The following is a 144,179-nucleotide window of genomic DNA, read 5'->3' as shown; positions in this document are numbered from 1 at the left end:
CGTGGGGCCCATAGGTATGCTTGTGACAAAATCATGTCTATCTTTTTTGAAAGACTACATTTGGATGGAACTTTAAAAATCAAATAGATCCAAAACTCAAGTGGGCCGCACCAAATGAATAGCAGGAACAAAAACATCCACCGTCGAAACCTTCTTGGAGATAACATGATGTTTATATGCCATCCAAACCATTCATAAAGTTAACACCCAGATAAACTATATGTTAAACCTAAACATATATAATGCTCGTTACTAGGGTTGTGCATGAACCAAGTTAGCTTGGTTAGCTCGCTCGACTTGACTCAAAATTGAGTTCAAGCCATGTTCGAGCTTGCCCGAGCTCAACTCAACTTGGATAATACCCAACTTGAATCAAACTCGGATCAAACCAATTCGGTGACTCGGTTACTTTGATGTTAATGTTGCTCACCAAGTGTTTGATGAAACGACTCAACGAAGTGTAGCCGGTGGCAAGGAAGGTATGTATATGAAACAAATAACATTTTTTCTTAATTTTTATATTGCTTAGGAAGTGTTTGATGAAATACTTGTAAAACCACTGTTGCTGCTTTACATATGTCGAGATTTTAAAGGTGCAGTCTATATGTTTGTGAAAATGCTGCACAGGCAAACTTGGCTCGATTTTGGATCGATCCAGCCCGAGCTGCTAACTGAACCCAGACGAGCTGGCTAGTTAGGCTCGATCACCGAGCCAAGCTGAGTCGAGCTCGACTCAATTCGGCTCGTGTACACCTCTACTCACTACTACTTATTCATACTGAATATTTTCAGTTAAAGGTAGACCAACAACAATCTGTATAATTCTCTATAGACCGTTGTTCTATTTACACCCAATCAAGTGAGATTTGATTCCCTACTGCTAATGCATACGAAATATCCTAGATCTCATCCGTTGATATAAATGAATAAAATTCCGGCAGATCTACCGTGAGACCTCTGAGACTTTGATTCTATTGGTGGATATATATATATATATATATATATATTTGTTCTGATCCATCACATGTGTCATAAATCTACTCTATACATGCAAAAGATCAGATCCATCACTCAATAATCTAAAGTAAAAAAAAGGCCGATCTGTTCACAAGGTGGGACCAAATTTGTATGTCGGATTAGACTGTCACCTGTCATTTATTTTGATGCTATGGCCCATATAATGCATGGATCTGTCTTATTTTCATGCTTTGTGACATTCATGATGGGCCCAACCTCTTGCACGGCTCGGATTTCATACACATGTGAGACATGGGTGGAAAATTTGTGTCGTACGGTAAGCTTATGGTACTTGACGCAGTACCGGATCATTTCACGTGTTAGAATGGACACACGAGCACCAACAAAGCTGATTTACTTTTTAAGGCAACGTTGCGGCGAAAAGAAGCGTAGACACACCATACCATACTATGCTATTGCATGCCACACTAAAACACATGCACACGTCCACCATACACGTGGCATGTTCCAGCTCAATCTGAACTGTTCATATTGCGGGTCCCACTATGGATAGGGCATAGAAAAGTCAGAATGAGCGGATGATCTTGCCTGTAGGTTCGGTGAGTAGTCAACGGTTCAGATTCAGAAAGCTAGTGCGAATGGATTGGATGGTTAGGATTACCCAATCAATGGGATTTTGGATTAGGACCTTGCAAGCGGAGTTTATGACACGGATAATCTCAGATTGTCTATATGAATGCTGCTTGCAACTGCACCGATGGAAGCGCCCAACACGTGCCAAACTGACACGTGTGAGAGATTTTGGCCGCTCATCAGCGGCACCCTAGTGAAGATAAACCTAAAAATCAGGCCACCCACCTTCTAGGAGGGCCACACACGCACGGTAAATGTGGATGGTTGACTATTATTTTTATCCGTCCATTTTTTTGTAAACATATGATACACTGATAGAGCTGATTTTTGTTCCAGGAACAACTCACCATGGGGCCCACTCGATGAACGGCATGGATCTCGCATGCGCATCCCAATTCGTCCCAAGCATGCCTCGTGCGTACCATACTCTGCAGAGTACGTCTTTAAAGTTTTGTAGATCTGCACCGTGGGCCTCATCTTAGACAGATCACACGTGTCAGCCATTACGTGAGACATCTGGGCTGTTCATTAGATGAGGCCCACTGTGCAGATTAAGGCTGGTCCATTCGTTAGGTGACCTTTTGTACACGTTGAATATGAGCCGTCCGTAAATTCTTTTATCGGTCCATTATTTTCGAACAAGGGCCTGCCTGATGAGTGGGCCGGTCTAAGATCGAGCCATATCATCGGTGGGGACACCAAATGAATGGCTCAGATGTACCCAAAAAATCCAATTTTTTTTACATCTCATGCGTAGATGTGCGTGTGCAAGTGGAGCATATGGTGCCCGCGAACATCATCGTGTATATTCGCTTTTATTTTATTCTTTTTAATTTTCGTTGAAATTATCAGTCCCAATTATGGATAGAATATGAGTTGCCACAAACAATCCTAACCGTTGGATCTATCGGCAGAAAAAACTAGATAAAAATCAACGGTTTCTATTCAATTTCAATTTTCTAACGTCTAGCATTATCTTTACAGGGAAAAGGACCTTACGTGGCTTATCCAGGGTGGGCCCTATCACCTGATGCAGCAACTGTTTCACCAATCCACGTGGCACTGCTGGCGGCCCACGAATTCAGTTCAGCAGTGAGAGGACTACCCGACTTTTAATATCCACCGTCCAAAAGCAAAAGGTGGAATACGGGAGATTCTCTGCTCAGAACCGCTCACGTTTCCTGCCGTCCACGCGTCGTCGTCGTCTGATCCCCTGACGTGGCCACTCTGGAACCGGTTCGCCGCATATGAGAGGCGCTTGCTGACGTGTTTTGAGAATATGGTGGGCCCCACACCCTGAAGTCGTCATCGCCAGACAGAGGACTTGTCGACAATCGAAGGATACCCTCTTCTACCGAAAATACCCCTTGTTTTGATGTAAAATCACAAAAAATCTCGGAAAGTCCAATATCATAACATACGCTCCTACGTACGCTAATTACGTACGTTCGAGATGGATAGGGCCCACCTGTGTTGTGTATTTAGAATCCAAACCGTTCATATAACGTGCATCATCTGTTCCAAGTACCATCCGAGTCCAAATCTTCAATGAGACTCAACATGGGGAGCAATGTGTAATTATCTCTAAAACCTATACATTCACTTGCTTTGGCCAACCTTAGAATTTTAATGGGCTACATTTCATTGTGACCATTCATTTTGGTGGGGAACACCTGATTAATGGGTTGGATATGATATAAAAATCACTGTGGATCCCATATTTAAGTTTTTATGGTGGTCGTCTCCTACCCAATGTCTCATTTTGTCCCCTTCGATGTGGCCCACCTGAATTATAGATCAAGATCGTTTTTGGTAATTAGGCTTCAATTGAGGGTTGAATCTAATGGACAGGTTGGATGGAACTCACATGTCATAGTGGGCCCACACAGCAATGGTAATTACAATAATGTCCCCGGTAGTATGTTATAGGCGCTCTCCTTGTATGATAAATCAGCCTTATCCCGTACAATTGGCAGGAGATTAGTGGATCTGAGCCGTTAATATAGTTGTCACTATCGTGGACGCTCCATAAATGAAGATTAAATTAGTTTTTATTATGTTAGACATCCACATAATAGCCTTTGAATGGACGGTACAAACATAAAGGTTAACGGTTCTTTACATACAGCAGGAAAATTGCAAGAAAGCAACGGATAGGATAGTTCAAATTTTTTTTTTTGATTTTTTTACATCTCGGCTATTAATGTAGGGCCCACCAGGTGGAAGGTCTCGATCAGCCACCTCGTTATGATATCATATGATGATGTCAACAACTTTGCTAACATGCGCAGCAAGTAATCTTTTGACGGAGGATGAAAGAGGGGAGGAGGAGGAGGATATTCGCAGTTACTCGGGTTTAAGTTCGTACAAGCGGGTCCATGGTCCATCCATCAAGATTATTTTTCTGTTATTTCCCACCATGGATGGACCATGCCTGTGAAATCTGATTTTTAATAAGTATGGGAGCCAACAGATCAACGGTCTGGATCACCGAAAATGGGCTCCATTCGTACGAACTGAAAATTTTATCCTAGGTGATCATACACCACAGTGCATTTCCTTCTAGGGCCCACTCCGCACAAGTGCCTCGTGATCCAGTCCGTTGATCTAGTGGGTCCAAATGTGTAGGTGGGATTAGTGAAAAGATTTCATGATCGAATGATCCTAACCCTTCGATACAAGGATAAGACAAAACGCCAACCATCCACATTCAATGTGAAAATGATAAAGATTGGACGGGTGAGATCGACCACTATTGTAGAGTCTTGGAATATCTATAAGCGGGCCCCATCAAATCGACGTCTGGATCATCATAATGTGGGCCCCACTTGTACGAATTTCGCTGACGAAAATTTGTTAAGAGTCGTTCCGCCGAACAGAGACGCATCATTGCACTTTCCAGCGAGAACTGCTCACCTACAGGCAATTGTACCACAACTTTTGGTACCGTGCCATCTTTACCTCCAACACGCTACCTTTTTAGAAAATCAGAACCATTACAACCATGGGCCCCACCATAGACATACGAATTCTCGAAAATCAAGCTGATCCGTTCACTAGATGGGCCAATCCTGTACGTTGAGTCAAACTCCACTTTCTGTTGATTCCTACAATGTGGCCCACCTGATAACCGGACCTTCTGATTTCTTTGCCAGGTGATCTACATGGTGGGGCCTACATATTTAATGGTACTGATGTCCTACACAGCTGGAGTGTCAGTTGGAAATATGGCAAGGTACCACAAGTTTTGGTACTACCTTGCCTGTACGTGATCAGTTCTCCCCTACAACAAGGTCCACTGCATGATGTGAGTTGATTTGGTAGTACATGGATGAGATTCTCAGCATCTATTTGTGGATGAGGAGAGTTTCACTATATAATTCCTATTTTAGTAATCTTTTTTAGATCCTTTAATGTGGACCGTTAAACGACAATATAAAAAAATCCAGTCTTTTTTCTAATATTGGGAAAAAATGATAAGGGCCACCTATTTCAAGTATTATGGGGACCATTCTAACCTAAAAAGTAAGGAAGATGCCCCTCAGATTGGTCCTGTTATGTGGGCCCACCACCCACATGCAAGCATCCAAGATGACTGATATCAGGTGGGTGGGCCCTCACACCCCAAATAATAATATCCAACTTCGGTATTTTGATATTCGTGCATTCCGTCGCACGTAGGACTTTTTGAACACTTATAAGAAAAATTAGCACCGTAGACGCTTCCGTATTAAGCCTTTTCTTTTTCACCCTTTTTTTTTACCTCACCGGTGGAAACTTAGCTACGAGAGTTGATTTTTAGGGTACGAAAATAGGGTTTTGGATGAGAATACTGATGAGATTTTTGTCCCATGCTCGACCGGTCGTGAGTCTCACACGATTGGTCGAGGGCTGGTGCATGACCAGTCGTGGAGTCGAGCCCTGACTCGACTCAAAGTTCAGCGACTTTGGATTATTTTTCTTCGAGGTGCTCGATCGGTCAAAGGTGGTATTCGACCGGTCATGGGTGACGCTCGACCGGTCGTATCCTCGTCTCGACCGGTCGTGGTTACGCAGATTCGTTCCGCAATTTTGTGCGAATTGCGGATTTTGAATCCTTTCACAACTGGGATGCGGAAAAGAGTTTTTTAAAACTATAAATAAAGGTTCCTAAGGTTTTTTCTAAGATATATGAAAAACATAAGAGGGCTATCAAAGGTGTGAGGGAAAGAGATAAAAAGATAAAGGAATTTTATAGAAGGAAGATTATGCTCGTGGATGTTATTTATTATGCAACTTATATCTCAACGCTTCTACGTTCTTGTAATCAGTGAGATCTCTCCGTTTTTCTTTTATTCTCTTATTGTTTATCCACTCCTGCGTGAGTGAAGACGGTTGTAACGTTCTATTCCATAGTGGATTGTTGATTTGGACGAGGTCCCGTGATTTTTACCTCTTTGAAGGTTTTCCACGTAAAAATCTCTTGTGTGGTGTATGATTTATGCTTTGATTTATTTCATTACTTTATTATCCATAATTCTGGTTTATTTCGGGAGACTAGATCCTAAGATTCCGTGCAAGGCTCCCAACAAATACTTCTAAATTTTAGTGTAAGTAGCCGAAAAAAGTAAAGATATTTTTGTCTTTATAAATTCATGGATAGAGGCCTACTTTGATAAAAAAGTTTTGTTTTAGTTGAATAAAAAAAAGTTAGATGTAAAATATTACCAATGTTTATGACTTTGATGCGCCAAGGGAGAATTGAGAGTTGGTGCGCAAAATGTTCCCACGCTGAGGAGGTACTGAAATGCATCAAGTTTCCCACCACTGATTGCTAGATAAGGGGGTACCGGCGCTGCAAGTAACCAGGTCGCTACTGGTTGGTGCTCCGTGGGCTTTACCATGATTCATGTATTGCTTTACCATGATGCGTGTATTTTATCCACGCCGTCCATCCATTTTTACAGATAATTTTAGAGGATGAGCCTAAAAATTAGGTAGATCCAAACCTCAGATGGACCACACTACAGGAAAATAGTGTTGATTGAATGTCCGCTGTTAAAAACTTCCCAGGGCCCACTGTAATATTTATTTGCCATCCAACCTTGTTTATTAGGTCATACAGACCTGGATGAAGGGAAAACACAAATATCAGGAACCGAAAATTGTGGCCCCCACGAAGTTTTTAATGGTTAGCGTTCAATCACCACTGCTTCCTGTGGTGTGGTCCATCTTAGATTTAGACATGCCTCCCTTTCGGAGTCAACCCATAAAATGATCTGAAAAAAATGGATGGACGGTGTGGATAAAATACATACATCATGGTGGGGCCCACAGAGCACAGAACAGTAGCCTCTCGTTACTGGCAACGTCAGCAGACAATCCGTGTACGGTAGATGGTCGGATATGCGTACGCCAGGTATCGGTGCGTACTGAGCGCGTACACAATAATTTTGATATCAACGCCCGCAATTATTGATAGATTGACCCCTTTTTTACTACTTTTAGTATTCCAATAGTGCAATGGTGTAGTGTCAAGTATGTATATATCAAAAAGGGAAGGCGTGAATAAGCTTTCTACCATCGTAATATTCGAATGAGACGGGTGTTTGGTTAGTTATAGAAAAGCAAGATTAGAGAATCCAAAGGCCACTCTGGTGGGGCCCACCATAGCGAGTGATCCAGATAGTTCATGGATCAGGTCCCACCGGCTAGTCTCCTATGTTAGTTTTGCACCATTTAAGAAATAGAGATTTATAAAAAATGAAACCAACGGCCCAGATGTAAGATACGTGTTACCTAACCAAGGATTGGAACCGCATGGTTCAGGCTAAAATGTTTTAAGCCCAAGCCGGGCCCACGGGCATAGATCATGTGGCGCCGAGTGCCCCACGTCACGCAAACAAGCAGCTAGACCAACGGTCTAGATCACCGAAGCAAGGGGCCCACATGTCAGAACTGAAGCCCGTGTGTGGGTCCCACACGTGGGCTTCGTGCGGAAAATGGAGGAAGTTGTATGGTGCAACGCAATCCAGTGCGGTAACGAGGGATTTTAGCATTTTCATTTGGGGAAGGGATCATCTACAGGCAACTGTACCGCGAGTTACGGTACAGTGCCATCTTTCCTGCTAACATGCTGCCCCGTGTTCAGGAAATCAGCACCGTGAAAACGACAGGATCCAAAAATATAGATCATCTTTCTCGAAAATCAGGATGAACCGTTCAGTAGGTGGGCCAGGCTCGTATGCTGAGACTAACCGTTGGTTGTTCAATGATTACTAATGTGTGGCCCATCTGATCAGAAGACACGCCTGATTTTTGTGCTAGGCAATCGTCATTGTGAGGGCTACGGCTTTAATGGTCCTGATGTCCCACATAAGTGGCATTTTGGCAGGAATATGGCACGGCAACCCAATTAGTGGAACCTTGCCTGTATGATCATATATCTTCACCACTGGAAGATTCGATTCATTGAATGTCAGCCGTTGATTGGGCACTTGGACATGAAACTTTCCCATTGTAATCCTCAAAACTAGTTGTCTGATCATTTTGTAGTACGCTCCATCTGCAGCAAGGCCCAACAGATGAACGGTTGGGAATCAGTGAGTGGACCCACATGTTTCAAGTGTAGGCATTTCCCACTCTTTCCTATCGTGGGGCCCACTTAAATTCTGGATCCACCTCATTTTTGGACTGATGTCCCACCATGAGCTGGCAAAACGGATGGACGGGGTGGATTTCCAAAAGAACATGACAGCAAGCCCCACTTAGCCTTCGACTGCAGGAAAGGGTCTGCCTCATCCCAGGATCCACCTCATTTTTGGGCTCTTGTGATAAAACGAGTTGGAAAAATGGATGGACCGGATGAATTTCTCATAAACATCATGGTGGGCCCTACCTAGCTACCAACCACAGGAACTTCCTCATATTCTCATTGGATACAAACCACCATGCGGTATATATATATATATATATATATATATATATATATATATATATAAACAGATGGGACAGTCAATTCCATCCCAAATCTGGCAGTCTGTCTTTTATATTTTGCCCCGTTTTTCTAAGTCTTAGATGAGATTGTTAGGATGGCCTTATGAAACTGATTCTTTAGAAGCACAAGCAATCCATGGTGGGCCCCCACAAACATATATCAACCTATTATAGAAGTGATCTCAATCATCCATTTTCAAGCTGCTGATCCTTTGGTTAGAACCATCCACTCGGTTGGATTTTCTCATGGTAATGCTGCAACTAATGAACAGTCCGGATTGGTGGATGTACTCTCCCAGGGTCCCAATTGAACTCGATTTCACAATGGTGAATTCCACTTCATGTCAAGGATAAGGAAGATGGGTGCACCGTGGGACCCACATAATTGGAACCTTTGATCGTGGTCGCCAAATCGCATCCTTGAGCCTTCAGATTCAAAGGATTATTCAACGGTGGATAGGGTATGAATGATGAAAGCGGTGAAGTATTCGAGGAACAAATCAATGGAACGAGAAATACGAACAGAGGTTTGCTACAGCCCGCCTGCCAACATGCTACATCAGGACTATTTCTGCTGGATCTGGGGTTATTTTCAGTGATCTGAACCGTTGATCTGATAATATGCACAGCTCATGTCGTGGGTGCTTCAAAAAATCTTCAAGATCAGACTAAACATTTGACAGATGGCCCAACGATAAAAAAGCCTGTCAATCACCGAAGAGTTCGATGAAAGAAGGCTGTAATATTCCAATCTAAGATTCCATCACGGCCCATCAAATAAACGGTTTGGATCATTCAGATATAACTGCGATCAAACAGCCAGTGCTAGCAAAAGTATTTACAGGTAATATCTTATAGCAGCACTCAATGCCAGAGACTTAAAAGAGAAATTGCAGGTACTTCCAAATGATATTGCACTCAATGATCTGGACTGTTCAAATAGTGGGCCGCACAAGACCATCGATGCATCAAACAATACCTGTCGCTTGAATATCCTAGATATCTTATTGGGTGGCCTACATACAAATGGATGGAGAGAGAAAAACAAGATGTATCATACAATGGTAAGGACGAAATGTTGTATAATAATATCATTTCAATTTTCAGTTTATGCCGGTGGAGCAAGTGGGGATCAATGCTTTAAGCAGCCAGATATTATACTTTAGGCACCAATGAGGGTGGACCATACCCCAAACAAACTACGGGTGCTAATCGTCAGGGCTTGACAATACGGTTCACGGCCCCATCCTGGCATGGCCCAGCAAAGAAGGCTCAATCTCAAAAAACGGTCGGACAAAGGCACTCGGGCCAACCTGAAGTTGACATTTAAAAAATGAAAACCAAGGCTTATGTGTTGCCAAACCAATGATTGGAGAGGGCCGGGCCATACATGCGAAACCCAACCTAAGCTCGGCCCAAAGCGGGGCCACCCAGAGCATTGCTGCACCTATTCCTAAAACCTTTCAACTTGTGTTGTGCCTTTCAAACAGAGGTTTAGAGTTAAAACACAGCAACAGTCCATGTTCAATTGGAGCCAGTATTTGAAATATCTCTGATCTTTATCTCTAGCTCAACGATACAGATACCACTGGTAGCGATACTGATAACGCTGGTAGTATCAGAAATTCCAGGTATTAGCAATGTATTGCCAACGTATCAATATCACCAATGTAATCATCAATATTTTCAACTATGTAAATTCTTGGTGTCATTTGTATTGCCAATGCATCACCAATATTTTCGACTATGTAAATTCTAGGTAATGCTTGTATCATAAGTGTATTGATGATATTTCAATAATATTACCAATGTATTGATATCATCAAAATTTTATTTACTAGAAAAAAATTTATTTCAAACTTTTTTTTTTTTCATGGGCACATGGTTGTATGTAGTGTTCAATTTGGCATTGATAATATTGATAATATCTCAATATTATGATATTGCAACATGCGAGATATTGAGACTACAATCTTTTGTTTCTTTTCCAATTGTTGATGATTTCTTAGTGAAATATCATGTGTTATTGATATTTTGCAATATCAATGAATGTTTAGATGGAAGGTTGGATAGTTAAATAGGCCAGAGGGGATGGTTGGACTGATTTCTTACAACAACACATACTTTTAAGGCCCCAGTAAATGGAAACTTGTTATGAATGCATTCTTTTTGTTTTTTGTTTTTTTGTATTTTCATTTTTTTTTTTTTTTGGTTTTAAATTTCTAAATATGCAATGTGTACATTTTAACATCTCCTGAAGTTTCGCTGAAAATTCCACCGTTTTTCCTATGTTTTCCCACATTTCCAGTTATCAACGATATCGATATTGTCTCCATTTCCCTAACTAACGAAACTTGTAGCGATACTTTGAACACTGATTGGAGCAAGGGCCTCAAAATTGGTGGACATGATCTTTCCATCTGGAAGATATTTGGGGAAGTGCCTGTTACAGTGGGATGCATCAGGCCAACGGCACGGATAGCTGAAACACGCAACAGTTGCATGAAGCGAATACCCAAGCATGCCTTGTGCATATGGGGTGAGGAACATATAATTCCCTTGTTACACAGTCAATTTCAACATCCCATCGTGCCCGAGAGATATCCACTGTTGATCAAAGGTTCAAGCCCGTGACTCAACAAAAGACACGGAGCGTTTCAATGTTGAGGTCTCAGGCTTTAGTTCATCTTTCCTATTAAAACAAAAGGAAATGCTAAAGTGCCTGCCTCCATGGGGAAACTAGCAGTGTCCCAAAGCTTTTTGTTGACAGTGGAGAGCCAACAGCCGATCCAGATGTCTATTCATCTGTGCGGACAGGGGACAGTGGTGCAAAACATCACGCTGACAGAATGCTCCCAAGACTTCAAATGTGGGTCCAGGTGATAGATCAGATGGTTGGCATCATAAATCCAAAGTGCTTCTTCGGGATCAAGAAATACAGTGGGGACTACTTTTTCCACCGAATCTTGACTGTCAATGCTATTAATTGGATGATTAACATCATCAGGTTGCCATGGTTTTTAGACCATGGATTGCCCCTAACAGTACAGATGAATAGACAGACTGGGTTGGTGGTTGACCATCCTGGATGAAGGGGGGGCCCAGTAGCATTCTGGAAAAGATCAGGAGATCTTGATAGATAACTAGATAGAGATAGAGATGTACAGAGAGACTAGCTTGATGGCTATTTAGGTTGTGATATGGTCTTGAAATGTTGCCTAGGCATACCCAGGCTAGCTTAATAGTTATTTAGGTTATGAATTATGATATGGTCCTAAAATTCTACCCGGGCATGGACCTCTTTTTATTATTAACAAAAATTAACATAAAATAATAAATAATAAATAATCATAATAACAAAAGGGTAATGTACAAGTTGACGATGAATTTACAGGAAGGGGTCCTGTGGTGTGTGTTGTTTGCAGATGACATGGTTCTGATTGACAACACAAGCGAGGGGTAAAGCACAAAGCTATGAGTTATGAAAATGGAGGGATGTTTTAAAATCAAAAGGTTTTAAAATTAGTTGGACTAAAACAGAGTATATGGAATGAAATTTTAGTAACAATAGTGAAATGACGAATGCGTCAAGATTGCAGACCAAAAGTACCCTCGAAAAATCATTTTCAATATCTTGGGTCAATAACTCATGACAGTGGAGAGATTGAGAAAGATGTTGCTCATAGAATTAGAGCTTGGTGGTTGAAGTGGAGATGTGCCTCTTGAATTTTATGTGATCGCCGCATACCAGTGAAATTGAAGGAGAAATTTCATAGGATAAGCGCAGCTGAAAATGAGGTCAGGATAGATGAGTGGCAATACAAAGGGGGATATAAATAGAAATTAATGCAATCGAGGAAACTTCTAGGCAGCACCAATAGGTAATAAGATGAGGGAATGTAGACATGGATGATTTGGCCATGTGCAATAGAGATTAAGATCTGCACAGGTCAGAATGAGTCGGTTCAAGTTGAAGGCTCTAAAACGGCAAGGCAAGGCCTGAATGTATATGGATGGAGATAGAAAAATACTTGATGACGTATAGTTTTACTGATGAAACGGCCCTTGATAGATTGGAATGGTGGACCAGGATTCGTGTATCCAACCACAATTGGTCGGGAACTTGGGGTAAAGCTTAGATGATGACTGATGATGAGGATGGTCTATGAATAACAAATTATTAATTTGTAAATACATTTCTTATTTTTAATCATTTTTAATCAATTTATATAAATATTCTGGTGCTAGTCAGCTGCATTCGGCACTGGTTCCGTATTGAAACATAAATATGCATCTGCTCAAATCCTACATGGGTAACCAACGGTACTTGAAGGATCCAAGTGTCATGACAAAACAAGACCATCCTTTCCAAAGGCAAGATTAGAAAACAACAAAAGCAACAACAATCACCCAACTTTTTCATCAGGGTTGCTTCTAGGGACTGCATGTTCAGGTGATTTAATGGAGAAAAACCAAAACATGGATAGGGAAGTGTTACACTGACTTCTGAAGAAATCGAAAACCATGGATTCTGATTTACCATCACCTGTTTGTTTTGGAACGAGTTTTACATGGATTCTACATATGGTCAGCTCAAACATCAAACTGTCTGTCTTCTTTTACCTTGGAAATCAATTTAATGTTCTTTCTGGAATAAATGAATGTCCATGGTATTTGAAGAAGAGCTGGGAAATGGAAATGAATGTCCTCCTATTCAAGCTTTTCTCTATATTTTATCTGAAGATTGCCTAAAGTTCTAACAACATTTCTTCCATTATCTGAATTTTTGCAATCGCTTGGGCTATAAAGAAAATATCTATTGGAATGATGGGAGAAACAACAGATTTTTCAACTTCACCTTTTCTATTGCCTTTGCGATGGAACCTGTGCAGAAGGATAGATAAATAGGAAGAAGTAGAGCAATTGTCGGCATTTCAAATTACACTCATGCAAAAATTGCCCATTTCCTCGGGTTTAAGAAAAATACTGGTAAGGAGCAACTCACTGTTCAGCCTTGATGAAATGAGCAGTCAGTAGCTTTGAAACCGTGAAGCCATTGAAAGAATCGACCTCGAATAGCTCTTTCAGCTTCTCATCGCATTTAACTATCCTCTTATCAGCAGGATCCTTCAGTGATAAAAGGCAATCAGTCAGAAATGAAAGAGCTTTTTTCTATCCTCTTAACTATCCTCTTATGCAGCTCAATATGCATATAAAGAGAACTATAATAATAGAAAAAAAAACGGAGGCTCATGCTAAACAAAACTTTCAACTGGTAAGGCTTTTTTCTAGAATCATCGGATCAGCATTCGTCTGACCCAGTCTGCGCCCACTGGCTTCATCATCAAAGCCTTATCCCAATCAAGGCTTAGATGACGATGACGATGATGAGCCCTTGAATCATCAAGTCAGCCACCCATTGACATCATCATCATCATGTAAGTTTTATCCCAATAAAGCTTATAGATGACGATGATGATGATGTCAATGGGCGAGCCATCACAGGTTTGGGCGAATGGCTTCAGGTGTGGGTTTGCTCCCCACAGACAAAAGTTTGATTCCCCTCCTGGTGGATTACCCAATGCACATGGTTGGCGGGTGATTGTGTGCATCCGCAGGGAATAGTCTCGCCTTAAAGGGGCAGGGGCACCCAGTCGTCGTTAAAAAAAAAAAAAAAGATGTCAATGGGCTGGGGCTGGGCCCACTGACACCCCCATTCATGTAGCTAGAACTCCCACATGGTAACTTTCACCCAAAGACGTGACTGGAACTACCTGAAGGTTGTTTTGTTTTATGTACTCCCACATTCTCTTCACAACATCAGCCCGTGACAAGGCGCTTTCACCAGTGCCAATGAACTTCACTAGGGCAGCTGAGAGTGGGATGGGAGCAAGGAAACCCGAAGTCCCTCCTTTCTGTCTTTTTCCCTTTGGCATGGACTCATCTGGACCTGATAAGCATAGAATTATGTTTTACTTCATGAGAAAGAATGGGAATTATGGGGCTAACACTTGCTGAACACTTCAAATGGAACCACGTCTCCTTCCCCACCTTCTCTCTCTTGTTTCCGGTGTTTTTCTTTTGGCGCTGCCGTCTTGACCGGACCTGCTAAATCCAAGAAACAGTGAAATTAGTATTATGTCCTGCACATAAAAAAATAAAATGTGGAGTATGAGACCACGTGAATTGCCAAATACAGACAAATCTAGGAAAAAGTATAGCACAATTGCATGCCATATTAAGTGACTACATAGTGTATTACAAAAGAAAAATGCAACCGTTTCTTAAAGTGACGAAGGAATGAGATTGCAAGAACTACCACTGGGCATCTTCAAACTACATATGCTTGTAGGGTTCAAACATCTGATACAATACAATCAATATCCGTATCACCTGTGGCCTATATGCGATATGGGTTCCCAATATGGGTCATATCGGCCCTTGTCGTATCAGCTTTTGAGAGATCCGATACACCTTTTGAAACTGATTTGGGAGATTGGAGTGGATTATAGTTGCCTGTGGACCTTGTGTATTTTGACTCTTTTTTTTTTTTTTTTTTTGCTTGTCCTTCATGGGTGCTTAGCTTGCTGAATGACGAGAGGGTCGTTGCTGGCCGCGTCTGTATTTTCCTCTTTGTTTTAATACTATTTTAGTCATCTTTCAAAAAAAATAAAGTAATGATGAAATACCGTAGTTTGCTCTTCAGGTATTGTTGAGGGTCAAATATTGCATATTGAACCCCATTTATATCTTGGTTTTACGAACATGATACTGCTTAATGTCCTATTTTACTCATGCTTGTGTTGCAAGGTGGATTTAAGAGTTTGGATTGGAAAAAGTGCTAAAAGCATGGATTTGACGCTTAAAGATCACCAAGGCAAAGAATAGATCTTAGGAAACAAAGATTGAAGATTTCAAGGTCCCAAGATTCAAGAAAACCAAGCAGAGAAGGAACGAAGCCGAAAGAACAAGTGCAGAATATACATTTACTGTGTCATCGAACACCGTCGATGACATAGAGGACACGTTCGATGACATCGAATTTATGAAGGAAAATCGAGTTGGTTACTGGACAAATTGAAGACGTTTTTCGATGACTTGAAGGTTTACTCGATGACATCGAATTTTCTCTGGAATTTCGGCAAAACTCCCTGGACACATTGGGCACCATTTTCTATTACTCAAAGCACTCCTCGATAACATCGAAGATCTGCTCGATGACATCAAAAGTCTCTTTGCTGACATCGAATTTATTGAAGAAATTGAATTAACTCTCTAAACTATTTTGGACACATTATCGATTCCTCGAACAATGCTCGATGACATCGAAGGCTTCTTTGATGACATGGAAGGTTACAAGTTCGGATGAAGCTATAAAAGCGCAGAAAAAGCACGTAGAAAAGACACCTTCAATGACATCGAGGCCTATTAGATGTCATCGAACGGATCACACGAAGTTACGTAGAGTGCATAAATTTGAAGCAATTTCCAGATTTTTCCAAAGAGGTGTGAAAGGAAGTGTTGCACAACTATAAATAAGAGTCCCCAGGGCATTCCTGGGGATCTATCTAATCATTCTAGTGTTTGAAGGAGCGAAGCGCAAGGGCGGAGAGCCGTCGTGAAGCGTTTTTCTTATTCCTTAGTTTTGCATGCTTTCTTTTAGGGTTTTAGTTCCAATCATGTCTATGGTTGGCTAAACCTCTCAGCTGGGGCTAAGAGGTGAAGCATGTAGCATGATGAGATGTTTTCTATTGCTTTGATTCATGTTCAAGTTGAACTCTCTTTTATTCTAGTTTGATATTTAAGAAATACTTTCAGTTTTTAATGGTTTATTGTGACTTAAATTACAGTAGTTCTGCGATAGCTTTGAGTATATCCTATTGTGAGTCATTGTCTCCTGGGCATGGTTTTGTGATGGAATCACTTCCAGTTCTCTCAACTCTCATCCATTGAGAATTAGGTCAAAGAAAGTTTAGATTTGGTTTTATTGAGATATCTTCCAACTAGATAAGATGGGACTCTGACTCCAATTGTGTCCTTGAATCAAGCACATATCTCCTTGATCTCTACAAGTGGATCCTTGGAAACCCTAGTTCCCACCTTTGAATTTCTTAAGTTTTTCATTAAATCTCTCACAATTACTCTTCACACTTCCAAATTTAAGTTTTCATCTTCTTCTAGTTCTACTTCTAGTTGCTTTCAGAATACTTACGAGTTTAGTCCCTGTGGATTCGACCTCGGTCTCACCGAAATTATTATTGCATCGCAACCCTACAATTGGGGTTGTGAACAGGTATACATCTGGATCCAACCATTTCTTTTTTGAAAGATAATGCAATTTATTAAAAGGCCATCACAGGACGACAAAAAAACAAAACTAAAAAAGCACCCACTTAGGCCACCCAATCCCCAATTGTACAAATAAACTCGACTAAAAACCCCCCCAGGAGAATTCTTGAGCAAAGTGGGGCCACACACACACACACACACATATAAACACTCCGGCACTTAAATGTCTGAAGGGTGGAACCCAACCAAATGGATGTGAAGACTGTTTCTCGAAGGGCAACTACAAGAAGGAACATGCATGCAACAACCACCAACTTCTGAGAATTAACTGAATGTTCAAAGGTGGTGGTGTCCCAACGAAATGGATGTGAAGAATGCCTTCCAAAAGACAACAGAAAGAAGAATCATACATGCAACAACCTCCCAACATCCGAGAATCAAAAGCATCATACTATGCCTGCAAACTCAAAGAGGCCATTACATTATCTGATGCAAGCACAAAGAGCCCAATCTAAAAGCTTTCATGGAGTTCTAAAACATGAGAGAGTCGATTCTAGCTTGGTCATCTATACATTTAACGATCAAGAACAGCGTCTTAGAAGTTATTCTCCTACTCTCGTATGCAAATGAGGTCATTACATCACCCAAGAGTTCTAATAAAGTTATAGAGAAGGTCAAGATTAAACATTTTTTTAAAAGATTGATGAGAATTTTATTGAAAGCTGCACAAAGCAGAAAAAGAATGCAACGCAATCTGAAAGGGATCACTGCACAGTAACACAAAATGGAAAAGGAGGAATTCCATTCGGACACCAAAGACATGACTGCCGCGATGATCACCTCAACTGGGCACAAGGAATTCCAGAAACACCAACTGTTCCTTTCTCCCCAAATCACCCACCAAATGGCTAGAAGAATTAGCAGCCAACTTTGGTGACCTATCTTCCCTCCGGACCCCCCATGCCAAGCCCACAAGAGATCTCTAACTATTCCTGGCATAGCCCAGGATTCCCCAACACTTGCAATAAAGAAGTCCCAAACTGTACATGTAAAGGGGCAAAATATAAACAAATGATCTACAGACTCTGAGTCCTTCTGGCACAAACATAGTAACTATTTTAGATTAAACATAGTAACTATTTTAACAAGGAAAGCCCGAAGGCTTAAATTCTTCCTAGAAGTTGAAGTAAAATAAGGGGTTGAAGTCGACAAAATGCTTTAAAAAACAAATTAAAAAAATTAACACTAAACTGAAATGGAGAAATTAGAAATGCCAGATTGTAAACTTGTTTTAGCTTTTAACTCCAACTGAAATGGATATAACTGATCTCTGATGAGGGGAATCCTATCAAAGATGTAACTAAGGATTCAAGCCTTGTAGGTGGTGGTATCCAAACATCCAGGATGGGATATTTCTTCTGTAAATCAAGTGTGTATGCATAAACCTGAATTGTGCACATTAAAGTTGCAGAGGGAAACCCTGCACACAAAGCCATTATTACAAAAGGTCCAAAGTAGATGGAATTTTTTATTTATTTTTCTAATACTGGTGTTTCTTAGGCAAAACTCTGACACGCAAAATCTCAATAAATGAAAATTTCGTGTATAGACTGCATATCATTTGGAGCTAATGATGTTTCATGGAAGATCAAGAATAAAAAGGCAATAGCGATATCCACCCACCACTACAGTCAGGTACAAATCTATTGCAAAAACCGAGGCTCAAAATTCTTAGACAACAAGCATTCTTACTAGAAAAGCAACTTGGGTGGGTTGGGTCAGGTTGGATTTGAGGGTCAACCAGAGCCAACCCAACCTTGAGAGGACCAAACCCGCAACACGAATTCCAGACCAAGGTGCCTAAGCCAAACCCAACCCTAAGTCCTCTATATTCAACCTGACCCGACCCAAATACACGTGATTATTCCCAGCCTGACGTAACCCGACCCAAATTTTGTCAACCTGAACCCAACCTGAATTCAAATTGTTCGGTTTCCCAAGCCGACCCAACCTAATCCAAACTCAGGTTCAATCAATTGAGTTAGGGTTGACCCAAACCCAAGTTGCAGATCTAATTCTTATGGACCTTAGCATATCCAGAAGAGTTGTGGTACATTGTGCTAATTGAAGTGCTCTCTCCTCCCACTGGTTCTAAGAGCTCATATGGAATCTGTGCAATGATAGAAAGAGAGGATAGTATCTAAAAGAATTATAGAGCGTGCAAGAAAAAGAATGAGTTGCTAATAACAAGAAGATCCCTTTTGTGTTTAAAAGGCACATGAAGGTTAATAGTCATGGAAAAATATAATCTTCAAAAAGAAATCATAGAAAAATATCATCATAAATGTGTTCCAAGGTGCCACTAGATTGGCAAGTGCAATTAATGAACAGGAGAAAAAACCCAACTTACAAAATAACACAAGATAATTTGAGCTACAGCCTAATGATACTGAAACTGGATTGTTACAAGATAGAAATCAAATGCATTTCAAAAGGAATACCATCTTCCGAAGCCAATGGCCAAATATGCTTCGACAAAACCTTGTTCATTTGAAACATGTTAATAGAATCAACACGAAAAAGGGCTCGCAGTGTTTCGTCACATATTATATTCCGCTTATTGCTCGGGTCTTGCAAATTGTTTTCACGAATATAAGCCCAGAGTTGCTTGACAACCTATGACCACAGAAAAATAAAAGCTCGTTATGATCTTGAAAATTCATTTCTCTACAAAAATAAAATAAAATCAAGTGACAATGGGAAAAAGAATAAATGAATTCCAAACTGGCCAAGCATTACCTCAGTTCTAGCTAATTCAGATACACCAACAAATTCTTGAAGTTGTGGGGACAGACTACATAATTTGGTAAAACCACCTCCCCTTCTCTTGTTCTCTTTGTTGTGCTTGTTCGTTCTACACAATAGAAGAAGGAAAAAAAAAAAACAAAAACAAAAACAATTACCTAGTAACACCACACCGGCAATCTGTGAAAAAAATACAAAAGCAACATGAAAAATACTGCAAAATGGAAAAAACAGTCAATTGAAAACTTCCACCATATCACATTTAATTTGGTTCTTTAATTGTTAAGGTTGCACCTCCAAAGAAAATGAACAATTGAATACTCTCGCCAAGAAAACTTATTGTGGTAGGGCGACTCTTTTTTTTTTTTCTTTTTTCTATCAGTAAAACCAATTTTGTTGAAGAGCTAAAAGGCAAGAATACAACAACACCAGATCAAGTATGCAAGCACACTTATACTAAAAACCCAACCACTCTTTAAAAAAGGTATACCCTCTCAAAAACCCATAAATTCCTTCAATGATCTAGCCAAAGCTGCCAAACTGCTAATTCTGCTCCTCACACTTCAAGGTTCTTCTATCCTGCCTTGTTTGGTTTAAAGTAACACCCTCTAAGTGCCCCACAAGATAAATTCCTCAACCTTAAACCAACTACCTTCTTTCTTCAGTGAGGAAAGTTCATAGTTAGCATCCAACAACCTGCTTTATTGAAATAAATTGTAGAATCTCATCATCAACATCATCATCTTTTTTAACGTGATCATCATCAACATCATCATACCACGCTATCAAGGACCATATCCTCAGTTAAATAATGGGTCATCAAACCTTCTCTTTCCACCTCCACCCACATACTCTTGTATAGATTGGATCAATTTGAAATTAATCTACTACTCGGAAAAATCTTGGTTAAAGATTTCATAGGGATTCTACAGGTGTCCTTGAGGTATATAAAAAGGGTTGTTCTAGGAATTAGAGGACACTGCATTTTTTTTGCACTTTTTTCTCAGTTCTTTTGCAAATACTTGTAACTAATGTGGATTAATTTCAATAAGATGTGTAATCCTCTTTATTTGGTTGAATACTATTGTGCGTTGTGTTTGCTTCATCTATGCTAGCAATTCAGGTATCAAATCATCATTGATTCGAGAAACTTGCACATAAAGTAATCTGACTAATCAAGTGAGAAACTCCAAGGCAGAGAGAATAGGAAGACTGCGTGGATGAGTGATGACACCTAAGGGAATGTCCTCGCCATAGAAACTACAGGTACCCTGATTACTGACAACTCCGATGATTGAATTTTCCAGTCGTTGGAACATGGTAGAGAGCCGGAAATTAAGGTGACAGTTCCAGAATCCACAATCTTTGGCATGTAAACACTTCACCGAAAAAGTGTTAATACAAGGGAACCGCTGAGTCACTGACCATCGAAAAGTTAGATCGGGAGCTGGAGAATGAAAATTTTTGATAGCAAAGAGAAGAAAATTTGAAAATATCTTAATGGCCTTAATCCAGATGAAGGAGATTAACTGGATGCACACTTGCATTGATTGCAGAGGAGATAGATAAATGGGAACCTGGGGGACAATTTGGTGCCCTGTGAGGAACATCACTCATGGAGCAACAAATTGACTTCCCATGCAAGGCATCGAAGGGATCTCCCATAGGTCCAAGGACAATAAGTCAACATCCAACTATGAAGGCGAATGACAAAAGGAATGTGACTATGTAAAAGGACTATTGCACCCAAGATGGAACAAAATAGCTCTCCTTTCACATGCCTTTAGGTGTGATATCTACAGCATCATGCTTTTGAATGTCTATTAGATCAATCCAGAGTAAAAGTAAATTTTGTTAAGAATGAGATTATGTTGAAGACATGCCGGATCATGTGTAGATGAAACTAGGCATGAGACAGATTATGAAGATTAGTATTTGATGATGGGGCACAACTTGTAGAAGATGTAGCAGATGTATGTGAAGATGGTGGGGATACACTAGATATGGGCGCTCCTTTCAAATGCTTTTAGGTGTGGTAGAGAATCATGCTTTAAATGTCCATCAAATCAATCCAGAGTAAAATTTTGGCTAAGGAGATTATGCCAAAGATACACCAGATCATGTGCAGGCAAAAGTAGAGCATAAGGCATCAATAGATTATGAAGGACAAGCAAACGATGATGGGGCACAACCTGTAGAAGATGAAACAGATGTATAAGATGCATACGAAGATTGCGAGGAGATGCTGGCTATCTAGTCAATAATGCTATCAATGCCTCAGGTGATTGATGTGCGATGGTTGCAGTACAATATCTTCTGCACCAGCGGTTCTAATAGATGGAGCAATGAGAATATAGCAAAAGTATAGTTTCGTAAGAAATAGTAGATAAATTAAACTGAAAGAAAGAAAAGGCATCCCTGTCCATACTAGATTCGTCAAGTGCTTAGTATCCTTCTCTATCAAATTCATGTATAGATATGAGACGCTGTGTAATGTCACAATGGATGGATGTCAAATTTTGCTAGGGAAACCATTTGCGTTTGACTTGGACTAACACCTTTTCCTTTATCAAGATGATGTTAATGTTACAATGTACCCGATGAAGCATTTCTATACACTGTCGAATGGTCGGGTTGGGGTTGCCCTGGACACAAAATGGAACGGTTCGGCCCAGTCCATTCAAAAGTTTGATTTTGCTTGGCCCGAGCCTGACCTATTGGCCGCCCTAAGTTTTAAGTGCACAAATCTAACAACCAAGCCGTCCTATACCAAAGAAGTAAGAGGACAGGAATTGCTTGTGTTTATTGCCAAAGATGAGATAAAGTTGATGGATATTCCACCTCCCTTACAGATGCTCTTACATGAATACAAAGACTTGGTGCTCAAAACACACCCAGCCGGACTTCCTCCTATGGGAAATATTTAGCGCCATATCGACTTGGTGTCAGGTTTAAACCTATTGAATATTGTGCATTGTAAGTACCTAATGAATCCAGCCAAGCTCCAGCAGTTGGTCACAAAGTTGCTACAAAAGGGGTTGAATGCATGAAAGGTTGTCATCATGCATGATTCCAACGTAGTTAACCCTGAGAAAAATGGATCTTGAAGGATGTGTGGATACTCCATGATCAACCAAATTACTATCGAGTTGATTTCTTATTCCACATAGGATGATACACTAAATATGTTGCATGGATTGATAATCTTTTTGAAGACCGACCTAAGGAGTTGAATCAGTTGATATTGCACGATGATGAGTAGAAAAACACAAATGACGTGAGATGGGCTGTACAAGTTGTCGGTGATGCCATTCAGTCTTTAAAACGAATCAAGTACTTTCACGTGGCTGATGGCAGTTTGTCCTTTAACAGGGAAATGTTTATTTCCTTGATATTTTGTTTTTAGTAATAATTAATCTATCCACCGTGATCATGTATGGAGATTATTTAATGCACAACAGAGGAAGTCACTAGATGTCAAGTTGTCGACTTGAAAAGGTGCCCATTCCTCATGAATAATGTTGTTCTCAGGATATATGGTTACTAAAGAAGGGATCAAAGGTTGACCAACTTAGATCAAGACCATTTGAGTAGCTCATGCCAAGAACACTCTCAGAGGTTTATGCTTTTCTAGAGATTTATTTGGGACTTCATCACCAGTATTGCAATACTACCAGTTGCACATTTCATGTGCGGAGATAGATTAACCAAAAACAGCCACATCATTATCAAGAAAAGATTACAAAGGCTCTCATTGTTGCATTTCTGGCCTTTAAAAAGGTCTTCAAGAGTGAAAGTGGTGCCTCTGGTATTAGTGCAATGCTAAGTTAACAGTAGAAACCAATCACGTTCTTTTTGACTTCTAAAAAGGTCTTGATTCTCAGCTTCCAAAATTGTGCGAGGAAAAAAAAAAAAAAAAAAGGAACAAGAAGCTAAATCATGCAAGAAAGAACTACTCCACATATAATCTTCAGTTCTGCATTGTGGTGACAGTATTTAATTCATTGGGAAATTATTCTATAATTGAACCATGAGGCATTAAGATATCCTCTCTTAGGAAAAGGTTGAGTGCTCGCCGTGCTAAGTGGATAGCTTTTCCATTGGAGTATACCTTCTTTTTGCATCACAAAACAGGATGTCAGAACAAGGTGGCGGACACTTTGTGGGATTTGAGGCATTTAAAGAATAGTACAAGGAACCCTTTTTTGTCATTAAGAAAGAACTTTATTAGAGAAAGCCTCAAGGGAAATTATAAGTTTAAATCTACAAAAGGCGCCTAACAAAATTCTCTTAGGGAAATTATAAAGCTTAAATCTACAAAGAGCGCCTGACAATTCTAAAATTGGCCTCATTCCTAACATTGGCGGGTTACCCCATCACATCCTATCCACTCGGCCATTCTTCTCAAACCCCCCTAATTCATTGCAAAACCATGTAACTCTTGCTAGCATTTACCTTAAATCTAGATAAAAACTTCAAAACATTGAAGGATCCCCTTTTGGGTCCTCGATCCATTCTCACATCCCAAAGAATAAGAGTACCAACAACCAATGGAACGTGAATATAATAATTTCAGAACTCCCGCCTCAAATCCTTATGTGAATTTGAGCTACAAAGCATAACCCAAGAACAGACTCAAATGTTTCACAACAACGGTGAAAAGGTAATGAATCACCTTGACAAAGACCTCATAAACTTTAAAATAGCCTAGACAAGAGCCCATTGTTGAGAATAGAGAAGGGTACTGTAGAGATACATTGCATAATCCATTTCATCCGTTCGCTTCCCAAACCGTTCTACACGATAAATATAGAAAAAAGTTCCAATTAACATGAATGTAAGCCTTTTCCATGTCTACTTCGCATAAAATTCCCCCTCTCTCTTTACTCTAGATTCAATTCCTTGACTGGCCACAAGGATTCCACCCATAATTTGCCACATATCAATGGATGTTGCAACCAATTGACAGCAACAACTCTTTTATCGTTGAAGTTGCGGCCTCCCGCCATGCCTGGAAAATTGCATACGAATTATGGGCTGGTGGTGTTTAAAGGGTATTTGTGGAATGCCATGATACGGGCTTTGGATGGCTCTTACTTGTGGAGAATAACAAACATTACCTAGGAAGCTAGACAGCCTTGTGAGAGTTGTGTTTCTCCTTCCATATTCCTAGAGAGGAAAATTCAGAAGTGAAAAGCCTTTGCAAAGGGCCTCCAAGGAATCCTTTTGGTTAACAAATATGTGGTCTAATGCCCTAGTGTTTTTGGGCCCTTTGGCATGTTGATCTCGAAATTAATGTTATAAGAAAAACACGAATAAAATCAGATTAAATGATACGCCACACCCGATTTAAAGATCTACAAAGGCAATGATGAATATTCAAATTCCTTATTGAGTCGAAGCGCGTACTATGTCGCTCTCTTTGAGATATTTCACGCCCCTTGATGAAATCAACCAGTGTAGTAAATTCCTAGCATGCCAAGATACAATCGTCCAGCATATAAAAAACCCACAGTACGTACGGCCTGCGAAATATCTAATACCAACACCACTATAAAACACTTTCATTCATATGTCTAAAAGAAAAGGAGAAGATTTCGATCAATCAATCGAGATTCAAGAGATAAGGAGGATTTTGCTGGACAAAAAAACCCTACAAGAAAATCCACACTTCATAAAACGTAACTAATATGCCCGTTGCGAAAACCATCATATTCGTTGAGATGCGCTTGAACGTGGAGGCACATCTCACACGATCCTCAAATAGTGTGTCACATCCAACACTTATGATAATGATAAAACATAAAAATAAAAAATTATAGATTTTGACAAAACTAAGTCAATCAAGACTCAAAGAAAGGGACCCGCTCAAGCTTTACCAGTCGGGAATCACATACCTCACACACGAGTACCGTGCCCATACACCCAGTTAACTGGTTTTCTAATTAGTTTGCCTATCGAGTGAGCCTCATGCACGCGTACGGGCTAAAGCATAATGTGAGCATATTTTATTAGTCTATGGAGTAGAAAGCTTTACAAATACTCCATATACCTTCTCCCTATCCGATGTGGGACAATCTTTTATATTTAAAATGTGAAAAATGATCATACACAAAAACTTGCATTTATTTTCGAATAATTCAACAATCCCCAACTTATATCAAAATAATATAAAAATGAACATAATGAAAAACTATTATGCATAAATGACAGTAATAAATCATCTTAAACCTCACTTAGTGAAATGTATTTGGACTACAAGAAAAATTAGTAAACTAGTTCTTTAACTAAAATTCTTTATTATAAAACATGCATGAGACATACACAATAGTTTTTTGGTGTTTGCAACATGTTCGGAGCTATATGTTACGGCCATACGCAATATCTTGGTTCTACGAGTGCTCCAGATTATTAGCCCAATGGTAATAAAAAGCAACCCCACTTCCACATGCAATAGGTGAGTTCATTACTGGTGCGTCTCTATAACAGTTGTCACCTCACCTTTAAAAAAAAATGCAATAAACTCATACCTAACCTCGATCCCGCTACAAAGATTCACATTATTTACATCATAGAGGGGCTCTAAGAGATAATTTTCTTCCTAAACTCATGTAATGCATTTCAACCACAAATCACATGAAAACTTATTTTCCCCACTGAGATTAATTCTTGGGATCCCGAGTCCTTAAGTTCGATTATTATTTCCAATTATTTTTCTATATGCTTGTCTCATCTCCCTCAATGTTTTCCAAACTTTTTCCTTGGCTAAGCTTTTGGTTAATAGATCCGCCATATTCTCATTGGATCTTATAAAGTCTAGAGTTATTGCACCATTTTTTAATAATTATCTCACACAATGATGCTTCAAACAAATGCCTAGATTTTCTATTATATTTATAACACTTGTTATTAGGTCTTCCTATTATATTTATAACACTTGTTATTAGGTCTTCCTATAGCAACCAAGCTCTCACAATGAATGGATATAGGTGATATGGTTTCACCCAAAAAGTTATATATATGCATAAAGCTTTTATCCAATCTGCCTCCTCCCAAGCTGCTCTAGAGGCAACTAGTGATGAGTCCATAATAGAATGAGCTATACAAGTTTATTTCTTCATTTCCATGAAACGGTTCCGCTCACCATGGTGAAACATAACCACTTGTAAAGTTAGAATCATCTTACCCTTAATTCTAATCATCATCACTGTAGACTCAATTAATTTTATTTTTTTGGGTGATGCAACCTTCAATTATAGTAGGGTAACTCTAGTAATGAAGATCTAGTAAAGAAGACCAAATCCACATCCTTTTAAGGTAACGTAAGACCCCTATAAATAGCATCCGAGTGTTCATAATTCAGAGTGCTAGAATATCTACTCACTTTGCTCACACCAAATGCAATATCAGGCCTAGGGCAATTTATAGTATAAGCTAGGCTACTAATGACACTAGCATACTCTAGCTGAGATACACTTTCACTAAATATTTTATTCTAGTCTTTTATTAGGATTATAAGGTGTACACGCAAATTTACATTCAAAGTGATTATATTTTCTTAATATCTTCTTTATGTAATGGGATTAAGTGAACGTTATACTAGTTTCACTTCAAATGATTTTAATACCTAAAATGACATCGGTTTCTCAAAGGTCTTTCATGTTAGAGTGAGAAGATAGAAATGTTTTCATTAATAGCTTCTAGGTTTGTACCAAAGATTAGAAGATTGTTTACATATAAACAAACTAAGACACTTACGTCTTCATGAACCTTAAAATAGAGGCATCTTTCACCTCCATTGAAGCAGAAGCCTTTAGACATCATAAGAACATTAAAAGCTCATATAAGAACCTTAAAAGACTACACACCTTACACTCTTGACTTGATTTTATAAACCCTTAGGTTGAACCGTGTATATTTCTTCCTCGTGTTCACCATTTAAAATGGCAATTCTAACATCCATTTGGTGAATTAGAAGATCATATGTGGAAGCAATGACTACTAAGATGCGAATAGATGCCATCTTCAACATAAGGAAATAGGTATTGAAGTAATTGATGCCTTCTTTCTTATTGAACCCCTTGGCCACTAACCTAGCCTTGTATTTCTTAATCAAACCATCAGCTTTTCATTTCTTTTTTAACATCCATTTATAACCTAAATTTTTTGCCCCAAGAGGCAGCATGTCAACTAATTTCCATGTAAAATTCGATCTAATACTCATTTCAAGGTAACATCATGAGAGAGCATAGCCTCCTCCAATGTTACAAATTTACAAGGCCGCCTTCTAGCGAGCTAAGAACACATGAAAATCAGGAACATAGTCCTTAGCAATCCTAGTCGTTTACTTCTCCCAAGTTCATACTTAAGACTCAAGTTCATCCAAGTTTAAAAGAATTGAGTTAGAAAGTTCATTTAATTTTGCAAAAAAGGAACCCCCATTGTTCCTTTTCTATATCAGGAAAAGGCTTTATAGTGACTTAAGATCGCACATGTCCAAGCAACTCGGAATTCCTTTCTACATCAGGAAAATGCGTTATAGTTACTTTAAACTATAAACTGAACTCAAACTTTCTAAATTAGGAATCATACCACAATAAGCCATATTTCTAAGTAATTTAGTATTCACATGCCCTAGTCTACTATGCCATAATAAAACAGTGCATACCATACAAGTAGAAGAGAAAACTTTATTCAATTCTATATGTAATTTGACATTCAATGTCATTACCAGCATAGCCTTTACCTACAAAAGAACCATTTTTTGTTATTACAATTTGATCAGACTTAATAACCTGCTTCAAAACCGCCTTTTTCAAAAGGTAACCCGAGACAAGGTTCTTGCACATAGCTAGAACATGAAAACCATTGGCCATTGTAATGGTCTTTCCCAAGGTGCACATAATTTCAACCTTTCCTTGCCCAATCACGTCTGTGGTGACAACAACTCCATTTGAAACCTTTTTCCCAAAGAAACATCCTCATATATCTTAAACCAACTCCAATCATAGCACACTTGCGTGTCGATCTACCAACCATCACACAATTCCACACAGACCATGTTGACCTCGATGACCACAACCACGATTAGAGGCTTTTCATATGGATTTTGCATGAGCAAACAACTTCTTATTGCTAGTATAGCACTCCCTTGCAAAATGACCAAGTTTTCCACAAACATAGCAACTTGTTGAGTTACCTTGGTTGCCAGTTTTATGGTTCTTAGGCTTGGGCTTGGGTTTCTTTTTAGAGTTTTTTCTAGTTTGGCTTCAGGTTATTGGATTTTTCTTTATGAGGGTTCTGATTATTTATGTCATTAATCATAAGAATTTTAGATATGTCATCTTTCTTGTCCTCAATTCTATCTAGGAGTCTCACCTCTTCCTTGACCCGAAGACTTACAATAAGTTGTTCCATCGAGAGTTATTTAGTTTTATGTTGAAGGGAATGTTTAAAGTCTTTCGAAGATGGTGGTAATGTTTCAATTACAATTTACAACTGTCATTTGGAAAAGCTCATCCAATTTAATTCCCTTGGACATGATTTCATGGCCTATGTGATTAAACTCATTCGCTTATCGCACTACAAATTTGTTGTCTACCATCTGAAATTTAAAGTATCTGTTGATAACATAGTTTGTCATGCCTGCCTTTTCGATTTTGTATTTCTTTTCTAGGGCTCCAAATCTCAACAACAATCTTATAGTCACAATAAGGATCATATAATTGGTTGGATATGCCACTCAAGATGTAGTTCTTGCATAGGTAATCATCCTCATCACACTTATGTTGGTTCATAGAAATCTGTCGATTTAAGATGATCAATCACATTCACCACTTTAAGTCTAGTAAGATGAAAGAACATTTTTTCCACCTCTTGAAGAGTTGTCTGTTGAAAATTTCAAGGCAAAAAGACTTATCATTTGAATTATCTTCCAAAGCCATAGGACTAATATCTCAAAATCAATTGTTTAAGCATTTGAAAAATAAACATAAGTTTTTTGGTAAAGTCATTTTTAATTTTTTTAAAGTGTAAAAATGTCCTACATTGAATGGGGAGAAAGTACATGAAGTGTTTATAAAGCTTTCAATTCCATAAACATTTGAAAAATACTCACATTATGCTTTAGCCAATACATACACACGAAGCTGACCTAAAGGGCAAACCAACCATAAACTAGTTAACCGGATGCATGCGCACGATATTCGCGCGCAAGAAGAGTGAATCATGGCCTGATAGCCTAAAACAGGTTCCTTTCTTTGAGTATTGATTAGCCCGATTTTGCTAAATCCATAATTTTTTTCATTATTATCACAACATTGAATGACCTATTAGTCTGATTGGGGGCCCTTAAAAAATTTTGTCTAAAGTTTTGGCCTCTCGCCTGAAGCTCTCTATCGGTAAGATCATCTCCTCCCACCAATGCGCCTTCATTCCAGGGAGGCAGATCATTGACTGTGCACTAATCGCCAATGAATGTCTGCATTCCAGCTACAAAGATGGGTCAAAATTTGTTTGCTGCAAGCTTGATATTGAAAAGGCCTACGAACATGTTGATTGGAATTTTCTCCAAAACATGATGAGGTGGATGGGCTTTCCAGTTAAATGGCGTAGGTGGATTGGAGAGTGTTTAGGGTCGGCTCACTTCTCCATCCTCCTCAATGGTACCCCGAAAGGCTTTTTCAAGAGCTCCAGAGGCATCCGTCAGGGAGATCCGCTATCCCCATTCCTCTTTCTTATAGTTGGAGAAGCTCTATCCAAAATGATCTAGGTAGGCTAAGAAGCTGGCATCCTTAGCAGCAACAGAATGAGAGGCCTGTCATCCTCGGTCTCCCATATTCAATTTGCTGACGACTCTCTCATCCTCAGTGATGCTAATCCGATCAAGGTCAACAACGCCCGCACCACGATTAGGTGCTTTGAGGCAATTTCGGGTCTAAGAATCAACTTGTCCAAATCTAAGATGTCCGGAGTTAATCTGAAGGATAAAGACTTGAGATCTTCTGCTAATTCGTTCGAGTGCTCCTCCGTTTCGCTTCCAGTGTCCTTCGTCGGCCTTCCATTATGCCTGGGCTTGCCCCCTATATCCCTTTGGGACAAGGTCACCAACAAGTTCAAGAGATATCTGGCCAGATGGAAGTGCAAATACTTGTCGCTGGGAGGCCACATTACCCTGATAAAGGCAGCCCTCTCCAACCTGCCGGTCTATTTTATGTCTCTTCTTAAATGCCCAGCAGCCGTCCTTGCTAAACTCGACAAACACAGGCGTGATTTTCTCTGGAACGGGAAGGAAGATTCCAAGAAATTCCACCTGGCTAAATGGTCCCAAGTCTGCCAGCGGCCTAAACTTGGCGAAGCAGGAATTAAAGATCTCAAAAGGATAAACAGAGCCCTTCTCGGGAAATGGATCTGGAGGCTTGGTACTGAGGATGATTGCCTTTGGAACAAGATCATCAAAGGGAAATATGGGAAATCGATTGGCAGGTGGACCAATAGCTCCTCTCGATATAGGGCCTCCGCCCTTTGGAAGGGGATTCTCTCCTTGAAGAAGGTTGTTCTTCCAGGCATTGGCTTCAGCTTAGGCAACAGGGCCAAGATCCAGTTCTGGGAAGATGCATGGGTGGGTGATGCCCCTCTGAAATTCGACTTTCCTAAAATATATTGTATCGCCTCCAACCCTGCTTCTTTTGTCGCCGATTGTTGCTCCTTTTCGGATAATAAGATCCAGTGAACAAGGATTGTAGGAGGAACCTATAGGACTGGGAGATTGAAGAGTTCGTGGGCTTCCTCTAGTGCATATACACGAGTATGCTAGCCACCTTGTGCCCAGACAGATTAATTTGGAAGGTGGACAAATCCGGCACCTTCTCAGTTAAATCCTTCTACCACCTGTTGGACCATGGGACGCCCTCCTTTCAGGATCAACCTCCCTTTAAATTTTGGAAATATTTTGTTCCTCCTAAACACGCAGCCTTCGCCTGGCTGGTGGGGACCAAAAGAATCCTCACGGTGGATAATCTTAGGAAAAGAGGTATGCAAATAATAAATGTCTGTCTTTGCTGCATGAAGAACGAAGAAAGCATCAATCACCTCCTGCTCTTCTGCCCGTTCATCTCTGCAATTTGGTCAGAGTTTCTCAATCGATTCAACTTGAAGTGGTGTTTTCCTACCTCGGTCTCTCTTCTTATCAAAGCTTGGCATGGGGTCAATCTGGGCAAACATAGGACGAAGATCTGGCGTGTGGCAATTATAGCCATTTGGTGGTCGGTTTGGGAAGAAAGAAACAATAGGTGTTTTAGGGACATCTCTAATACTGTAACGGCGACTGCCAGTAAAGCCAAGCGCCTTCTGATCAAATGGATGGTTTATGTAGTAGGTGTTAAGGATGTAGATTTTCTTTTTCTTGGGGTTTAATGGTTTGTTTGCCAGCTCGGCAATCTCCATTTGTCTCCGCTTTTTTTCCCGTCTCCTTCTTCTTTCCCTTCTTTTTATATATAAAGTGAATTCTCAAAAAAAACATTGAATGTGACCCATTACTTAAGGTCGTTTCCATCATGCAGATGTTTCCTTGTTCAAACAAATCTAATTGAATGTGATAGCTTTCGTAACATGTATATCAATTAACTTTCTTATATAAAAATGGAATTTTTCCTTAAAGTTTTATACCCAGCAAAATCCTCTTTTTCAGAATAATCTCTCTCTATTGATCGAAATCTTCACTTTTCTTTTTAGGCACATGAATAAATGTGTTTTCGAGTAGCTTTGGTATTAGCCTTTTTCACAGCATATGCATGCTGTGAAACTTCGTATGTTGGACAATTGTATCATGCAGATAACGCACTAAGAACCTACTACATCGATCGATCTCACCAAGAGATGTGAACTATCTCAACGAGAGTGACTTAGCATGCACCTCAACCTAACGAGGAATTTGAATCTTTGTCTATAATGTTGTTGCCCTTGTCAATACTCAAATCAATTGTGATATTCCATTTAATCTAATTTATTTTATTTGTATTTTTCTCATAGCAATAGTTTCAAGATCAACATGGTAGCCTCTGTTGCTCTGCATGTTCTCTTTTTTCTGCATACAAGCCCTGTTTTGTTATCTCTAAAGCTTGTAGGCTCTCTCTCTCTCTCTCTCTCTCTCTCTCTCTCTCTCTCTCTCTCTCATGAAATCCTTTTGATTGCCCATAAAAAACAAGAAGAACAAGAACAATAAGGGAAGTTCCTTAAAATGGAAAAATAATGTGAGTCTTGGCAAGATTCTTATAAACCCCAATTAACAAACTAATATACTTGAAATCATTAATCTTATTTACCCTCTCCATTTCTAGAATTAGGGTAACAAATGCAGCATTAAATTTCGATTAAACCTCGATCTCTCCTGGAGTTCAAGAGTTCCATAACATTAATTTTAATAACCTCCCAAGAACTCCAATAAAAAACCATATCAAAAATTGTCTACCAGAAGTCTTCGTCCATCCCCCAAACTGCACTTGTCCATCCCCCAAACTGCACTTTGGATCTCCTCCTCAAAGTCCCTTTGTAGACACATTGAAACATCGAAACTCGACAAGAAGCCATCTAAAAGCCAATTTCGTCAAGATTAGACAGACCTGTATAAATACTAATAGACCCTCAAGTTTTCATTCTTGATTTGGTCCATCAACAATATTCTCCCCAATACACAGCCCATGAATTGCATTTTTACCATTAGAATACCACTGTGTACCATTCTACTAGAAAAAGGTACAACACAACTGGCTGTATCTATCAAAACATAGGGCATTGATATCAATCCCGAAAAAGAATGACCTAATTCATTAGAAGAGCAAAACACAACCCTACAAAAAATCCAAGAATCTTCACCATGTTAAACCCGGATTATGCAACGTCGATCAAATCCATTATTCATTCTACAAACTGCCAAAGCCGAAAGAGAATGCAGCTCCAATACCCCATCCCTAAATGGGTTGGCAAAGTGCGAAATGCGTACTATTCTAATACTGAAAGTAGAAGATACAAGCGTATCTATTAAAAAAAAAAAAAAAAAGAGTTACCCTAATTTACCCGAAGATGAAAAATAAAAAACCCGAATAACGCAATGTCAGAACAAAAGATTGCTCATTTCGTAAAACGCCGAAAAACAAAACTGAAATCTCAACGCCATAAACAAGAACCGAAGCGAAAGAGACAGAATATGAGATAAAGAAAGAGGGATTCTACACTCTTTTCCTTCCATCCTCTTCATCGACTTCTTCTTCTTCTTCTTCTTCTTCTTCTTCGTTGTCTTGTTCTTCTTCTTTGACGTTCTCAAGCTGGCTTTGAAGGAAGAGGTCGACCTGCTCTCTTATGAAGGCCTTCTTCTCCGACAAGTCGACGCCGAAGTGCTCCTCTAACCTACGGCGCACGATAGCGGTGGTCGTGGTGTTGAGGTCTGAGTTCCTGAGGACTTCCCGAAGCCGGTCAGCGAGCTCCGAATCAGATATCATCTCTCTCTCTCTCTCTCTCTCTCTCTCTCTCTCTCTCTCCCCTTGTTCTCTCTATTTCCTCTCTTCTCTGGGATTTGGATGTCTGGGATTTCTTAAGGATTGTAAGAGCGAGGACTTCTGGGGGTTTTCAGGGCCTGAAAGATGTAAAAGAGAAGGAATTTATTGAAGGATTGGGGATGGTGGGGAAGGGACATAAATGGAAATTCATAAAATGAAAATACTGTAAGTATTTGCGCGATGATAAGTTTATTAGGAGAATCGCGTCTCACATGCCGGAATGAGTAGGCCGGTCAGGATCCGTGCCGATTTTTAGGTGAGACTAACTGTGAAAATTAAATTTAATGGAAAATCCATGATAATTGACGGTTAAGATGTGCATTTTTCGTTAGATGAAATGGATGGTTGGATGGAAACCATCGGATCATAAGAATCCTGCATATTATACGGATAATTTTGGATAAAAAAGAGTTATTATCCTCTAATTCATCTGTTACATTCTTCGGATATTTTTAAATGGGGTAATTTCTTGTGAGATTCGCGATTTTCTTTTCCGTTATCTAATCGCGCGAATCTTTATAGCATTTTCGAGAGAAGAACACGAGGAAAGAGAAAGAGGAAAACTTTGACACTCTGAGAGAGTGCGGTGGATGATACGCAGGCGCTGAGAAATGTTAAACTCAGCATCGAAGAAATTTGAATTTGAAATGTACAGGTTATGTGTCCCATTTTGAATGTATAATAAAATAAAATCTCACGCTTATTTGGTAGGACGGTTGTGTAGATATTTATTGGATGTTTCAAATGAAAAAGAAAAATCCAACGGTCCCATTTGAACAAACAACTGTCCAATAATCAGATGTTAAGATTACCTAAACATTATCATTTTGAAATAAATAATTAAATCACATTATTTAAAATCATTTGGACGGTTTAAATTTATAACATATGCAACGTATACTTTTTGTGAGTGCCTGCGCATCAACCATCATGCGTAGCCTGAGTATCAAATAAGTCTCAATGAGAAAACACGAGGGAGGCACTCTTTTCAGTACACGCTCAAGCGTGGCAGCGAAAGAACACGTGTGATACATCCAATCCTCTTATCAGCCAGATACGGACACCCTAAATTAAGTCTGATCTGATGATTGATTGTCCACATGTATGATGAGTTGTGGCCCATCTGTTGATTTTTCGCAACGGTGTATTTTTTTTAACACGTGTGGTACAATTGATAATCATGACAGCTAGTTCTTGTGTCATGGCACCTGAGGAACTAAGGCCCACATGATAAACGGCTTGGATCTTACACATGCTCCACATCGCTGCCTGGAAAGCTCCGGAATGTGTACTCCGTCAGCTTCACATGCGTAGTAGGGCTGCGAATGGGCCGGGAAGGCCTGCGGGTAGACTTGTGGGATTCCCAGCGAAGTGGTTTGTCTAAACCCAACACTAGCCAACTAGCTGGTGTCAAACCTCTATGGGCCCCACCAAGATGAATTTGTTTCATCCATACCGTCCATTCATTTTTTCAGTTCATTTTATGAGATGATCCAAAACGAATACGGGCTTGCTTAGACAGAACTTACCTCACGGGATGGTACCTTCGGTGGATCGGTAACCGTGGGGTCCACCCCAATGTGTGTATCTTACATCCATGCCTTCCATTAGGGCGTGTTTGGGTGGTGGGATTATAAAGGATTAGGTGGGATGGAATTCAAAAAAATATAATTATTACCCATAGCAGAGATTGTCCCATGTTGCATGGATAAGATTAATTTCATGCTTTGTTAGTAATATAGTGGTACATTGAATGAATATACCCACCATCATTTGAAATTAATGAGAATAACACACATGTGTTATATCTAAATCGTTTATTTGTTTTTTAACCTCATTTCATGACATAAGCTTAAAAATGAGGTAGATCCAAAACTTACGTGGCCCCAAAAGAGTTTTCAACAGTAAGTATCCAATTCCCCTTTCAATGGTGGGTCCACTTGAGCTTTAGATTTACCTGATTCTTTGGCCTATGCTCTAAACTAATCTTGAATAATGGGTGGATGGTGTGGATATAGCCCACACATCATGGTAGGATCTACACAACTTGTTAAAATTGAGTGAAATTGGCACAGGACCTATGCAATTTCACTTAATTTAATTCCAAGCTTTTCCATTCTTTCCAAACATGTCTTGGAATTGGCACAGGCCCATAAGAATCCCATCCCACCTAATCCCTTCCAATCCAACTGCCCAAACACGCCCTTAGTTTTGACAGTTAATTTTCAGGTATGATCTATAAATGAAGCACATCAAAATCTCAGGTGGACCATTCCACAGAAATAGCAGTGATTAATATCTGTCATTAAAACTTTCTTAAGGTTGGGGGGACGTTTATTTGTCATCCAACCTGTTAATAAGGTCAAAAAGACTTGGATGAAAGGACCACACAAATATCAGTTTGATTTAAAAAATTTGTGGCCCACAGGAAGTTTTTAAAAGCCGATCACAACTGTTTCCTGTGGTAAGGTCCACCTGAGATTTGGATCTGATTCATTTTTCAGATCGTGGCCTAAAATGAACTTTCAAAACTGATGGACGGCGTAGATGCAAGGAACATACATCACAGTGAACCCTACACGTCCGAACAACCTACTCTCAACCGGCATGCCAAGGTACACGTGGAATGCAAGTACAGCAATCCAAACCGTCCAAATCATGGGCCAAGACTAATAAATTGATTGGACGGTAGTAATTTGATGGACTTTTGTTTGCTGAATTTGGTCTTTTTTTTCCATCTCAACCGTTCAATTTATGGACATCAATCGGAGCATCTGAGACAGTTAGATAACGGTAGTTTTTATTTTATGTGCCATCCATAATAGGTCCAGCTGTTTGAACGGTTTAAAATGAATCAGAATTGCTCCACGTGTACAATATCATTGTGCACGCGTATAGTAACGGTATCCTACGTGTGTGAAATAATTCCTCTTACGCAAATAAGTCTGGTTTTAGTACCCCGCGATGGATCGTGAAGTACGATCGTCACCCAACAGCTGACATAAGCTAGATTGGGAGGTGGATGAAGACCGTACATCTAGTGCCTCGTATCCATAGATGGTCAGTGGTCGACAATCACAAATAGCTTACAATCACATCCATCGATTTTTTATATTGAATTTTGACCGTTATCCATTTTCTTATTTCTCCATGCTGGCTGGGATGGATGGGTAGTTATGATTTCAACTGTGGTCCATCACAGACAATCAGGATCCTTTTATCAATGGCCCATTGGGTTCTGGGCTAGGCCTGTTCTGTCTGGGCTTGGGCTCACACAAGTCCCAAGGTTCGGGCCTAAAATTAAAGGCCACTAATTAATCATCTGGGACCCACCTATTAAGAGCCCGTCAACCCGGCCCATCCAGTTTAGCATTTCGAGAGTATTTTATCAGATATCATTCTTGATGGGAACGCATAATGAACGGTCCAGATCTTGCACAAAAGTGACCAGTGGGCCGGACTCAGACTAGGCCCGACACATAAGCATGATGGACATACTGGCCGATTGCAAGCCCAGTCTAGGTTCGGGTCTAGGGTTTACAATTTAGGCCAGGGTCGGACTGGCCAGGCCCCACTGGGACCCACCTGCAGAAGCCTACTTTTGGTTTTGGGCCGTTATCTCGATTTTTAATTAAATCTGGAACGTTGGACCGAAAATCTGGATGAGTTGTGGATTGGGGCCCACAATTTGTCCAGATCATGGGTTGACAGCTATATCCGAGTCGACTCGGATCTGGTTGAATCCGATCCGGTTGAGCCCCGGAAGTCAAGTCAACAGTGAAAATAGACCCGACTTAGTTGAGTCACTCACCAACTCGGCCGAATCTCATCTCAGCTCTGGACCAACCGAGTTGGCCAGGCCATGGAGTCTTAAAACGACAGTTGGGATCTGTCGTTGAGGTATATGTAGATCTTGAAATGCAATGACAGCAGCCTTCGAGTGGGGGATCGTGCATAGAGCTGAGCATGGGATGCCTTGACTCAGCGGACTCATTCAGACCCACCTTGACTCAAACCAAGTGCCAAGTGGGTGAGTTGATTCGAACCAAGGAGACTTCGTCCAATCCGAAGTCAAACCTAGTCGAGTTCGGGTCACATAGTAACTCGACTCAATCCAAAATTTGACTCAGTACTCACTCGGCTCGATCCAAAACCCGACTCATACATATTAAAAAAAAAAACCCAGATTTGATGTTTCAAATATGAGATACCATGTAGTTGATGGAGAGGCTGCAATTTCGGCATGTACACATAGGTTGTAAGCTGTGATTTTAGCCCGATGACACTCGCCGCACTTGACTTGCATCAGCACCTGTGACAGGGTTGGACTTGGTCGGAGTTAGTCCAGGCTAGACGCAGACTCGGATCGGGTCAGGCATGCTGGACTCAGTACCAAGTCGAGTTGAGTTCAGGTTAGGTCTATGTCAAAATCAGGTACAGTCGGGTCAGCCCTAACTCAGTCCAAGTTGACTCGATGCCCATCTTTAATTGTGCATGGACATCCATGGTGGTGAGGCCCATTGTATCAACGGTTTGGCTCACTAAACCATAGGCCCCACTTGCACAAAACAGCAGATTTGTTAAGCCCACACGTGTGAGCCCACTTACACATCACATGGGGGATGTTTTTGAAATCTAATCCATTCATCTAAGTAGGCCCCACTACAGAGATGACCTGCCCCCAAAAATCAGGACAATCGCACTCATCAAACAGGCCATGACGTTAGAAACAAAAGGATGGCTTACTAACCGTTCGTTTCTTTCATAAACTATAGCTCAGCTAACCAACGGACGGCTCATTTTTATGTGAATTACTAAAAAAAAAAAAAAAAAAAAACCCACATTCGAAAGTAGGAGAGTTGTAAATTGCATTTCAACGGTTGAGCTCAATTTCGGCATTTTGGCCCACAAGATGGGATGCCTGAAACATTATAGGCCAATCTGAGCTATTTATTTTGTAATCTATCAATCCGATGGCCAGGATCGTCATTCAAAATGAATATTTAGACATACGAGCAATACAATTTGAGACCCATTGGATGGACTGTCCAGATCGATAACTAATTCCATTACAAATGATCTGAACCGCCCATTTTTTGCACATAGTACACCAGTTCCCAATCCCGACAAGGGGACTCATGGCTCGGCAATCTAGGCCGTTCGATTTGTGGCCCATTGATGTACGGCTAAAAAGAGATCGAACCATGGGCCCACTTGACAACATTGGAAGCCAATGTGGGCCGTGTATTTTACAACTACACCTCTCTTAACAGATGAACCGCTCATGGGAAGAGCATGACACCTTTTTAAAAGCCTCAGTCACATGTAAAAGAGGGCATTTTCGGCATTCTAGATAAGAAATTATCTTTGAAACTTTCAGACAGCAGTAGGTAGGGCGGTAAATGGGCCGGGCTTAATTGTTGGGCTTTCCACAGCACATGCATCTTTTATGTTTCCTATGATATGTTTTACTTGAGATATGTATCTGTTTCATTTTTGAGCTCATGCCCTAAAATAATTTAGAAAAATGGATAGATGGCATAGATATAGAATAAAAACATCAAGGTGGACCCCACAATAGGGCCGCACCTACTCCCTAGTGGGGCCCAGCTAAAACACAACCAATAGTGCCAGCCAAAGCTGTACACGAGTCGAGTTAGCTAGGTCAGCTCACTCGACTTGACTGGAAAAATTTCGACTCACCTCGGCTCCAAATAGGAATTAAGTTGAGCCGAGCTGGCTAGTCAAGCTCAAGAACCGCGTCAAGCTGAGTTCGAGCCGGGGTTAGTTATTGTTAGCCAAGCCTAGCTATGCCAAGCTCGACTTGGATCGACTCATGTACAGCTCAAGACTGCCAGCCTTTTATTTCTTGTGCTGACTCGGAGTAGGAGGATGTTCTCGTCACGGAGTATTAGAGTCAATGATTGGGGCTGACTCATCTGGTCTTGAGTCGAGTCATGACTTGCTGACTCGGAACGGCTAATGTGGGTGATTTCGTGGTGTGAAATCGGATCAGAACCGACCAAGTTAGACAGCTCAGATGAGTGGCATCCGTCATCAATCCATGCTTCTCGTGTGAAGTCGTAATCTCTATGCCCATTCTCTTCACACATGCCAATTGGCACGTGTGAGATGACTGGTGCGGTCCATATCTTAAATGCCGTGGCTCAAAAATGAGGCTGGTCCAATAATTGTAAGGGTCGCAGTGTAAAATGGCAGTGGACAGCGGGACCCAAGTTTTATACACTGTGGCCCACTAGGTCCGTGGACTAGCTTATTCTGAGCTTGGGGGATCTACGTGGTGGGGCCCACCTGATGAACCGCTCAGATGTCAGGTATGTTTTCCATGTGCATGTGAGTGAGAAAACCTCTTTAAGAGTATGCTTGCATGGCCCACTAGCGACTGGACCGGCCTTCAGATCTGATACTCACATAGCGGGACCCCTGATGGATCGCTCAGATGTTCCACAAGTCTTCTGTGTTACCGCACGTCCAGGTGTGCATGTTGGCTGAGCTCTAAACATTAGAGGTGTACACGAACCGAGCTAGCTCAGTTAGTTCGCTCAACTTGACTCGAAAAAGCTAGATTCGACTCAGTTTGTAGCTGAGTTTGAGCCAGGTTGAGCTGATTTTTTTTATCTCGAAAATGAGTTCAAGTCAAGTTTGAGTTGGCCCCAGCTTGACTCGACTCGGATCAAATCCAGCTCGATTCAAACTAGTTCGGTGACTCGCTTACTTTGCTATTGACGTTGCTCGCCAAGTGTTTGATGAAATGACTCGACGAAGTGTGGCTGGTGGCAAGGAAGGTATGTACGTGAAACAAATACCCTTTTTCTCTTGGTTTTTTATGTTGCTTGGAAGGTGTTTGATAAAATACCTATAAAACCATTGCTTTTGTTTTATATAAAGTGGGATTTTGAAGATGTGATCCAGGTGTTTTTGGAAATACTGCACAGGGGAACTCGGCTCGATCTTAGCTTGAACTTGGCTCGAACTAGCCTGAGCTGCTGATTGAACCGAGCCGAGTTGGGCAGTCAGGCTCTAAGATCAAGTCGAGCCGAGTTCAAGCTGAGGTCAACTAGTGGCTAGCTCGACTCGATTCGACTCGATGTACACCCCTAGCTCTAATGGGGCAATAATTTGGTTGTGGGCTCATGGTTTAGTGATCCAAAGTGTCGTGGGAAAACCGACTTGGTCCATTGCATGGGAAGTTTAACCAACCACAAGAAAAATGTCTCAAATATGAGCTGACTAAAGTATCAAGATGAGCTTTCCGAATTGAAAGGGCACAAAGCTCAAAATATATAGTGAGTGACTCTCTCGAAGGAAAAATGAGCCCCGACTCAACCCCTAGCTAAGCTACTTAAGGGTAAAGCTTGGTGGGAAGAACCATCTCTCGAGCTGACCATATCGACCACAACCAAAAGCAGGGCGAAAATCTCAAAGAGAATCCGCCTCAAACTAGGAAATAAAAGATTCGATACGATTCGACATAAAGATCACGACGATTGATGCGGGTTCAGTGATACTTTCGAAGGTAGATTCATATCCAAATAGGATCCTCCAATGAATCACCTGAATCTCACAAGGATACGCAGGCCTTGACACTACTTAACGGACCCTATAATTAGAGTTGTACATGAGTCGAGTTAGCTCAGTTAACTTGCTCGACTTGACTCAAAAAAGCTCAACTCGCTTCAGCTCGAAATTGGATTCGGATCGAGTCGAGTCGATTTTTAGAGCTCGAAAAAATTCAAGTCGAGTTCGAGCTTGCCCAAGCTTGACTTGACTCAGATTAAACCTCAACTCAAATCGACTTGGATCAAATTGGCTCAGTGACTCGATTATTTTGATATTAATGCTGCTTGTCGAGTGTTTTGATGAAATGACTCAACGAATTGTTTTTTAAGGTGTGTACATTCTTTGCAAAATTGGTTGGTGGCGATGGAGGGGTATATGAAACAAATCCCTACAATTATTTATTTAATTTTTATGTTATAAGACAACTCTTATATCTTGATTTTGATGTTACTCGCGGGGTGTTTGATGAAATACCTGTAAAGTATTGTTATTGTTTTGCATTCAGAATTTGAAGATGCACTATATATTTTTAAGAAAATGTTGTAGAGGCTCGAACTCGGCTTTAACTGGCCCGAGCTGCTAGTCGAACTGATTCGAGCTAGTTAGTCAGACTCGAGGATCAAGCCAAGTCGAGTTCAAGCTGAGGTTAGGTATTGGTCAAAGCTAAGCTGTGCTAAACTCAATTCAGTTCAACTCGTGTACAACTCCCCATATAAATACTCCCATTACAATTGAAGGGAGGTAAGACCAAAAAAACTCAAGCTCAAGTCTTTTACCTTGAGTCTACATTTATGACTTAGGCATTGGAGGGTCAACAGTTGTCATCAACTCCCTCTATTGTTTATATCTTCACATTTTTACAAGTTTACTGGTAAGCTTGCCTCCGCAATCGATCACATCCGATCAGTCATATTTTAGCGATAATACAAACCATTAATGTTGTGGCCCCAAGGTAAGTGGTACATGCACTGAACAAGTCACGCATGGAAAAATCCTTTACCTTTATAAGTTGCAAACAAAAAAAAAAAAAAAGAAAGGAAAAAGAGAAAAGAAAAGAAAAGAAAGAAGATAATACATATGTTACTATTCAACTAATCAAAGGTTCAAAATCCTATGGCTAGGATCTTCTAATCCGGGTGATTTTTTGTTCATGGTCATCCATCCCATCATGTTCACATCTCAACTGCTAAACCATGGGCCCCACTTGTACAAGTATTCTTACACCACTTTATTCCCAAAATGTACCCATTCTTACACCACTTTATTCCCAAAATATACCCACCGGATATATTGCAGATACATGATGTTTTCTTGACACAGCAACTCGGATTGCAACTCAGACCTAGTCATCAGGTCATGGGTCAACTCACTCAAGTCAGACCAAGGCTGCTTTTGTATGTGTTACCGAAACAGACAAAACTTGTCTGAGTTGACTCGGACAGGGTGGCTAGCATCTAACCCCACCCAGTACTAGGATCGGCAATGGACCTGGCTAGACCGCTAGGCTCGTGTGATGAGCCCACGATAGGACCGGCCTGACTTTCATTTTTAGACCTGGCGGACCACGCCCCAGCCTATTTTTGATCCGAGGCCCATCCAAACCACAAACTTACGCCCGTTTATATCTGCCATGGGCCATGATTAGGCCTACCTTTCAAGCTTGTCGGCTGGGACTGGGCTTGGAAGACCTTGTCCAGGCCTATTGACGGTCTCAATTCAAGGCCAAAGCACTTCCTTCCTTACCACACGGTATTCATCTTTATTTGGTTATAAATAAACCATATGTACTTCTTTGGATCTCTCATATTTTATAAAATGGACTCTTTGTAGACCTCCAATGACTAATCTTGGCTTGAAAAGCCATAGGTCCTACACACACACACACATATGAGCTTGTTTTGTGCTTTGAGCTAGGTCCTGTGAGGGTGGCAATGGGTCAGGTAGCCTGCCGGACTGACGAGACAAGCCTTACCTGGCTTGGGGCAGGCTTGAGCCTATCATGGATGGCCTATCAATTTACAGGTCGAGCTTGGGTTTAACTCATTTTAGCCTGATCTGACCCAGCTCAGCTCGGCAAACCGACTTTATATGTATAGGTGTTATACCATGCAAATATTTAGTCCTACATTAGCCTACTCACCCGTCTTAAATGTACGCTATTGGTCTAGTTCCTCTAAAATGTTTGTTTCTTTGTGTATTACTTGGAAGGGAAAAGATTCTATGAGGTCCAACTTATGAAAACTTCCAATGAGGTCCATGGCCCCACTCTAATTTGTGTTGGATTTTCACACTTTGTATTTGGTGGGTCTCCTCTAGGTTATGGAATGTCCCAAAAATTCAATCATATCCAAAACTCAAGCGGGGCTCACAATTTGAAATCATATAGAATCATGCCTAACACATTTAAAAGCATTTGGTGGGACTCACTTGAAGTTTAGAGGGGCTTAAAATTTGGTATGACCCCTTGTTCAAGTGGGACACACATATTGGATGAGTTAATGCCAGAACCAGATATCAATAACGGTCAAGAAAATTTCAATAGATCTTTACTCATGCCTCCATGATAAAACAAGAGTTTTGGCACGAGGTCATGGGTTCGACTACCCATTGTGGTGAAATTCAACTGTGGTGTGAGACATGAGTATATGTGGAGTGTGATTGTCAAGTGTAAAATAAAATGAAATAATAATAATAATAATAAAGAATATTTCAATGGATGGTTATCTACTCTCCACCGATGTCTATGATAGCCCACCCAAGTCATGGATTTTCTTGATTTAATAATGTTTAAGGCCCACCATAAAAGGATACATCTAATTGATGGTGTGGATATCTCATATTGTCATCCGCGCGACCGTGTAAGTGGTTTGGATCATTAGGAGATAAACCACATTCAATAGCTAAAATCCCAACATATCTTATTACAACATGTACTGATGTAGTCGAACGAACTTCGTCTCCTATAAATATTTTAATGTTCTTTTATATTACATCGTTTAATCAAATATCCTAGATATCCTTCATTAAGATATCTTTCATTAATATTACTTGTATCGAGTGGTTTCAGTCGTCACCCTATGCTTTCCTAGTTCGATTTTTCTATTTATTTTTTTTCATGTAATGACATAAATGGATGGTTGTAGTGTCATAACACCATTTTTAAAACAACCGCCTGAAAGAATTGCACCACAAGTGTCCTTATCTAGTGATGACACGTGTCGTTATCTGGTCATTACACGCCTTGGAATTCTCATAATGTATCCTTTTATAGGTGATTGGTTCAATCTAATTGGGTGAAAACCTGACACGTGGCCATACATGCTAGTGACCATATTTTTATTTTATTTTATTTTTGATACTTTGAATATGCTCTTGTGTTCCCATTATAGCAAGTTTTAGACGGTCTGACCATTTAAAAAAAAGAAAGATAGAAAGATAAGTGCTAGGTGCACTATCTAAGGCACATTTTTTAAGTGCACTCACCTCAGATGTGGAGATTACGCCGATGTGTTTATCAGAGCCGTTGATCAGGAAAATAATCCCACTAGTATGGTTTTCATGTATAGAGATGAGGTGGGCCACACGTGCTTTGAATTTGGGGTATGAGTCGATTTCTCTTGAGTGTTCAGTTGTTTTGTGGACTTGTAGCACACCTTATAATCGAATCAGGTTGAGTTTTTATGATACGTTGTTTACCTCGTGGGGATCGTGTGATAAGAGGCTCTGATCTCTCACACGTGTTTCTGGTTTCCACGTGTGAGGTGAGTGTGCACTGTAGCAAATGTATCTAGTTTTCCTCTAAAAACATATCTTGTTGAGAAATCAGCTCACACTTAGATAATACCAATCTTTGACATTGTTCCCTTGCTTCCCACAAGCAAACAAGCATTGGTCCCATGCAACCGTTGTGTATGGAACATACATCTCTTTGTTTCCCACTAATGGATAATCTTTTATATCATCCGAACCGTTTAAAAAGTGGGGTACACGATAGAGACCAATAAAAACCGAACGTTCCATTCATCAGGCAAGCTACACGATTGAAATCAACAGATACCTATTGATCCAACTCGATGCATATAAGTGGCCCACCTAACTGGAGGATAATTTCAAATTTTGGTCTAGTGATCTTCATCATTTGGCCATACACTTTAACGGATCAGATTTTCCGTAAGTTACAAATTAATAGAAATTTAAACCGTTGTATGTTAAAAGTTCAGGTACAAGAGGGGATGTCTTCCTTGAAAAATGACATCCTCATGACATGACAATGCCCATATTTCACACGGCTTGCATTCATGCTTATGCATGCAAGAGATTGCAGAAGATATTTCCCAATTTAGAAGTAATTGGTTTTTCTATGGAAATAATAAGTAGGTAGGAAGTTGTTTTCCTTACCTGTTTTGGGTTTCCTTCTCCACGTAAAGTATGAGAATCCTACTCTCTCTACATCTGAGAGTCCTACTAATGTGAGATGGGTGTGCCAGATCCAGGCCATTCATCATATGTGGATCTCTGTTAATGCACCCTGGCCCAATAATCAGGTCAATCCATTCATCAGGTAGCCCACATGTGTATAAGAAAAATGGATGACTTGAGAAATGAACAGGGTTCATATCCATTTATGAGGACACTAGCTTTACATGTTGTGCCAGGACATGTCCATGGTGGACCCCACCTAACGAATGACACGGATCATGAACATGCATGCGAGATTGATGCATGTGAAGTGAAGAAATAGAAAATCCATTGTCGCAACATTGTGAGAAAGAAAGAAATGGAGAACATCATAAAGTCAAGTGAAAACAACACATGATTTTCCACTTATATTTGACTGAAATATTACATCAGAGTATCGTAAGGATGGCCCACTGATAGACCATTGGCCCATTAGTTCAACTACTAAGAAAATAACATTAAAATAGGAATGTGTGGACAATACATTTCAAGTCATTAAAAATAAATAATACTCTAGTGCCCTTAGATCACTATAATTCAAGTACTACTAGTTGCATTGAATCACTTGAACAGTCTCATCGGTCAATACGAACCGTCCATTAAGTCCCTAACATATTTCATATGTTCAGATGTAAAAATTACATTGATCAAAATGACCTAAATCACTTTTGATTTTGTTAGAATATCTATGTAGTTGTACATGGTATAGGTAACTATATGGACAGATACATGTATATTAGCTAATATTACAATGTTGAGTTGAATGGCAAACAGGTGGGCCACACATGATTATCATGCCGTATGAAATTAGGCAATCCATTGTTCCAGAAAGAATGGATTTGCTTGGTTTTCTCATAAGGAAAAAAATTGCTTGTTTCAGCTCTAGCTCATATGTTGTAGCAGACAGCAGAGTGCATTTCAACACTGAGGTATTAGGTTTTATGGAAAACAAAAGCTATTAAGCAAGTGCAATAAAAGTTTGATGTGGCCCACCATGATGTGTGTATAACATTCATTCCAACCATCATATGTCAACTGAGGTTAAGTTGTGATCTTTAAAGTAAAGTTGATTTAAAGCTTAAGCTACATAGAAGGAACAGTCTATCATGCCTACCACAAAAGCTTTCTTGCTCATGAAGTTTCAATGGCGACACGCCAGTTTCATGTGGCGTAGCTCATTTGAGTTTTCAATTTACCCGATTTGTGGGTTCACGTCTTAAAATGAGTGGTTGGCACAATGACCAGAGAGTCCTATATGTCTTGGATGCGGATTGGGTACTACCCTTGCACGACCGAAGCTCAGCATGACAAGAGCTTTGAAGGGCTACCGTGATGTATGAGTTTTATTCACATTCTCCATCTATCTTTCCACATTATTTTAGGATATAAGCTAAAAAATGAGGTAGATTCAAGACTCAAATAGACGACACCATAAAAAGCAATGGTGATAATGACATCCTTTTGCTGTCTAACCTATTCATAAGGTTGCATGGACTTGGATGCAAGGAAAACACAAATATCAACTTGATAAAAATAAAAAATAAAAAAATTATAACTAATAAGTTTTAAACGGTATGTGTTTCAACTCTATTTTGTGGTCCACTTAGGCCTTGGATGTGCCTTGTTTTGAGCTTATACCCTAAAATGATATAGCAAAATGTTGTAGATAAAATCCATACATTACAATGGCCCCTCAGGGTGCTCGTGTGCCGAACTGGGGATGGGTAGTTCCCAATTTGTGCTGATGGTGTTTTTGTTTCATGAAATGCTGATTGGGTATTTTCTCTTTTCCAAGCTTGACACAGGTAAGGGCTTTAGGAGACCCATGATGTATGGGTTTTAGCCACTCTTGGCATCCATTTATGCCATATCATTTGAGGTGAATTGGGTACTACCCATCAAGGATCTGCTTTTCGATAGAGACGGATGTCATATCGGGGCTTTGTGCAGCCCATTGTGATCTATATGTTTTTATCCATGTTGTTTGTATATTTTGATAAATCATTTTAGTTTATGAACCCAAAAGGAAGTTAGATGGAAGGCTCAAGTGGCCCACACCATATGATAGTGTGGGAATTGAGCTTTTATGGTTGAAAACCTCCTAGGGCTCACCGTGATGTCTATTTGCCTTGGACTTTGTTCATACGGTTACAGACACCTACCCCTACGCCAGGGGAAAACATAAATATCAACTTCATCCACAACTTTCGATCGAAAAAAGTTCCAAAAATAGACTTTAAATCTCTATTACTTTTAAGTGTTTTAATTAAGACTCCCATCTACTTTTTTGAGCTCAGGACCTTTAATGGATTTGCCATTATAGATAAAGTGGATAAAACATACAAGACACCAAGTTTTGTTGGTCCCATCCTGAGGCGTGTGTTATATCCCAATCGTCCTTTAAAAGAGCTTGTCGTAAGTCTTGAACCGGAAAATAAGACATATCCAAGGATCAAGGGGACCATGCTGCAAAAAGCAGGGATTGAACATCTACCATTGAAACCCTTTTTGGGTTACAAAAGTTTTAGATCAATATAATATTTATGTTTCATCTTCATCCATGCATGTGTGACCTTATGAATGGATTGGATGGAAAATAAACATTACGGTGGGCCCTATGAATGTTTTAACATTGAGAATCATTGTCCCACTACTATTTATGGTGCAGCCCGCTTAAGATTTGGATATGAATTATTTTTTGGATCATGATCTAAAATGATCTTGAAAAATGGATGAACGGTGTGGATATAATAAATACATCGTTTTGGAGCTATGTAACTTTGATCTTATTTGAACTGTTCATATAAATGGGAGCTCGAATAGGTGCAGGGAAGCGGATCGGCGGTGTACCACACACCAGCGATATAGCTGGTGTCGGTGCGTGTCGTGCCATGCGGTGCGCTGACGCTTCCAGTTATAAGAATGATTCAAAGGAGGTCAAAGTTACGTGGCTCCAAAAATGATATATTTATTATATCCACACCGTTCATCCATTTCTGGAGATCATTTTAGATCATGAGACAAAAAATGAATCATATATCCAAAGATCAACTCGACCACACCAAAAATAACTGCAGGGAGAATGATTTTAACTGTTAAAACATTTGTATGGCCCACTATAATATTTATTTTTCATCCAATTTGTTCATAGGTCAGCAAGGACCTGAATAGAAAAGAAAAAAAAAAAAATCATATCGATCCAAAACTTCTTTGACCCTCAAAAAGGGTTTTAATGATATACGTTCAATCTCCCACTACTTTTTGCAGTGTGCTTTACTTTGATCATTAGACCTATCTTAATTTTCGGCTACAGCCTTAAGATGATCTCTCATGATGAATGGACGGTTTGGATATAACACATACCTCATGATAAGACCTATATAACTTGCTGACGTCTAGCAGGCGTGTGATACACCAGCCAATCTGGAAACGTATTAGCTACTTCCCTGCCACCAGCCCCGCAGCTGATGGTCAGTGCTCTGTATGAGCCTCGCTATGATATATGTGTTTTGTCTATTCTGTTCAACTATTTTTAAAAGATCATTTTAAATTTTTATCCTAAAAAAGAGAGGAATATAAGTCTCAGGTAGTTCACACCACAGGAAAACAATAGTAATTGGATATCAATCATTGAAATCCTCCTAAGACCTATTATACTGTTTATTTGACATCCAATCTGTTGATTAGGTCATACAGGCCTAGATGGAGTGAAAAAACAAAGATCCGCTTGATCTAAAACTTTTATGGTCCCCAAAAGGATTTTAATGGTCGACGCTCATTCAATATCGTTTCCTTTAATGTGGTTCACTTGAGATTAGGATATACCTAATTTTTGGTCTCTTAAAATAAAATGATATGGAAAAATAAATAGATAGCATGGATGAAACACACACATCATGTTGGGGCCACGGAGCACCGACCACATTGGCTGGCGGCAGGGGGAGTTGCCAGTCCGTCCCCAGCCAATCTGCTTCGGATGAGGCAGTACCCAATCTACGTTAATATATGAACAGTGTGGATGAAACCCATGCATCACGGTGGCCCTGGAGCTTGTGCCGAGCTGGCGGATGACAGTACGGTCTCCGTACAACTGTTGCATGAAGATCAGACTCCAGTACGGCAGGATGCTCCGGTGTTACCGGTACTTACCGATAAAACCGGTAAAACGAGTTACGTGTCCTCTCCAGCTCTTTCATGCCCTGTCTTTCCGGTCAACGGAAGCCGGAAACAGTGCCTTATCAGTTGCTTCTTACCAATGTTGAATTACCGATATACCCTTCTTCATTAATAAAGAACAAAAAAGAAAGAGATACCCTTCCTCCGATCAAGAAGAGGAAAAGTTTCATACTCCGGCAGAGTGCGTTACATGATACACAGCACTTAGAAATTAAACTGTTCAAATTAAATTAAACCGTCCAAATTATGTATTTCAGTTTAAATTTCTAATAAACGAAAATTTAAGCTCATCTTCTCATCTAATTAGCAGATTGTAGAAATTTACTGTACGGTTGAGAACGAAAAATAAGAGTGTCTAAGATCTAAGAATCATAAGTTAGGATTGTTCAGCCAATATTTTTTTGTTTTTGTGACTTAGGGACAGTGGATCCATAGTTTCATCGGTTTTATTTGAGTTAATGCATGCGACGTATGCAATTTTTAAGTGCTTGTGTATCAAGCATCACACGCTGCCAGAGTATCATACAGCTACCCTTTTCCGTAAAGCATCCAACGTGCGGCTATGGTCACGTGTTGGACCTTTTCGTTAAGCTTCGATTAATTAATTAGAGAATCGAATCGAACGCATGCTATGCGAGGTACCGAAATTTGTCGGACTGCACTATGTTTTCCCAAAACATTCTACCTTTATAGGAAATCAGTTCCATTAAAATGATATTATTCACGTGAGTATCTTCGAACGTTGATCTTTGTTGGCTAGAATTCGGCCACAGGTATGCACGTATGTGGTTTGCATGCATGTCGGAACTGATTGTAGTCAGATTCAAACCGAATGCAGTGACCATGGCTTCGAAAAAGATTGGCCGAATCAAAATGATATAAATTAACCATCAATTCTACTAATTGTCAAGTGCGCTATTAAGCAATTTATAAGGGGAGGTAAATTTTTTCTCCAATCGGTCCTTCCTCTTGCCCTAGTGTTGGATTCACAAGAGTTTCAACACCGGGTCAAGGATTCAAGTACCCATAGGTGGAGGTGCACACGAGATGATCTGATTGAGCTTGGCATCGCTTGACTCAGCTCTGCCACTAGCTGACCCTAGCTTGAACTCGGCTTGGCTCGGTCCTTGAGCTTGACTGGCTAGTTTGGCTCGGTTTGGTCAGCAACTCGGGCCAGTTTGAATCAAATTCGAGTCAAGATCGAGCTGAGTTCGCCTGTGTAGCATTTCCACAAACACATTGATTGCACTAGGGGTACACATCGAACCAGTAGAACCGTGGAACCAGACTGGAACCGCTGGATCGGTCCGGTTTGGTCCGGTTCCAGTTCCAGTTCTAAAATTTCGAGAACCATTGGATACGGATCGGTTCCGGTTTAGGGCCCTATAGAACCGAACCGAACCATAAATCCAAACCGTTGGAATATGCATTGATCTTCCCACACCATTTGTTTTAGGTTGGGTGTTGGTTTCCAGCCTCTATGATGCAGTGGGTTTAACGTTTTCATTTTATTTTTTTTAGATTGGGCCAAAAAAAAAAAAAAAACAAACCCACACAAACAGGTGATCAGGCTGTTCATCCGGTGAACTCTGATTGACTTTTGGCCCACTATGCGTGCATATCAGTTCCTAATTTTTACAATTGTCCATTTACATGCTCTTAAATCATTCAGGTAGATCTTTTAGAGGTGTCAGATATGGACAATGGTTCATATGAATCGATTCTGTTTTCTATAAAGAATATCGGTGGAGTGTCATGATAGATAGCAGCAACACTTGATTGCTTCTGCTATTTTTGATTTATAACTACTTGCCATCGCATTGCTTGCTCAGCATTTTGGTTCTCCAAGACAAGGTTCTTTTGCTATTTTTGACATGTATTTTGTGGTGAGTACTTCACTGGCTTTGGATATTCCTTGTGGCACATCAAATCTTTCAGTTCTAAGGCCACCTTCTCCATTGAAGGCATGAACACCCACCTTCATTTCTTTATCTAAGTACTAAATCAGAATTGAACCGCTTTGAGTACATCGTTGTGGGGATCTTATACCCAAGACCCATAGAGTGAATCCAGGTCCGAAAGTTCATGGTGAATCGCTAACTGGGCTAGATTTTTAAAAGCCCAGAACCGTGGAATCGATCCGAAATCGAACCGTTTTTCACGGTCCGGTTCCGGTTCGGTTCTAGGGTGCTAACGGTCCGGTTCCGGTACAAAAAATTGTAGAACCGTTAGTAATGGTTCAGTTCCGGTTTCACCCCAAAATCGGACCGAACCGACCCGTGTGCACCCCAAGATTGCACCTTCAAAATCTCACTGTATGTAAAATAGTAGCAGCGGTTTTACAGGTATTTCATTAAACACCTTGTAGGCAACATCAAAATCAAGAAAAAAACGTATTTGTTTCATATACATACCTTCCTTGCCACCAGCCGACACTTCGTTGAGTCATTTCGTCAAACACTTGGTGAGCAACATCAATATCAAAGTAAACGAGTCACTGAACTGGTTCGATTTGAGTTCGATTCGAGTTGGGGTTCGATCCAAGTCGAGTTGAGCTCGGCCAAGCTCGAACTCGATACGAAAATTTTTTGAGCTAAAAAAATCAGCTCGCCTTGGCTCGAACTCAATTTCAAACCGAGTCGAATCGAGCTTTTTCAAGTCGAGTCGAGCAAGCTAACTGAGCTAAATCGGTTCGTGTACAGCCTTACCCATAGGTGGTTAAATCCTACTATAGTGTGTGGGAGGGAGGTGTGCGTGCATGTGACGAAAAAAAAAAAGACTTTTTGCTTCCATATGTTTTCTTTTGCCTTCAAAAATAAAGACTTTCGAAAGTATGGTAAGTGTTATTTGAACAAAAATAATGAAACATTACAACCTACCACTATTAAAGATCACTATCCTATTTAAGAGTAGCAGAGTGCTTTACCAATCAGCATGCTGATGAGCAAGGGATAGGTAATACAAGTCTTAAAAACTATTGACGGCCCAACGTATGAGTGTGGGCAGACGATTCCTAAAACTAAGTCCTCATTTATAAGGGAATTACATTGATTGACTATGGCTAAGTTGGTCCTGCGCATGGCAAGGACAAACAAAACTACTAATTGCAAAGGGGTTAATGCTAATGAGCAGTTGAGAGGATAAATATTTAAGGGGACTGAATAAACAGCATTGTGCTGAAGTTGATTTGGTTGAGAGTTGTTCTTATTTTGTTGATGATTTAATGATTTTGTTTCAAAGTATTCCTTTGTTATTTATAGATTTTTTAGTAACATAGTGAGAATAACTATTACTTTTGTGGTGATGGTGTATATCACTAGCTATAAAGTGACAATTTATTTTAGTTGTTTATGATTTCCTTTCATCGAATGTCTTTATCAAAGTAGTTGATTATTGATCATAACTTGATACTAATGTAGCACTGACGGTTCCTCATTCCTATCCACAATTACCCAATCGGTATCACTCTTGGAGACCCGGTCTTCAATAAACTAACCTTCTTATATCAAGCACACAACATGAAGATCTTGCGCGTGCCACATGGCTACATTTGTATAGTTGGATTTGACGTTGCTAGATCTCACCCAAACAATCTCATCACATGGGCGATAATGTTTGTGCCAATTGACTACCAATGGTCTAACTCAACATACATACACGACCAATCTAGCGAGCGGATTTCATGATAATCGAAAAGGATGATCTACATGGTGAGATCTAGAGGTGGGCATGTTGGACTCGATCTGACCCGACTCGGTACCGTTCCGAACAGAACCAACGGTCTAGATCGGCCTGATCGAGTCTGTCCATCCAGATCCGATCATTTTTTGGATCAGATTCAGATAGTGGTGTATTCGGACAGAATCAATCCGAAAATCCGGACCAAAAGGGTCCGACCCGACCCGACCCAACCCGGCCCGGGATGTAAATATCCCTTTGTTTTAGAAAATATCCTTGTATTTTGGCTTTTCGTTTGGCGCCAAAAAAAACCCGCCCAACATACACTTTAGCCCCCAACTCTCTCTCTATCTCTCTTTATATCTGTCTCTCTCTCTTGAAGATGAAGGTGAGTAGAAGATTAGTTAGATATGCGGTAGATCAAATACCACTTTCTGCCGTTAGATTTTGGAGACTTCTCTGTAAGAGAAATATACACCAAGATATGTTGGATAGCGGTGGACTGAAGAGAGAAAGAGGAAGAGACTGGTAGGATGGAAGAAGGTCAGCATACCGCGTTTACAGGCATCGTCTTGACAGCCAGACTCATAGACGGAAGCGGATTGGCTAGTGTAGTATTAGCAAGTTCTGTGGCTCTAATCATAAGGTATGTGTTATATCCAAACCGTCCATCTATTTGGTCATACCATATTAAGGGTTGGGACAAAAATAAAACAGATCTAACCATTAAGTGGACCACACCACGGAAAGTAGCGGGGTATTGAACGTTTACCATTGAAACCCTTTTTGGGTTCCCAGAAGTTTTGGATTAACATGAAATTTATTTTTCCACTTCATTCAGGTCTTTGTGACCTTAAGAACGGATCAGATTAGATGGAAAATAAACATTATGGTGGCCCTACAAATTGCTTAACGGTGAAAATCATCATCTCCGCTGCAATTTATGTGTGGTCCACCGCTGCAATTTATGGTGTGGTCTAGATGATCTTTGGATCTGATTCATTTTTTCGGATAATGCTCTAAAATGATCTCTAAAACTAGATGAATGGTATAGATATGATAAATACTTCACTGTGGGGCCATGTAACTTTGATCTCCTTTGGACCATTCGTATAACTCGGAGCTCAAGGAGCGTCAGTGCTCATCTTCGAGCAACGCGTACCTAGAGCAGGTACGTATAGCTGAGTGAGCTATATAACCTATATTAGGTGGTACTTCTTGGAGCGCACTGAGTTACTACGCTCTTATTGTACTGAGTAAACTCAGTTGGGCCCACCATGAATGCATGTAGTTCATCCACGCTGTCCATTCGTTTTGCTAGATCATTTTATGGTTCAACCCGAAATTGATGCATATACAAAGCTCAAGTGGACCATACCACGGGAAAAGGTGGAAGTATTGATTTCAATCGTTGAAAATTTTCTAAGGCCCTTAATGATGTTTATTTGTCATCCAACCTGTTCATAAGATCAGAAAGACATGGATGAAGGGAAAACACAAATATCAACTTGATCTAAACCCTATGTTGTCACCAAGAATTTTTCAATGGTAGACGTTCAATTCACATTGCTTCCGGTGGTGTGGTCCATTTGAGGTTTGGATATACTCCATTTTTGGGATAATGCCCTAAAATTATGTTTCAAAAGAGATGGACGGGGTGGATACAATGCATGAATGCCACTGGGGCCCACAATGCATGAAAACTTTTATGGCCTACATAACGTTTTTAATGGTCAAATTTCATTTAACACTGTTTTCTATAATGTGGTCCACTTGAGATTTCAATATACTTTTTTTTTCTAATGACTTAAAATGATCTATAAAAATAGATGGAGGGCATGGATGAAACACATACATCATGGTGGGGCCCACTGAGCACGGACATTTGGTGGCAAGGGGAGTAGCCAGTTCGTTTCCAGACTTCCAGTACAGAGTACAGTTGTACTACGTTTGCCCTCTCGAGCTGCAGGTGCTCCTCGAGCTCCATGCTATACGGACGGTTCAAAGGAGATCAAAGGTATGGGCCCCACAGTGATGTATTTATCATATCTACACCGTTCATATACTTTTAGAGATAATTATAGAGTATTATTCCAAAAATATATAATATCCAAATATCATGTGGCCCACACCACAAATAGCAGCATAGAATGATTTTCACTGTTAAACCATTTGTGTGGTCCACTCAATAGTTAAATCCATCTTATTTTTCGTCTCAAGCCTTAAGACAAGCTTGGAAAATAGATGAACGGTTTTGATATAACATATACCGTATGATTAGATCTATAGGCCTTGCTCACTTGGATTAAGAAATCCCCCTGTAGAGCTCTGCTTGCGTTAAAGGCAAGTTGTTTGATTTCGTGCACTGCACGTTAAAGATTCGATTCAATAAAAACGCTGGACACAGTTGATTGAAAGTTTTTTCATAGCCATGTGAGGCCCACCTTGATGTGTATATTTTATCTAAGCCGTTCATCAATTTTTACGTATTATTTTAGCCATTGAGTACAAAAAGTAAGTATATTGAAGGTTAAAGTAGACCACATTACATGCAACAATTTAATTAAATTTATATATTTGAATTCTACCCAACTGGATTAGACTCGGTTTTCCTAACTGAGTCGGACACTGTTCGAGTCACAGAAACCTGCATCGGATCTGTCTGAATCATGTGGCCCAGATCCAGGCACGGATCGGATCGGATTCGGGTCAAGCATGTGGAATTTCAGATCTGGTCGAGTTGAACCTAATCCGCTCCGAACAGGACCGGTGCCCAGCTCTAGTGGGATCTATGATTTTGATGGTACTGATTTAATACAAAAATATCCTAATTTGGTAGAAAAGATGATACAATACTACACATTTGTGTTAGGAATTGCCTTCATTTGATCAACTCTCATTGAGGGATCCTTACTCCTGCTCGGATGGTAGACTTTCAGGAGTTTCAACACTTGGTCAAGGGTTTGAGCATTTATAGGTGTTGAAATCCCACTATGGCGTGATTGTGTGGGGTGTGTGTGCGTGTGTTAAAAAATAAAATCAGTGGATTGCCATCTTTTGCTCCAATTTGTCACCGTCAGTATATAAGAATGGTAGAAAAGGTAGGCCACACCATGCAACCTGCCTATGTCAAAAAATGACTCCATCAGAAAGTGGGCCATCCCAAGGAATCCCAAGGAATAATTGGAACCGATGGTCTGTCTCAACATACAAGTTTGGCCCACGTAGTGGACGGATCAACCCAATTTTCATGAAGATTCATCTTCATGTTAAGGCCCATTATCCTGAATGGTACTAACTTCTTATATATCTGACATGTTAGTGGAAAAGAAGGTAGGGTATGACAGGAAATGTTACCCGTCCTTGCAGGTAGGGGCGTTGATGGGCTGAAATCCAGGTTGAGACCTACGTAGGCCTGACCCGTCAACAGCCCTACCTGCAGGTGATCCATTAAGTAAAAGGGTAGTTCTGGATTTTTGTTTATCCTATTTCATGGTACATAGCTAAAAATACCTTTAAAATAAAAACAAAAATAAAATCTAATGGTATTACTGCTTGGTCGGTTTCCGAGGCCGACCTCTAAAGTTGGTTCCCGTTGGCTAGGTCAGGGTGTTTTTTCAGCCATCAAGCAATTTATAGTCTTCAAGTTTGTTCATCTAATTAGTTCATTTTTACCCATAACAATATTAATGACACACACGGTTGAAACCTTCACAGGGCCCACCTTTATATTTATTTGCCACCCAACGTGTTCATAAACTCATATGGACCTTGATGATGAAAGACACAAACATCAGCCTGATTCAAAATTCATATAGACCCTAAGAAGTTTCAGCCTGCAGTAATTTAATCCCTACTACATGGTCCACTTGAGTCTTTGATCCGTGTCATTTTTTAGCTTATAGCCTAATAAGATATGAAAAATGACTGGGCAGTAATTAAAGAAAATATCTATCAAGCTTAGGATAGGTGGGGGTATTACCTTATCCCGGTTTTGTTTTCTCCTCCAAGCCGTGGAGCCCGCCTATTACACCTATGCATCGCTTTGTGTTGGACATGAAGATCTATGGTTAGGCTCACCATGATGTATCTGTTTATCTAGGCCATTAATCCCTTTTCTCTGGTCATTTTAAGTATGAGGGTTTCAGTGGATCACATCAGAGATGGCTCTTGCATTTAATGCAAGATGTATTCAATGTATTATACATTTAATGCAACCCAAGTGCCCAATTTAGTGTGGTCCACTTAAATGTTGTATTTACCTTATTCTTAGGCTAATACTTTAAAATGATATGAGAAAATGGATAAATGGTACATATAAGACAATAATCTTTCCAGGCGGGTACGCGGCAATCCCCATTCCTTTGTATTAAGGAAATGGACTGTATAAATTAAGCTTACTTAGTACTAAACTCTACATGACCTACTGTATTTTATGCGCTCTATTCATCCATTTTACTATAATTTTGGGAAAATGAAGCATAGGCAAGCTTAAGTGGACCACTCTACAGTAAACACAGTGTGAAGTGAATGTCCATTACTGTTGAAAAATTCTTAAAGGCAATAGAAGTTGTGGATAAGCTAATATTTGTGTTTTCCCTTCATCCATGTCTGCATTGACAAATAAACAACTCTTAAGGGTAATAGAAGTTGTGGATAAGCTAATATTTGTGTTTTCCCTTCATCCATGTCTGCATTGACAAATAAACAACTCTTAAGGGTAATAGAAGTTGTGGATAAGCTAATATTTGTGTTTTCCCTTCATCCAAGTCTGCATTGACAAATAAAAATCAGTGTGAACCCGGAAAGGTTTCGACTGTAGAAATCATCTATGGTGTAGTACACTTGAGGTTTGGATATGTTTCAATTTTGGGCTCAACCCTTAAAAATGAGGTGGAAAAATAGATGGACGGAGTGGATAATTCACGTACATTCACCGTGGGCCCAACAAAGTTTACTCAGTACCATGGTTCAGGCTGGTTTGATCTGATGGGCTCTCTGATTGATCAAGAGCCAGGAAAGTTCTGAAAAATCTAAGCCGTCTGACGGATAGTCTGCAATATGAGAGAGAGAGAGAGAGAGAGAGAGAGAGAGAGAGAGGAACGTTCCACGTTTAGCAAAAGAGTATGCGGTGGATCAGATGGCTAGGATCTTCTAATTCGTGAGCATTTCATGGAATATTCCATCGGTCTGGTGTAGAGAGACGTTCGTTAGTTGTTACCATATGGTGAGCCCCATTTGTGTGGATCCATGGCCTGATGAAACTATACATGTCGCACGCGTGTACAGTCCTGCTTATGCACAAGCGTGTACAGACTTGCTCGTGTGCACCTCTTTTTCACGTGCCAATTTGAGACAGCTGTAAAAGATCTGATCTTTCCATGAGATGGGGCCCATTTCTTAGATGAAAGGAGCCAAAAATTAAGGGTTCTCCCTCCTCCTGTATACACGCGTGTACATGAGCGGGTTGTACACGCGTGTGTACTTAGCGTACAACCAAAGAAGAATAATTTAATGGATATTCCCAATATATCCTATCCTAGGTTTACATTCCGTGCAAGTCGGGTGATAGTTCAATGATATTGACCATTGATTAGATGGCCTCAAAATTCTCGGGGATTGGAGGATCCTAGCCATCCATTGTTCAGACCTTTCCTTTTTTAATATGAATGTCGATCATATTCGTTCTTAAGCGTTCGTAGGCCTCTAAATAGATGGTTAAGAATGTTCTATTGATGAGATTTTCTGAGCATAAACCATCCAAGGTGGGGCCACCAGCCCTACAGTTCCTGATCGTACAGTGTGTCAGGCTGGAAACGGATTGGCTACTCCCCCTGCCACTAGCCTGGTCACTGGTGGTCGGTGCTCTGTGGGCCCCACCATGATTTATGTGTTTCATCCATGCTGTTCATCCATTTTTCCATATCATTTTATATTTTATGGCTTGATCGCAAAAGAGAAAATGACCACTGTAGACAAAACCTTTTACCCAGCGGTTTTTATGAAGGAATACAAACTTAAGTTACCAACTTAGACTAGCACGCGCCGACAGCGACTTTGAAGACGAAACTACCCCTCCTTTTCACTGCGAAGACGAGCGCTGACGCTCCTCCAACTGAGAGTTGTACGAACGGCTTAAAAGAGATCAAAGTTACATGGCCCACAGCTATGTATTTATTATAAGATCAAAGTTACATGGCCCACAGCTATTTATTTATTATATCCACAACGTTCATCCATATTTCGAGATCATTTCAGAGCAGTATCGACAAAAATAAAATCATATCCAAAGATCAACTGGGCCACACCACATAGAGCAGCGGAAAATTGATTTTCATCGTTGAAACTTTTGTAGGGCCCACGACAACATTTATTTTCCATCTAATCTATTCATAAGGTCACAAAGACCTGGATGAAGAGGAAAAACAAATTTCATAATGATCCAAAACTTGTGTGGCCGCTAAAAGGGTTTCAACGGTAGACGTTCAAGCAGAATGGTAATGGTGTATGGACTGGGATACGGATATAGCTACAGTTACAATCCATAGCCATAATAGTAGCTCGGCGATCAATCGTGTATTCCGTGATTCCACCACAAGTCGTTGTCCCTATCGGCGATTAATCGCGGAATCCGTAATTCTACCCCCGATCTATGCTACAGATTATAACCGTAGCTAAAACCGTATCCCTAAGCACTTTCTTTTTTCTTTTCTTTTCTTTTCTTTTCTCTCTTTTTTTTTTTTTTTTTTAACATGGAGAATTTTATTCTACCTACATTTTTTTCTAACACATATTTATATAAATATGTAAATATAAGCATATAAAAAAAAATTCTCTTTTTTTTCACTTCTTTCTTTATTCATATAAAAAGAATATTTTCTAAACCAAAATTAGTTACTTGACGTACCATATATAATTTTAGGGTTGAAAGTTGGGCGGGCTCAACCCGACCAACAAGTGACCGACCTGACATTGGGTTGGGCTTGGTCGGGATGTATCAGGTTTAGTCTTGGGGATGGGCCACACAAACAGCAATTCGATAGAACTTGAGTTGGGCTTGGGTTGAGGTCTCGGGAATTGCCAGGAAATACATGGAAATGACCGTGAAATGAAGGAAAATGACCGTGAAATGCATGAAAATGACCATGAAATGTATGGAAATGACTGTGAAATGACCGTGAAATGCATGGAAATGATCGTGAAATGCATGGAAATGACCGTGAAGTGAAAGGAAATGACCGTGAAATGAAACGGAATCGCCAAGATTGACCGTGAAATGCATGGAAATGACCGTGAAATGAAACGGAATCGCCAGGATTGCCCGTGAAATGCATGGAAATGACCGTGAAGTGAAGGGAATTGACCATGAAATGCATGGAAATGACCGTGAAATGAAATGGAATCGCCGGGATTGACCGTGAAATGCATGGAAATGACCGTGAAGTGAAAAGAAATGACCGTGAAATGCATGGAAATGACCGTGAAATGAAACGGAATCGCCGGGATTGACCGTGAAATGCATGGAAATGACCGTGAAATGAAACAGAATCGCCGGGATTGCCCGTGAAATGCATGGAAATGACCGTGAAGTGAAGGGAATTGACCGTGAAATGCATGGAAATGACTGTGAATCAAAACGGAATCGCCGGGATTGACCATGAAATGCATGGAAATGACCGTGAAGTGAAGCGAATTGACCGTGAGCGAGGGAAGCTAGAAATTGAGCGAGGCAACGTACAAATTAAACGAGACAACCTAGGAAATGAGCGAGGAAACTCGGTCAACCCCGTAAATGGCATTCACACCCCAAACATTTGAGATCGTTTTTTGTTCCTCTAATAATTGAAACAAGGAGAAACAAGTTTTTAAAATAAGGCAAAAACCAACTTTGGTGTATGTGAAATCTTTTTGTATTTCAATTTTTAACTCAAGGTTAAGGGCTATTGATAAGCATAAACTGGAAAATGAGCAGGACAAACTAGAATTTGAGATGGGCCAAAGTGGAAATTTGAGCAGGCCAAATTGGAAATTGAGCGAGCCAAATTGGAAATTGAGTGGGACAAACTAGAAATTGAGCGGGCCAAACTAAAAAATGAGTGAGACAAACTGGAAATTGAGCGGGCCAAACTGAAAATTGAGCAGGATAAACTAGAACTTTAGCGGGACAAATAGGAATTCAGCGGGCAAACATGAAAATGAGCAGGACAAACTAGAATTTCAGCGAGACAAATTGAAAATTGAGCAGGCAAACATGGAAATGAGCGAGACAAACTAGAATTTCAGTGGGCCAAACTGGAAATTGAGCGGACAAACATGGAAATGAGCGGGAAAAACTAGAATTTCAGCAGGCCAAACTGGAAATTGAGCTGGTAAACATGGAAATGAGCGAGACAAACTGAAAATTGAGCGGGACAAACTGGAAATTGAGTGGGCCAAACTGAAAATTGAGTGGGACAAACTGAAAAATGAGCGGGCCATCCACCTCCAGAGCCATGAACAGACTTGAACAAGGAGAAAAGGGCTAGCTTTGCCAACTTCAACTGCTCTTAGGAGTAGTTAATAAACTCTAAAAGATTGAAAATCCATTGTCCTTACACAAATGTGCAAGTCCTGAAACATGACAAATATTAGACTGGTCATAGCATTTTTTTAGGTACGTTAGAACTGTGCTTTGACATAATGAATACCCTGGGAAATAAGCCACTTTCAAAATACCCACCAATATAGCTTCTCTAATTTTACCAATTATAAAGGTAAGTCTTTAGAATTTTAAAAAACAAAACTATGTGAGATTACTTAAGGATCATTTGAATTGGGGGCATCTAGATGCATTGGATATTTCAATTACCAGGCATTGCAATGCTTGGATGGTGTAACTGCTGTCAATTGAACATAAAATAATGAAAAGCTGAAAAGCTGCAAACATAATATAAAATAATGGCTCTTCAATATAAACACATAAAACTTGCAGTAGAAGACATAGAACAATGTGGGGATGTTTTATGCACAATGAAGCCAAAATGTGAACTATTTAGACCACCTAAGGTGGATCCCACATTTATAGGGCTAGGGTATATCCAAGATTCTTCATCAGTTATAGGGGATGCGCCTAATATAAGTTTCCAACAACTCAGGGTATATCTACCAGATTACTCAATTTTTATGAAAATGTTCCTCAAACGAACATCCTAGCTTATCCTCTTAAGGCTGCATGCCTTTAGAATGCTAAGAATATCTCCTGATTGTTGAGGATTCCGGGATTCCACCGTAGCTCGCTGTAGGATTTGGGGATGGATCGCGGAATCCGTGATTGATCCCCGATTTAAACAAAAGGCTATGGCTACGGATTATAACCGTAGCTATAGTCGTATCCTGTGTACTTTTCTTTTTATTTTTTTATTTTTTATTTTATTTTTTATTTTTATTTTTACATTTAGAATTTTATTCTACCTACATTTTTCTCTAACACATATTTATATAAATATGTATATATGAGCATAGAAAAAAAAATTATCTCCTTTTTTCATTTCTTTCTTTATTCATATAACAAGAATATCTTCTAAACCAAAATTAGTTACTTGACATACCATATATGATTTTAAGGCTGAAAGTTGGGCGGGTTCAACCCAACCAACCTGTGACCCACCCGACATTGGGTTGGGCTTGGGCAAAATGTATCGGGTTTGGTCTTGGGGTTGGGCCATACAAACACCAACCCAATAAAACTTGGAAACGGAATCACCGGGATTGACCAACAAATGCATGGAAATGGCCGTGAAGTGAAGGGAATTAACCATGAAGTGCATCGAAATGACCGTGAATCTAAACGGAATCATCGGAATTGACCGTGAAATGCATGGAAATGACCATGAAGTTAAGCAAATTGACTATGAAATGCATGAAAATGACCGTGAAGTGAAGGGAATTAACCGTGAAGTGCATCGAAATGACCATGAATCTAAACGGAATCGCTGGAAATGACCGTGAAATGCATGAAAATGATTGTGAAATAAAGCGAATTGACCATGAAATGCATGGAAATGACCGTGAAATGAAGGTAATTGACCGTAAAGTGCATGGAAATGACCGTGAATCTAAACGGAATCGTCGAAATTGACCGTGAAATGCATGAAAATGACCGTAAAGTGAAGCGAATTAAATGTGAAATGCATGGAAATGACCGTGAAGTGAAGGGAATTGACCGTGAAGTGCATCAAAATGACCATAAATCTAAACGGAATCACTAGAAATGACCGTGAAATGCGTGGAAATGACCGTGAAGTTAAGTGAATTGACCGTGAAATGCGTGGAAATGACCGTGAAGTTAAGTGAATTGACCTTGAAATGCATGGAAATGACCGTGAAGTGAAGGGAATTTACTGGAAATTGAGAGGGAGAAACTGAAAATTGAGCGGGCCAAACTGGAAATTGAGCGGGACAAACTGGACTACGTGTCAAAATTCTACGTGATAGGACAATATTAGCTTTTCTGTTTTGGTTTACCATAGACAGTTCACATTCAACTAAAAAAATAAAGGTCTAGATATTGGTAGCTGGGAGGTTCAAATGACAGGTTTTCTGGGACCTGCTCTATCCACTGTTGGACACAACAAACCTACAGTCTGGATTAACGAACTATGTGCTTCATTTATTTGAGATGAAAGACGGTTTATACCGTCGAAAGATGTGTGCTAATCATCACATGATTCCTCCTCCACTGTGATGAAACACATGGGAAATCCCAACCATTCATCAGATGGGTCTAGAATATATGCCTCACCTACCCCAGAAAGCCATCTCTATCTCCTTACGTGGCGACCCACGCATACAAAGATTAACTATAAGGGTCAGGTCTATTTCATGACCCAACCAGTCTGATTTGCGAAGATGTAATACCCAATCTTAAAATAACCTAGATCTAAGCATGTCAGCATCCCAATCTTAAAACGGGGTAAGCTACAACGGGTCATTGATGTATTGTAACAGGACAAGTAAGATTATAGCTGTTGGATTTGGGTCATATTGGAACGATATCAGTTTAGCCCGCTCAATTTCAAGTTTGGCCCGCTTAATTTCCAATTTGTCCTGCTCAATTTCCAGTTTGTCCCGCTCAATTTTCAGTTTGGCCTACTTAATTTCCAAACTGAAAATTGAGCGAGCCAAACTGAAAATTGAGTGGGACAAACTAGAAATTGAGTGGGCCAAACTAAAAATTAAGCGGGACAAACTGGCAATTGAGCGGGCCAAACTAAAAATAGAGCGAGACAAACTGGAAATTAAGCAGGCCAAACTGGAAATTGAGCGAGACAAACTGAAAATTGAGCAGGCCAAACTGAAAATTAAGGGGGACAAACTGAAAATTGAGCGGGCAAAACTGGAAATTGAGCGGGACAATTTGAAAATTGAGTGGGCCAAACTGAAAATTAAGCGGGACAAACGGAAATTGAGCGGGAGAAACTGAAAATTAAGGGGGACAAACTAAAAATTGAGCGGGACAAACTGAAAATTAAGCGGCCCAAACTGGAAATTGAGCGGGCCAAACTGATATCGTTCCAATATGTCCCAAATCCAACAGTTATAATCCTACTTGTCCTGTTACAATACATCAATGACCTGTTATAGCTGACCCGTTTTAAGATTGGGATGCTGACATGCTTAGATCTAGGTCGTTTTAAGATTGGGTATTACATCTTCGCAAATCAGACTGGTTGGGTCATGAAATAGACCTGACCCTTATAGTTAATCTTTGTATGCGTGGGTCGCCACGTAAGGAGATAGAGATGACTTTCTGGGGTAAGTGAGGCATATGTTCTAGACCCATCTGATGAATGGTTGGCATCTCCCACGTGTTTCATCACAGTGGAGGAGGAATCATGTGATGATTAGCACACATCTTTCGACGGTATAAACCGTCTTTCATCTCAAATAAATGAAGCACATAGTTCGTTAATCTAGACTGTTGGTTTGTTGTATCCAACGGTGGATAGAGCATGTCCCAGAAAACCTGTCGTTTGAACCTCCCAACTACCAATATCTAGACCTTTATTTTTTTTAGTTGAATGAGAACCGTCTATGGTAAACCAAAATGAAAAAGCTAATATTGTCCTATCACGTGGAATTTTGACACGTAATCCAGTTTGGCCCGCTCAATTTTCAGTTTGGCCCACTCAATTTCCAGTTTGTCTCGCTCAATTTCTAGTTTGGCCCACTCAATTTTCAGTTTGGCCAGCTCAATTTCCAATTTGTCCCGCTCAATTTTCAGCAAATTTCCTTCACTTCATGGTCATTTCCATGCATTTCACGGTCAATTCACTTAACTTCAGTCATTTCCACGCATTTCATGGTCATTTCTAGCGATTTTGTTTAGATTCACGGTCATTTCGAAGCACTTCATGGTCATTTCCACGCATTTCATGTTCAATTCGCTTCACTTCACAATCATTTTCATGCATTTCACGGTCAATTCCGACGATTCCGTTTAGATTCACGGTCATTTCGATGCACTTCATGGTCAATTCCCTTCACTTCGCGGTCATTTCCATGCATTTGACGGTCAATCTCGGCGATTCCGTTTCCAAGTTTTATCGGGTTGGTGTTTGTATGATGGCATATTGAGGGTTTAAAACATATGGAAGCCTAATGGACAATAGGGTATTTTCTCGTATTCCTCTTGGTTTTTCCTCTCTATAGTTTCGGGATGCCTCTACACTGAGAGAGTTCTTCTTTTTATAAAGAGAATCTGAGAGGATTAGGAAGAGTTGGTTTACAATAGGGATAAGGTCTTTGTATCCAATCTTATCTTTATCCCCTCTCAATTAGATCCCAATTTGAGAGAGGCATGCACATAGCTAAAAGGATATCTACTTGGAGATATTCCATGAGAAAACCATGTAGGACCCACCCACTAGTGGCTACCCACAAGTGGGCCTCCAGGGCCCATATCCAACACAAATGGGTCGGGTTGACTCAAAGACTCAGATGAATCTTTACATGACTTGGCTCAATATCCACTAATTAAATAAATAAAATTTTGTTAACTCGTTGATTGTAATCAAACTATGTAATACTCTATTGCATGCGTCTGTGGGAGTTTTTGTGCTCTCTTTGCCAGTCCCATGCCTAGATAAAGGAGGGTTGCGTTAGGTTGGCAGCCAGAGTGTGGTTGCATGAAGCATGGAGCATGAAGCAAAGTAGCATATATTTAGGTGAGGAAGCCGGGAAGCGTCTGTTTCAAAATGTTAGCAAGTATAAATGGTTAGGAAGAGGGAGCGAGAGCGTGCTTCCAAAGCTTGATTTGAGGTGGGAGTTTGCAATAATTTTCATCACGAATCTGCGCAATAGGACATTCCACAGCCCTTGTTAGAGTGGACTGGCAGAACATGATTCATGTCTCCAATCCCAATTAGTTGGGATAAGTCTTAGATGCTGCTGATGAAATAAATAGCTATTTTAATCAGTAAAATAGTCATCTTTGCATAATATATATATAAGAAAGTAAACATGTTCACGAGCAATAAAGTGCTGGTGGTATATATCCTGCAATTTGGGAGGTTGCTAGTTCAAATTTCTTTGTATGCTTATTGTGAAAAAGAATTGTTCTTAGGCTAGTGACTTGGTTTGGGACGTTTTGAGTCAAAGAGTCACACTGAATCACATTTGAAATCAAATTCCCCACTGACTTCGCTTGCAATTTTGTCAAGTTGAGTCAATTCTGTCGAGTTTCAAGATGATTCACTGAGTTCTATAACTGTGACAGAAATAGAAACTTTAGTCTCCTCAGCATTCAGATTGATGGTGTCTCCAAACTGCAATTAGTTACTTTCAAGTTAGACTTGAAAGGAACACAATTGGAATTTGACGGTACTTCCTCATTATGAATGCTAGGAAACATATTAAATTTTGTCATTTCCTCTTGATTAAACTTGACTGTTGAAAATCCAATCAAGTTGTGCATCCAACCATTCCAAACACAACGCAACATGCATACCTTCCTAGCCATTAACTTTCGTACATTACTTACATAGAGTTTCAGGTCTTCTTTCTCTTGCTCTGAAGGGTAGTAGATGGGCAGGCAGGTCACCTCCATATAATTCACAAATTGACAAAGAAGCAAAATTACATGGCGGACCTGCAAATATGAATAAATATTGGACCTTGTAGATAGTTGAACAAAGATAAGGGAATCAGACATAGTTTTGGAAGATAGAGAATTTGGTGCTAAACACAAATGTTGAAGCTTGTCATCAAGCACTCAATTCCACGCACGTGGCGTGAATGTAAGAAATCCAGACTGTTCATCCATGGGCCCTACTGTAGACAACTTTTGAGGATTACGATTGGGCAGGTAAGAACGGCACGACCATGGTTAACATTTAATGGAAAAAAGTGCCCTACATGTTGGCTAGCATCATCTGACTGGTGGGTCCAACAAAATAAATGGCCCACATCTCATACACGGACATTGTGTGCATAGAAATTGATTTGCTTTAGCACTGGACTTTCCCCCTTCAAATACGTATCTTTTCTTTTAAGGATAGATCTCAATACAATCTTTGAAGCCTCTAGTGAGGAAACTCATTAAGCAATGGACTCGCAAGCTTCCAAGAAACTTCAGAAGCCATGCAGATTGAGTAATGAAAGATAAGCTTCATTATCCTAGTCTTTCACACCTAAATGTAAAATCTTGTTGAAGCTATGAATAACCAAGGGCTTCTCACCGCAGATATAGTGTCCCATGCCGGACTAAATCTTTCGTAAGGATATCTCAGGATCACTGGAAAGACTGTCGTTTTGGATAGAAAAACACCTGTCTTAAACGGAAAGAGGAAATCTCCAATCGTAGTTGTGCCCTCTGCAGTTGGAAATGGAAATAATCAACCATGGTCCATAATGATGCAAAGAAGCACACTGACATTCAATTCGCTTCACTTCACAGTCATTTCCATGCATTTCACGGTCAATTCCGACGATTCCGTTTAGATTCACGATCATTTTAATGCACTTCACGGTCAATTCCCTTCACTTCATGGTCATTTCCATGCATTTGACGGTTAATCCCGGCGATTCCGTTTCTAAGTTTTATCGGGTTCGTGTTTGTATGGCCCAACCCCAAGACCAAACCCGATACATCCTGCCCAAGCTCAACCCAATGGCGGGTGGGTCACAAGTTGGTTGGGTTGAACCCGCCCAACTTTCAGCCCTAAAATCATATATGGTACGTCAAGTTAACTAATTTTGGTTTAGAAGATATTCTTGTTATATGAATAAAGAAAGAAATGAAAAAAGGAGACAATTTTTTTTATATGCTTATATATACATATTTATATAAATATGTGTTAGGGAAAAATGTAGGTAGAATAAAATTCTAAATGTAAAAAAAATAAAAAAAATAAAAAAAGAAGAAAAGTACACAGCTACGGTTATAATCCGTAGCCATAGCCTCTTGTTTAAATCGGGGATCAATCGTGGATTCCGGGATCCATCCCCAAATCCTACAGCGAGCTACGGTGGAATCGCGGAGTCCGCAATTCATCGCCGATTCTTTTTTTTTTTAATGTGAAATTTTTGTTGCTTCTGTGGGCCCCACCTTGAGGTCTGTGTTATATCCAAACCGTCCATCTCTTTGGCGAGCTCTTATTAAGGCTTGAGATGAAAAATAAGATAGATCTAACTATTAAGTGGACCACACTGTAAAAGGCAGTGGGGAATTGAACGTTTACCATTGAAACCCTTTTAGGGGTTACAGAAGTTTTGGATCATTATGAAATTTGTTTTTCCTCTTCATCCAGGCCTTCGTGACCTTCTGAATAGATTGGATGGGAAATAAATGTTATGGTGGGCCCTACAAAATTTTTAATGGTGAAAATCAATTTCCCCACTGCTCTTTGTTGTGTGGTCCAGTTGATCTTTGGATATGATTTTTTTTTTTGGATAATGCTCCGAAATGATCTCGAAATATGGATGAACGCGTTGTGGATATAATAAATATATATAGCTGTGGGGCCATGTAACTTTGATCTCTTTTAAGCCGTTCGTACAACTCTCAGTTGGAGGAGCGTCAGCGCTCGTCTTCGCAGTGAAAGGGAGGGGTAGTTTCGTCCTCAAAGTCACTGTCCGCACGTGCTAGTCTAAGTTGGTAACTTAAGTTTGTATTCCTTCATAAAAACCGCTGGATAAAAGGTTTTGTCTACAGTGGTCATTTTCTCATCTCCAAAGGAGAGGGATATAAATATCAGGTCAAACACACCGTAAGAAACAATAGTGATTGGACATCCACCATTAAAATCCTCCTAAGTTATTTGACATCCAATCTGTTGATTAGGTCATACAGACCTAGATGAAGGGAAAAAAACAAAGATGGGCTTAATCCAAAACTTTTGTGGCCCCCAAAAAGTTTTTAATGCTTGACGTTCATTCAAAACTATTTCCTATAATGTGGTCCACTTGAGATTGAGATATACCTCATTTTTGGTATCATACCTTAACATGATCTATAAAAATATATAGACGACATGGATGAAATCCACTGTGTTCGAGACAAAGGGGCGGGTTACGTCCTGCCCCCTCCCGTCTGAATCATTCCAGGCAGGGCTCTGTAGGGCTCACCGTGATGTATGAGTTTTATCCACACCGTCCATTCATTTTTCAAATCATTTCACTGAAAAATTAAACACATCCATACAACATTTGTGGTCTCCCTTAATCAATGTAACCTTATTAATAAGTTTGATGATAATAAAAATCACAAGAGTGCTTTAGGAAGATTTAAACCGTGGGCACCATTCTTGTTGTTGATTCGTATAGTGTGGTCCACTTGGCACTTAAGCCTCAGATTTATGTTATTTTTTAGTTCATACTTTAAAATGAGTTGAAAATAAAATACTGTGGATAAAGTCCACATATTTTGGTGGGCCTCACATAGCCTTTGTTTGGACTAGTTTTTATTCAAATGGGGAGAAGATGCAATCTACTACCCTGAATGAGGATGCAAGGGAGCTATGTATGCCCTAGTTCATCTTGCCCTAAAGTCTTCCCTACTTTCTACTCTCGAAATGCCGCGGCTGCTCACAATAATCAGTGGATACTACTCTCCCACCATGTTCTCATATGGCACGTGGGGTTTCAGATCTCATTCATCCCTCTCAACTCTCGAAATGCTATGGCCAGTCCAACCTAACCCACAGGTAGAATTTAAGCCCAAGTTCTAACATAGCTGATGATACATTAAAATGAATAAGCGTAAGCCTAAATTCAATCAACTAAGAATATTCTATGAGAATGCTAATAGCTATTGAAATTGGAATAGTCATTTAGAAAAAAAACATTAATTGCTTTAATAATAATTTGGAAGTAATTTAATTATTATTCAAATTAAAACAATCATATTAATTATTATTAACAAGTTGTCTACTTTAAAAACCTTAAAATATATTAAAAACTTAAAAAACTTAAATTTTTTTTTTTTTAATATACCTTTGAAAATTGTAAACAAGCTAAGGTAACCCAGGTTAAACTAACTAGCCCCAACTTGATTAATAAATGAACTTCAATTTTAGGTTGAGCCGGCCCTTAGACCACACATGCTAGTTCAAGTCTAATTCAAAGCGGAAGCAGACTAAGGGACAGTTTGGGAGTGTTGATTTGGAACCCCCTAGATTCGAAACCCTCTTATTGTGTTTGTAGATTCATAATTAGCTTAAATCCAAAAGTGACTGTATGTAGTATATTTATAGGGGTTTGAATTTAATTACTAAATCAACTTTAATATCTCTAACTAGTGAACGTATATAACATTTGACACGATGGTTGTATTAAGCTCGCTGAAATAAATATTTTACCCGAAAATGATGAAATTCTAAGTCTTGGATGGGCCACAAGCACAAGATCACATCCAAGTGACTAACCAACGATTTTTAACCGTTGATTTACATGGACAATGTTGGGACGGCGCTGATCATTGTATTAAAGTAATTATAGTAATGCAATTGATAATCTAATTATTTTGGAATATCATTAGTGGGCCATATCTCCAATAGATTAATAGTCTAGTGACACACATGTTACACATGCGACTCTTGGAAAGATTTTAATTGTAATCCCATCTTTCATGGTGGATTTCAAACCCCCCTTTTGAGGGGATTTGGGTGCCAAACAACCGGGGGATTTGAAACCCCTCAAATCCCCCCAAATCTATGGTGTCAAATGACTCCTAAGCCTAAGAGCTAATTAGCTAGCTTAGCTTGTTCACAGCCCTAGCCTAAATTGAGTGAAAATGAGGGAGGTGCAGTCCTCATGTATGCCATCAGGATTGGGTGCTACCCCCCACGCTATCTATCTATTTTGATAGATAATTTTAAGGCATGAGCCCAAAAAATAGGACCAGTTGTGGGGATTGAAACTTTTTCATTGGAAACTTCTTACAAGATGCAAAAGTTTTGGATCAAGATGAATAGTATGTTTTCCCTTTGTACAATCTCCACTACTTGGGTCCTTACTCTTGCTCTGGTGGTAGACTCAGGAGTTTCAACACCGGGTCAAGGGTTCTAGTACCCATAGGCAGTGAAATTCCACTACAACCTGAGTGTGTGGGGTGTGTGCATAAAATAATAATAATTATTATTATTATTATTACTATTATTATTATTATTATTATTATTATCCACTGCTTACTGTGGCATGGTACATTTGAGACTTCAATCTACCTCCTTTTCGGCCTCATATCTTAAAATGATCTGTCACAGTGGGTGGTGCCGTGAAATGTACAACTTCCCTTTGTACAGTCCCCACTGTTTCATGTTGTATGGTACATTTGAGACTTCTTCCTTTTTGGCATCATATACTAAAGTGATCTCTCATGATGGCCCCATGGATCCCCTAACAGGATTGCCAGTCATGTCAATGGGCTGGGCTTAGGCATTAAAAATTACAATTTTGAATAAGCCCAGCGCCCCATGGCCTGGCCTAAAACTACTTAAAATCTGGGCAGAGACCTACCTAGCCCCGGCCATTGACAGCTCTACTTGCTAGATACTGTCAGGGGCAGGGAGCGGATTGCGTAGTGAGTAACTCACCAAGTTGAGGGCCTGTTTGGCCAGGTGCATTAGGTGGTATTAAATGAGATGGTATTCATAATCCCATCTAATACAACTAGTTGACATGTTTGGAATGGAGGATGAAAATCATTTTGAAATTGGTGCCCAAACACCGTGGTTATGGGTGGGATTTTGCCATCTCTCATTGATTCTCTGAATCCCACCTCTACGAGTTGTAAGGGAAGGAACCTCCACTCGTGAGTCCCAACTTGATGTATATGTTTCATCCAAGCTATCCATCCAAATTTCCATTTTGTTTTATCTTTAAAACCTAAAAATGAAATCTATCCTCATCCTAGGTGAGCCATATATAGAGACCGAAAAACTCCTACCTCACACTCGCATGCATAGAATTTTATAGTGGGTTTCTACTTATGGGACCCATAATGAGGTAGCTGTTAAATCCACACCATCCACCTCTTTAATTAGGTTATTTTGACCACTGGAACCAAAAATCAAGTTGATCCAACCATCAGTGGACCACACTATAGGTGACGGTGGGTTGGTAAGACCCACTCACGTCACTACTCGCGGAGGTGGGGTGGGGTGTCCCACTCGTGACCTCATCATAATGTATATGATATATCCACACTGTACACCGGTTTCTCTATATCATTTTAGGCAGATTTGAGTTTCAAATGGCCACACTGAGGGAAATGAACTCCTGCTGTTGAAACATTTCAAGGCTCTCTGTGGGTTCCCTGATCATCCAAACCAGTCAAAGTTAGGATCCATAAGACCCGCTCGAGCTAAGCTATTTGGTGAACGGGTCGGATTGTCCAAATGGAGCCCACCTCAATGGTGACACAAAAAAATATAGAAATGATTTATACATTTGCAATCCCATGATTTGTCTTTCCCAAATAGAATTTGGCTCCAATCCTGCTGGATAGAAGTTACTCCCATATCTTCCAAATATGTCATTAAAAAATATGGGATACACCAAATCCAAAGACAATACCTTATACATGCATTTAATGCTACTTTTTCAATTCCATCCCGCTTAATCCCACCTAATGCAGGTGGCCTAATGGGCCCTCAGCGTACTGAGTAAACTCTATAAGGTCCATCATGATTTATGTATTTTATTTGACCACTTTGTCCATTTATTTATTCATATAAATTTAGAGCTTGAGTCAAAAAACTGTAGAATATAAAATGATTAAATAGACCACACTATGTGAAATAGTTGAATTGAACTTCTATCATCAAAATTTTATCGGGAGCACGGAAGTTTTGGATCAAGCTTATATTTGTGTTTTCCTTTCATCCATGTTGTAGGATCTTATGAATAGGTTGGATGACAATAAACATCACTGTGAGGCTTAAAAAAAATAGATGAATAGCGTGGATAGACCACATACATTCAATGGGCCCAATTGGGTTTACTCGGTACGATGAGAGCAGTATGAGCAACTAAGTACGCAATCGGATTCCTCAATCCGCACCCTAGGTATGCACCAAATTTAGGAAACGGATTTGCTACTTCCCTGCCACCAGCCAATGGCTAGTGGTGGCTGCTCAATGGATCCCAACATGATGTATGTTTTTCATCCGCTATTCATCTATTGTTTCCAAATCATTTCATGGCATGAGATAAAAAAATGAGGTATATATCAATCTCCAGTAGATCACGAAAATAGTATTGAATGAGCATCAACCATTGAAAACCTTTTAGGAGCCGTAAAAGTTTTGTATCCAGCTGTTCTTTGGTTTTTCCCTTCAGCTGGGCCCGTATGACCTAATCAACATATTGGATGTCAATTAAACAGTACAGTACAGTGGGGCTTAGTAGGAATTTACTGGTGGATATCCAATCACTATTGTTTTCCTGTTATGTGGTCCACCTGAGATTTATATCCCTCTTATTTTTGGGATCAAGCACTAAAATGATGATCCGTAAAAATGGATGAAACACATACATCATAGTGGGGCCCACAGAGTACCCGAGCAGCCAATCCGTTTCCCCGAATTTGTGAAAGAGGTTGACCAAAAAAAAATTGACCAACGGTTCCAATTCAACATATGGATCTGGCCCATCCGATGTTCGCAATGGTGCTTTGTTTTGTAAAGGATGAGTATCAAACCATGTCTATCTGATGAACGACCCAGATCTCCCACACGTGTGCCACGTTAGCACGAATAGAAAGAGCAATATTCCGATGTCAACTGTCGCGAGTACTAATAATAATACCACTCCCCCATTCTCACTCAACCGTCCGTCGTTGTGTAGGGACAAAAGCGTCCATCTAAACCAAAAGACTTTGGTACTCTGGAGGACTCCACAGGTATATACACACGCACTCAAACATTGCATAGGAATCACATGTATATATTAAAATAAGCCGTTCAAATCGTGCGTTCCACCCTTAAAAATATATCAGACTAGAATTAAATTAAATTAATTTTCCAAATGGGATATTAATATACTCCTAATATACAGTTATAATGGAAAATATTCAACGCTCCAAATAAAAAATAAATCCATTACTTAGATATCCAAAATGAATTATTTTATTAAATTTCCAATACATATACAATATATCCAATGATGCCTACGGTTTAGATTGATTAAAGCTATCACAAGTATATAAATCTGTGCGCACGTATGCCAACCACCGTACTCTGCCAGAGTATAAAAGCAACAAAAGGATCAGCCAGTCATTATCCTCTAAAATATAGGGGTATTTCCGTAAATTCTGAAGCCCCGTCTCTTCCCCCTTCGGATATTAATGTGATCGTCTCCATCAGAAGCTCTCTCGCTCTCTCTCACGGGCTTCTCTCCCCCAACCGTCTCTATCTTCCAACCAACGCCACCTCCGCCATCCGATCAGATTGCATCCAACGGCTCATCTCTCGCCACGTACCCTCCCTCTTTCTCTCCTCTCCAGTGCCTTCCACGATCGCACCTTTTCTTCTCGATAATGCGAGCAGCGTCATCCCACCATTGGCGCTGTTAGATCAGAACCGTCGAATCATTTTCAGCGAAGGATCGATCGGCGGTGACGATCGGTCCGGGGATGGACATGCCGATAATGCACGACAGTGATCGGTATGAGCTCGTGAAGGACATCGGGTCGGGGAACTTCGGCGTCGCCCGGCTGATGAGGGATAAGCAGACCAAGGAGCTCGTCGCCGTGAAATACATCGAGAGGGGCGAGAAGGTAATTTTCAGTTGATTCGGAGGGCTTTCTCTTTTCGGGTTCTTATAATGTTTTCTTTTTTTGGTTTGAAAATTAGTAAGTCGGGTGTTTGAATTGATGAGTTTTAAGTGATTTTTGGAGCATTTTTATTATTTTGGTGGATTTTTGTACGTTTTTCTTGAAAATTGGAGTCTTGATGTCACTATCGACAGTGTGCAACTGTCGAATTTGGTTTTGAATTAGAAACCTGCTAACGGGAGTTGTGCGTCTGGATTTACGCCGCAGGAGGCGAAGTGGTGGATGGGCATTGAGTCATTGCCGTTCATCAGGTGGGCCCTGAGATCAAGCTAATGGTTACCATGTGGGCTGGTTTTGTTTAAAAAGGAACCGATGGTTTTGGCTGGGAGCACATACATGGTGAGGCCCGCCTGATGGACGTGCTTGATCTTGCTTGCTAGCACCATGTTAGCACATTCCCTTTGGTGAGTTTAGATGCATGAGTCCTTTTTGAATTTCTCACTGAATTATGAAGATGGGCGTAGAACTAGAGTTACTATTTGTTTGTTTTTGTGTTATTTGGAAATGGGTATCTTAGGGATGTGGAATTTTAGCTTATTTTGGTAGCTTGGAAATGCTGCTGTTCTGGTCTGGATTGAACTGATATCTGTGGAGGAGCTTTGTGTTTCATTGTGATGAAATGGCCTTGTTTGATTGCAATTCATCACTGTACATATGGCTGTATGATTGAGTGAATCAGGACCGCACATCTGGTTGGCCTCACCATGTTAATCCCACAACACAAAAATGGGAATGATTGGACGATCCTAGCCTTCAAGTTAGTAGATCTATCCCCTTGGAATTTGGACCATTGATTGTTTTCTATTTCCATTGTTCGTTTGAGGCTATGGACTGGAAATTAAGATTGCCTTATTGGTGTGGTTTTCTACTTTTGCCATCTATTGTGGGGCCAACCATTGTGTTGAACAATCATGACCACACATGTGGTGGAGGTGTGATGAACCAAGACTAGTCCATCACCTGATGAGAAGAGTTTGCCAGATTTCAATAACTGTAAACTATGGTTTTTCTTCACCGTGCGGACCTTTATTTTGGAGCCCATTGAGCAAATTGGACACAAGACCCTTGCATCAGAAAGGAATGCGATGTCCCATTCCTTTAGCTATATGAGTTGATGGATCATTGATAGTTTTAGTTTAAGAGATCCAGAACGTATTTTAGTGATGGGCACAACTGATAAAAATTTCAATACCTTCTAAAAGAGCAGAAGATTTTTTTTTTTTTTTAGTGATTGGTAATTCGGGTATTTTGTTTCCCGACCAGCAAGCCAAGTAAAACTTCATTAATCAAAGAAACTCAAGAGACGCAGCGTTTCACAATGGTACAAGAGACCTGAGAGGTCTAGCAATTCAAATTCTTAAAACCAGTAGGTCTTCTTGCTAGAGATAATAGTAACAAGACTTGATATTGTTTGGATATAGGGTAAAGTAGCAACGGAAGCAACTGCTATTGTGTGGCTAATTCGGGTATTTTGTTTCCCGACCAGCAAACCAAGTAAAACTTCATTAATCAAAGAAACTCAAGAGACGCAGCGTTTCACAATGGTACAAGAGACCTGAGAGGTCTAGCAATTCAAATTCTTAAAACCAGTAGGTCTTCTTGCTAGAGATAATAGTAACATGACTTGATATTGTTTGGATATAGGGTAAAGTAGCAACGGAAGCAACTGCTATTGTGTGGATTTATTGTAGTATTTCTGGTCTCCTCATTCTGCTAATTTTTGTTACAGATAGATGAAAATGTACAACGAGAAATTATCAACCACAGGTCACTGAGGCACCCCAACATTGTTAGGTTCAAAGAGGTTTGTTTACTGAAAAGTTTTCTTTGTAGTATCTATTTTAATAGAAATGCTGGCAGGCAGTATCTTATATCTCTGCTAAAATTCATTTTTAGGTTATATTGACACCAACCCATCTGGCCATTGTGATGGAATATGCGTCTGGTGGAGAGCTGTTCGAGCGTATATGCAATGCGGGCCGCTTTAGTGAGGATGAGGTTGTTAATCTGATCTATTGATCTACCCCTTTGCGTCAGCGTTGTTTTAATATCATGTTCTCCTCCTGCAGGCCCGCTTCTTCTTCCAACAACTTATATCAGGAGTTAGCTATTGCCACTCAATGGTATGTAGAAGAGCACCTGTTTACAAATGTCATTTCTGGTCCGTATTTGGGATGTTATACAGGTCACTAAATCAGCCTACTTATGTTGGATTTTATAATGAAGCAAGTTTGCCATCGTGATCTAAAGCTGGAAAACACCCTATTGGATGGAAGTCCTGCTCCTCGTTTGAAGATATGTGATTTTGGGTACTCCAAGGTATTTGATGTCTTTTGCATTATTTTCTTCCTCTTCAGTGAGTATCTGCCATTTGGATGGTCATAATATGCATGCTGGATATTCAGAGTTTTTAAGGATCTGGTCCTGGGCATCTTTGTGAATGCCTATTTGCTCATTTAATCCTCCAGAAAAAAGTTCTTGTAATGCTCCTAACCCAATCAAACATGAAGCAATAGGGTTTTGGAGCCGGTTTGCACTTGAGAGGTTTTACTCATATTTCCTTCTGCTTCGAAAACTCGAATAACAATCTCAAAATATAAGATCTTGTTATGTTGATTAGGCATAAGTGAAACTGTGCAGTCTCTTATTACCCAGGCTATCTGGCACTGTTGCTAGTGGCTGCAGTTATATTTGTGCAATTCTGACTTCAGTTGCTTTTCTCAGTCGTCTGTGCTGCATTCACAACCCAAGTCCACCGTTGGGACTCCTGCTTACATTGCTCCAGAAGTATTACTCAAGAAGGAATACGATGGCAAGGTAAGATATTTCTTGCTGTGGAAAGTTGGAACTTGCATTTGAATAATTTTACACACTTTTTTCATAGCATTCCACCTACATTCATGAATTTTTTGTGAAGGGAGAAGGGATTAGTATGCTTTTGGACTGCCAAGTTGGTATTCATTTGTCTTTTGTTTCCTATGCAAATTGCAATAATTTGCTTCTATTTTCTAGTAAATGACCTTTGACCCTTGTGAAATCAAAGTTGATCGATATCCTGGACAATCACTTCAGGCTTGTTTCGATTTCTTGTAAACGAGATCAAGGAACTGAACTTTTAAAGGGAAGAAATTCAATAATTAACTGAGCCTCTTCAATATCGCTTTTAAGTATTCCTAATTTATGAAAATCAGTGAGCAAAACTCAAAATTAAAGAAAATATGGTACTATTGTAGACATTAAAATTTGAATCGATATTAGGTATGTCATTATAAACTGGTGTAATCTCAAAGAATCCCCAACATCATGGATTATGTTAACAAGGATCATGGCAACTACACTGTAGGTGTTGATGCTTGTTGGTTGCGAACTCAATTCTGCATATGTGAGATGCCACTTACCTAGAAGTTGAAAAATAGATGTACACTGCTGTTCATAATTTTAGAAGTCAATATTTTCTTCCTTGAAGATTAAATGTGGGGCATGTTTAGATTGGAGGAATCCTTGGTGAGGGATTGGAAATCTCAATCACTATGTAATGGTTATTTCCCAAGGCACTATGCAAGCGTGGATTCCACTTTAGGGGTCTTGTTTGGATCGCAAGTGAAAATCTCTCAAATCCCCTCTCACATTGGTCACTTTGTATCTTGTGCTTGAGAATCCAGACAAAGGAAAAAACTAATGATGGCTTGGTTTAATCCACCATTTCCTTGGCTATTCAATCAACACAAAAGATCACATCAATGGAAAACCTTTTCCATTTCTCTGGATTTCCACGACTTTCCTTGTATCCAAACATGCATAGGAAATTGTTCTATGTCGTTAGAAATCTTCATCAAGGGAATCTTGCAACATATATTTGTATTTCCTTATCCAAAGGAGTCTATACACACAACCTCAAATCCTGACAATTTGGTTAAATGGTTAAAACTTAAGGACAAACTGAAACCTATTTAACTGTACACGGTCACAGGGATGTTGGAAAATCCAACACTCCATAGCATTTAATATTGGAAAAATGTACTACTATATAATTTTATTTCATGAATATGAAAGATACAGGAAATATATCTACATAACCAAGTAGAAGCATAGAACTATATAAATCGTATACAAATGCTGCCAAAGTACAAGAGGAAAAGCTAAATTAGCTTTTTCTTTTTCTTTTTCTTTTTTTAATACCAATAGCTGTTCCAATGTGCGCTGAAAACATGTGACGCTGGTCTTGGACAGAATATTTTCTTCTGTAAAGTCTTTGTTCCATACTTTGAAACCCTAGATCGACAAATAACCCCCACAGGTTTTGGATATGTATGATATGTCTAGGCATAATAAATAGGTGCTGATTCCACTAACCTACAACTAGGTTAAATAATGGTAACATGAGAATAGTAATAAGGAATAACATTCTGATCTTTCAAAAAAAAAAAAAAGGATTAGAACTCTGCTAACCTAACATGTTCTGTTTTTGTATTTGTACTCTGATGTAGAATATACATTTCATCCATGCCAAATAAACAAATCATCTATGGCATAACGCATAACAATATGATAGCCTAATTATACGAGTGCTAAAGGAATTGAATATTATTTTCAGACTAGCATATCTAAGGGGTTCTTGCTTCCCACGTCACTAGGGGCATTGCCTGCCAGCTTCGGCATTCAACGATTACCATGGAAAACTGTTTTCTTTATTTTATTTTATCTAGCTTGTTCCCATAGTAGCCCACCTCATTTTGATTGGTAAGCTATATCTTATGCAGTTCTTTTCTTTTCTTTTCCTTTTCCTTTTATCTTTTCCCTTTATATCCACACTTTATGAAAAACTGTTTGGGTAGACAGGCACCAATTATTGTTGTTACAGTAAATCCTTCTTCTTTTTTTTTTTGGGTGAGGGACCATGAATTTCTTTTCGTTGTTGTATTCCAACCACAAGTTTTCTTACTTCTGTAAGTTTTGTAGTAAGTGTAAATTTCTAAATTTTCTGTTGTCCTTGTCTTCGTCATCATCATTGTCATAGCCTTTTCCTAGATATTGGGGTCGGCTTTACGAATCCTGTTTCCACAATCAGTACTATCTAAGCCCTAGTTCCAGCAAGTGAATAGGCAGGCCTTTATATCCATTCTCACCACTTTGATCCAATTCCTTTTAATTCCTCCCAGCCACTTTGCGGCCCTTCAACCCTAATCAATGTTCCCCTCCTCACCGGAGCCGTCTAGTATAGCACATGACCAAACCATCTCAATATGCTCTCTGTCACTTGCATCTTTTTTTACTTCTTACTTCTGTACCAATTTCACTATGTTGATACCTTACTAGCTGTCTTTACTGCTTTAACTCAGATTGCAGATGTGTGGTCATGTGGAGTAACCCTTTATGTCATGCTAGTGGGTGCATACCCTTTTGAGGATCCCGACGAGCCGAAGAACTTTAGGAAGACGATACAGGTTATCACTTTGTTCTTTTCTTGCTAATACAGCATATGGGATGTCATGTGTTAATTGGTTCTAAGGCATTCCTTGTTTTGTGCAGCGTATTTTGAGTGTGCAGTATGCAATCCCAGACTATGTGCACATATCTCCCGAATGCCGGCACCTGATCTCGAGGATCTTTGTTGCCAATACCGCAATGGTTAGTAGTCAGTATTATAAAGGGCCTTAATTTGCTCTTGATGATAATCTGTTTTGGTATTTATTTTGCATAGGTGGGACCTGTGGGGTAGTCATCAACACTGTTTGTCTGATGCATTCCCACAGTGGATTCCCATGCACTGAAAAATCTTCCAGATGGGAAAATTTTCTAACCCTTCATTTGGCAATGTTGTGGTCCACATTCAACTGGGGGGAAAAAAAAAACACAACCCCCATTCTGTTTTTTTGTTTTTGTTTTTGCACTGGCTATCCATGGTGAGGCCCATTGTATCCACTCTTTTGGATCACTTAAGCATGGGCCCCATATTTTGTTTGAACCAGCAGTCATACGGTTGGGGCCCAAGATTTCATTTATCTAAGGTTCATCTGGTGGACCCCATTATGGGTGAATAGCCCTGAATCTCCTCTATCAGATGATCCCACCTGTCTGATTGGTCACTTATAAAGGCAATAATAGCCAAAGGTCTCCATTTATGGGGGGCATTGATTAGATGGTTAGTATTGCCTGAGGGGGGATGTGTTTAGGGTATATCCTGTCCAAGTCAGTTCCCGCCCCACAAGCTGTGAGGATCAATTTGTATGATTAGTGTTTGTGTTTTCTTCTGGGATTGATGGTGACGACTTTTCTGGTTAGTGAAGTGCAGAGAAATCTATTTCTGTGTTGAGGGCTTCTTTTTCAGTTTTTGGTTTCTAGTCTCAGCTTTAAATATTTTGCCTGAATTACAGAGAATAACCATTCCTGAGATCCAGAACCATGAGTGGTTTCTAAAGAATCTTCCTGCGGATCTCATGGATGACAACACGTACCAGTATGATGAGCCCGATCAACCCATGCAGAGCATCGATGAGATCATGCAGATCATAGCGGAAGCCACCATACCTGCAGCTGGGACACGTGGCATCAACCAGTACCTGACAGGCAGCCTCGACATCGATGACGACATGGATCTGGAGACCGATCCTGACATCGACATCGACAGCAGTGGGGAGATTATATATGCAATGTGATCGCCTATGGCATTTGGAAAGGCCAAGCTTTCAAGAAAAATCTGGTGCTCGTGTCGAGCTGAAGTGGTGGAGGGCCCGGGCTGTGGGGCCCTGATATAAGCGACGGACGATCAGGGAGTAAGTGGGTTCCAGGCGATTCGCTGCCACTGATTGCTGTCTGGTGATCGGAGTTTCGTATGTGTCCATAAAAAGCATATAGCTTGACCCTGTCTGTGTATGTATGGAAGTTGCTTGCAAAGGGGGGGATTTGAGGACATGGAAATGTGCTTGTTTTCTGAAAGGTTGGTGAATTCCCCCCTTCACCCACTCTCTGTTTTTGCTTGATGTTTTTGTATTGATGTTGTGCTCTTGTTTGCACTTTTACCTTTTCTCCTATGGTTGCCTGATAGCTCCTATTTCACTTTGATTGTTGTACTGATATTGCATTTTTGTTGTTGTTGTAAAGCCTGCTGGTTGGTTATTTCACTCTCGAAATGCGGTTGTCAGACTCTTGTTTCGGGGACGTTTGGATGCGTTTGTGAGTTGGATTGCGGTAATGAATCCACTACAGCAGAATCAACCAGACTTCAGGTTTACATTCATTTGGGGCATGTAGTACCAGACTCATTTAGACCTGTCAAATATTCTCAGGGATTTTTAAAATCTAGCCATCTTTGTGTGGAAATTTGATAAAATGATATTTATAGATAGATTTTTAAATCTGGGCAGTTTTTAATTTTTTGTGATTTAATTATGAAATTATTGTTATTTTAATGTATAGCTTACTTGAGACTGAAAATAATGCATTTTTAACTAGGTGACCCGAGTTTCTTGTTTGCAACGAACATGGGACTTCGTTGTCTAGTATCTGCGGGGGCCTGTAATTGGTCTATCTAAGCCATTGATCTGATGTCCCTCATCATGGATGAACCTTGATCCAAAATTCTCCCATACTGGAATATCCTAACCATCAATAGAATATGGACTGTTGGTGCATTTCTTCTTAACCGTCTACTTACATGCCAATTGACCAGAGATCACTTCTTTTTAGCATGGTTCATCTATGGTGAGGCCATAGGATCAATGGATTGGATAAACCAATTATGGGCCCTACATGTATAAATTAGGTAGCAAAAGGGTAGTTACCCGTTCATAAAGAACAGAGAACTTGGCCTGTGTAAATATATTTTCAAAAATTTAATTCTATTTATTACTTTATTTTCAGATAGGTCATTATATTGTTCTGATTCATGTTGGAAGTTTTAGCATAAGTTATATATTGACTGCCAACGTGAACTGCCAACGTCATGCTACCTTCTTCTTCTTCTTCTTCTTCTTCAATTCAGTGTGAGAAAAATGTCTAAAATTGAATTTTTCTTGAGAAATATAAGGCCAAGAGAGAGATTTTCCGAAAATGATATTTGTTAGTGCGCTGTTTTTTTTTTTTCCTTTTCTATTTACAAACCCACATCACATGGACACTTGATCCCTGGACCTCAGTGTTGAAACAGAGTCGTCCACCACTGAGCCATGGAGCCGGACCCTGTTACTGTGCTATCTATATGGGCCAAGGGACTTTGAACTGTGCTATCTATATGGGTCTAGCTGGTCCGGTTGACATGAGAACCATGTAAATGCAAGATACCGAGTTTGCACACACTCAGTTATGAATCAGTTTCAACACTGATGTGGCAGTGAGATTTTTTTGGGTGTTTTGGCATCTCCTTCGGTTTTATCATGCAACAACTCTCCTCGCCTGTGTTACCTCCCATGATTCAATGAACAAACATCATGTGTGCTTGTTAGAAGCGGGACCAGTAATGAAAAGCAAAGATTCCTCTAGGTGTAATGTTATTTTGTCCTCATCACGGGTTACACTTCTGACATGCCCATGTGGTGGTTTTTCATTGGACCATGTTGGGTTTACAAAGGAATTCCAATAATCTTGATTATAAGTAATTCGCATCCTCCTGGAAGCACTTCTAGGAAAAAGAAGTCTTTAATATTAATTTAAACTATGCCAAAAGGAGAAGTGGTTTACTTAAATCTCCACCCATTAGAAGTTCGAATTATGCAACCATTATGACTTGACTTTAGAGCTATGTACCAGCTGTGGCAGGGCCCACCATTTGGACGGGTTAGATTGAGGTACATGCAGGCCGTGTAAACTAGATTCGCATTAATTTGAACTTATTAAAGATGACCACTTGCTCTAAAGAAAACCATTTCTCATTTGCAGTAGAATATGCAACCATGTATAGACTAGATGTCACACAATTATTATAGAAGGTCCTGCATAGCCTTTGTTGCATGATATCTCTTTAATAAAGAGATATCAGAGCAAACTGCTCCTTGCATTAAATATCAGAGCAAACAACTCCTTGCATTAAAACCATTTCTCATTTGCTCTGATATCTCTTTAATAAAGAGATATCAGAGCAAACTACTCCTTGCATTAAATAATTGAAATGACAAAAATACTGCAATTCCTTGCATTAAATAATTGAAATGACACAATTTTCAACATTCATGTCATTTTCCAAAGTTCTAAGGGCTTATTTAGAACATGGGGTTAGGTGGGATTAAGGTGGTATGGAATTGCATTTGGTCCAATATAAGTTCTATCATATGTTTGGAAATAGTGAAAAGGATTGAATTAATACAGGCATTATATCATCCAACCCAATAGTTGATATAGCAAGATTTCCAGTAGATTTCAAAATCTATTACATCCATGTGCCCTACATTAATGCGTATGGCTTTTTTTTTTTTTCACATCTTTGATCCAAACACGCCCTTTATAGGTGACAATTGAGTTGCATATGCGCACGGATGGCTAACATTAGTTGTGAAATCTGATTCGTTGTTTATAATTCCACGGTCATAAAATATAGGTTTCACTTAATATAATGTTTTTTTTAAAAGAAAATTTTGACCTATACTTGGAATGGACAGTCAAAATACTATGGTATTTCCCAACACATAATTATTGTCTAATAATAGTGTCAATTCTACCTAATGCAATTGAATGCCATTTCATTCCACAAAGCATCAACAAAACCTAGGGTGAGACAAAACCCTCCTCCCAAACTAAAACCCTAGTTTCACAATGATCCAATTTGAACTAAAACCCTAGTTTTGCAATGATAAAAAACCCTAAGGGCCCAATTGGACACTGTCAAAACCCAGAACTGGAATACAAAACCCTCATCTCGATCTAAAACCCTAATTTTGTAGCACATTCGGATCTTCAAAATTGTTAGTTTCAGAACCACTAATAAATAAATGTTAAAAAGCCCACTCACCAAAATCTAATTAATTTTCAATAAGTAGATGTAAACCTAGCTTTTGCGGAAAAAAAAACCCTTGGCAAATGTTACTAATTCGGATTCGGGTTCAGGAAACCCATTGGAATTCCTAACACATGCTAAAATTAAACACTACGGACCCTTGCGGGTATTCGTACCGGGTACGGATATGGGTCCAGCGTATATAGTCGAAACAAACGTGGCAACGAAGCCCACCTGATAAATGGAAGTTGGAAACGTAGTAGTGTGGCCACAAAAGGAGTGAATGGCCCACCTAAGAAATGGCAGGAAACATGATTGCGCGGCCCACCTCATTGACGGCAAAAACAGTGCGGGGCCCACCTTACGTCGTGTTCCTGTAAACACGTGGTGATATGGCCCACTGTACGGACGGCAAAAAAAAAAAAAAACAAAACAAAAACTTGAACCCGACGTGAATCGAACACGCAACCTTCTGATCTGGAGTCAGACGCGCTACCATTGCGCCACGGATCCGTTAATTGAAAATGTGTCTACTTAAATTATTTTTAATATAAAACATGCTCTTACGTCATTGGTTCTCTGGGGCCCACAGTAAATGTATAGCTATGTCCACAGCGTCCATAATCCGTACCCTATCGGTTCACTTTAACTTGTAAAATATCAGTCGAATCCATGACCTAGATGGGTCACGTCTTTGTCAACGTTCGTTATGGAATGTCCACCATTAAAATCTTTCAGATTGTTTGTGACCTGAATTGTATTTTAAATAAGATCCAATCCATTGATAATGTGATAATAACCAGGATAAACGGAGTTCCAAAAATTCAGGCATTTACGAAACTTAGGTGGACCACACGCGATGATTTTTAATGGTGCGACCAAACTGACTTTTGGGTCGGACTGATTTTCTTGACTCTTTAAGTGGAAAATAATGTGGTGTAGGGACGAAGTTGGATATTGTGTAGATGTCATGGTGGACCTCAGAATCTGCTTATTCTACAAACGGTGCAGAATCGACTTCTTTAAATTAAGTAGACTCTACTCAAGACCGTCCATTTTTGGTGCCACCACATCCACCTCATAAATGGTGTCAGTGGTGGATCTGAGCCGTTCCTATGGATCTATGTTGGTCAAGGGTGGATCGAAACCGCCCATTGATAGAACTATCCTTTAATGAACGTGTGTCATGGGAGAATTCTACCTTTGCTCTGTCGAAGTGGCCCATGCAACATCTTCAACCAGGATCACTTCTGCCAGCGTGTCATTGTTTCAAGTAGAAAGACTCGATCCCCAAAAGCCACTGTTCTTCTGGATCACGGCCCACCATATGGAAGGTCTAGATCCACGAAGTACATGACACGTGGACGGATAATAAAGGGAAATGAGGGAATAGGGTTTTAAAGCCGTAGAGTGGACTGATGTGGGGCCTACCCTGATCAGTGCATGGCATCGTACCGTCCATCAGGCGACCCCTTCCATGATCGGTAATGGAACCAAAAATCAGTCCGATCGGAAATTCAGGTGGGCCATACAACAAGGAACAGTTTGGAAGGGATGCCAACGGTCGATTGTAAATGGGCCCCATGTGAAATTTACCCGAAATCCAATCCGTTCATCATACGTTGGATACCAGAATTAAGGTATATAAAAAAAATCAGGCTATTCCAATACTCCCTCTGACCACACCTAGTGGATTTAGATATTTTAGGAACAATTTTCCTCTATTCCCACCGGTGTGGCCCACTCGAGTTCTCAATTATCCTTATTTCTTGTATGCAAAGTGAAATAGAGGATCCTCACAAGATGTACGGAATGGATTTCTGAAAAATCATATACGGGCCCACAGAGGCCGACACTCCAAAAGATTAGAAAGTGAAAAATAAAATAAAATAGAATAAACATGTTTACATTAGAGCGTAACTAACAACATGTGCATCAAAACCAACTCAGAAGTTATACAAAATCCTCGAGCTTCCAGTTTTTCAAAAGTGGGGCCCACCGTCCAGTCATCCAAACCATCGATATGATGGGCCTCACCGTGGATGGCACATGGAGCAAAAATCCCCACATTGGATAAATCCCACCAGACACCACAACGGTTCAGATTCAACTGTCGAAGTGCTAAGACATCTGTGGATAGGATCTTCCAATCTGGGTCATTTTTTAGTGCATGAGCCATCTGCGGCAGTGCCCACTGACCCAACGGTTGAGATTGGCCGAACATGGGCCCACTCGTATTAATTGAGAGATTACTACTCAGTTTTCTTCTCTTTGCTAACCTTTTTCTTAATCTTCCTCAAGATTTTCTCATCAACCATCTCAGACAATTTTCGACCGTCCATCTTCACACGCTCAGATAATTTTCGGCCGTCCATCTTCACACGCTCAGATGATTTGCGGCCGCACATCTTCACACGCTCTACACATGCCTGGATCCTATCTTGATACTTGAAATAAAGGACAGGCAAAGTGAAACCCATCAAAATACCTGAAAGTCAAAGTCAAATCCATCATCTGAAGAAGTCAAAACCGGGGACTATAGGATCCAACGACTCATCAGGTGGGCCCACAGAAAAAATCACATACGTTTGAAGTAAGGACCATACTCCGGGGTGTACGGCCCCACCCTTGATGTTGATGTGAAATCCATACCGTGCATCTGTTGCGTATCTTTATGATCGCGATGGACGCCAGGGATCATCCTGATCCAAAACTCAGGTGGGACCCACCACTGTAAGAAATACATTCGTGCGGTTTGGCCCACCTGATTTTTAGAATGGATCCGGTTTTGGAGTGCCCCTTCATGGTGGTGGGACACACCTCCTGATGAATGGGATGGATGGTAGTACGTGGCACACGGTGGACCACACATTCCATCAGGAAGTTTCTACGGTGAACGTCACCCTTCCCCATGTCCCCCATTGTTCCCCTTGGTGTGGCCCACTTTAGGTATGAATCAACGTGAATTTTTGAGGATATACCTAACATGGTGGGACGAATCTGATGGACGGGATGGGTGACACTCGCACATCATGGTGGGCTCCAAATCATGGACGGGTTGGATTCTTCCAATGTACTCCATGTTGCCACATGAGCTTCTCATGAAGAGATGTCTCCAAAATTTGGAACGGATACTCCATCCACAGAGGAGGATGATAACATCAACGGTCCAGATCACAGAAAAAATGGGCCCCACTTGAACAGTGTCCACAATCAAGGAGAAAGAAGTACTTACCAATGTAGAGGAGTGTAAGGAAGTCGAAGCAGCTACCGATAAAGGAGAGAATCAACAGAGCAGTAATTATCTGAGCAACCACTAACCAATTCCTCTCCACAGCCACATGAAACAGATATCTCACTGAATCTTCGACCCATGATTGGACGGCATCCGCTATCTCCACTGCAGACTGCTCAGAGACTTCTAAACCTGAGCAGCTAGGCACATCCCTAATGCAAAAATAAATAAATGAAATGCATGAAAAAGAAGAAGTGTGGACATGTGCCATATGTGACAATGTGGCACTTGTGTGTGAAATCAAGGCCATAGTCAGGTAGGGCTGTATGTGCAAAATGCTGTAAAACTTGTTTGGATTGGAAGTAAGCAAGGAGAATGCAATGGAAGCAAAATAGTGAAATAAATGTGTGTAAAACTCATACCAAGGCTAGCAACTTAGGGAACCAAATCCTATAATAGTTCTCAATCGAATCTCTTTAGAAAGATCTTTTGTCTCATGGTAACCTACGCCAGTCTCCTTACGAAACTTTCGTGATTGGGTTAGCCATACACTTCACATGTTTCTAGCGATTCACATGGTATCATCAAATGATATAAATCTTGGATAAGAATCCACAACGCACTAGAATGCCTTGTTGATGATCCTTTACTTCGACATCGTTTAGGGTTCCTCGAACAATGTGATATCTCACACCAGGTAAATCCTTAACCCTTCCTCCTCTTACTAAGACTACAAAATGTTCTTGTGAATTATACACTTCTAAAAAAAAATGTTTTTCCAAAGAAAGAAATACTGTATATAAAGTTTTTTATTGTTTTTTTTTTTTTTAAAATTATGTAGAGCGGGCCATAGATGTATTCTTACCACATTTGGACCAAAAGAAGCTTGAACAAAAGGGGCCAGTCCTACATAATTGGGCCCAAGCATGTTCGGATCAAAGAAATTTATTCCGGATATAGAGAAATTAACGTTTGAAGTGTGTGCCGTGAATGATCAGCTATAATTTGTGATCTAGATATCATCACAGAACACATGACCTATTGATTTTTATGTAGCGGGCTATCTAGGTTCAACCGACCCTTGTAATGGGTTGCATCGGTCAATTTCATGAGAAAACACATCCTTCATGTTCAAAATTGCGGTTGTAGAAAAAAATTATTATTCAAAAAAAATTCTATTTTCATTGTTTTTTTAGAAATTTTTTGAAGTTGCTTGTAAGTCAAGAATATTCTAGTAATGTTTATCCATACTTTTCATTTTTCTTTTTTTATGAATTAGACTTTAGAAGATTTTTATTATAATTAGGAAATTGAGCTTTAGAAGAGTTTTGCAATAATTAGTATATTAGGCTTTAGAAGATTTTTTCTATTTTTGGTAATTTTGAATTTAGGTTTTATTTTTTTAATTAATAGTGTAATCAATAAATCATATACATTACGAATTATCTAATAAAATATTCAAGTTTTCTCTATTATTATTTCTCGTGGATTCAAGAACTATCTTCTAGATTTAAGATTTTGATTACTTGAAAAATACAATAATCTTTCTCATTATTGTTTCGTGCTCTTCTCTACATAAATTTTCTAACATTTAAATAATTCCCTTGTGAAAGAAAATCTCATTTCTCTCTAAATTTGTTATTTAAAAGTCATTCCACCTTTTGGATTTTTTTATTTTTTTTTAAAAGGAAATAATATTCCCTAGTTGAGGAAGAAAAGGAAATGGGAAACATTTTTTGAAATAAGTATAAATCATCTTGTCGACATAATCTGAATGCTTTTGCTAGTCACCGTAAAGCCAAACAGTAGCTCAAACAGTTCATTTGATGGTCCCACCACCTATTAAAAGGTCTGCGGCATGCAATAGATACTTAGTATAACAAGAATGATTAAGTTGGTTACCATCAAAATAGTGGTGTCCATCTTTGATGGAGCACAACTTGAAAATCACACTGATCAGATGATCTTAATCTTTGGTGGTGTGATTGTTCACCATTTTCTTTTGATCTGCCCTCTTGATGATAGGGTATGGCACACATGTCAAGGATATAGGTCACTCATCAAGTGGATCTCTCAAAAAAAGCACCCAGGCCCAAAAATCTCTCAAGGCAATGGCTCTTCATGACCATACTTACAGTCCCCTCTTGTTTTCTTATGGTGTATCTTAGGGCTTGTTTGATTTTCCTAATTATGTTGTAAATGGGTCATCATTATTTCTCAATATTGTTTGGTTAAACTTGGAATTGCTGCATCAAACGAGTGTGAATCCCCATGTAAATTTCTTGTTTTTATGTATGCTTAAAATTTGTGGGGCTCACTGCGATGAATATGTCATATCCACATTGTTAATCCGTTCCACAAGCTCATTTTAGGGCACAAGTAAAAAAATTAGGCAAATCCAAAGCTTAAGTGAACTGCACCACATGAAATAGTAATCCTAATAGACCCAAATCAGCCATTGAAAGCTAAAACCTTTCTAGGGCCTACGATGATGTTTATTTGTCATCCAACCTGTTCATAGGGTCATGCAGTCATGGATAAAGGGAAAACACAAAAATTAGATCGATTCATAACTCCTGTTTCCCCCATGAAGTGATTAACGGTAGGTGCTATGGTTCGCTTGAGTTTTAGATCTGCCTCATTTTAGGCTTATTCCCAAAAATGAGCCACATAAGGGATGAATGGCATGGATATGGGTCATATGACATACATCATGCTGGGCCCTACATTTTTGTGCCCAAATTTTTTTCCCGCCCAAACATTGGACTTGTCAACATCAGACTTAGGGTAACAGTTGTAATTACAAGTGTAAATAATAACAACTATTTTCCAATGTATTTAATTGTAATTTCAAAATCAAACAAGCCCTTAGTTTAATTAGTCATAGGCAATTGCTCTTTCTACAGGTGTGTGATATACATAGGTGATAATACAAGTATAAAGAGGGCATCTTGTAAAAATAATTTAGTAGGAGATTCTTTTTATAATAGAAAAGTGGACGAAAGATAAATCCAGTATTTCTAATTTATATTATTTTAAGAAAGAAGAAAGCTCTGCATTGCTGGGGTGTAGGTTTACTATCTCTCGTTTTGTTGGTTATTTTTATGGGTGTACATGAATCGAGTTAGCTCGGTTAGCTCGCTTGACTCGACTCGAAAAAGCTCGATTTGACTCGACTTGAACATGAGTTTGAGCTGAATCGAGCTGATTTTTTTATCTTGAAAAAATTTCAAACTGATTTTGAGCTTGCTCGAGCTCAACTCAACTCGGATCGAACCACAACTCGAATTGAACTCGGATCGGACTAGTTCGATGACTCGGTTACTTTAATATTGATGTTGCTCACCAAGTGTTTGATGAAATGACTCAACGAAATGTTGGCTAGTGGCAAGGAAGGTATGTATATGAAATAAATATCATTTTCCCTTGATTTTGATATTGCCTATAAGGTGTTTGATGAAATACTTGTAAACAGCTACTGCTGTTGTACATACAGGGAGAAATTGAAAGTGCACTACATGTGTTTGTGAAAATGCCGCAAAGGCTCGATTTTGGCTCAAACTGGCCGTAGCTACTGACCGAACCGAGCTGAACTAGCTAGTCAGGCTCGAGGACCGAGCCGAGCCGAGTTCAAGTTGGGGTCAGCTAGTGGCCGAGCCCCTCCATTGTGATTTTCCATTGCTTGCATCATTTGCCATTGTTTTTACCCCAACAAAATCAAGCAAGGCTAGGATCAAAGTTATTTCAATGCCATGGATGGGATGCACATGGTTATCTAATCAAAGTAAATCCCTGATGGGCCCCACCTAATTGATTGTTGAATGTTTGGACCTATTTTTCTACAAAAGAGATCCTAGCCATCCACACTCTGGACTATTGTTCCAAAGCTCAGAACCGTCCAATTACTACGATTTTTTCTGGGTGGACCATGAAGAGTGTGTAGGATCAGGTGAACAATTCAGATTGATTGACTATGCAGCTAAAACCACTGATTAACTTCTCAATGTGCAATACTTTTATGATTGAATGGAAACCATTCATGCATACCTGCCGAGGAGTGGGGCCAAGTGGGCCCAAACGAACAAAGAAGCAACGGTCAAGATTGCAACCCAAGAAGCAACGGTAACAAATGTATATTGGTAGATTTCCAGCAAGACCCACATCACGGTGGAGATGGCAAGAACTGAAAAGCTCAGCTTCTTTCTCCTCCATAAGAATATCTCTCTCATAGAATCTGCAACAAGACAATAGAAGGGCAAAAATGATATTACGAAGGCCAGATGAGGGTAAAACGGTCTTTTCCAGCTTACCATGGTAATTTCTATCTCTAGGCCGGCTCCACTCCAAAGCTTCGTAGGTCAAGCTTACGCGGATTTCCTGGGAAAGCCTTTTGCAGGAAATTCATGCGCTGTGAACTTAGGTAGGGCCCACCGTGATGTTTTTTAGGAATCCGCTCCGTCCATCCGTTTTTTGAGCTCATTTTAGGAGAGTAGACAAAAATTGAGCAGGATCCAAGACTCAAGTGGGCCGTACTAAAGGAAAAGGTGGTTAGGGAAATTCCCACCGTTGAAACCTCGCTGGGTTCGAGGGTGATGTTTACTTGCCATCCATACCGTTAATAACGTCATTCCTACTGGGATGAACTGAAAACACAAATAGTAGCATGATTCAAAACTTCTGTTGGCCCACGACTATTTCAACGGTGGACGTTCAATTATCACATTTTCGGCACACTTAGTATTGGATACGGTTCATTTTTGGCCTCATATCCTAAAATGAACTTACAAAACGAATGGACAGGGAGGATTTCTCACAAACATCACACTGGCCCCACGCGGGTTTCGAGCACAGGAACTTCTTGCTCAGGCTTTCCCAGGAAATCCGTGTCCACCTGCAACATGATTTGTGGGGCCCACTGTGATGCATGCATAACATCTAATGTAGATCGGGTCGCAAACAATTTCATGGCCAAGATGGACGAGAAGGTCCGATCCGAGGTGGAAGTGATCCAGACCATCAAAAACTTAAAACATTCGTATCTTGCAAACCAGAAGAGTAATTATCCCACATGCCATATATGATTTTGGGCAAGAGAAGCTACTTTAGCCACCCAACCTACTAGGCCAGGTTGCACATGCTAAATTTGTGAGATTCCATCGGATGGAGGGTTGAAAATCGATTTTAATTTTGTTTTTACAAAGTAAGTTTCATTTTTATTGCAACTCTTCATCCGTTGGCTTTTAAGAGTTATGTCCAACATGAAAATTGCTTAGAAAAGTTAGGAGAATAGCATTGTTTAGTTAAATAGGACACCTACTATTTTTGTCCCCAAACCATGAGGTCCAGTGGAAATCATAATTAACTATAAAGAGTAAGTTTACTATAAATTGTAAGTCATGATTTAAGTGAGTTTTAGTTGTAGTTTGATTCTGAAATTGAAATGACTCATCCGAAGTGCCATATATGATTTTGGGTAGGAGAAGCTACTTTAGCCACCTAACCTGCTAGGCCAAGTTGCATATGCCGAATTTGTGAGATTCCATCGTATCGATGATCGAAAATCGATTTTAGTTTCATTTTTATAAAGTTCTATTTTGATTGTAATTCTTCATCCGTTGAGCTTTTGGAGTTGTGTCCAACGTGAAAATTGCTTAGAAAAATTAGGAGAATAGCATAGTTGAGCTAAATAGGACACTTACTATTTTTGTCCGAAAACCATGAGGTCCAGTGGAAATCACTATAGTTAGTCACGGTTTACCATAAGTTTAATATTTATAGTAAGTCACGATTTACATGAGTTTTAGTTGTAGTTTGATTCCGAAACTTTTCTTTAGTGTTCATAACATTATTTAAAGGGTTGTAAACATTTTTTTTTTATATAGCATCAATCAACTATTTTGGAATCTTTAGAAATTATTTTCTATTTTCTTCTTTGCATCACCGATTCGAGGTATCTCCATGAGGAGTATAGCTCCTAGGATTCGTAGTAGTTATCCCAAGCGAAGAGGGTGCTCCACCTCAACACGTCCTTCCCTGCTTCAACATCACTCTATCATCTTTTAATCACACTGATCCAAAACTCAGGTGGGCCACCCTTTTAAAAAAAAGCTTCCATAGTGGACCCCACCATAATTATCAGATTGGATCCAATCTGTTTAGTAGATGCGCCCCACCAGGATGATTGGTCAGCCCCAAAATCAGTGGGCCACACCACATGGTTTCAGAGATTTTAGGATTGATTTTACATGGTGTGGCCCATCTGAATTTTCGATCAGTGTGATTTTTAAGAAAAAAGTACAACATGAGAGGGCAGACACGATGGACGGATTGGATTTAAATCACAGCGGCGTTTGTAGGTTAAGCTTAACCTCCTAAGCTTTGTAGCTGATCCGACCACTTCTATCAGAGTATCTGCCCTGCAGAACCGGTCGGGGGAGGGTTAAAGATGATATAACTATAACAATATAGGGATAAAATGGTCATTTGGAGCTTACCTTTGAGTAGAGATTGTGGAGTATCAGGAGCTGGAGCTGGAGTAGAAGTAGAAGCAGAAGCAGACATGGCGTAGGTGATGAAGATGAGCGATGAGAGATCTTCTCGGTGCTTTTGATGGAAGGATCTTTCGGTGTGGAGTGACACGTGGCAGCTGACTGGTGAACGGTGTGGATTGTGGTTCCCACGTGGTGGTGGGGAGGCTGTTGGGTCGGGATGTTTTGGACACGTGGTAGGGTTTGTCGGAAGGAGATTGGGTTTTTGTAGCCCGCGGGGTACCGGAAATCGTATGGGTTGTGGAGCGTACGTGGGACCCACCTTGGATGGTCCGCCATGCAGGTGCTACGCGTTCGGATGGTCCTGAGCCATCCAACCGATGGATTCTTGTCGTCGAGCGAGAACTCTTTGGGCTTTCAACCGTCAGCCAAGATCAGTTATTTGAACGGTTTATCATGTGGGTCCTACCTTGGATGGTCCACTGATTAAGATATTAATGGGCCTTTTGGGTCGGGCCCAGATGACAAATAAGGCCCGACTACGAGCCCTAAAAGATTCACTCCGCTCGGGTCTGACCCGATCAGACCTGGTCCTGCCAGAAAATTGATCTAATCTCTATTTTCGACCTGAATGCTCTTAATCCATCCATTGATTAGGTGGGCCACACATGCACAAGAAAATTGACTTTCAGTGAAATGAAAACCAACGGGTCTACATGCAAGATGAAGTCTCGGCAGGCCGTATTGAGCTACGATAACATGAGCCACGCCTGACCCGAAAATCAATCGGGGCCATACATGGAAGGCCCATGCCCGGCCCACAGACAAAGTCAATAGATCCAAGCCCAGTCCAAAAGTAGGCCCGCCAGGCCCCCCCTACCAGCCCAGTTTGTGAACTTTGCAGCATTGCCGAGCCATCAATGGATCTTTCTACCATTGAGGAGTCGGAGGTGGGGCCCACTTGATGAAAGATCCGACGATGTTGCCTTCAACGGCCCATGCAAGTCCTCTGCCATGTGCCTTGCCATTTTTCATCTCTGACGTACACGTGTCACTCGTTGAGGGCAATCAGAACTGTTATCTGATGGGCCTCCTTACGACAGTGTCTAATCGTGTAATTTTCAGCATTGCTCCAATTTCTGCTCCATCCATATTCCGACAACTGATCTGACCGTGGGTCACTAGATGGATGGTTTTGATTGACCAAGAAGCCACCGTGGATCGCACGTGGTAAAAAATCACCTTGATCAGATGACCGCAGGGTCGATTCACTTTCATCCTGACCATCCATTTTGTAGGTGCCCTTCTTATCCTTGTGTTTTTGCGGCCATGAGTATTTTGTTGTTTATCTGCCGTTCATCCATGATCAAGGTGGGATCCACACCCGTCTTAAAGCAGACGAACATTTGCAGTATCGAGCTATTTGTCTAATCCGTTTATATGGAGAAATTTTGAAAAAGGAAGGAAGATGTGTCCACTTCGGGCCATTTATCAGGTAAAAATGGATGGATTTTAAGGCTGTCAGTGGGCCCCGCCGGTCTGTAAATTTAGAGCTGGGCATCCAGTCGAGTCAGACCGAGTTAGGGCTGACCCCATTCGTTCCGGTTTTGAAATAGGCCGGACCCAAACTCGACCCGACTCGGTACCAAGTCCAGCATACCTAACCCGATCTGAGTTTGACCCGGTCAAAGTACTGAGTCAAGTCAAGTTGGCACCGAGTCGGATCGAGAGATACGGGAGGGAGTGGAGATGAGAGAGAGAGAGAGAGAGGAGGGTGGTGATGGTGGTGAGTGGCTGCTCGACTTGGAAGAGGAGGATGAGGGCGGGAGGGAGAGTGGGATCAGGTCAGGATATGGTTGGGTGGGGTGGGTAGGGTTAGAGATACTTAAACATTAGAGTTTATTTATTTATATATACCCAAACCCGAGTCGAGTATGACCTGAATAAGTTTCAGGTCAAGTTACAGGGTAACCTGGACTCGACTCGATTTGAGTTTGGATTGGGCAAAGCCTATTTGATTAAGACCAACTCACCCATTCGGTTCGGGTCAAGTTGGGTCTGAACGAATCGGACAAGTTGAGTGGTCCCATGCCCAGCTCAACCTATAATGCCTGTGGGACTAGACCAGTTTAGGCCAGGCTTGAAGTGAAATATTAGTCTTGTGGGCTTCCCATCAGCTCGGCCAGCCCCTTTAGGGTTTTAAGGGCAAGTTTTTCATATATCATGCACAGGTATGGTTTGGACTACCTAATGGACGGGCCAGATCTCCCAGCACAAGCGTGGCCCGGATATAGGCCCATTTATATTGGCCCGTAGCCGCCTGTCTACAGCTCCAGTTGGAGCACTTCAAGAATAAAATATTTAGGGGCGTCAATGGATAGGGCCTGAAAAATCAGAATTTTGAAGAGGGTTGGACCAACGGCCCAGCTTGAAACAGTTCAAAATCCGGGCCGCTACCTACTCTAGGCCCGGCCCGTTGACTGCCCTAAAAAGATTAGGAGAGCTTTCCATGCTCATTAGCCATCCACATGCAGTCACACGTGCCAACATGCAACATGTATGAGATCCGAACTCTCAATCTGGCTAGAAATAAAGCTTAGATCTCCCACCGTAAAATTCCAGAAATTCTATTACTCAACTGGGCCACAACCTGCTGTAGACACCCCACATAAAATGAGATTGAATTTCGTTCATCGACTTCAGTTGGGTTCCAATTAAAGCATTTATACCGCATAAGGACAAGCCCTAAAGACAACCATCAGATTAGCTTTGTTATTGCAGAGGGTGCTGCTTAGGTGGTAAACCAATCAAGGAAGTACGGTCTCAAGCACAGTCGCAGAACAAAGATACTATTTCAAAAAGGTGAAAAACCTATAACTAGACAATGAAAGTTCCATTATAAGTGAACTGGTCCACAGTAACCCGTTTCTGCATAAAATCAGTCCATGGTGGCTCGCTCCCATGTCTAGCGATAGCATGACACAATCCAAGCCTTTTGTTTGCGCCTGAGTCTATCAGTTTCCGCGGTGTGTCTTCAGTTTGATGTGGTCCAACTCTGTTTTTGACACTTATGTGTCATTGCCCGAGGACCTCCTTTCGCCTATTTAAGCAGCTCGCCGTGACAGTGAGAGAGAGGACAAGGATTGGGAGAGACTGAGACGGAGAGAAACAGAGAGAGGGAGAGACAAGGAGACTACAGAGGTGAAGAACGAGGTTATTATAGAGTTCTGTCATAGGAGGGAGGCTACACCGAAATCCGCTTTGGCAACAACACACACTCTCTACTCCTAAAGCAACGTGTGCCTGACCCTCAGCCATCTTTGAAGCACTCTCCCTGCCAAGTTACTTTCTCCCGTCAAAGTTAAAAAATACTGAAGTCAACAAGCACGTTTGGAATTCAGGACATTTGGCCATCCCTTCTTATTGAAAATAGTGTCTAATTCTTTTCTTTCTCACGTCTCAAATCAAGCACATAACTAGAAAATCAACGCTTCTACACACATCTTTAATGCATTTCTTTACTTTTCTTTGTTCCACCTATCTAGAGACCAGAAATACTACACCAGAAATCCTAGTATGGCTTAGCTTTCTAATTTGCTGCCGCTTTTACTCTTTTTTTTTTTCCCTAACTACCCGAGGTCTTGAAACTTAGTGCAATATGGTCTAGTTCTCTATTTTGTTAATATTTTTATTTATTTCTATTCTGCATAAAGACCAACATAGCATAGCTTAATTCAATAATGTTGGGAGTTCTCCCAAAATCCCTTAAAAACTGTATATTATTGTAAAGTAGAGACTGTATTTCATATGGGTAGAAAAGGGTGCATGACCCCTTGGATTTCCGTTACCCGAGGTGACACTTTTACCTCTCAATCTTCCCCAAATTTAAATCAAATCAAAACTAGAACCGACAAACGAACGGAGAAAGAAAAGTGGGGGTTTCATTCCGCATGTAGTCACACGGGAGGGCATTCACACGTACAAAGCAGACAGTTGAACCAATCTTTTTCTACCAATTCTTGTTTTTTATTTTTAAATGCTGTATGGCTCACCTGAGGTATGAAATGGCCTGATTTTAAGGACAGAAGATCTAACCAGCATAACCCACCTGATGGAAGGATCTGATCTCACACACACTTTCCATATTGACACGTGGAGTTAGCAAACCTCTGATTTATATAATCTAAAGTTCAAATCTTATAAGAAGGAAAAAAAAAAAATGTACATGCACGTTAAGCAGTAATTAGCGAAATCTGGTTGGGATGTAGAAAAATCTGGTTGGGAATGAGAAGTGATGTTTTATGTTGAGAGGGTAGCTGTAGAATTCTTCATTCCTCACATCTCCCTTCCTGGTCTGGAATGGGGCCCACCATGGTAGCCCTCGGTCCACGGCCGTCTGTTTGGCATCCAGTGTGTTATCGAGCAGCGTCCCGACGATCAATGCGACTGTCGGCGGTGATGAAAAGATCGAATTGAAGATCTCATTAAACTGCATATGAGATGATTAAAAAAACAAGTGAGTTAGATGATCCAAGCACCACGAGTCTGCATTGAAAATATGGAGTGACTCAGCTCAACTCAGTATCAAATGAGTCGAGCTGAGTCGCAGAATCTTAAATAGTTGGATACAAGATGACTAAAATTTTAATGATTTGATCATTAGGGACCAAGGTATTTAAGTTCAAGTGGGGCCCCAGCTTGGTTGATCTAGGCTGTCAATATGATGGGCCCCACCTTGTATGGGCCATGCCTGAAGAATCTCCTCACAAGAAAATACTCGCCTTTCAATTTGTGGCCCGCAATTTAAACCATCCATCTTTTTCATATATGGATGGCCCACCAGATGCGCGGCCTAGCTTGATTTTCCCATGTGGCCAGGTTGGATCATGTGGAGCTAGCAAATCTCTTCTTTCAGATTGATTTGGAATTTTTGTAGTGAAAGAGGACTCAGCATGACTCGGCTGAGTCAACTCGACTCGTTATGACCAGTTTTGAATCGTTGTTGAGTTTTTTTCAGCCGAAAATCAACACCCAAATTCAATTAGATTTACAGCGAAATGTTGGGTTTATTCGCATTTCCAATATACATTTATTCGTAAATTGGAAATCTAGAAATGGTTCGAAGCATAATTTAAAAATTCAGAAAAACTCAACTTGATTCGCCGAGTCGACTCAACTCAACTTGAATAGATTTCATCATGCCTTGAGAAAAACTCAATTTGTCCATGACTCGGTCAAGACTCACAAAAACTCTAATCAAACTAAGCTCGGCCCAGAATGGCTTATGATGGGAGTCTATGGTATTCAATAACGGTAACGGTTGCGGCCACTGCTGTTATAGTTACAATACAGCCTTAAAATAAAATAAAATAAAATAAAAAACTGAATTGGCCCTATAACAAACCGTTACGGGTCTTCTTCTTTTTTTCTTTTTTTTTCCGTAATGGTTGTTATGGCCTCGTAATGAATAATGGTTCCCACCGTTACTATTACATAATGGTTGAGACCGTTGTGTAACGGCTATAGTTGTTTTCGAATGAGGGGATGGGTTTTAAATGATTAAAGCTGGATCTATGTTTGGTTTCTTCTGTTTAATTTTTGCTTGAAATTTGAGATACAAACTAAAAAATGCAGACGATGGAATATAAGCAACATTAGTGTTTTAGAAAACTGCATTGTCGGATTTTTTATATTTCACATGGTAGTATTTGGACATGTGATTTTACTAAATATTATTTGAGTTTCAAATAGTATGTAGCAATTTTTCAATTAAAAGTTAAAAGCCAACTGCACTTTGCCCGTTTGGCTAGTGCATGGCCAAATTACAATTTGGTCTTTCTGTGTGTTTAGGCAGGAAGTGTTTTGTCATTAGAATTTGATGCACATGATGTGGTATCACAAGATTTGTCCCAACCATCCGATCATGGCCAATAAAATGGATTTAAGAATCATTTGATCGGGTGATTCTAACCATCTAACCGATGGCCAGAAAATTGATGGTCCAATTTAATTAGGAAAGGTTTGATCATTGGCCTAGAGCATCGGTCAGTGCGATGTTAGGAAAATCCAATTTTGAACATGCAGAGAAGCATGTAGTTATGAATTTAGGACATTCGTCACGATGGGCCATCACATATGTATCAGGCTGTCTTGGTCATCAGGCGGGCCACACATAAATTGAATGTGGACCGCCTGCCAGTGCTTTTTAATCATCGATCACCCTTTCATACAATGCTGCACGCCTGATGACCGGGACTCCTGATTTCGTGCCAGGACATGAAGTTATTCAACTCCCATGAGTTAATTTGGCATGTCTGAAGAGATGCTAAGCATTTTAATGGAAAAGATCGTGATTGCTTACCCATCCAGCACCCGTTTTGACTGGGCCATGGCCCGCCGAGTTTGAGAAATTGTTGAAGTATTGAGGAACAGATATACCAAGGAACAATGCAAGGCCCAATATGTATAGATTCCGCACCGAGTTGTAGTTTGCGAATTGCATAAATGAGACGCCGACACCAGCTACAGAAAATTCAACAAAAAAAAAAAAGAAAAAAGAACGGTTAATAAAACATTATTGAAAGAAGAACAACGAGAACATGGAAAATAGATGGATATTTTTAGGCTACGTTTGGATGTGCTATTGAAATGAATTGCAATAACAAGTTCAAGTAAGTGGGAATGACCAAATTCCAGTTACATTACTACTCGTAATGAGGAAGTAGCTGTCAAATTGCAATTACAATCCTTTCTCATCCAACTTGAAAGTAATGTAAAATTGCAATTTGGCGGTTACTCCTGTAGGGATCGACAGGGGTGTGGATCCCACACCTGATCCCACTCCTCAGGTGGACCTAATGGATCTTATCACTACATTGAATCGTTCATGTGTACCTGAGGAGTGGGACCCACACTTCTATTGGTCTCCACATGTCCATTCTTGGATTGCCACTTCATCCGAATTGGATGTGACTTGTTCAAGTCGACTCGGAATCAATTGAGTTTATTCCGGCCCCAGTAGCGGTGGCAATGGGTCGAGTGGAGTTCATGTTATAACGAGGATGGGTCCAATCCAAACTCATGTTTTTTATTAAACGGGTTGAAAAACTTAACACCAATATAACCCATTTATAATCTGTAAATGCTTCAATCCAAACTCAACCCAGCTGACCCATTTAATTAAAAATTAAAATTAAAATATCATTTTATATGAAAATTGCAATAATATAAACCATATACTTAGGAACTTTTAATTAATATAAAATCAAAATCAGACAAGGGACGAACCATATTCATGACTCACCAGGTTTGACCTAAAAAACATCAAACCAACCCATTTAATTTCTAATTGACAAAACATTGCTAGAACCCAAACCATATGGGAAGTGTGCCGACCCGAACCCAACTTTATGGGTTCAGTACGGATTGGGCAAGTCCATATGCCCAACTCAGATGAGTCCCAACTCCCAACTCGACCTAGGACTGAACAAGTTGGTCTGAGTCACTGAGTCTTCAATAGACGGCTCAATGCAAATGCTACGAAAGGTGACTACACTTTGGTCATTTGAGCTTAACTGAACCGATTATTGTGATTTGGATCGGTTGTGTATCCAAACGCGGCCTTAGCCTTTGGTTTCAACTCACCGACGAGTCCAAAGAGAACGCAGTGTATGGCAGCAAATATAGGGAGCGGAATTGATGCGAAGAAGGCTCCAAACTTCCCTGAAAATAAATCAATATATTAAAATTTTCGATAATTCATAGAACGGATTTTGTTTCAAGTTTTTGTGTGGGAGTCGTAACAGACCAAAGATGGAGAAGAAGATCATGAAAATGGTCGATATCTGCACCGCTCTTCGACTTCCGACACTCGTTAATCCAAGAAGTCCGACGTTTTCACTACAAGAATGTGTGTGGTTAGCAACAGTTTAACTGCTATAAGAGATCACAGTTACACTCAACACCTACACTCACGACGGACATGTTTGATGAATGGCACAGATCTTCCACAAATGTGCTACAAGAGCATGTATGGGTGCTTGTGTTTGGTGTTTGTAGATGGTGGGTGCCTCCATACACAGCATGAAACAAGATATGGTTGTGTTTGGATGAAGAATTGTATTGCGAATGCAATGCACATTGGACTAGAAATTGCACCTTGGCTGTATAGTGCATCCAAACACGGACCCACGAGAAACTATAATGAATACTGTAACAAAAAGCTTGGAGTTACTTACACGGATGCAGTCGAACCAACTACGGCGCCAAATAGCCCTTCGAGCAACAAGCCTACACCCTGCATCCACAGTGCAATATGATTTGGTAAGTAAAATGGTTTTTGACCATCCAAAGGTTTCAGATCGATGTGGACAAGAGTTTTGGGGGGAAAAAAAAAATCGAATCAAACACTTTCTCCCGCCTTAGAACATGAAACAGAAAAAAACGACGATAAATGCATGGTATCGTTGCATTTTCAGTTTTTAGAAGTGGGGTGGTCCAGTGATTCATATGATCAATCTTGTGGGGCCCAACTGTGGATGGACCATGTCCTGAAAATCTACCAGACTGGAAGATCATATCGTAGCCATCCATTCTTTGTCCATTTTTTTGGTTGAATGGGACAATAGAATATATTTCGCTTGAAATTCCAGTCTCTAAGATGTCACTCATTTGAGTCCAGACTCTGAAATTTCAAAAAGAACAATGTAGAAATGAAAACATGGAGTTTATCTGCAGACGAACCTGAAGACCGATGCTTCGACTAAGCACATGAGCGGGAGGTGGTGTGGCACCTGAGAACCGTGCAGCTGCATAGAATGTTCCCGTCGACTGCACCAAACAAAGATTATGTAAGAAGCTGTGCCAAGCAAACACTATTTTGATAGTAAGCTGCATTTGGATGCATTCTCTAATTGCAATGATGTTACTTTCAAGTTGTGTTTGGAAGGAACGTAATTGCAATTTGAAGAATGATCACATGCGTTTCAGATGTAGAGCGGATCATGGACACTTTCATGGCAAAGATGGACCAGGGAAGGCCCGATCGGAGGCGAAAGTGATCAGGACCATCAGAACCTAAAAACAGTCGTATCTCACAAAACGGAATGAGTTTTTTGGCATATCATATATGATTTTGGGGTAGGAGAAGCTACTTTAAATAGTAATTTTAGTTCGATCATAACTTTTGATCGGCGGTCGAAAGTCTTTTTTTTTTTTCTATAAGTAGTAAGTTTTAGTTCGATCATAACTTTTGATCCTTTGAGTTTTAAGAGTCGTGCCCAACATGAAAGGGGCTTAGAAAGTTTAGGAGAACAACGTGGTTAGGCCAAATTGGGCACTTACTATTTTTGACCGAAAACCATCAAGTCTATTAGGAATCATGACCGTCTATAAATAGTAAGTTTACTATTTATAGTAAGACACGTTTTTAGGGAGTTTTAGTCTAAAACTCTGGTTTGAACCCTTTATTTAAAGGATCGTAATTTCATTTTTATCATCAATCAATTTATTAGAATATTTTATTTTTTTTTTTTCTCGTAAATTTGAGGAAGCGCTGTGAAGAGTCCAAAGAGCTCCATGGATTCAAAGTAATTATCCCTGAGGAAGACGGTGATCAACCTCATCACGTCTATGGTAATTACAATATGTTGAAGCTGTGTGGGGCCCAGATATCATGTGTATGTGGAATCCAAACCGTGCATATGGTAAGCCTCCTCATGTTCACCATACACTGAAAGAATAGTCCCAGTCCTAAACTCAGTCCAAACACACCAGAGGGTGCAATGTACAATCACACCCAAAACCTATATGCACGCATGGTTTTACTGGCCTGTGTATTTTATGGCCTGAGTTTTGGTGTGTCCCCTTGTCATTGTGGGGCACACCTGATGAATGGGTTGGATGGAATATTTAAAAAAACACGGTGGACCCCACATTCCACATGAAAGTTTCTATGGTGGGCCCACACAGCTCCAACATATGGTAATTACCAAAGAATGTGATTACAATTTGGTTACCTGTTCTCTGACGAACTAATTATTACAATTCAATTCAATAGTTCATCCAAACACGGCCTAAGGGAGGAGATATTGGTGGGGAATCTAACCTCAGCAGCTGAAACAAGTACTGCGCCCATCATCCCAAACACATGACTTGCACTGAAAATGGGTGTGCCCCACTGAAATGGATATGGAATTCTGATCCTGCAATTAAGGCAACGACAACAACATCACCGATCGGAAGTTGATTCGACGGCCCATACTAAAACGTGGAAATGCGAGTGTTTTAGACCATACCATGGAGCAGAAGCCGTGAGGTGGGACCTATCGGTGCGGCAATGCTGCTTAGTCTTCTCAGGAACGCTCTTGTATGCTCCACTGCCGGTAAGAATCGCCGCAAAACACCATATAACCAGGATGGAGAAAAGCAGCCCGAATCTCTCCATTAAGGAGTGTGCTCTCTCATGGATATTCTTCAGATACTGCAATAAGAAGACATCCACCATTGAATTCCCTGTCTTAAAAATGAAAACTAGAGTGATCATAGCATGGATGGGACCCACATATGCAGAAGTAGTACAAGCATGCAAGATTTCATCAGGCAGGCTGCACCATATCGATTCTAGACTGAGAAAAATGAGACAGGTCAATTCCTAATGCGGGTCATTCACAGAAATGGCCAATGGTCCACGTTCAAAATGCTTGTGTGGCCCACCTGATGAATGGATCTAAATGTGAGCGCTGCACAGCCCATTTTCATTTAGAAAAATGTCAATTTTCACGAAGGAATTAGGAAATTATTACTTGTTGGGATACAACCAACAGAACCAGCATAGGCAAGCCGATCTCTATGCATTTTCCAACCTGAAAAAGGGGACATCGCATTATATTTCCGTTCAAAATTCAGATAAGTATAAACTCTGGTATGGAAGTGTTTAGAAGGAAAAACCTCAGGGAAGCCTCTCTCAAACAGTCCAAGCCCTACCACACAAACCACTGGAATGATCACAACAGGACTGAAGAACCTGTAAAAACAAAACCCAAGAGTTACTGGGGGAAAAACTCTTAGTAACTCAAGTATGTAAGACTTTTCCTATAAGTAGGCAATCGGAGATCAATGGTCTTGATCAAACTAGATCGAATCCGATCATTGGATCTTAGGCGATGAGCATGCGGTGGGGTCTACTTATGATGTAATTGATCCTAGCAAAATTTAAAAAGTGTGGACATTTTAAAAGTGTGGAGACTTGGGGGTGAGGACTCTTTGATGGGTTCAGGGTTCTTAAGAGTCCTCTACATATAGAAGTCTTCGTCCCCGAGTATTCCTTTAAGTAGGCCATCAGAGAGCAACAGTCTTGATCAAACTTGATCAAGTCCAGTCATTGGATTATAGGCGATGAGTTTGCCTGTGGGGCCTACTCATGATGTTACCAATCCTAGCAAATTTTAGAAAGCGTGGACTTTCTAAAAGAGTGGAGACTTGGGGGTGAGGACTCTTTGAAGGGTTCATGTTTCTTAAGAATCCTCTACATATAGAAGTTTTCATCCCCAAGGTATTCCTTTAAGTAGGCCATCAGAGATCAAAGATCTTCATCAAAATGGATCGAATCTGGTCATTGGATCTTAGGCGATGAGCATGCTGGTAAGGCCGCCTTACGATGTAATCAATCCTAGCAAATTTAGAAAGTGTGGAGACTTCCGGGGGGGGGCGGGCGCGGGCGGGGGCGGGGGCGGGTTCTTAAGAGTCCTTCATAAAATCAAAGGATCTTACAATTGTAGTGGGGCCCACAAAATCGCTCAATCTAAATAATCCAACGGTCAAATAAAAAACCAATGACCATATATGACCCACCTAATAGAAGTCTTACATCCTCTACATATAGAAGCCTTCGTCCCCAAGTATTTCTTACATTTTGCAGTTCTTATCCATCTTGAGAGTGCCCAAAAGAGAGAAGATAAGGATTAACCAATTTCTTGATGTCCTCAACAATGGCAACAACTTCAAGCGATTTATGTATTCCTACCTCTAAAATTCCATTATTTTCCATGATTTCGATACATAGATGATCTCAAGAAATAAAAAACTCCATTGCATAATAGACCCAAGCAGGCAACCCAGCTCCATTCATAACTTGGGACTAGGTCCTAAATGATAATTATAATTGTTTCAAGTCCATCTTCAAATGCACGGAATTGCAAATAGCGGTTTGGTTGTTATTATGATTAAAATGGTGTCGCGCTCATTGGGTCATTTTCTATACATGAGTTGAATGAATTGCAATTCAGTTCAATTGGGTATCCAAACGTGCACAAGCCATCTACGAATCTGGCCTGCCATTGGTTTAAAGATTGTAGATGACATAAACTTAAAGCCGATATTCGAGATGAGACCTCCTACCTTGAATAACTTCCCCATGTTCCACTGTACCCGATGATAATATTCACAAAGGAAGAAATGATAAGGGATCCTTGGATCGCTCTGATTGTTTGGACAAATCTCTGCAACTCTCAATGAGATTAGATCAGTGCTCAACAATGTATAACTGATTATAACAAGTAATTCAAGCTTCACGAATTGAGAACAGTGGATAAGTATAGGGCTGCGTTTGGATGCGTAACTGAATCGAATTGCGATATCTAGTTCAATAGAATGGAAATGACCAAATATGAATACTAGGAAATATATTCGAAATATGGTAGTCTGTGCTTTATTGAACTAACTGCTGCAATTCAACTTAATGCTGCATCCAAACATAGCTGATTTCAAAGCCTCACTGACAAAAATATAAAATGTTGGTTTGTTAATGAGGTATCTTATGGTGGATATGAGAAAGGTACTCGGCAGTCGGCACAACCACTTGAATGAATGGACAAGTTCAAGAACTAGGTAAGCATCAGGCTGTGTTTTGATGCACTAGCGAATCGAATTGCAATGTTTAGTTCAATAGATTGGAAATGGCCAAAAATGAATAGTACGAGAGGTAATTGAAATTTGATAAGTTGCACTTGATTGAACTAACCATTGCAATTCAATTCAATACTGCATCCAAACGCAATTGACTTCAAAGCCTCATTGACAAAGATATAGTGCTGGTTTGTGAATTGAGGAATCTTATGGAGGATTTGAGAAAGGTATTAGAGCCTACAAAGGCACAACCACTTGAACAAGTTCACTAACTAGACAAGCATAATAAAGCCGTGTTTGCATGCGCTACCAAATTGAATAATAATATATAGTTCAATAGACTGGAAATGGCCAAATATGAATACTAGCAAAGGTAACTGAAACTTTGTCATTTGCACTTTTTTGAACTAATCATTGCAATTTGATTCAATGCAGCATCCAAACGCAGCTGAATTCAAAGCCACATCGACCAAAACATAAAATGTTGGTCTATGAAGTATGAATTGAGGTATCTTATGGTAGATATGAATGGAGCCCAAAAAGGCACAACCACTTGTATCAGTGAACATGTTCTAGTACTAGATAAGTGTAAGGCCGTGTTTGGATGCACTACTGAATTGAATTGCAATATTTAGTTACATAGATGCCGAAATGACCAAATATGAATACTACAAAAGTTAATTGGAAAATGGTAAGTTTTATTTCATTGAGCTAATTATTGCAATTCAATTCAACACTGCATCCAAACACAACCAAATTCAAAGCCCATTTATGAAAATATAAAATGTTGGTTTGTGAATTGAAGCATCTTCCGGTGGATTGAGGATTTGAAGCTTCTAACCAACAAGAAATATTGTGATAAATTCAAGGGTGGGAGTTTGTGATTTCAATTCACTCAATACAAAACTGATCTTTGGAATGCAATTCGGCGAATGTGGCAACTAGCCAACTACAATTCATCTGATTCCTAATCTACTCGGGTTTCTACCGTACCTCATGCTCATTTGAGAAGGACCCCGCATTGAAATCATTGATTATCGATAATACTGGAATGATGAACGCGAAGGATGCATTCATCACAGTAGGAAGCCGGGTCCCCATGAGTGTCTGAAGGAGTGTATTCAGTCCATTCATGAACAGCAATGTCTGAATTACGCGGGCCTTATCACCCTGTTTTGAAAATTCAACATGAAAATTTCAAATTTGAATTAGAATTCTCAGTTCTGAAATAATGGAAAAATCAAACAGATTCACTCAAACAGGATAAGCACAATGGAGAAGAAGACTTACATTGTTCCCTCCCATTTTCGGAACAAGAATGGCAGAAATCATGACCGTTGATCCGAGCATCACGATGTAATGTTGGAATGCTAGGAAGATCATCTCCGCTGCGGAAGGTAATGATCGACAATGATCAGTTGCATGAACATAGTATCAGAGATCCATGATCAGGCCCAATAGAAAAGCCCGGTCTGGCTGTGCTTCGAGTAACGGGCCTCGACGATTCATTAGTGGGTCTGAAAATTAAGGCCCGCCTGGCTTACTAGCCGATGATTGGTTTGTGGGCCCTTTCAGGCCTGAAAATGAACCACGATTAGGCCCAAGAGAAAAGTACCTTCTGGCCCTACTACAGTGAGGCTCATTCAATAAGTTAGTGGGTCTTAAAAGTAAGGCCCATATAGCCCACCTCAATAAAATTTAAATAAGCCGGTTAGGGCTGTCTTGTGGGGTCATAGGAAGGAATAGGCCCATATTATTAGTTAGTGGGCCTGAAAATCAATTCCCATCCAGATTGCTAGATGATGATTAGTTAGTGGGCCTGAAAACAAGCCAGTCCCATGATTCAGCCCAATAGCAAAGAACCCAGCTTGGTACAGTTACAAAAGCTGGCCCTCCCTGGTGGGCCTTGGGCAGAATCAGGTCCAGATGGTTGGTGAGTGGGCCAGAAAAGTAAGGCCCATATAGCCACTAGCTGAGGAAACAATGCTGGCCCAATCATGATATGGGCCGGGCTGTAAAACCCAGGCCTACAAATCGTCGGGCCTGGAAAAGTAAGGCCCACCAAAAGCTAGCCGGGCTGGATCAGGCCAGGTCCATTTTCAGTGGTATATTTCAATGTGAGGCCTCACTCTGTAGTCCGCGGACTACTGAAGTGAATTTCTAGTGTGATAGTTGTGCAAAGCATGTGGACGATCAGATCCGTTCAGAAGGTGGGTCCCACCATGAATAGCCCATGGACAATCTATGAGTTGCACAAAATTATCCTATCCGTTCGATCTATGTACAGATAACAATCATAGAATGGTCAGATGTTACAATTTATTTATTTTTTGGAATGGTTAGGATCATCTCTACAGAAAAAAGAATAACATCATCCATATCCTAATTCTGAGATACAGAGAGAGAGAGAGAGAGAGAGAGAGACATACTCCAAGATGGATGTGAGTGGATGCAGAAGTAAAGGTGATGTAGCTGTTCAGAAGGATGATGAGGTGCCTCTCTTGCTGCTACCATGCCTCCCATCGGTCCTGTTATTACTACTGACGTTGGTGCAACACCTGCTTCTGATGCTACTCTCCCATCCATCTCTCCCATCTTCATATCCAAAAACACTCTTTTTTCTCCTACTCCTACAATCCCAAATACCACCTCCTCTAAATACACAAACCTCTCTCTCTCTCTCTCTCTCTCCTTCTTCTCAGAAACAGAAACAGAAACTTCTTCTTGTTCACTCCCTCTCTCCTTCTCAGAAACAGAAACAGAAACTTCTTTTTCTCTCTCGCTCGCTCTCAGAAACTTTTTATCAAACACCTAATACAAGCAAGAAAAGACGCAGAAAATTAGAAATGAAGGGAGTGTAATTATTTCTTCATTTCCAAGAAACAAATGCCCATACACTCATGATATAATAATATATATATAATATAAAAAAAAGACTTTCCTACCCTCGCACGAGTTTGCTTCTTCATACACATGCACTTTCATATTTCTTTCAAATGGCTTACGTGGCATCCTACACTAATAACTCAAAATAAACCCTTAATATCATTCTTACCAATCTAGATCTCTCATCAACGAAATATTGTCCGTATTTGATCATCTGATTATCGGATTGGATGACATTTATTGGACAGTTCAAAATCAAAAATTTCCAACGAGTATTAAGTGTCCACAAATCAGATGTTACAATTGTTCAAACAATCTTATTTTCTTATTGTGACTTATCGGAAGTGGGTCCCACAATTTAGTCGGTTTATAAAAGGATTTCATATATGCCACGTGTATAATTTTTTAGTGCCTGCGTATCAAGTGTTATAAGCTGGCTGAGTATCGTATAACTATAGTGTTATGTCACGTCAGATCGAAGGATATGGATTGACTCCTATGTCATTTTTCGTGCGTCATCCTCCTCACACGTCTCATTTATTTACAAATATCCTGACCATCCAAACTGTGGCATTGCTGATGGATCATTACTTTAAAACCACACCGTCCGTCCAATTAACGTCTATCAAATAGATGGCTGAAACTAAAAATGTCAGTGGTATAAATTCCAAGAAAAAAAAATAGATGGTTATGTTTATCCTATCAGCTTCATTTTTTGATTATCCTATATCTATAGTTCGCTAATATATTTTAACGGTCTGGATTTTTATTCAACCATGCCATGTGCGCGTTTGAAGCGTCACCACTATTTTTAAATGGTGGAGAACTCACATGTGAATCTAAACCAAATACCAGATTCAACTGTGGAATGTGGGAGGGAGACTTGACTAGTAGAGATTTGGAATGCAGAGTACACCCGCTCGCAAGTGGGGTAACTGTGGGACCCACTTTTCAATGATCCAAACCGTTAATTTCATGGGCCTATATTTGGATGGTTTACATATTAAATTTTATCATATAAAAAATATCCTAACTATTTCATTAGGATATCAAAAAATAGACGGCTTTGATGAAAGAAAGAAATGGTTCACATTAATCCTTGAAAAAGACAAAATCATTCAGATATTTTCCTCGATTATATGTTTATTTTTTATAATTAGGCTATCCAACATGATACACATCTTACCAACGGTTCAGATCACTGTTTCATGGGCCCCACTTATACAAACTAAAAAACCCGAACGTACTGCGCAACCTTTAGGCCCAAGCATTGTACGATTACTCGTGGTTTTGTAGAGATAAGATGCTCTGCCAGAGTATGGCAACTGATACGCAGTCACTCAGATAATGTATACTTGTATATAATAATTAAAAATTAACTGACAAAATTATGAAACCTAGCTTCTCTAAGTTACAGTATAAAAATATACGTCCTTAAGTAATCCCATCCTTTGATTAGTGGACACTTGTTTGATCAAATAGGACCGTTGGATATTTTCATTTAAATATACCCCAATCCAAAAATAGAAACCCAAAAGCCGTAACCCGGACTCAACAAGTTACTTTGAACCTGTAGTTACGTCATCTTCTACTTCTCTGCCACGTATGCAATTTCTACGTAACTTCTAAATACCTGCGTATCACCATCACGCTCCGCCGGAGTAATTTCTCTTAGTTTTTGTCTCCATCGAGGGGCGGAAAGCATGGCGGTCTGCCTTGAGATCCAGGAAGTTGCAGTTCGAAGTACCTAGTACGTTAAAATAACCATTTTCATGTCATAAATTACCATCATGCCACCAGCGTGATGCAGAGTTATATCGTACGCGTAGGGCACCTTTCTACACCGTACACGCTTTCCAATTTTTACAAGTGAGGTCCATAGTTCGGTAATCTCGACCGTTGGTGTGTTGATTCTCATCGTTGATGTAGTACTCAGTGATGTTAGCCGATATTGGCCATCCATCGACCAATATCAGGATCATATTTAGTTGAATGTGGACTTCTTGTATCTGTTATCTACTGGCCCATCTGTAAACCATAAATCGAAGTATTAAGATTGTCTTGTTAACAAGGCCTTTGAGTTATAAGCAATCAGAGGTGGGGCACATAAGATCTATGGTCTGGATTGCAGGGAAGATTTTGGTTGTTTGCTACAGTCATAAGTGTGAGTAGGGTTTAGTATGTTAGTCTCGGAAACGGATTGGCTGCTCCCCCTGCCACCAGCCCCGTGACTGATGGTCGGTGGTCTATGGGCCCCAAAATGATGTATGTGATTCATCCATGCCGTACATCCATTTTTACAGATCATTTTATGCTTAAATCCAAAAATTAGAGGGATATAAATCTCAGGTGGACCACACCACAGGAAAAAATAGTGAATGGATATCTACCATTAAAATCCTCCTAAGGCCCAGTGTACTGTTTATTTGACATCCAATCTGTTGGATGAAGGGAAAATACAAAAATAAGCTTGATCCAAAACTTTTATGGCCCCTAAAAGGTTTTTAATGGTCGACGCTCATTCAACACTTTTTCCTGTAATGTGGTCCACTTGAGATTGGGATATATCTCATTTTTGGTCTCATATACTAAAATGATCTATAAAAATAAATGGACGGCATGGATGAAACACATACATCATGATGGGGCCCACGTAGCACCGACCATCAGCCATTGGCTGGTGGCAGGGGGAGTAGCCAATCCGTTTCCGTTAGTCTCGGCCACACATGCAATCGCAAAAGGCTCACACTATTTCTGCGAGAAAGTTTAAAGTCCAATCGGTTGTACTAAAAGTTATGGTCCAACAGTTGATAAATTCCAGTCTTTTCATGTATGTGCGGCATCCAATCCGTCCAATAGGTTGGCCACATCACGAGGATTATGTTGCCAAAAAATTATCCATATCCACTCATCAATGTCACCACACTAGTATTATGCTTTTATCATTGTTTATCATTTTTTTTGGTATGGCCCACCTGATGAGTAGATGATGTGATTCTTTTCACTAGGTGATCCATAGGGTGGGGACCACCTAATGAAAGGGTTGGATGTCACATGCAGACTGCAGTTATCCGCTGGGTGTATGGTACAACCCCTTGGATCCGAGATATTAGACTCGTACATTGACGGTAAAAAAAAATTCATACTATTGCAGATGGACGATTTATATTCAAATTACACTCATTTGATTATCCGCCTGTCGGATTGGTAGACATTTATTGGAAGGTTGAAATGAAAAATATCCAACGGTCCTATTTCAGCAAACAAGTGTCCATGAATCAGAAGTTAGGACTGTTCAACCAATCTGATTTTCAGCACCATACTTAGATACAGTGGGATCAATAATTCATCCGGTTCGTTTTTGAGTTGATGAATTCTAAGTGTACAATTTCTGAGTGCCTGAGTATCAAGCGCTGATCTCTGCCAGAGTATCAAATAACTTCTCGCGAGCAACCTCGCAGTCGCAGGGGTGTTTCTAGACAACGGAGGCACTTGCTTATTTTTGTAAAACGAGGAGGGTTAATTTAGACATTTCACACGTAACAGTGAGCAGAAGTGCTGTTGAAGATCTTTACAAAAGGCTCTGAACTTCGGCACTACGCACGTGAGAGCCCCGCCAAACGTGGGACACGGGACATGGGGTCTGACTTCTACGGCCCGGTACGGTAGATCTGCAGATTCGGAATGGTACACTCATCTCTTCGCAGTACACGTGGTAGGTTGAAAAATGAACCAAGACCGTCCATCTAGTGTCCCCTATTGCAGATAGACGATTTCTAAAAATAGACATCCTTCGTAAGGTTGTACTGATCTGATCTGTGACCTTCAAAAACAAGAACTAAAACAACGGTTCGATGTCATGGGAAGAAGAAATTCGATATATAAAATTCTTCAACATGTTTATTTTGAAAAATGGGCCATCCATTAATGACGTCATTGTATGGATGGATCCAGTTGGATGTAGATTTCCTGCGAAAGACTTTGGAGCCATATCAATGTTTGTGAGTAATCCACCGCACCCCTCCGTTTTTATGAGCTCATTTTAGGACATTAGATTAAAAAATGAGCCGGATATGATATCCAAGCGGGCCGAAAACGTGACGATTGAACGTGAGCGGTTGAAATATTCATGGGGCAATAGGAGTTTTGAGTCAGGTAATATTTGTGTTCTTAGTTCATTTTAAGTAAGAATGACTTTATGAACTGTATGAATGGCATTTAAACATCATTGTCAACTCTATGGCGGTTTTAAAATTTTCGTACCAACCCTTTTACATTAATGCAGCCCACATGAGCCTTGAATCTTTCCAAACAAACGTTAGGTATTTCAACATCACTGTCAACCCTGTAGAAGTTCTAACATTTTCCTAACAACCTTTTTCTTTGATGCAGCCCACTTGTGTCTTGGATCCTATTCACTCTTGGATCCTTTCAAACAAACATTACAGTGGGCTCCACTTTGGTTTCCAGCCCAAAAACTTCCTATGAGAGGCTTTGGTAGGAAAACGGTGTGAATTGTGTTCTTCCCTCGCCCGTCAGTACAAACGAACGGACAGTTCTGTGGGCAGGTCTACTATGATTTATCTATTCATATAGACCGTTCATCCCTTCTATTTATCAGATTACTTTAAAGTATTTGTAAAAAAATGAGTCACATTTAATGCTTAAGTGGACAACACCACATATGACTATTTAATTTAATGAAACTTGCATTTTTATGTTTTTTGCATTTGATGTAGCTAGGTTTATTATTTTGTGTAGTCCATTGAAGAGTTGGATCTACTTTATTTTGTGCGCAAGTAACTTAAAACCATACGAGAATAGGAATGAAAGACATAGATAAACAGATGAATCAAAGCAGGCCTGCTCACATAATTGCTCGTCCATGGCTGGAGACGGGCGAGGGTAGGACGTAATCCACGTCCGATCCGATTGATGCATCATCATGCCACGTGTCCAGTAAGAGATGTATCTATCACTCCTACTCAACCACCGGTTCTACCGCATTATCTCCCACATGTTTTTGGATTTTAGCCGAAACGCGTATGGCCCCACCCGTACTGGAGTCGTTATTTAATACTCTGACAGTCAATGATACTTGATGTGCAGGCACTTAGACATGGTACATGTGGCATATATTAACTCAAAATAAACTGATTAAATTGCCCATCTGCTGTTTATAACTTATAAGTTAATATTCAAAATTAGAATTTATTTAAGCAATACTAACTTCTTATTCATTTACACCGTTGGTTGAAATAAGATTATTGGTTTTCATTTTTAACCGTCCAATAAATGTCCACAAATATGATATTGTGTTAATCAGATTAGCCTCATTTTTGGTTCATGATACGTTTAAAATGGTATGCATGCATAATTGATGTTCAATTAATCTGAATTACTTGTACACCACTTATGCAACTCTTTAAGTAAGAGCCTGCGTATCATGTCACAGTCTGCCCGAGCATCAAAGCTTCCCCTTTAGCCTGCGTATCATGTCACAGTCTGCCCGAGCATCAAAGTTTCCCCTTTTTTCCTTCTTTTTTTTTTCTCTTCCGTGACGTGTCTGCATCTGTTTTTCTGATACCGACATACCTATTGAAGTTCAGATAACAGATAACAAGCACCCGTCGGCGGGGCGGTTTGGCCGGTGACCCCAACCTAACTCATGTCAAAGCTCTGTGTACCCCACTACGATGTATGTGTTTTATCCATTCAGTCCATCCATTTCTCCAGCTCATTATAGTGCATGAGCTCAAAATTCAAGTATATCCAAAACCCAAGCGGATCACACCACAAAAAAACAAAGAGGATAATGACATCGACCGTTGAAACCTTCTTAAGGCCCACCACAGTGATGTTTATCATCATTGGGTCACATAAGCGAAAACATAAATATTAACTTCATTCAAAACATTTATGCCCCAAGTTTTCAACAGTAAATGCTCAATTTTTGATTTTTTATGTGATGTGGTCCACTTAAACTTTGGATCTAACTCATTTTTAGGTTCAGACCAAAAAATGCATTGTAAAAATGAATGGACAGTATGGATAAAATACACACATTCCGGTAGATCCCACCGAGCTTTGACATCAGCTTGGTTGCTGGTGTTGGGGTCACCCACCAAGCCGCATCCGCCGCCAAAGGACCTGAGGAATGGAAACGGATTGGCTACGCACCCTGCCACTAGCCAGGTGGCTGATGGTCGGTGCTATGTGGGCCGCACCATAATGTATGTGTTTCATCCATGCTGTTCATACATTTTTACATTTCATTTTAGAGCTTGATCTCAATAATGAGAGGAATATAAATCTCAGGTGGACCACACGACAGGAAAACAATAGTGATTGGATATTCACCATTAAAATCCTCCAAAGGCCCATTGTACTGTTTATTTGAAATCTAATCTGTTGATTAGGTCATACAGACCCAAATGAAGGTAAAAAAAAACAAAGATCAGCTTGATCCAAAACTTTTATGGGCCCCAAAAAGTTTTCAATGGTCAACGTTCATTCAACACTGTTTCCTATAATGTGGCCCACTTGATATTGGGATATATCTCATTTTTGGTCTCATACCCTAAAATGATCTAAAAAAATAGATGGACGGCATGGATGAAACATATACATATATATTATAATGGGGTCCAGAGAGCACCGACCCAAAAACATATATTGTGTCATGAAGATCTCGTTGCCTGTATAAGTGGAAAGGTGACAAGGCAATATATTAATGATGGATTGAGTTGTGAGGACGTTATTGCCGACTTACGAAAGTTTAAAGAAATTCATGTGGTAGGATGCTTAAGTGAGGCCCACGGTAGTTTTGAGGAATCCACTTTAACCATTTGTTTTGAGCCGGTGGAGCCTACTGAGCTTTCACACCAGCTAGCTTGCTGGTGTTGGGGTCACCCACCAAGCCGCACCGGACAAAGGACCTGAGGAATGGATGGAGATTGGAGAGTGAAGTCCTCATTACTTATCCGAGTGGAGAGGTGGCAAGATGATAGACGATGGATTGAGTTGTGAGGACGTTATTGCCGACTCTAATTTCCTATAAAAGTCCAAAGAAGTTCCTGTGCTAGGATGCTTAAATAAGGCCTACTGTGATTATGAGAAATCTTTGTTTTGACCTGGTGAAGCCCATTGAACTTTGACACCAGCTAGGGTCGTGAAGAATCCATTACCTATATGAGTGGAGGAAGGGGATTGGCTGGTGTACCACACACCAACTATATAGCTGGTGTATTAACGTCAGCAAGTTTTGTGGGTCCCATCATAAGGTATGTGTTATATTCAAACCATCCATCCATTTTGAGAGCTTGTTGTAAGGCTTAGGACGTAAAATAAGACAAATCTAACGATCAAGTGGATCACACTGTAAAAAGCAGTAGGAGATTGAACATCTGCCATTGAAACCCTTTCGGGGTTTAGAGAAGTTTTGGACCAATATGAAATTTGTTTTTCCTCTTAATCCAGGTCTTTGTGGCCGTATGAAACAGATTGGATGGAAAATAAACTTTATGGTGGGCCCTAATAAATTTTTAAGGATGAAAATCATTATCCCCAGGACTATTTGTGGTGTGGTCCAGTTAATCTTTGGATATGATTCATTTTTTGGATATGATTCATTTTTTGGATAGTACTCTAGAATGATCTCGAAAAATGGATGAATGTTGTGGATATAATAAATACATCATTGTGGGGCCATGTAACTTTGATCTTCTTTAAACCGATGGTACAAGTGAGAGCTGGTGGAGCCTCTGCCCTCATCTTTACACCAGCTATATATAGCTGGTGTGTGGTACATCAGCCAATCCACTTCCCTGAGTAGAGAGGTGATATGGGGAGATGATTAATGATGGATTGAATTATGAGGCCTTTATTGCTCACTCAAATTTCTTATGGAATCATAAAGAAGTTCTGTGCTAGGATGCTTAAGTGAGGCCCACTATGTTTTTGAAAAATCTACTTCGTTCATATGTTTTATAGCTTATTTGATCACGTTCAACAAAAACTCAAGCAGGAGAGAAAACTATGGAAAGAAGTGACCATTATTGAAACCTTACTGACCTGCACTTGGATGAATATATGCCATCCAAACAGTTTATAAGGTCATTTCCAGATGGATGAAAATAGAAGGGGTGGATTTCTCACAAATATTATGGTGGCCCATCTAAGCATTCGCAGGGCTTTTGCAGGAAATCCATGTACGAGGTGATGTGGCGAGATGATTAATGGATTGGGTAGTGAGGAACTCACTGCCTGCCAGAAGCGGATTGAATCAATGGTTCAAATGAAATCAAAGTTATATGGCCCCACAATGATGTATTTATTATATCTACACCATTCATCCATTTGGTGAGATCATTTTATTGCATTAGCCCAAAAATGAATTATATCCAAAGCTCAAGTGAACCACCCACAAATAACAGTGGGACAATGATTCTCACCATTAAAACATTAGCAGGGTCCATCGTAACGTTTATTTTCCATCTAATCTGTTCATAAGGTAACACGGATGAAGAGGAAAAACAAATATCATATTGATACAAAACTTCTGTGACACCCAAAAGGGTTTCAATGGTAGATGTTCAATCCCCCACTGCTTTTTGCAATGTGGTCCACTTGATCTTTGGTTCTATGTTATTTTTCATCTCAAGACTTTAAGATGATGTCGTAAAATGGATGGACGGTTTGGATATAATACATACCTCATGATGGGACCCACAAAACTTGTTGACGTCAACACACCAGTTAGGTCGGTGGTGCGTGTTAGCTAGGGGTGTACACGAACAGAGCTAGCTCAGTTAGCTCGCTCAACTCGACTCGAAAAAGTTCGATTCGACTCGGTTCAAAGCTGAGTTCGAGCCGAGTCGAGTAAGTCCCAACTCGACTCGACTTGGATCAAATCCAACTCAAATTGAACTCGGATCGAACTAGTTTGGTGACTCAGTTACTTTTTTTTTTTTTTTCTTCTTAACACACGCACACACATGCTTACAACTAGTTTGATGACTCGGTTACTTTGCCATTGATGCTGCTCACCAATTGTTTGATAAAATGACTCAATGAAATGTGACTGGTGGCAAGGATGGTTTAGCTGGTGGCAGGGTGGCAAGGAAGGTTTGTATATAAAACAAATACCTTTTTTCTGTTTCTTTTTTTTTTGGGGGGGTTTTTGTATTATTTATAAAGTGTTTGAGAAAATAACTGGAAAACCATTGCCTCAGTTCGTAAAACGGTGGGCTTTTGAAGTTACAGTACGGTGTTTGAGAAAATGCCTCAATAGTGAACTCGGCTTGATCTCGGCCCGAGCTGACCTGGGCTGCTGGCCAAACCGAACTGAGCTGGCCAGTCAGGCTTGAGGACTTGGCCGAGCCAAGTTCAAGCTGAGGTTAGCCACTGTTCGAGCCCTCAGCTCGACTCGGTTCGACGGGATGTACACCCCTAGTGGTAGCCAATCCGCTTCCCCGCCTTGGTCGTGAGGTGGCGTGGTGAGTTGATTGGTGGATTTGGCCATGCGGACTCATGCGGACCTCACCGTCCACTTGGGTGATTGATGGAGACGCTGTCAGGTCTCAGATTGGCCGGTGACCCAGCACCAACCATGTAGCCGGTGGAATAGATTGGTGGGCCTACCATGATGGGCCGTTACTTGGCGGGATCCAGAACCAGCGTGTGGGTGGTAGCCAGACCGTGGGGCCCACTTCGATGTATGCCTTGTATATCCGCGCCGTCCATCTGTTTTGCCCACTCATTTTTACAGCATGAGCTAAAAAATGAATCTCGTAGATTTCACCATAAGAAACAGTGGTCAGTGATTATTACAGACTTTTCGTGGGTCACGAATTTTTAAAATCAATCTGATATTGATATTTGTATTTTCCTTTCATCCAAGTGACTTTATCAGCGGGTTGGATGGTAAATAAACATTCCAGTGGGCCTTAGAAAGTTTTTAATGGTGGGCGTTCAATGGCCACTGTTTCTTGTGGTGTGGTCCACATGATATTCATATCTGCTTCATTTTTAGGCTCATACCATAAAATGGGTTAGAGAAATAGATCGACAAAGTGGATATACAACACATACATCAAGGTGGATCCCGCCGTTAGGGTATCACCCACAGCTAGTTCCATGGTCCCAGCCAAGTCGTGCCATACCATGATGTATGTTTTTTATCCGCAACGTCCATCCATCTTGCCACCTCATTTTAGGGCATGAGCACAAAAAATGAATCAGATCCAAAGCTTAAGTGGGCCACACAATGGGAAACAACAGAGACTCAATGCTTACAGTTGAAATTTTCTTGAGGGGCCACCGCAATGTTTTTTCGCCATCCAACCGGTTCATGAGGTCACGTAACCCTGGATGAAGGGAAAACACAAATATTAGCTTGATACGAAACTTTTGTCTCCCCGCCACACACCCCCCCACCCCACCCCCCACCCCCCCAGAGTTTTCAACGGTAGGCGTTCAATCCCCACCGTTTCGTGAGGTGTGGTCCATCAACAATGCAACACAACAAAAGAAAGGTCTGGATCGACGGATCGTATCCAGCCTTAATAGTCTGCACCTTGTGATTAGCCATCTCGCCAGCCCCACTATGCCGTTGATCAGAGTGTCTTCAAGGTGTGTTGCCAATCCGGGGTCTTTCATATTACCATGCTCGCACGCTGAGATGAAGGGCTTCACGGCACATCCGTGCCATGTGACAAGCGTGTAAGAATCGTGCCATTGATTATGAGCAGTGGCCTAAAATTCAGGATGGCCCACTCATCAGAAGGGTCACGCATGTATGAGAATACTGAACGGTTAGAAAATAAGGAACACACGCTCCCAGAACTCATGCAAACCAGTTCATTTACCAGACCCCAGCTAGATGAATGGCCTAGATCTTCCAACCTTCAGCCATGTTGGCAGATGATTCGTATATTAGCACTTGGCGTTGGATTCTCTCCACAGAACATGTCCCCTGAGAAATCGGACGACCAGATCATCATCCTCTCACACTCAGTTTATTCTACCGTACCCTGTAGCATGAGTTCATCCGACAAGTTATTCTCATGGGCGTAAAAGCTATTCACCTGCTTATCTGTGTAAGCCAGGAAGAAGGATGGGATGCTATAAAAATAAATAAATAAAAATCAGCCAATCTAGTCATTTGGTGGACCACCTCATGAAAAAAAAAAAAATGACCACTAAAAAATCTCCAAATTCATGTAAAAGCCCACATGGTTATTTATGCGACGTCCAGCATATTCTCATGGTTTTTAGACTCTCCACAGCTTTGATCAACTAGCCCGGTCTGGATCAAGTGGTGACTCATGCGAGTAGGGCGTATCATCCCGACTCACCCAAGTAGAGGTAACTCCTTGGTATTGAACCGGATCAGGCACTAACAATACCAACTCAACTCAGATGAGTCGTATCAGACCGGGCTTGGACTGGAGCACCAGGCCAAAGGGTCATGCTCGGGCTAAAAAATCAGGCCCTTTTTCAATTGGGCCCAGTTGAACTGTGCACAAATCACATCAAGCCAGCCTAAGGATGGTACGAGGAAGGCCTGTTTGGATAGGGTGAATCTAAAACACCCATGTGGAAGACCTCCCTTAGAAATCGGTCCATCCTGAAAATATATATATGGAATTCTTCAAAGGTCAGTCATAAATATAACTGAGTTTGATTTCCATGGAAACATTGGAAAAGTTATCAACAGTCAATAACAATAAGTGTCTCACATTATCATGGAAATGCCCATGGATCAGATTAGCTTTTCAAGAGAACATCAATTTACTGAAGGAAAAGCACAATCATGACCGTCAATTTCCACAGCTACCTTTTACCGTAAAAATGACATCGAGTTCCAACAATTTCCACGTTCCCAAACAGGTTGGACTGTTCATGAACCAATTGACAGGTATAAATATCCCATCTCAGTTTCGCCTTCAACAATCTTTTAAGGCAAAATCCCATCCAAGAAGCAATTTCTCACACTTGGCGTGGGTTGCCACTCCAACACGGCAAAACTTGCACATTCGATTACATACAACCCCTCAACAAAAAGGAGGAAGAGAAGATTTTTCTTCTTCCTATTTTCTTCTCTAACACACAATTCTATTCATTTGAATATTATACAGAAACACATGGTTCTAAACAGCCAAAATGCCGATCAAAAGATTTAGGTTGTTCAGATATAGGATGATAGCTCACCATCTAACAAACCCGCATGGTCAAGTACACAACTACACTACTATCACCTAAGGAGATTAGATCCAATACCTTTATCTTTGAGGAAGAACAGCAGGGGTGTTTTCCGTCGTCTTTTCTTTCAGTTCCATAACCCAAGGGCTGCCTGCGAATACCCATGGGTTGTTGGTAGGGGCTAAGGCTGCGGTTCTGGCTGTTCATAAGCAGGAGGATTTGTTCCCTGAACATAACCAGACTGAGAAACAGCAGGCTGTGGAGGATATGCACCTTGTTCGTGGCCCAGCTGCGACGTTGGTGACAGACTCTGTGCAGGTTGCTGCCCACCATACCCTGTATGGGTGTAACCCGATTGATCATATGCTGGCTGAGGTGCCAGCTGGACTGAATAGCTTTGAGAAGCCACATAGGCTGGTGAAACAGTCGGTTGCTGACTATATGTAACCGGCTGAGCTGGCTTAGATGATTGAGTTACATATGGCTGGGAGGTGGTTGTTCCAACTGTCTGACCTGTGGTCTCTTCTGGTTTCCCAGGTGTTGCACCGGATGATCCGTATCCCGGAGTTGCATATGGGTTATTTAGGTCATGTTGTTGGCCCTCAGGTGGGCCATCCTGTCCATAATTCTGCTGCTGATCGGAGTAACCCTGATCATAACCATAGCCAGCGACCAGTGTTGTCTGAGAATAACCATAGTCAATATTGGATGGAATAGATCCCACCTGACCTTGCTGTTGTCCATAGTAATCATATCCAGCACTTTGCTGAGGTGGCGGAGCTGATCCAGAAGCGGCTGCCTGATCCCATCCAGCTGGTTGTGGGGGATAGCCACCGTAGTATGGAGGGGGAGTAGGATACACTCCCGGCTGTCCGTATCCATATGCGGCTTGCAGTGCCGGAGGCTGCCCTGGCTGGCCCCAGCTTCCCGGAGGGTGGTATCCCTGCTGCATGTAATTACCAGTTGTAGCATTTCTAGCACGATTCTGCAGAAGAATAATCAAATCAGAGATGCTGCTAAAAAAGCCTTCAAAAACTGTAATAAATGGAAGGCTAACTGCAGTCCTGAGAGGATAATATATCTCAATATCACCCGTCTGTGAATGATCAAATCCATCCATCTTCATATCTAAACTGATTGGGTAATTTGGAATTGCATGAGATAGAAACAAACAGTTCATAAATAACAATTGCAGACAGGTTTGAAGACATGAGGAGAAAAGCAAGAAAAAGAAGCAATAGACTGATAAAATCAACAGGTGCCTACATATATGACCAGTTGCAAGCAATGCATGTATCAGACCATTGCACCAACACAATACCAAACACTAGAAAGGCAGGTGGATGAGACAAAAGCACCCTAAAACATGAAGCAAATGGGGAAATTGATAGAATATGTGTGACTGAGACTGCACAAAAACATAAAGCATAACGAAAGACTCTCAATGCATCAAGGGTGAACAACAGACCATTGGAACTCATTGTTAGGTAAAAGAGTAACTGCTGTTTTCTTTTCGAAGAACATCTACTCATGTGACAAAGGTGGATGCACAATATTTGGTTACCAGTACTAAAAACACTAAATATATTGTACTGTCAAATATCAAACTAAAGCAAATAAAACAACGTAGACAGTTACACATGGACCAATGCCAAGTAGAATAATTGTCGTCGCCATCATCATCTAAGCTTCATCCCAACTAATCGGGGTTGGCTGCATGAATCCTGTTCTGCAATTCCACTCTATCAAGGGCCCTTTTTTTTTCCTTTTTTTGAAGACATAGGGTGTGCACACCCCTTTTAAGGCAAGACTATTCCCTGCAGATACACGCAATCACCCCCAACCACATGTATCAGGTAATGCCGACGAGGGGAGTCGAACCCACACTTGTAGGGAGCAAACCCACAGTGATGGCCACTCGCCCAAACCTCGTTGGGTATCAAGGGCCCATTTCTTACTTACCCGGATTCCAATACAGCTCGTCACTTACAATCTGATGCAACCCTCCAATGCTAAGTAGGATGCACGTCAGTTAACCATAACAAAGTTTCTTCTTCTTTTTTAAAATTTTTTTCTTTTTTTCCAACAGGAGTTGAAACATGGTTTGGTCACAAAGACATGCACAGACAGAGAGAGAGAGAGAGAGAGAGAGAGAGAAAGAGAGAGAGGCATCATGAATCAGTTTTAACACAACACCAGCACACGCACCTCACTGATAACTTCATTGAGCAATTCCTTAGCATATTCAATTTGTTCATTGCTTCCATTTATGAAAACTGTCCGTTCTGTTGATGTGTCACCCGGAGGAAGATGTAGTGGTACAACCTGAAGCAATGAGCAGGAAACACATAATTCAGTTATTATCTAAGATGGATGCAGATGATATCTAAACAGGAGACAGGGGACACCACAATTAATACCAAGCTATGAATGTGGAATATAATCAGAATTTCAACCATGAGGTACCAGGTTCAATCCCAGCTTAACAATCAGGAAAGAAAAGGAGGGCAATACACAAGGTAACTATATAGAGATAAAGAAATGCAATCATTAAATATATATATATAAAATTTCCTCTCAAATATCACTGTTTTTATATTTAGAAGGGAAATTACCTTTTTTAAGAAAAAGAAAACAGAAAAGGCACATATTAGGAGAGTATGTTAGTTACTTGTATCCCACTTTCAGGAAATTTTTCATCTGGACTCGAGACTTCGACAAGAGAAGCATCATGCCTTACTGGAAATATGAGGTGTCAGCTTTATGAATCATCATAATCATCATAGCATTGTCCCAGTTTTTTGGGGTCAGCTTTATGAATCATCATCATCATCATAGCATTGTCCCAGTTTTTGGGGGTCAGCTTTATGAATCCTGCTTTGCCGGAAGTTCCCATCCAAGCCCCTCCCTATCTTTCATCATCATCATCAACATCATCTAAGCCTTATCACAACTAATTGGGGTTGGCTACATGAATCCTTTTCCACCAGTCCACTCCATCCAAGTCCCCATCTTTGGTAAGTGAAAATGACTATCAAGTGAGAGTAAATGAACAGAATATTTATCATGCATACGCACACCTATGTTTAGAAAGTCAGGCTCAATCCATGCTCAGGCGAAAAAGCAACAAGAGTTGCAGAAAGTTAACTCTGCAGAGCCAGGAAGAGCTAAACTACAACATCTTCAAATATACAAACGATGGTAAACCATCAGCAGACAATTTTCCAAACACTTAAGACCCCCTATGGTGAAGCTGAATTGATTTGCAGAAGCCACATCAACAACATCACAAATTTTCGTTAAATACAGACACTGGCATACTCTTCACGGAAAAAAATGCATGCGCACATGCACACACCAGGGCAGAGATGTATGCAAGCATGGAAACAAACATGCTTGCTTCAGCACACACACATTATCCACATCTGCAAGTTCCAAGCCATGGTTAAAAAACAAAAAACAAAAAATAATTACCCCACTTCTCAAACAGATGCAGGTACTTTCCCCATTTCAGTCCATTCCATGCTGATCCACATTGCTAATGATCTTGTTTCAACCATTCGACTCAGTTTCTATATTTTTCAACGCCGCGATATATGCATGCTTCACTCTATACATGATAGAACAACCAGAGTCTGCATCACGATGATGATGTAATAATATAATATCTAACAAACATAGCTCTTATTTCATTTTTTTTTAAAAAGTTCATAATATTTTCCATTTCTTGGGATAAGTTTTCATACTTTTCAGGAATCTTTTGGACACCAGAATTTCATCTTTGTTTAGGATGGTTTTGGCCAGGGCACAGCCACCATTCAAAATCAATCCTTAACATTGACTGGAATTACAGTTTTCATGTTTTTTTTTCTGTTTCTTTTTCTTTTTTTTTTACTATATTAGAACTTATTTAGCTACACCCAGAAATGCAAGCAGTACAGCATCAAGGATTGCACCTTGTTTCGAGCGATAGGCATTTGTGGCTTTCTTTCTATTCTTTCTATCTAATTGTCTCAATGCAAGACATCTCAAATTCTTCTTTCGTTCTTTTCTTCTTGACAGGGCAAGGTATTACATAACAAAATCGGCCAGCGCACCGGCCCTGTACTACCCGTTTTATTTTTTGGGAATATGTATGAGGATTCCAAAAGCATGTTTGTTCAATGCTTACATTCAAATGTGCAGAAACCTTCTTTTTTTTTTTAGCAACTGAATTGTATTTGTCAATGTGAGATCACTGACATGTAATTTCTAAGTAAATGCACAAAATAAGGTAGAAAGATAAAAGAGCCCAAATACCTCAAGCTTGAAAAAAAAAATACCACATTAATTACCAGAAAATGTGACATGTGATATCTGCGTCAAAGAAAGTAGCTAACCTGAATTCGAGCTCCCGACTTGTTTTGCATGTTCTTAATGGTCTCACCCCCCTTACCAATGATCATGGCAACCTAAAAACATAAAATACATGAGCATCTCAAAAACCTCCAGTTACAATGGCATTTACTTCATCTGAATGGAAACCGACAAAAGAAAAGAAAATTTGCATCGATGGACTACCTTGTTGTTTGGAACTCTCATTGAGAACTGTTCGGTTCCTGGCTGCATGGATGTGATTCCTCGTGCTCCTGATGTGCTAGAACCCCCTGTATCACTCTGTCGTTCACACAAATAAGTTTTGTGAATGACAAACGAAGCCTTACGGTTGTCAATTCAATGTGGTTAACACAGACAACAACGCACCTCCGAGATTACATCCTTGATTAGCTGCTCCGCCCTGCTGACTTGCTCCAACGTACCAGTCAATTCCACCTCCCTCGTCTGAGAATACGGATCAGCATCTGCATCCCTGGTTACTTGAATTCTGGCTCCTGACTGAAGCTGAAGATATTTTATAGTCTCCCCACCTTTCCCAATAATCACACCAACCTGAGATGAAGAATTTACATAGAAGAGCAGAAGATTCGTATTCAGTACAAGGTTTAAAGTATCATCTGGAACCGGTACATATCCCCTGATACATACCAGTACCGCCCATGAATGAAATGGTGGCATCAGCCTGTACCAGCCCAATACAGGGGTGATACACGGCCATATCAGTGGTAAACGATGTGATACCCGATACACCGATTTAAAACTTTGATTCAATATCAAAAAATCATGACAAGAGAATGATAAGGTACCTTGGCATTTGGTACGTCCACTTTTTTACTTGTTCCTTGAAAATTGTTATAGTGAATTGGTTGTGCCGCAAAAGGAAATGAACCAACTTGGGAGTTAGCTATCGGATTCGGCTGGCTTGGAGGCCTTTGGGAAATATCTGGAGAATAAATGGGAATAGAAGAGTATGAGAAACAACAAAAGAAATAACCTACTCATCCCCATGCATATGTTAAAATAGACAGGCCAAGAGCATGGATTTAGGAGCCCAAACACGAATTTCTCATTACAAGACTAAATATAGTTTAAGAGAACGTGACCAAAAATGGAGAGTATTAGATGAGATTTCTGAAAGCCATAAACTAAAGGATTTAGGAGCCCAAACACGAATTTCTCATTACAAGACTAAATATAGTTTAAGAGAACGTGACCAACAATGGAGAGTATTAGATGAGATTCTGAAAGCCATAAACTAAAGGCAGGCCAAAAGGTTACTATTTACTAATTTTATACATCTCTCCCTGAACAAACTGTAAACACTTTACACCTGAAAAGAGTTTGAAGTCTTAAGTGTTTATAACTTAAAAACTTTACAAGCAGCCAAACAACCCCTTATATTTGTTTGCACATAAAAAGAGAAAATGTCCAATGGCACCAGCAAGATACCACCAAGGTATTCCATAACAGTAACAGTGGTCGTAAAACCCACCGTTGTTACCATTACAGTATAGATTATAACAACCATTACATGTTTTTTTCTTTCAAAACCCTATTTTGGCCCACTGTAACAGAACATTAAGAGGCTGTTACAAACGTTACAGGACCATTACAGTGCCGTTGCAAGGCGTTATGGGTCAAATTTTTCGGTGACGGCCGTTACAACCCTATAACATAGAATGGTTACCACCTTTACCATTACATAACCGTTTTGGAATACTTTAACTACAATGCCTCCAAAACTAGGTGCAAGTAGAGGGTAAACATGCCAAAACTTAGAACATATCTAATGCAACTAGATGCATCTCACCCTTTCACCCCACGGATCAAAATGGTTAAAGTACCGTGCTGATGAGTTCATTTGCTTTGATCTCACATCCCATTGTCAAGATTCAATAAAAATGGAAAATGGCATGCCAACAGTAACAATGCCACCATCATCATGGCCATACATTCAGAAATAGCAAGTCCAACTATCTACATGGTCCGGAGGTCAAAGCAGTCAAAAGTAATATGCCAATAGTGACCTTGTCACCTCCAACATGATCGTACGTGAAAGCACTTGTTTAGAATCTTCTAGACACCCACACCCCTTCTGTTTTTACATGGCTTGCGCAATTTCCACCCAACTCTGGGCCTCTATACAAGCCTATAAATACCCCCATAGCCTCCTTTCTCCCATAACTCGTGTATATTATACACTCAAAACCCCCCACAATGGTAGATTTCGTGTGCATGATGATATGTTGGTTTGAGGTGGTTTCAGGTTTGAAAGTAAATCTATCAAAGAGTGAGCTTTTCGGTATCAACCTCCCAGTGGGAACTCTTCCAACTAAATATCTTGGTCTTCCCCTCTGCGTGAGGAAGCTTGCCTTGTGCTTGTCAGATAAGATTATGGAGCACATGGAGAGCAAACTTTACCCTTGGAAAAGCAAACTCCTCTCGTTGGGTGGCAGGATTACTTTGATCAACGCTTCTCCTTCTAATTTACCCATGTATTACATGTCTCTGTTCTATTGCCATAAATCAATTGTATGTCGAATCAATGAACTCCGCAAGGAGGATCTACTTGTAAAAAAATTCCTTTTCTTAATTGGAAGGAAGTTTGTACTTCCTATTCGGATGGGGGAGCAGGTATAAAGAGATTGGAGCTAGTCAAAGAGGCTATGCTAGGCTAATGGGCTTGGAGGTTTAATAAGGAAGATTCTAGCCAATGGAGATCAATTGCTGTTGCAAAATATGGCATGGCCCCAAGTGGTAGGGATGGACCAAACCATCCTCCCTCTATCGCTCCTCTATTTGGAAAGGGATTGCTAGAGTGGCTCCCAAAGTTTTAAACGGCTTGAGACGTGTTGGGGGCAATGGGGAATCAATTATATTCTGGTCTAACAAATGGTGTGGGGATTCTTCCCTCAATTCGGCCTGCCCTACTTTGGTTGCTCTCTATTTAGACATTAGCATACTGTGGGAAATTGTTTTTTGGGCGAGGGTGCGAATGGGGTTTGGATCCCCCCATTTAGGAGAAACCTTTTAGATCCCAAAATAGTGGGTTTGACTTTCCCTCTCCCAAGTAGGAGGATTCTTTGATCTGGAGCTTAGCTAGTCCGGCCTTTTTACAAGACCCTTCTTCTCATTTTTCCTCAGCTAGCGGCTGTCATACAGGCGCAATCTAGTTCGAAAAATAATAATAATAATTAAAAAAATAAAAAAAATCATTTCACGGCTTTTGTCTAGTTGGTTGGAAAGAACCACATTCTCACAATCGACAATCTATTGAAAAGAGGAATGCCTTTGGCTAATGCGTGTTTGTTGTGTCTCCAAAATGACAAATTGGTGGACCATTTGTTCCTTCACTTGGGATATCTGGTTGAGATAGTTGGACCGAGTAATCTCTTGGGTGATGCCCTCATCCATTGAGGGTCTTTTCAGTTCTTGGCATGGGTGTAATAGAGGCTCTTTTGGTAGGAAAAGATAGAGACTCAACCTCCTCACGGTTCTATGGGTTGTCCGGTCTAAAAGGAATAATCATTGCTTTCGAAATTCTCAAGTTTCTTCTGTCGGGGTTTTCTGTAAGGTGCTAGCTCTGTTCAAAGATGGGGCTCCTTACTTCGTGTCGGGGTGGTCCCAACATTTTAGTTTTCTACCTTGCTTTCCATTGTTTTTGTTTCTAGCTTTTTTTTGTCTTTGCCTCGTGTTTGTTTCCTTCCTGGCTCTGCCTAATAAAATGTTTCATCTTTCAAAAAAAAAAAATCAAGGGAGTGGAAACGGGAACTAGGTGGTGAGACAAACAAGATCCATTTCTATGCATACTTGATCACCATGTATTTCCTTTAGTTTGCTTATTTTTAGTTCTTATTTAGCCTTTAAATCAACAGCACCCACTCTATTTCAATTTTGTTGTGCCCTACGAAGTATAGTTGGCTATCCATAGTAGTGTTTGGTATCACACAATCCCACATAGAAGAAGTGACAAACAAAATTGTATCCGATTCCATTTACCAATGGATTGAATGGTGGCAACTCCATTGAATGGTGAGTCCAAGACCCGCAGTTTCGCTGATTTTTTTGGTTGCGCCCCGGGCTGCCTCCCTACCACTTTTGTTGGGCTCCCCCTATGTATAGGCAAGCCCCCGGTGGCGCTTTGGGACAAAATCATTGATCGGTTCGGACTCTATCTCACGAGGTGGAAATGCAGATATCTTTCGCTAGGGGGCCGGCTCACTCTGATAAAAGTGGCGCTCTCAAATCTCCCCTTATACTTCATGTCCCTTTTTAAATGTCCGACAAAGATCTTAGACACCCTCGAAAAGCTCAGACGGGATTTTCTGTGGCACGGCAGCAAGGACAGGAAGAAGTTTCATTTGGTCAACTGGAAAGATGTGTGAAAACACTTTCAAGACGGAGGAGCCAGAATTAGAAATCTCAAAGCTATGAATCGTGCCCTCCTCGGCAAATGGTGGTGGAGACTTGGAGCAGAAGAAGGAACCCTTTGGAATAGGTTGATTAAGTGTAAATATGGGAAATCGTCTGAAGGGTGGTGGACCAAGGGTGTGTCATATAGTAGCACGTCTGCTATTGGAGAGGAATTCTATCTTGCCACAGAAAGGTGCAAAGTCACATTCGTTTCTCCATAGAGAAAGGGGACAAAATTCGTTTTTGAGAAGATATTTGGGCAGGCCCACATGTTTTAAAAGAGGAATTTCCAGATATTTATCGGTTAGCCCCAAATCCTCTTCTCTCAGTGGCTGATTGTTACACCTTTCAAGGAAATGTTGTGGTCTGGGCTCCGCCCTGCAGGAGAAATATGTACGACTTGGAAGTTGATTCTTATGTAAGCCTTCTTCAGCGGATAGGAAACTGCCATCCGGATCCGGGACATCAAGATAAGTTAGTGTGGTCTCTAGACAGAAAGGGCCTGTTCTCGGTGAAATCCTTTTACCGATCTCTTGAAAAGAAGATAGATAACTCAAAGGAGGTGTTTACTGCAAGAGTATGGAAATATAAGGTTCCTCCAAAGATCGTGTTTTTGGGTGGCTAGTGGGAAAGAGAAAAGTCCTCACTATTGATAATCTGAGGAAAAGAGGGATGACATTAACCAACATCTGCATCTGTTGCCTGTCAAACGAAAAGACGACGGACCATCTATTCATGCACTGCCCTTTTTTCAACAAGGTTTGGTCGACTATACTGTCCATGTTCAGTATATCCTGGTCTTTTCCTATTTCCACAAATCGCGTCCTTGCAGCCTGGCACGACATCTCCCTGGGAAAGAGCAGATCCGTGGTTTGGAGAACCACTCTTCTTGCTGCTTGGTGGGCCATCTGGGAAGAAAGAAACTGTCGCTGCTTCAGAGATGAGTCACATTCCATCATCTATGTGATCAAGAGAATCCAGCATTTCCTCTCTGAACGGGCCTGCAATTCCGCAAACATCAGCCGCAATCCTCTTCTTACTGACATTCAGCTCAGCGTGACGTAGCCAGGCTACATTTCTTTTCTTTTCTGTTTCGTGGGTTATTTGTTTGTTCTGGGTTGATCTGGCTGGGTTTTTTCTTTTGCTGTTCTTTTTTGTTTGTTTTCCTTTCTTTCCTGCTTTGCTCTTTGGTTGTTTGTTTCTTTGTTTTGGGAGTTCTCTGATGGCTATCTTAGCGGTTTGTTTTCTCCCTTCTCTTCTTTTAATGAATTTTAGTTGCCTTTCAAAAAACTAAAGGGCTGTTTAGATTCAAGCAAAACAAAGTCGACACCTACATAGGTTAAGTTGTGTCCACGCATACTATCCAGGTCATGTTGTTGGGACCAGTTATTCTCTTCCTTGTTTGTCAAACACCCTGGAACTGGAACATGGAATAAGGATAGACTGGGGCACGTGTGGAGACTTATGGTGGCATACCTGGTGTTTATAGCACATGTACACATTGACATGTGTAGCAAATATTGGACGCTTAAAGATTGATAGTGGCACATATGCACATGTTGGCCGCATGAACTTGGACTGTCGCACATGTGACACACTTAGCACATGCGATGCATGTGCACAGAGCTTTGCGTTCCCTTCATGCACCAAACTAGGGAAAAGCCATCCTCAATGTCATTCCGATTCCGATTCCGCTTAAAGACGTACAAGGTTTGCTAATAGTCATATTTCGGAGACACATTGTCCTTAGTGTCTTAGATTCCAATGTCAATGAATAGGTTCGATGAATCACAGACAAGCCGTCTGTACCGACACAGCTTTGCGTGAATCCAAACAGCCATTAAGACTGATACTGGTCAGGTCTGTTGTCTTAGGTTTGTTGGATCAACAGAAAAGCCCAACTCCTACATGTCCACCCAGGATGAGGTCCATCATATCAACGGCTTTCACTACCAAACCACGGCCCACAGGAAACAATTCTACAAACATTAAACCCTAACAATCTGTACAAACCTCAGCCCGAGCATTATGCGATGCGTCTTTTCTAGAATATAATCATTTTTTTCTACAAGAAAAGGTCTAGACATACCAGAATTGAAGGAAATACGACGGTTTTTGAAATTTATTGAGAAATCTTAGAAAGATTGAGAGATGGATGAAGAGAGTTACCAGAGCCCAGCGGGCGGTGAGAATCAGGGACGTGGGTTTCGGAGGGTTCGTCGAAGCGAGGGCGCTTGGCTTCGGCATCGTTGACGAGGCGGGCTACGATCTCCTGAGCTTTCTGCTTCGCGATCTGGATCTCTTCCAGCTTTCTCTTACTGCTGCTGTCCATCTCCGTACGGAGCTGGGATTCTCCTTCTTCTCCCATCGCAAAGAGAAATGGAAGACTGGAGGAGGGAAATGTCTTCGAGCTATTTGTAGGGTTAGAATTATAAAAGTAGCCCTGCATGTACAAAGAAATTACGACAATGGCTGACTGTCATGGAATATGCCGATAGGCCCAGCTAGAAGGCCCAGGTATGTTGAAGATTTGAGTTACGCGCCCCGTGCATACACGTAGATGAATCCGAACCGTCCAAATAGTTTGACCCACTGTAGATTAGATTTGGACCGAAAATCATAGTGATGGGATGATCTTGAGCTCTAAGATTAGTGGCCATCTGTCTTTTTTAACCGTTGGTTGGACGCTAAGCAAATTGGCCAGTTAGGATCATCCGTTTAGCTGTACTTTTGCCTTATGACCCATTGACAGTGGGCCCATTGTTCGGATGGCTTGATTTGAGGTACATGTACGACACGTGCCGTGCCAGCTGGGCTGTACAAGAACCGAGTTAGCTCGGTTAGCTTGCTCGACTCGAAAAGGTACTATTCGACTCGGTTGGAAACTGAGTTCGAGCCAGTCACACTGATTTTTTTTAGCTCAACAAATATTTGAACTGAGTACGAGCTTGCCTGAGTTCGACTCGACTCGGACTGAATCCCAACTCGACTCAAACTCAGATCGAATCAGTTTGGTGACACGATTACTTTGATATTAATGTTGCTAATCAAGTGTTCGATGAAATAACTCATCGAAGTGTTAGTTGGTGGTAAGGAAGGTGTGTATATAAAACAAATACTATTTTTTCTTGATTTTGATGTTGCCTACAAAGTGTTTGATGAAATACCTGCTACGGTTTTACAAACAATGAGAATTTGAAGGTGTAGTACATGTGTTCGTGAGAATGCTACATAGGCAAACTTGGCTTGATCTAGGCTTGAACTCAGCTCAAATTGGTTTGAGTTGTTGATGGAATTGAGCCGAGCTGGCCAATCAAGCTCGAGGAGCAAGCCGAGCCGAGTTCGAGCAGGGGTCAGATAATGTCCACGCCAGTCGATGTCATGCCCCAAACCTGGAAATCGGATTCACAAGAATTCCGATCGTCAAATCCGGTGCTAATAGCCTCCGTAGCACCCCATTCTCGGCTCCTAGCGTCCATATGCAAGATTCCGATCATAGGATCCTACAAGGAAGATTTATTTATTTTTGTACATTTAACTCTTAATTGGCATAACCACAAGTATACCCAAATCACAAAGGCAACATCATCATCACATATCCACTAATATAAATTTTGAATGCACTGCTGAATGGAAAATACACATGTCAAAAATCAAAGCTCCAGAAGACTGCTGCATACTCCAAGCTCAATACTGCTGCAAACTAACATCTCTTGTACGCATATATCGTGTATAAGCTTATACAAAGCTTAGAGGGTGATGTAAGTGTGTACACAAGGTAAGTGCAAAGTATTCAATACAATGTCATAATCATACAATACCGAAAATACGGATAATCTATATATCGCACAATGTCGGAATAAGCAGAAATACTGACAAGATCATGAATTTTCAGAGTAAATAGAAATACTTGCTGCTTGGTGGGCCATCTGGGAAGAAAGAAACTGTCGCTGCTTCAGAGATGAGTCACATTCCGTCATCTATGTGATCAAGAGAATCCAGCATTTCCTCTCTGAACGGGCCTGCAATTCCCCAAACATCAGCCGCAATCCTCTTCTTACTGACATTCAGCTCAGCGTGACGTAGCTAGGCTACATTTCTTTTCTTTTCTATTTCGTGGGTTATCTGTTTGTTCTGGGTTGATCTGGCTGGGTTTTTTCTTTTGCTGTTCTTTTTTGTTTGTTTTCCTTTCTTTCCTGCTTTGCTCTTTGGTTGTTTGTTTCTTTGTTTTGGGAGTTCTCTGATGGCTATCTTAGCGGTTTGTTTTCTCCCTTCTCTTCTTTTAATGAATTTTAGTTGCCTTTCAAAAAACTAAAGGGCTGTTTAGATTCAAGCAAAATAAAGTCGACACCTGCTAAGGTTAAGTTGTGTCCACGCATACTATCCAGGTCATGTTGTTGGGACCAGTTATTCTCTTCCTTGTTTAGTTGTTTGTCAAACACCCTGGAACTGGAACATGGAATAAGGATAGACTGGGGCACGTGTGGAGACTTATGGTGGCATACCTAGTGTTTATAGCACATGTACACATTATCATGTGTAGCACATATTGGACGCTTAAAGATTGATAGTGGCACATATGCACATGTTGGCCGCATGAACTTGGACTGTCGCACATGTGACACACTTAGCACATGCAATGCATGTGCACAGAGCTTTGCGTTCCCTTCATGCACCAAACTAGGGAAAAGCCATCCTCAATGTCATTCCGATTCCGATTCCGCTTAAAGACGTACAAGGTTTGCTAATAGTCATATTTCGGAGACACATTGTCCTTAGTGTCTTAGATTCCGATGTCGATGAATAGGTTCGATGAATCACAGACAAGCCGTCTGTACCGACACAGCTTTGCGTGAATCCAAACAGCCATTAAGACTGATACTGGTCAGGTCTGTTGTCTTAGGTTTGTTGGATCAACAGAAAAGCCCAACTCCTACATGTCCACCCAGGATGAGGTCCATCATATCAACGGCTTTCACTACCAAACCACGGCCCACAGGAAACAATTCTACAAACATTAAACCCTAACAATCTGTACAAACCTCAGCCCGAGCATTATGCGATGCGTCTTTTCTAGAATATAATCATTTTTTTCTACAAGAAAAGGTCTAGACATACCAGAATTGAAGGAAATACGACGGTTTTTGAAATTTATTGAGAAATCTTAGAAAGATTGAGAGATGGATGAAGAGAGTTACCAGAGCCCAGCGGGCGGTGAGAATCAGGGACGTGGGTTTCGGAGGGTTCGTCGAAGCGAGGGCGCTTGGCTTCGGCATCGTTGACGAGGCGGGCTACGATCTCCTGAGCTTTCTGCTTCGCGATCTGGATCTCTTCCAGCTTTCTCTTACTGCTGCTGTCCATCTCCGTACGGAGCTGGGATTCTCCTTCTTCTCCCATCGCAAAGAGAAATGGAAGACTGGAGGAGGGAAATGTCTTCGAGCTATTTGTAGGGTTAGAATTATAAAAGTAGCCCTGCATGTACAAAGAAATTACGACAATGGCTGACTGTCATGGAATATGCCGATAGGCCCAGCTAGAAGGCCCAGGTATGTTGAAGATTTGAGTTACGCGCTCCGTGCATACACGTAGATGAATCCGAACTGTCCAAATAGTTTGACCCACTGTAGATTAGGTTTGGACCCAAAATCATAGGGATTGGATGATCTCGAGCTCTAAGATTAGTGGCCATCTGTCTTTTTTAACCGTTGGTTGGACGCTAACCAAATTGGCTAGTTAGGATCATCCGTTTAGCTGTACTTTTGCCTTATGAGCCATTGACAGTGGGGCCCATTGTTCGGATGGCTTGATTTGAGGTACATGTACGACACGTGCCGTGCCAGCTGGGCTGTACACGAACCGAGTTACATCGATTAGCTTGCTCGACTCAAAAAAAGTACTATTCGGTTACAAACTGAGTTCGAGTCAAGTCGAACTTATTTTTTTAGCTCAAAAAATATTTGATGTAAGATCCGAGTCCTAGTTCGACTCGACTCGGACTGAATCCCAACTCGACTCAAACTCAGATCGAATCAGTTTGGTGACACGATTACTTTGATATTAATGTTGCTAATCAAGTGTTCGATGAAATAACTCATCGAAGTGTTAGTTGGTGGTAAGGAAGGTGTGTATATAAAACAAATACTATTTTTTCTTGATTTTGATGTTGCCTACAAAGTGTTTGATGAAATACCTGCTACGGTTTTACAAACAATGAGAATTTGAAGGTGTAGTACATGTGTTCGTGAGAATGCTACATAGGCAAACTTGGCTTGATCTAGGCTTGAACTCAGCTCAAATTGGTTTGAGTTGTTGATGGAATTGAGCCGAGCTGGCCAATCAAGCTCGAGGAGCAAGCCGAGCCGAGTTCGAGCAGGGGTCAGATAATGTCCACGCCAGTCGATGTCATGCCCCAAACCTGGAAATCGGATTCACAAGAATTCCGATCGTCAAATCCGGTGCTAATAGCCTCCGTAGCACCCCATTCTCGGCTCCTAGCGTCCATATGCAAGATTCCGATCATAGGATCCTACAAGGAAGATTTATTTATTTTTGTACATTTAACTCTTAATTGGCATAACCACAAGTATACCCAAATCACAAAGGCAACATCATCATCACATATCCACTAATATAAATTTTGAATGCACTGCTGAATGGAAAATACACATGTCAAAAATCAAAGCTCCAGAAGACTGCTGCATACTCCAAGCTCAATACTGCTGCAAACTAACATCTCTTGTACGCATATATCGTGTATAAGCTTATACAAAGCTTAGAGGGTGATGTAAGTGTGTACACAAGGTAAGTGCAAAGTATTCAATACAATGTCATAATCATACAATACCGAAAATACGGATAATCTATATATCGCACAATGTCGGAATAAGCAGAAATACTGACAAGATCATGAATTTTCAGAGTAAATAGAAATACTAACAAGATTAGGAGTTATTAGAGTAAATAGAAGTACTGACAAGGTCATAAATAAGCGGAAATACTGACAAGTCCATGAGTCACACAATATTAGAATACGCAATAGAAATCAACTATGCAAATTAGGAGTCATAGAGAGCCAAATATCAGATGCAGAGGATGCAATGTAATATACATTCCTGATGAGTAACACAAATAGCGACAGTCATACCTAGACCATATAATGCAATATGCGGTACGAATGGAATGACCATGCTGGAGTGTGAAGTCGGGATGATAGTACATAGTATCGCAGGCTATGGGGTCTATCATAAGGGACTTTTATTCAAACTAGTCTCATACTTAATTTAGATAGTCAGACTCAATGTGGTAAACTCCTGATCTCAGGTTAGTCGCGCGCCCCAACCGAAATCCTGGCCATTGTGAAGGTACACGTAACAAATAGTTGTGCACCACCAGCCCGAGTGGATAGTGAATGAATAAATGAATGAGTATGCAACTCCTACTCAATAAGTCCATATATCAGTACGGTTCAACTCTGGGATCATCACCGGGGTTTAGTACACTCCAAATGGCATTGCCGCTCTCCTAGCCACACAGTCCAAGTGAGCCTAAGAAACCTTACTATCCGTCTGACCAATAGTCTGTTAATACCTATCCAGCACGTCGATAGCGGATCCATTCACGAGCTGGTCAAACTCAGCCTAGCAATGCCCCCTATGCTCGGGCAGATAAGGCTACACCCCCTCTCAACCGACCACAACACAGTGGGAGACGCGGTCTCCTGATATTCGGCACTCAGGCGCTCATGTATCCACTCGGTCTCGACGTTAGGGCGTCCTCTAGTACCAAGAGGGTTTTGAAATTTTCACATAGGGTCATTTATGGCCGATGCTAAAATAAATTTTCGGTGTCCCGTCTAGCCATCCACGATATGCACGTGGAGGCTACGGCCCTAATGTCGTTAGGGCGTACAGTAATCATAATGCGAGATGCATGAGTCATACAATCCAGTCATGCATCAATCCTGCGCATACCGTGTGCTCATGTGAGATAACCCTATCCTATCAGGGAGTCTCATAAAAATATGCTCAATGACATATGCAATGATCAACCACATCTCATAACGAACATGCAGATGATGCGTATGGGCATGTATCATGATGCTATGCTGTCACATACTCATAATCGGTATCAACAATCGGCATCGACAATCGACCTCGACAATGTGAAAATTTAACCAACATTGCCCCCAAGGAATAGCCCTCATGGATCCTAACATATAGTGGACCTGCATGTACAAAGAAATTACGACAATGGCTGACTGTCATGGAATATGCCGATAGGCCCAGCTAGAAGGCCCAGGTATGTTGAAGATTTGAGTTACGCGCCCCGTGCATACACGTAGATGAATCCGAACCGTCCAAATAGTTTGACCCACTGTAGATTAGATTTGGACCGAAAATCATAGTGATGGGATGATCTTGAGCTCTAAGATTAGTGGCCATCTGTCTTTTTTAACCGTTGGTTGGACGCTAAGCAAATTGGCCAGTTAGGATCATCCGTTTAGCTGTACTTTTGCCTTATGACCCATTGACAGTGGGCCCATTGTTCGGATGGCTTGATTTGAGGTACATGTACGACACGTGCCGTGCCAGCTGGGCTGTACAAGAACCGAGTTAGCTCGGTTAGCTTGCTCGACTCGAAAAGGTACTATTCGACTCGGTTGGAAACTGAGTTCGAGCCAGTCACACTGATTTTTTTTAGCTCAACAAATATTTGAACTGAGTACGAGCTTGCCTGAGTTCGACTCGACTCGGACTGAATCCCAACTCGACTCAAACTCAGATCGAATCAGTTTGGTGACACGATTACTTTGATATTAATGTTGCTAATCAAGTGTTCGATGAAATAACTCATCGAAGTGTTAGTTGGTGGTAAGGAAGGTGTGTATATAAAACAAATACTATTTTTTCTTGATTTTGATGTTGCCTACAAAGTGTTTGATGAAATACCTGCTACGGTTTTACAAACAATGAGAATTTGAAGGTGTAGTACATGTGTTCGTGAGAATGCTACATAGGCAAACTTGGCTTGATCTAGGCTTGAACTCAGCTCAAATTGGTTTGAGTTGTTGATGGAATTGAGCCGAGCTGGCCAATCAAGCTCGAGGAGCAAGCCGAGCCGAGTTCGAGCAGGGGTCAGATAATGTCCACGCCAGTCGATGTCATGCCCCAAACCTGGAAATCGGATTCACAAGAATTCCGATCGTCAAATCCGGTGCTAATAGCCTCCGTAGCACCCCATTCTCGGCTCCTAGCGTCCATATGCAAGATTCCGATCATAGGATCCTACAAGGAAGATTTATTTATTTTTGTACATTTAACTCTTAATTGGCATAACCACAAGTATACCCAAATCACAAAGGCAACATCATCATCACATATCCACTAATATAAATTTTGAATGCACTGCTGAATGGAAAATACACATGTCAAAAATCAAAGCTCCAGAAGACTGCTGCATACTCCAAGCTCAATACTGCTGCAAACTAACATCTCTTGTACGCATATATCGTGTATAAGCTTATACAAAGCTTAGAGGGTGATGTAAGTGTGTACACAAGGTAAGTGCAAAGTATTCAATACAATGTCATAATCATACAATACCGAAAATACGGATAATCTATATATCGCACAATGTCGGAATAAGCAGAAATACTGACAAGATCATGAATTTTCAGAGTAAATAGAAATACTAACAAGATTAGGAGTTATTAGAGTAAATAGAAGTACTGACAAGGTCATAAATAAGCAGAAATACTGATAAGTCCATGAGTCATACAATATTAGAATACGCAATAGAAATCAACTATGTAAATGAGGAGTCATAGAGAGCCAAATATCAGATGCAGAGGATGCAATGCAATATATATTCCTGATGAGTAACACAAATAGCGTCAGCCATACCATATGCCGCTGATGTAATGCAACATACAGTGCGAATGGAATGATCATACTGGAGTGTGAAGTCGGGATGATAGTACATAGTATCGCAGGCTATGGGGTCTATCATAAGGGACTTTTATTCAAACTAGTCTCATACTTAATTTAGATAGTCAGACTCAATGTGGTAAACTCCTGATCTCAGGTTAGTCGCGCGCCCCAACCGAAATCCTGGCCATTGTGAAGGTACACGTAACAAATAGTTGTGCACCACCAGCCCGAGTGGATAATGAATGAATGAATGAATGAGTATGCAACTCCTACTCAATAAGTCCATATATCAGTACTTTCATCTCTGGGATCATCACCGGGGTTTAGTACACTCCAAATGGCACTGCCGCTCTCCCAGCCGCACAGTCCAAGTGAGCGTAAGAAACCTTACTATCCGTCTGGTCAATAGTCTGTCAATACCTATCCAGCACGTCGATAGCGGACCCATTCACGAGCTGGTCAAACTCAGCCTAGCAATGCCCCCTATGCTCGGGCAGATAAGGCTACACCCCCTCTCAACCGACCACAACACAGTGGGAGACGCGGTCTCCTGATATTCGGCACTCAGGCGCTCATGTATCCACTCGGTCTCGACGTTAGGGCGTCCTCTAGTACCAAGAGGGTTTTGAAATTTTCACATAGGGTCATTTATGGCAGCCCGATGCTAAAATAAATTTTCGGTGTCCCGTCTAGCCATCCACGATATGCCTGTGGAGGCTACGGCCCTAATGTCGTTAGGGCGTACAGTAATCATAATGCGAGATGCATGAGTCATACAATCCAGTCATGCATCAATCCTGCGCATACCGTGTGCTCATGTGAGATAACCCTATCCTATCAGGGAGTCTCATAAAAATATGCTCAATGACATATGCAATGATCAACCACATCTCATAACGAACATGCAGATGATGCGTATGGGCATGTATCATGATGCTATGCTGTCACATACTCATAATCGGTATCAACAATCGGCATCGACAATCGACCTCGACAATGTGAAAATTTAACCAACATTGCCCCCAAGGAATAGCCCTCATGGATCCTAACATATAGTGGACCTATGACCTCACACAAGAGCCAAATATACAACACCATGGGCCTCACTCAAGAGTTTAATATACGTCACGATGGGCCTCTGACATGGGCCTAACATACATCACAATGGGCTCCATTGCCTAGCCCTCAAATGCATCACAATAGGCCTCATTACATAGGCCTCATATACATCACATTGGGCCTTAAACACGGGCAAAATACACATCATAACAGGCCTCAAATATGAGCCGCATATACATCACAATCAGAATCCACAATCGGTCACGATGATTGGCTTCGATCGATAATCGGCTAATCGGCCACGACAATTATAATCGGCAATT

At 40.5% G+C, this 144,179-nt stretch overlaps 5 protein-coding genes, 1 long non-coding RNA gene and 1 other non-coding gene across 14 annotated transcripts; 1 reads left to right on the top strand and 6 right to left on the bottom strand.

Moving 5' to 3' along the window:
* Positions 1-8,043: 8,043 nt before the first annotated feature.
* Positions 8,044-34,296, bottom strand: LOC131218647 (upstream activation factor subunit spp27). 6 transcript variants are annotated; one of them, XM_058213313.1, is made up of 7 exons: positions 33,910-34,293; positions 19,675-19,789; positions 19,377-19,551; positions 14,638-14,694; positions 14,361-14,536; positions 13,592-13,713; positions 8,044-8,155 (listed from the first exon to the last, which is right to left on the bottom strand). In XM_058213313.1, the coding sequence occupies exons 1-7, from the start codon at positions 34,173-34,175 to the stop codon at positions 8,059-8,061; spliced, it is 1,008 nt and encodes a 335-aa protein (XP_058069296.1). In that variant the 5' UTR covers positions 34,176-34,293; the 3' UTR covers positions 8,044-8,058. The 6 variants fall into 6 exon arrangements, with proteins under 6 accessions (XP_058069296.1, XP_058069298.1, XP_058069294.1 ...); XM_058213315.1 differs by lacking the exon at positions 8,044-8,155 and adding an exon at positions 9,082-9,290 and having other exon boundaries at positions 33,910-34,292; XM_058213311.1 differs by lacking the exon at positions 8,044-8,155 and adding an exon at positions 9,620-9,899 and having other exon boundaries at positions 14,638-14,691; positions 33,910-34,296.
* Positions 34,297-67,024: 32,728 nt separating this feature from the next.
* LOC131218249 (uncharacterized) lies at positions 67,025-68,958 on the bottom strand. Its single transcript, XR_009157581.1, has 3 exons — positions 68,843-68,958; positions 68,113-68,253; positions 67,025-67,455 (listed from the first exon to the last, which is right to left on the bottom strand). It is a non-coding gene; the product is annotated as an uncharacterized LOC131218249 (long non-coding RNA).
* Positions 68,959-75,967: 7,009 nt separating this feature from the next.
* Positions 75,968-83,808, top strand: LOC131218646 (serine/threonine-protein kinase SRK2E). 2 transcript variants are annotated; one of them, XR_009157799.1, is made up of 10 exons: positions 75,968-76,380; positions 78,167-78,241; positions 78,334-78,435; positions 78,507-78,560; positions 78,664-78,756; positions 79,162-79,254; positions 81,777-81,881; positions 81,967-82,065; positions 82,812-83,374; positions 83,539-83,808. XR_009157799.1 is itself a non-coding variant. In XM_058213309.1 (9 exons), exons 1-9 carry the CDS (start codon positions 76,237-76,239, stop codon positions 83,091-83,093), a joined length of 1,047 nt encoding a protein of 348 aa, XP_058069292.1. In that variant the 5' UTR covers positions 75,968-76,236; the 3' UTR covers positions 83,094-83,497. The 2 variants fall into 2 exon arrangements, 1 of the variants encoding a protein (XP_058069292.1); XM_058213309.1 differs by lacking the exon at positions 83,539-83,808 and having other exon boundaries at positions 82,812-83,497.
* Positions 83,809-86,803: 2,995 nt separating this feature from the next.
* Positions 86,804-86,875, bottom strand: TRNAW-CCA (transfer RNA tryptophan (anticodon CCA)). Its single transcript has one exon. It is a non-coding gene; the product is annotated as a tRNA-Trp (tRNA).
* Positions 86,876-88,226: 1,351 nt separating this feature from the next.
* On the bottom strand, positions 88,227-96,213 carry LOC131218645 (reticulon-like protein B13). 2 transcript variants are annotated; one of them, XM_058213307.1, is made up of 5 exons: positions 96,092-96,213; positions 93,645-93,831; positions 89,598-89,809; positions 88,783-88,850; positions 88,227-88,749 (listed from the first exon to the last, which is right to left on the bottom strand). In XM_058213307.1, exons 1-5 carry the CDS (start codon positions 96,156-96,158, stop codon positions 88,615-88,617), a joined length of 669 nt encoding a protein of 222 aa, XP_058069290.1. In that variant the 5' UTR covers positions 96,159-96,213; the 3' UTR covers positions 88,227-88,614. The 2 variants fall into 2 exon arrangements, with proteins under 2 accessions (XP_058069290.1, XP_058069289.1); XM_058213306.1 differs by having other exon boundaries at positions 88,227-88,850.
* Positions 96,214-100,243: 4,030 nt separating this feature from the next.
* LOC131218644 (nucleobase-ascorbate transporter 3) lies at positions 100,244-111,870 on the bottom strand. The gene is made up of 14 exons (XM_058213305.1): positions 111,418-111,870; positions 110,279-110,376; positions 109,982-110,158; positions 108,482-108,582; positions 107,033-107,108; positions 106,888-106,947; positions 106,381-106,565; positions 106,191-106,287; positions 104,828-104,914; positions 104,323-104,381; positions 103,893-103,984; positions 103,730-103,807; positions 102,447-102,607; positions 100,244-100,574 (listed from the first exon to the last, which is right to left on the bottom strand). The coding sequence occupies exons 1-14, from the start codon at positions 111,587-111,589 to the stop codon at positions 100,329-100,331; spliced, it is 1,689 nt and encodes a 562-aa protein (XP_058069288.1). The 5' UTR covers positions 111,590-111,870; the 3' UTR covers positions 100,244-100,328.
* Positions 111,871-123,930: 12,060 nt separating this feature from the next.
* LOC131218643 (uncharacterized) lies at positions 123,931-135,267 on the bottom strand. The gene is made up of 7 exons (XM_058213304.1): positions 135,038-135,267; positions 129,262-129,398; positions 128,822-129,007; positions 128,639-128,734; positions 128,458-128,529; positions 126,287-126,403; positions 123,931-125,063 (listed from the first exon to the last, which is right to left on the bottom strand). Exons 1-7 carry the CDS (start codon positions 135,234-135,236, stop codon positions 124,260-124,262), a joined length of 1,611 nt encoding a protein of 536 aa, XP_058069287.1. The 5' UTR covers positions 135,237-135,267; the 3' UTR covers positions 123,931-124,259.
* Between the last annotated feature and the right edge of the window lie 8,912 nt (positions 135,268-144,179).

This window comes from Magnolia sinica, chromosome 11, assembly GCF_029962835.1.
Source record: "Magnolia sinica isolate HGM2019 chromosome 11, MsV1, whole genome shotgun sequence".
Taxonomy (NCBI): domain Eukaryota; kingdom Viridiplantae; phylum Streptophyta; class Magnoliopsida; order Magnoliales; family Magnoliaceae; genus Magnolia; species Magnolia sinica.
Note: the sequence above shows the minus strand (reverse complement) of the source record. Positions and strands in the feature narration are given on the sequence as shown.

Coding starts and splice junctions, on each gene's coding strand:
- LOC131218644 (XM_058213305.1), bottom strand. CDS start 111,589: ATGAAGATGGGAGAGATGGATGGGAGAGTAGCATCAGAAGCAGGTGTT. Junction 106,948..107,032: donor TTGAGAGAGGCTTCCCTGAG/GTTTTTCCTTCT, acceptor CCCCTTTTTCAG/GTTGGAAAATGCATAGAGAT. Junction 104,382..104,827: donor GTCGAAGCATCGGTCTTCAG/GTTCGTCTGCAG, acceptor CTGTGGATGCAG/GGTGTAGGCTTGTTGCTCGA.
- LOC131218646 (XM_058213309.1), top strand. CDS start 76,237: ATGGACATGCCGATAATGCACGACAGTGATCGGTATGAGCTCGTGAAG. Junction 81,882..81,966: donor ACTTTAGGAAGACGATACAG/GTTATCACTTTG, acceptor TGTTTTGTGCAG/CGTATTTTGAGTGTGCAGTA. Junction 82,066..82,811: donor TTGTTGCCAATACCGCAATG/GTTAGTAGTCAG, acceptor CCTGAATTACAG/AGAATAACCATTCCTGAGAT.
- LOC131218643 (XM_058213304.1), bottom strand. CDS start 135,236: ATGGGAGAAGAAGGAGAATCCCAGCTCCGTACGGAGATGGACAGCAGC. Junction 129,399..135,037: donor TCACCGCCCGCTGGGCTCTG/GTAACTCTCTTC, acceptor TTTATTCTCCAG/ATATTTCCCAAAGGCCTCCA. Junction 128,735..128,821: donor TCAAGGATGTAATCTCGGAG/GTGCGTTGTTGT, acceptor TGTGAACGACAG/AGTGATACAGGGGGTTCTAG.
- LOC131218647 (XM_058213310.1), bottom strand. CDS start 34,175: ATGATATCTGATTCGGAGCTCGCTGACCGGCTTCGGGAAGTCCTCAGG. Junction 14,695..19,376: donor GCCATTGGCTTCGGAAGATG/GTATTCCTTTTG, acceptor TCTTGGATTTAG/CAGGTCCGGTCAAGACGGCA. Junction 14,537..14,637: donor CCGGAAACAAGAGAGAGAAG/GTGGGGAAGGAG, acceptor TATGCTTATCAG/GTCCAGATGAGTCCATGCCA.
- LOC131218645 (XM_058213306.1), bottom strand. CDS start 96,158: ATGTCTGCTTCTGCTTCTACTTCTACTCCAGCTCCAGCTCCTGATACT. Junction 93,832..96,091: donor TCCACAATCTCTACTCAAAG/GTAAGCTCCAAA, acceptor GTCTTGTTGCAG/ATTCTATGAGAGAGATATTC. Junction 89,810..93,644: donor TTGGCCCCACTCCTCGGCAG/GTATGCATGAAT, acceptor TTTTTGCATTAG/GGATGTGCCTAGCTGCTCAG.